This window comes from Juglans microcarpa x Juglans regia, chromosome 1D (genome assembly GCF_004785595.1).
Source record: "Juglans microcarpa x Juglans regia isolate MS1-56 chromosome 1D, Jm3101_v1.0, whole genome shotgun sequence".
NCBI classification, from domain to species: domain Eukaryota; kingdom Viridiplantae; phylum Streptophyta; class Magnoliopsida; order Fagales; family Juglandaceae; genus Juglans; species Juglans microcarpa x Juglans regia.
The window spans coordinates 18,126,599-18,256,103 of NC_054594.1; the positions used below are offsets into that span (position 1 = coordinate 18,126,599).

At 36.9% G+C, this 129,505-nt stretch overlaps 2 protein-coding genes and 1 non-coding gene across 3 annotated transcripts; 2 read left to right on the forward strand and 1 right to left on the reverse strand.

Annotated features, from left to right (window-relative positions):
* Positions 1-12,482: 12,482 nt before the first annotated feature.
* On the forward strand, positions 12,483-98,250 carry LOC121238071. Its single transcript, XM_041134932.1, is given in 66 exon segments — positions 12,483-12,712; positions 14,692-14,773; positions 15,039-15,142; positions 23,375-23,470; positions 23,580-23,627; positions 24,198-24,248; positions 25,750-25,853; positions 26,035-26,152; positions 31,171-31,272; positions 31,553-31,753; positions 32,025-32,182; positions 32,399-32,557; positions 56,832-56,924; positions 57,103-57,454; positions 57,778-57,891; positions 58,389-58,484; positions 58,570-58,637; positions 58,893-59,013; positions 59,092-59,313; positions 59,422-59,649; positions 59,742-59,851; positions 60,050-60,146; positions 61,017-61,115; positions 61,199-61,339; positions 61,523-61,594; positions 62,708-63,196; positions 63,282-63,602; positions 63,840-63,971; positions 64,090-64,203; positions 64,396-64,580; positions 65,916-66,024; positions 66,107-66,250; positions 68,056-68,328; positions 68,476-69,150; positions 71,042-71,260; positions 72,506-72,609; positions 76,081-76,376; positions 76,558-76,642; positions 76,835-77,542; positions 77,647-77,965; positions 78,156-78,314; positions 78,503-78,666; positions 78,768-78,948; positions 79,027-79,296; positions 79,397-79,603; positions 81,188-81,242; positions 81,636-81,766; positions 81,883-82,150; positions 82,153-82,368; positions 82,428-82,490; positions 82,493-83,250; positions 83,369-83,445; positions 87,542-87,995; positions 88,132-88,218; positions 89,171-89,326; positions 89,407-89,591; positions 89,699-90,238; positions 90,554-90,731; positions 90,823-90,965; positions 91,069-91,195; positions 91,778-91,999; positions 95,983-96,339; positions 96,634-96,792; positions 96,899-97,186; positions 97,595-97,758; positions 97,844-98,250. Coding segments are annotated over 65 exon segments (12,825 nt in total). The 5' UTR covers positions 12,483-12,697; the 3' UTR covers positions 97,751-97,758; positions 97,844-98,250.
* LOC121238030 lies at positions 46,270-47,481 on the forward strand. Its single transcript, XM_041134914.1, has 2 exons — positions 46,270-46,731; positions 47,052-47,481. Exons 1-2 carry the CDS (start codon positions 46,365-46,367, stop codon positions 47,084-47,086), a joined length of 402 nt encoding a protein of 133 aa, XP_040990848.1. The 5' UTR covers positions 46,270-46,364; the 3' UTR covers positions 47,087-47,481.
* A 10,692-nt stretch (positions 98,251-108,942) lies between the features above and the next one.
* LOC121243300 lies at positions 108,943-109,050 on the reverse strand. Its single transcript, XR_005936103.1, has one exon. It is a non-coding gene; the product is annotated as a small nucleolar RNA R71 (small nucleolar RNA).
* Positions 109,051-129,505: the final 20,455 nt, after the last annotated feature.

Genomic DNA, 129,505 nt, shown 5'->3' on the forward strand with positions numbered 1-129,505 from the left:
GAAAATAGGGATGACTAACACTAGATCCTTATCTTCAGAATGGAAGATGAAGTACTGGTGACAAGTGTAAGCTGCGAACTCACGGGTTGGTTTTTTATTGTATCACGGGTGAGAGAAGAATTAAACGTGACATTACTTATCACAGAAAAGGACTTGTCATTGATTACTACATTATTAATCTTTGGTTTAGATACCCTATAACTTAACAAGACAACAACATACACACTAACGATCAAGAGACAAACATGATTAAATGGATGGCTCAGAAACAATCACCAAGAACGATTTGGTGGTCTGATCTTATCAATTTCGTCATCTATTTTGTCAAATCTGGTTTTGTTGCATATATTGTAAGAAAAATGTTAGTTTGTCTCCTGGGATTGATCACTATTACATTTTGAATTTTTTTTAAATGTTTAAAAATGTTACTACTAGTAAATTTGTGTATTTAAAAAAAATTAAAAATATTTAAAAAATATTTGAAAAAAGTGAGATTGAACTTGTGGACACGCCACCAATAAGAGATGGGCGGCACTGTATAAAGGTCCATATTGTAATGATTGCTCAATGCATTAACAATAAAAAACACAAATTTAGGATTTTTAGGATATTTAGGATTTTTAGATGCAATGTTATGTTTTTTTGTTTTCCAGATGAATAGTACTTAGGAATGCCTTTTTATTTAATCGAGTTATTTAGGAGTCAAATTTTACAAAAATGAATTGCATCACTAGACTCATATGATTATTTAGAATTTTATGGTACAATAATAATTTTCACAATTTCTTGGGTGAATATTAATCCCTCAGAAATCGCAACGTAGCACCCGTTTCAAACGATTGTTAAATCGTTATGTAGAATGTCCAAGACAGCTTTGAAGATTATTTATTGAATACTTTACAAGATCCTAGCCACACTTAGTGAATAGTATGTGACATTTGGCACTAAGAGGAAGCATGAGATGTAGATGTGAAGGAATGGAAGGCAAACCAAGCCATGTGATTATGCCATTTAAGGCAAATACTATTCCATCCAATCAAACACTGTGGCCAACCAAAAAATGGCTTCAACCTTAGTGAAACTCCAAACCATTGGAATCTAATTGAAATCCAAAAATCCATAGAAGAAACTTCAACCCTAAATAGTTTTCTCAAACCCTAAAGTGATTGATTTTGCTTAAGTGATTAATCACTTAATTTAATAACTTTCACAGGCTATTAACTACTCAAATACATGCTATTACATCCTCATTTACTTTTTTATACCATAGTAATTTCATTGGGCTCAACCAAAACTCTAAACCAAACCCCAAATATACCCTAAGTTAAGGCTCATTTAGTTAGGCCCATTTTGGCTCATAAAAAACTACCACCAATGCAAAGTTTCTTGAGCAAGCTTCCTCCACCACCTAAGGTTGTCCTATGACTGATATGTCAGCCCAAATAGTGCTTGGATGAGAGGCCAAAAAGCCACCCCAAAACTTCCCCACCTTTATTGACAGCTGCAATCGATACCATGGGTTGAGTACCCATGGTTTTGCCCACTATTTTGGTTGCAAAACCAACCATCAAGATGTCATTCAACCATCTCATGTTAGAACTTTATCCCTATACATCACAAACCATGAATTTTATTTACTCATTGGCTATTTTTCATTCACTTGTTTAGAGAGAACTCAGGTAAGAGCACCAGACAGATTTCCTCGTAGTTATAGCATTGCATTTTCTAGCCATTTATAAGTCGAATCTCATGAAACTTCCTAATGTATTTTGTTTCTATTTGAGTATAGTTTATATTGGCATATTTTGGGTAATTTATCATGGAGTGTTTCATGTTGAAAATATATTTTGAGCATGCAAAGGTCATACTAGGCGACAATTTGGATGATGGTGTGAAATCTTGATATTTTGATTAAGTTTTTGTTAAAGTTAGAGGTAAGTCTTGATATGATGAATTGATAACACATTTTTGTACATGTTATGAGTTGATACAAAGAATGTTAGCAATTTTATTAGAGATTTATACTCATTTTCTGTGAAGTTGAAACTAGAACACACAAAACAACATCTATTTTGAGGTTATGATATTTGTTGGATCTAGAAACCTAGTCCAATGCTTATGAAATTCATATATGCTGTTCTTAGTACTTTTATTTATGTGTTAAGAGTCTTTTTTTTAATATATTTGATTTAAATCTTTGTTGAAAGCAAAACAGAGGTTTGATTATAACTTAAATTTAAAGCTTTCGAGTTTATGTTTGTATTTTGAGGAGATTCTTGCCATATGATGATATGTTTGATTCTAGAAACAAGTTAGAACTTGAATATTAAGTATATGATTATATTTATTGAAGTTTTATTCCATGAAAACCAAGGATCATGTGTTTTGTTTTAATATCAAAAGCATGTCATACTCGGTTTTGATGCTTTAGTGCAAATTGATTGTTGTATGTAATGGTTTGTGATTTTTGGTTATTGATCAATCATGATATTAATTAGGTTTAAATGATGAACATCGTAGGAGTGTTATCTATAAACTTTTGGAGTCTTTGGAGTTGTGTGGAAGGTGTTAGACCTAGAACATCAAGAGGTGGTTTTTTTTACTTAAAACTTGGTGTTTTTGGCATTTGTGTTGCTTTAATTGAGTTTCGATTTTTATGGTATGTATCTATTGATATCTTAACATGATTTTAGAACTTAGGATGTGATTTTTAAGTATTGCAAAGGTTGGTTTAAGCATGTTAAATTGATGTTTGGTCAAGATGCAACAAAAATCTTATTTTTGACCCATATGTGAATTAGCCCAAGCATGATTTGTATAGTTTTGTTTTGACTTAAATTTTTCTGACTACATATTTGGTTTTAGGATAAAATTTATATGAGTAATGTAAGGCCTGGTTTGGTTTTACAAACCTTTCAAACCATCTCATCTCATCTCAACATTCAAACACCATTCAAATACAAATATTTTCAATTTTTAATTTTTAAATTTTTAATTTTTTCATCTAATCATTACAAAATTTTTAAACTTCCAAACAAAACACAAAAATAAGTTCAAATTTTTCAAATCCCAAAACAAAAATTATATTCTTACCGTCTTTTAACTTTATAGTTTTTTTATATAATTTTTTCTCTATCCTATCCCAAAACCACATAAAACATCATAACTCAAATCATTCCATTACTATTCATAAATTATCTCATTATTGTTCTCATATTTCACATCTCATCAGTGTAACCAAACAATGACTAAATCTTGGTAGGATGTGGAGTTAGTCTACGGAATTCTTATTTTAGGAGTAAAATTATAATTTTCCACATGTAGATGGGTAATTTTGCAATTTAGCCTTAAGTTAGCAAGTCTTTATGTTTATATGAGCTTTAGTGAGATATTAAACTTTAGAAAAATATCTCAATTCAGTTCATGCCTTTTTATGTATATTACGCTACAATCAGTATAAGTTAGCTCCTAACTTACTTTTAGTATTCTTATGTATGTGTGTTGGTAAGAGAATCCATCATTCACAATTATCATGTTCATTTCAGTTAATATTATATGTCATGCCATATTATGCCATTGATTACTCTACATGTTATTTGTTACATATCATGATATACCATGTCATTTTATCACACGTTATTATGTTACATGCTATGCCTTGTCACATGCATTAAGTGTCATGAAATATTTTTAAGCAATTGAGTCTTTTATTTTGTCATGACCTCAAATTTTAGAACGAGACATTATTCTAGTGGAACTATATTGTCCACGCTGAAGTGACTAAAATAGTGTGGAATTCCCTCGCTGACAAGGCAAAGTCAAAAGATTTCGAATGGAACCAAGTAACTGGTTACCGAAGAGACCCATTGAGGACAAGCTAAATGAGGTTTTGTAACATCCTGTTCTCCAATAAAGATATTTTAGAATTTTTGAAAAGCCAGTGTGCTACTAAACTTGACTAAAAAAGTTTTCTTTTAAGACGCACTAGATGAGAAAGATTCTATAAATAAAACAAACTTTATTAAATACTTAAATTTCAAAATAGAGTCAACGGAAGCACTTATTTAAAAAAATACCAAAGTTTCATGTGCTTATCAAAATAATTTATTTAAATCTTAAATCATAAAACTAATCATAGCATAATCTGTTTAGGCCTCTGCCTTACCTCCCGGGATTAAGTTATGTCCTGCAGTCTCATCCCCATAAGTGTCATCATCTAGGATGGTTTAAAACATAAAAATATACAAAAAAATGAGTCGAATACTCAATAAGCAACACATCATACAGTACATATAATAAACATAAGGTTTCTTGAAAAATATGCACACTCATAAATATATACATAAATAACATGAACATGAACATGAACTTATCTTTCACTTGTCGTAGACCGATACCCACTGTTGACCCACGTGAGTTAGAGTTAGCGAATCTAAGTAGATTATGATTCTGCCCGTGGCTGCGGGTTGTGGAATCTATATATAAGAAAGACATACTGAGTGCACTATCAGCATGTACGACCTGGCAATGCAATATGCCTATAACAAAGGTACCGTCTTCATATCATAACATAGGTCGTTACATATCTTATCATTCATACTTCATCATAATCATACTTGCATACTTGTCATATCATAGATTTCAAAAGAAATTGCATGCATACTTGTCATATATTGTCATATCATGTCATAGATTTCAAATGAAATTGCATTCTTTCATAAATTTTCGTGATACATGTTTCCTCACATAAAATCATGATTTTTCATAAATATTTTGATGCATAAATCTTCACATAAAATCATGCATGACTTTTCATAAATATTTTAATGCATAGCTCTCACATATAATCATGTTTTTTCATAAATATTTTGATGCGTAACTCTTTTTATAAAATCATGAATTTTCATAATAATTTAATGCATAAACCTTCACATAAAATCATGAATTTTTATATATTTTATCATGACTTGGGTAAAAAGGATCTTCCAATAGAGGGTGTACATGCATAATATTTTTATACAAAACATGTCTTTTACCGTACATACGTGTAAGGGTATGATCATGTTACTTACCTTACAGTGCTAATCCACTATTTTTAGTGAGTAATCGATCGCCTATAAAAATAAACACGTAATTTGCATAAATTTCTAATTAAACATGTGATTTTATTTAAAATCTAAAGTACTAAAATATCCTATATTTTCTAAACCTAAAATCTTCTAAACACTAAATTATTCTCAACTGTTAATCTTTAAAAAGCAGGGGCATTGTTGTAATTTAACTAACCGACCTAAAATTTATTCAACGGGTTGCATGCATTTGGGATTGGACTTACGTGAGAGGCAAAGGGCAGGGGCTGACCGTGATCAACTAGTGGGGATGAGCAGCGACCGAAAGTGGGAGGGGCGTGATGGTGCTTCACGGCGAGTTGGGCAATCACTATGCAACTAAGAGTGATGAGAGAGAGAGATTATGGGAGGGAAGAATAACGCCGAGAGGCTATGCATGAGCTTATCCGGAGGTGGTCACGACGGACCTGGGTGCATGATTAGCGTCTTCTGGTTACACTGGTGGTTCACGATTGCTCCGTCGTGGGTTTGGAGCCCGAATCAAGTGGTGGCAATGTAAAAAACTTTTCTCTGTTTTGATGGTGAAAAACAAAGCATGTTCGCGTATCGGTGGCTAGGTCATGGCTGGGCTTCGTCTTGGTGGTTCTTGGTGCAGCTGCGCAATAACGGTGTGGTGTCTTGGGCTGTTTCCAGACGTGTGTTGCTAATGATTTGGCCTTAGGCTGGGAAGGAGGAAGGGATGGTGGGTGGTGTCGTCTGGAACATTGAGGGAAATGGTTTGTGAAACACCAAAAGCGAAGGGTGTTGTGTGTGGAGTAAACGATGTGAACCAACTCGACAGAAGTTGTTTTAGGTGGTTTATGGTGGCTGTGCTACGGTGAGTGTATTTTGACGCTGGGATAAAGAGGAACTAACGTGAGGGAGATGGAAGCTGGGTGGTCTTCGTTCGGGGCTGATTCGATGGGAGGCTTGTGCGCACAGCTGTTGGGCAGCAGTGGACTATTATTTTCATGCAGGAGGGCTAAACATATTTATAAACCTAGCTAGTTGAGAACCAAAAAGAAAACCCTAGTGATAACAAACGTGCATGCGAAGGAAGCGGGTACGATAAAGCCATGCATGTAGTGATAGACGGACAAGGAATGTGATCTAAATCGTGCATGAAGAGGGAAACGACGTGCAAGTCGTGGGGCCAGAAAAAAAATCTCATGGAGAGAAAATCGGGGGAAGAGATATATGGTTGTTTGATCAAAGTAGTGGTATATATATAACTGCTGTTGAAAGCCCTAGTAGGAGTAGATCATGTACGTGCATGGGGTTGGAACTAAATTTTGTGCGTGGTTGAAATTCATAGAAGTAAATCCGGTAGTTAGGAGTTTATTATGAAAAGGAAATTAGAATTCTAATAGTGTTTGGACTCTAACTCACGAGCTTGAAGTTTCTTTTTTTTTTTTTTTTAAATGTACGCTTAACTATAGGCTAAAATGAATATAACTTATCTGATAAACTCTCTTATGGGTTTTAACTCATTTATTAAACTTAATAAAATTATCCGTAATTCATCCTTAATAATATTAGATTGGGTCGTTACAGGTTGATTAAGCCCCAATGTGACGACGACTAGATTATAGCTTCAGTTCTCCATTTCATTGATAGGATTTTGGCTATCTTAGCCAAGTTACGGAAGTGGCTCAGTGAGTTAGTACAATATTTATATATATCACAGTCATGACAGACAAGTTTTGTAATATTTCAGTTAGCAGTTTGTTATAAAGTTATGAAGCATGTTATGTTTTGAGATATAGTTTATGGTACAATGTTATTTATTCAAAGATAAAATTATTATCCATTGTGTATATTACATACTGTTAGATACATGTTAGGTGCATTACATCTTTAACTGTTATTAACGGGAGTAGTTAAGCTTGTATTGCATGTTTTAACGCTTCAGAATCCGTTCGATTCCAAGTAGAATCTGGGGGGGTCACACAAAATGACCTCGTTTTATTACAAAACTTAATTATACATACATACATATATATATATATATATATATATATATAATGGTCGGACAGACGTGTGAAAACTCGGGGAGGTGGAGGCTCAGCTCAGCACCCTCCCTTGGCATCTTGTTCAAGCAGGTTGATGCTCGCCGTGGGTCGGGTAGGCCGGATGTGGGGGCCTTCCCAGGAAACCTACAAGAGAGAATGAGAGAGAAGAAACTTTGAGAACTAAATCTTGTTTAAGAAAAATGATACTGCCATGGGCAGAGTTAGCTATGTTTAGTTACTTTTTCAAATAGAAAATGAAGAACACATGAGAGTATCAAAACAATCCCTTCGCCATTGTTCACGTTCTTCTCTACCCTTTCAAAACCTCTTTTCCCATTTCTCACATAATTTTTGCTATTGATCCAACACGTTGCTGCTGCCATCACCAAATTAGGCCACAACATTCCATGGCAATGACAAGGCCAAGCCTCCATGGGGCCTCCAATGCCATTATCAAGGTAGCATTTTAGATATTTCCCAAACTTCTTTCATTTTCTTTCCGCAATATAGTTAGATTTTTGTTGAATCTTGTACACTCCTTGACCATCCTCTTATTCTTCTTCTCATTTTTTTTCTTCATCTTCTTCATTTATGTGAGTTTATATATTGATTTATTAGTGAGTTTTGTTAAAACAAAATGCTCAAATCTTTAGTCAAGCAACTGGGGAGAAAGTGAAGAATGGAGGGAAAACGTGAAGAATGAGGGGAAAGTGGAATGGGGTCATGTGTTTTCCTTTTAAGATTTCTATTTTAAAAATAAAAATTAGAGCCGGAATTACTGTATGATTTGACATGCCAGTGTCACAACTTGTGTAGCATACCCTGCCCTTGAGAGTATCATAATTGTTTGTTTATTCATTATGAGTTGAATGCAAGCATAGGTTTCCTATCTCCAACGGGAATGAATAATTTTATTTGAAGACTTTTATACCACACATCCACATAATAAACTTTTCAATTCTCTAAATCTCTTTCCTATAATACAATGAATATGCAAGACAGAATACGCAACATGTGCATGGTTTGTTATTTGTTCCACCAAGAGCATCAACCAATTGAGTTTTTCTATAGAGTAGCTCTACACCACACATCTCTAGAGTAGCTCTACACCACACATCTCTGCCATGTTAAATTTTATTTTTATAATTCTTTTCTAACCTAACTGCGCGTTTTCATTTTCTTCATTTCCCTAAATTACCGATCCAATCCTGATTTCTTACAAATACATTGAGTTTACCATTTTGAATTTTATCTCCACACGACATTTTATTTCCTTAACTTATCTTAGTTCCTTCGTCTTATTTCTTACATTTTGTTTTGTTTTGTTTTCCAAGACTTTCTTTGTTACCACTGCGAATCTAGAATCTCTACCATGAATAATGAAATCTAAGAATTTAATAAGAAGAGAAAGAATAACAGTAGCTCAATTTTCAAATCACATCGAGAATCAATAACTCAACAAAAACGAAAATAAGAATGCTGGGGTTTCTCTTTGATGTTCACTCAATTTTGTAAGAGAAATAGAGAAAGGGGTGGAGTTTGCAAGGGACACTCAGCGTGAGAGACTCACAGATGGGGTTGGCTTTGCCCTAGAATCACCGAGGGGATGGGTTGGGTTTCTAAAACTGGGAGAGAGGAGACAAATCAGCCATCGACAGGAGAGAGAAGCAACAGAGAGATAGAGAAATAACAGAAGAGATTTTGCAAGAGTTTTGAACTTGTAACCTAAATGAGAGAAAGATGAACATGGGAGGAAGTGAGTGAGAGAGAGAGTTGCACGAGAGAGAGAACAGAGCCAAACGGTAACAAGTATAATTTGAGATAAATACAATATGAGAATCATGACGTGGCGCCCAATCGAATTTTTCATGTCACAGGATGTAGTGTAAATTTTTTGAGCTGGCATCCGTTTGGATTTTCTCAAACCAAATACTATCAAATTGAGGCCGATGATTGCGATGGGCTCAAAAGCCTGTAAATACATTCTGCACAATGGTCTAGGCCCAGACTGATGTTTGTGCTATCGGTGCACTTAAAGCCTTAAAAGGGAATTTTAAAAGGAAAAAAACAAAATAAAAAACAAAACAGTAGCCTAGATCGTTTCGTTTGTGGTTAATCAGTAACCAAAACGATACACACATTGACTCCATCACTTTCACGCATAAATCATACATAACACCAAGTCACCAACAAAGAACAATCCAAAGAGAAGGATTTGAGCTTTACTGTTGCCCCTCAAAACAGGAATAAGGATATCCGTAGCCTGGCCAATTACTCACTTCGATTCAATCGGTCTACCAATTTAGTGCACTATCCTGGCAAGTCCCAGTGCAAGTGGCGACACAATTCGCAAAGCCGCGTTGTTCTTATCATTCATTATGTGAAAGAAGGTGCATGAAAAGTTTATGCATTAATGTAATGACCGACCCGACCTTCTTCAAAATAAATCCAAATCTATGTCTTAACATTATTTTAATTTTGTTTTCTTGTTTAGTTTGGCTACCTATGAACCAGGTGTTCAAAATACATCACTTCAGACAATGGGTGTTTGCTATAGCCAAAATATATAGCTAGATTTAATTAGACATTGAATAACTAAAATAGATTTGAGTTACATTCCCTTTCCAAATTTAGAGAGGCAGTGTAGTAATAGCAAAAAATATTTTATTACTTTTCTCTCTCATTTTGAAAGAAAAACTACAAAAAAAAAAAACTCTTATTGTTTCTCCCATTTGTGTTTCTCTATGCCTCTCATCACATCATTAGACCATTAGATTTTGGGAAATGTGATTGTTGGAATATATAATTATTAAGTCTCATTTGGATTGAGAGATGATACGAGATGAATTGAGATGTTTGTAAATAATAGTGAGATTTGTGAGTTGAGATGAGCTGAAATGATTTTTAAAAATTGTGTGTTTGGATTGGAAGTGAGAGATGAGATAATTTTAAGTTGTTAGAGAGGAGATAGATGTAGATCTCATAAATGCTTATATAGTATTTGTAATGATTTTATTTTATTTATGAATATATTTATAAATAATTAATAATAATTTTTTAATGAGAAATGACCAATTTATTTTTATAATAATAGAAACCAATAGCAACAATAAAAACTATCTCAAAGTTGGATAAAATTGTGTTTAGATTAGAGAGTGTTTTACGGTACGAGAGGATCTCAACTCTCAATCTAAACCGGGCTAGATGAAAATACCATTAGATACAAGAACAAGTATGCATGATAAGTAGATGTTGAAAGTGTAATTAAAAAACACGATCATTAGTTAAAAAAAAATCTACAACTAAATAAAATGACTAATATGACCCTAATGTTTTAAAAAAAGACATAATTGTTGGAAAAATAGATAAAATAATATATATATATATATATATATAAGATATTTAATAGTATAGAGAAAATAATAGTCAATCCAATGTTTAGAGCATTCCAAATGTTTCTTCAAATAGAAAAGAGTCCCTCTACAGAGACTCATGATGTGCATTTTTCAACTGGAAAACGTGGCCACCTTAACTAACATTAAGCTAATTCGACATACAATGAGACCATATAAATTATAACAAAAAATGTAAAGCATAAATATTTTTGATGTTGGGTGCAAGTGCAATAAGACAAACAAATCGTAGCATATCCAAGACAAACTGCTCGGTGCACAGTTTTGGTCCTGCCTCGCAACTCCTCACTCTGCAGGGTAGGAAACTTCCGGGAGATGGACTGCAATTTGGATGGACTTTATCTACGTTGGGCTTTGTGTGGGACCCACACACACCTTCCCAAACAAACCCCTTTGCTTAGTTTGGGTTGGAGTGATATATAATAGAATATTTCATTGAACACGTATTAGATTATATGTTATTTTTTGTGCGTGTTTATTACGTTAGTTGATATATAAATAATTCATAGATATGGAAAGAATTTCTTAGGATCCAATCTAAGGGTTGAAGGACAAATTTAAGATGAGCGGTAGATTATATATATCATATTGATTTTGGGTTAAAATTTCTCTCGAATTGATAATACATGATCTCATATTTTGTTTATTTTCACAGATGAGATAAGATAGAATAAGTTGAGATGAGATGAATTGAGACTAAAATTAAAAGTTGAACAAAATACTGTTAGAATATATTTTTTTAATATTATTTTTATTTTAAATTTGAAAAAATTAAATTATTTATTTTATTTTGTATAGAAATTTAAAAAATTATAATGATTAGATTAGATGAGATGAGTTGAGAGCAGTTGTCATATATCTAAGACTTTTTTACCTGGAATAAACGTGAAAATATATTATTTTAGAGGGTTTCATCTTATAAAGAATACATAAAGAACACAAAATATTAAATTTGATATAGATTTGTTGAATCCAATGTAATTTAGTTGCGGTTTGAATAGTAAGATGAGATAAGATAATTTTAAATAAAAGTTAAAAGTTGGATAAAATATTATTAGAATATTATTTTTTAATATTATTATTGTTTTGAAATTTGAAAGAATTAAATTGTTTATTATATTTTGTGTGAAAATTTAAAAAAATTATAATAATAAAATAAGATAAGATGAAACACTATCACTGTCCAAATGGAGGACTTGCTCTAGTTATATTTTTTATTATATTTTAATCAAATGGTCATGTTAATACTAAATCTAAATAATTTCTTTACACAGAAAAATATATTTTAGTCACATGTTTGTTTCATTTTCGTAACTTGAATAACGCGAAAGCAAAAACTTGAAAAAAAAAAAAAAAAAACTATCGAATATCACATCAATAGAACCACCAATTTTTTTTTCTTTTTTTTTTTATATAAAAATTTTAATAAAAATATCGGCTGATTTTGTAGTTCAACTAATTTGTCATCCATTTGAAATAACAAAATAGATGATGTGACCATAAAATCTAATAAAAATAGAAAATATTTTAGTCAAATTATATAAAAATATATTCACAAATTGATGTGATTTGATGTAGTACGTTAGATTATAAAATTATTTTTATTATAAACTAGATGTCATAAATTATGAAATTATATTAATTTATAAATTTATTTTATATAATCTTTTTATATTTATAACAGTTCTCTATAAAAATATACGTAAAACAGTTTCTCAATCTCCTACCGTCTATAAATACAACAAAAATCCTCTAGATCTGTTTTACATCAAGAAGTAATACGTGGAGTAATCTAAAATCTTCATCTTTTAAAAAAGTTTTTCAAGAAAATATGAAATTCAAAAGCCAAAAAGCAAAACACATCCACCTCAACTGAGCACCTTAACGTAATTTTGCACCTAAGGAATCTTCAAATGACCGGGGTATATATACCCCATTCTCGTTCCTCTTGTTCTTTCAATTCTTCAAGAACTGCCATTCGGCAGGCATCAATCACCGGACACGACACAGACACACCGGCCTCGAACCCTGTAGATTTGCCTCGAATTCGCCGTGCACATCCTATGGCGATTCCCCGACATCGATCGTTGCCACTTTGCGGGTTGATCGTACTGTGAGCTCCTTTCATTTGTGGCCGGTTGTATGATCGGCTTAATTCCTCACAATGTTCGAGGCTCACGTAAGGGTTTTGATTACGAATTTTCGTGGCGATGAATTTCTCGATTTGACCTATTGAACAGCTTATGAAATTTGAAGAGCTTGTACTGCTGCATTTTTATATTATGGTTTTAATTCTTTTCCTTGACATTGAATTTTCTTTTGATGTGGTTTTCTTTCGGTTACTGCCAAGTGTTATGGAGTTTTATTATCAATGTATCGTTCTAAGAACCTTGGTATCATTGCACTCTCTTTTCGTTTTGAAATTTTGCTACTAAACTTTCGTTGCTTATAGGCCGATATGGTTATGTATAGTCTCGGGAACCGACTTACTGTGGTTTTAAATGTCTGACAACTGTTCAGTAGAATAGGAAGCGATATCACGTACCGGGAAGGTTAAAATGAACCTAGAAGTCCAGTACTCGGTACTCCTAAACGAAGAATAGCTCAAGCTACATTAGGATTACGTTGCAACTGTTGCACTGGCCCCCTTCCACCCGTTTAATGTGAAGTCTTGTGAAGACAATTCCGATACATTCCAATTGAAGGGAATAACTTTAAGGGGCGATTGCAAAATTATAGTGCATCGGACGTGCAAATGCATTAGAATGTATGAGATGCATGTGGGGATAAACGAGAACAATATGCATTCAAAATGCATTAGGAATGTATTTGGTATCAAGATTCTAATAGGAAAGCATTGCGTTGCAAATGCGTTAGAATGTATCAGATTTGTCCGCTTCTACTATTCTAATTTTACATTTCATATCATAACTCGTTAAATTTCGAGATGTGAAACAGGATTCTCCTAAATGCTCATCCATGTCAGTTTGTTGCAAACTGATGTTAAAAAAACTAAGGAACTAAGTTGTTTAAAAACTTGATGTAGCTAGGGGTTGTTTGGATGGAGGATTTTCTTGAAAATTTCTGAAACTTATAAAGGTTGATTTTTATGGGTGTTTGTGAAAGTGGCATGACCCATTAAAAATATGTTTGGACTGAGAAAATTTTTGAGATATGTTTTTACTGAGACTTGAAAAAGTGGTGGGGCCCAAGGAAACTATATTTAGTAAGAAAATTTTTGTGAGAGTTATTTTGAGTTTTGTGAAAAATGTTTTGGTTTTTGTTTGTATTATTTTCAACATTGTTTTGGTGTAAAGATGTTTGGATTGAGACCAAGAAAATTTTATGGAATTTTTAAATGGTATATTGTGTTCTCAATCATTGTTAATATGATATTCCGGATTGAGTATAGGAGGGTGATAAATGGGATTACATATTGCTTGAGAGAGAAAAGTTCTTTCCATAATGATCCCAAACGGACTCCAATTGTAACCTTTACTAGTGCTTCTGGAGTATAATGTGAATGCAGCTTGATATGTTGCTTGCTTGGATAAGATGATCTCAAAAAGTTGTTAAGGGCTTATGATGTACAACAAGGTATATAATGAGTTTTTTTATACGAAAAAGGTAAAATTTTTAAGTAACTTATTTTATTTAAAAGTATAAAGGGCACAACCCTGGTATTGTAGGGGATGCATATGAGATAACCCCTTTAATGTTTAAAAGAAAAACACCATAAATTCAGAATATTAGAAAATGGGATATATTGTAGACCCTTGTCCATGTATAAAGCAATTTGACCAAATATTCTAAAAGTAGTAAATTTAATAACCAGGAATAATTTGAAGAGCTTGGACCTCTTATTCTTTGTCTCAGATGTGCAATAATTGGAATGTTGAACCATTTATCTAGAGTATGTGCTTGTGCTTCTTCATCTCTCTCTCTTTTTTTTTTTTTTTTTTTTTTTTTGTGTTCATCACCATCATTGAATCCTTTTAAATTAATGAATTCTTATTACATTCTTGTTGCAGAGTTTATTTTATGTTATTTCTCAGCTTATATATGTGTCATGTGATATGGTTTTTGTACTTTTCTGAATTAGTACTTATGTTTTGAAATCATGGGGATAAATTAGTTGTTTATGATCTTTGATGGTAGGTTCTGCATTTGCTGCGAAGACACTTGGGTGAGTATGTCCATGGACTCTCAGTTGAGGCTTTAAGAATCAGTGTCTGGAAAGGTTTGTCCTTTGAACTTTTCTGTGCTCGTGTGCCATGGTTTTACTAATCCTTTACCTCTTTTGAACTAAGATCACGACAGTTTAAGTTGTTTCCCATATAAGCACTATGTTTATGGTATAATTGAAACATGCTGAAATCCATTGGTACAAATGTGATTTGACTTTTTGATAGGGCCTTGACTGACACAGTCTCATCATATTAGCCGCTCTTATTTATTTTTGAAGTCAAAGATTTTTTTTCTTAGAAAGCGTATTTTTTCCACAGGTGATGTTGTTCTCAAAGATTTGAAATTGAAGGCTGAGGCACTAAATTCGCTAAAACTTCCAGTCACTGTGAAAGCTGGTTTTGTTGGTACCATAACTTTGAAGGTAGCATCTTTGATTATCACTTCCACATTGCCTGAAATTTGGTTCCTCTTTTATTTCTCCCCATTTATTTTATTTTCTTTATCATTCTCTTAATAGGTAGATAGTTATTTGTTAAGTTTTCCAGATGGAAGTTTGGGCCGGTCTTTGTAATTTGTTTCTAAGCCATAATTTGTTGATGCTACATCATATTTGATAAATTTTCAGTTAAAAATAAATTAATTGTTTCATGTTGCCTATTGTTACATGAGAACATAAATTTTCTTGTGAAGAAAGCCTTTTTCACAGTTGCTAGGATACTTCAGGCGCCTCTGCTGGCCTTTTCTGCAGCTATAGCAGGATTCATTTGAATATTCTTTAAGGCTATTCATTCTTATTAGTGATGGTACTTCGAGACTAAAATATGTTACTCTTTTCTGTCTATTGCTATTATATGCGAAATCAGAATTGGAAGTGGAAAGCTTAATTGAGTTATAAGATTGATAAATTAAGTATTTGGGAAACTTAAAGAATGTAAAGTCATGAAGGGAAACTATCAAATTCTATTGAGTCTGACTCAAGAGTGCATGTCTTTAAGGATTGTCCTATGTTTGTGATTCGTTAACTCTATCATTGATTGGATTGGGGTAACTCAATGTTCTCCCATCCTTGGTTTCCAATGCATTTTCCTTTTTTTTAAGATTAATGTTAGATACAGTCATGGATTGCGCAAGTGTCGTGCACTCCTTTTGGAGAAAGTGAGTTAATATGGAATTCACATGAAAAAATTAATTTTTTAATGGTGAACCCCACTTTTTCTCAAAAGAAGTGCGCTGCGCTTGCACAACCATGACTGTATCTAGCATTATTATTTTTTTAATAGGTAATTTCCTATTCATTTTCTACCAAGGATTGTTGAAAGGAAATGGATAAGTTGAACAATATTAAGTATCTTACTTATGCAACTTAACAATGATATTAAGGATCTCACTTGCTTTCTTGCTGTAGCATAGGATTTGCTTGCCATGTATATGGTTTTGCTAGGTGGTCCATTTGTATCTTGTAACACACCCTGTTCCTCTAGAATGCTACTATCATTTTTTTTTGATTGGTAAACAAATTTATTGATCAAAAGCCCAAGTATACGGGACATATACAAGAGCAACGCCTAAGCGTATTTAGTTTAGAGATACAAGGAATTCATGTAATGACAAGCCATGAAAATCAATTACAATCGACCAATGGAGTAAAGTATTGAAAATTGAAGAATGCTACTAACATTTAAAAGACTTTAATTTGAGCTAGGTATTAAAGATTCCAAAAAACAAAAACAATTCAAACTTTATTAAATAAATAAAGTTATAGTAGAAATTATTAAAACTTTTCCAAGTCTAGTGGTTATTCACAAAATCTTTCACTAATCTTGAGAAATAAACTTAAAAATTCTGAAAGTCATAAAGTCCTAAGACTTGGTCTCCTCCCCACAAGCTATGTGGCCTACGCCTGGTTTTGTAGATTCGTCGTCATAATTTTTTTCACTTGGGATGGGTAATGCATAAAAATAGTCGGATACTTAATAAGTAGCCACATTGAGCAGTAAACATCATGACAACATAGGATTTTGTCTTTTTAAAGAACATGCTCATAACCATGTCCTCTTGACTTTTTCTCTCTCCTAAAAAATTTTCTCTCCGAACATTTCTTCTTTCTTTGTTTTTTCTTGCTGTTGGTAGTGGTGCGTTAATGGCAACATCTCATTGTGGAGATTAGTGTATTAGTCCAGACTGAGTTACTGTGTTGGTTGCCTTGGATGGGGCTATGCAGAGAGGTTGTTATTGATCAGAAGGTTTTTGAGTTCAGAAAGGAGAATGATAGGTGGTGGAGAATCATAGAGAGTAGTTGACGTGTGGTGAAATACATTTCTTTGGATCATGAAGCCCTGGGATGGTTGGGTTCTATGGTAAGGGAATGTGCAGCTTCATTGGGCTCTTCAGAGTTCCTGAGAACTCATAGAAAAGGAAATAATGTGTTAATGGTGAGGAGGGGATGTACTAACAATGGTTGTTTTATCTTCATTTTGGAATTTGGGCATGAAAAGAGGAAAGGTATGCTAGTGGTGCCAGAAGGAAGGAAAGGGGAGGTGTGGAGGAACTTTGGAGTTACATTGAAGGAGCTCAGTTCTCCTTCCTCTATTTTGAGTGTGAGAAACAGAGTAGTTAGTGCTGTTCAGGCAGGAAACCCGAAGATGGTTAAGGGTGATGGTGGTGCTCCTCCATTGACGGCAGTTGGTGCACAGTCGTGCAGTGAAGTGCTCCAAACACAGAAGGGTCAGGCTTGAGCCGTGAGTGCTGTGATGCTAGGCATGGTCAGTACAGAGATCGTGCATAGACGAGGTGGTGATGGCAGTGTACTGTTGGGGCCAAATCAGGAAAACATTTTAAGGGTGCTGGGTGAGATGGAGAAAAAAGTTGGGAATTTATTAGAGGAAATAGATTGGCTAAAACGCTGGGTTAAGGGTAAGGAGGTGTTGAGGTTGGGTATGGGCCGTGATACGGGTTTTATTGAAGGGAGAGGCTTGGGCCGTGATTTGGGGATAGAGATGGGCCTTGTTTTGGGTTGGGATAGAGATGGGCTCAGCTTTGGGCTAGGCCGTAGGCCCAAGGAAAAGCTGGCTGGCAAAGCAGTTGGTGGCCGAGATTTCGGCCCAGGTGCCGAGTCAGCTTCCGTTGGCTCTGGTAAGCGCCTAGCCGGTCTCCCCACCGGCACATAAAGAACCGCCAGTCGCGGTCGAGTACTATGGTGAGCCGGTAGAGTCATTCCGGCGGGTAGATTTGGTGGACGATGAGATGGCAGAGGAGATTGTAGTGGCTGAGACCGTGAGGGTTGTGTTAGGGACCTCGGTCAAGTCCCTAAACACTAGGATCTCCACGCCAATGGTAGTCTTGTGATGTCCGAACCTTAGTTCCTCTCTTTCTTGGTTTTTGATCAATGGTAGTCAAGATGACCACTTTGGTATGGTGAGGTTAGGTGTTTAGGCCAAAATGGATGTATGGAATGGTGGAAAAGGTCGAGGAAGTGTATGGCTACAATAGTGGTAAGAGGCGCACGGCAATGGGGCAATTAGGGTTGGTGCCACTTAGGGTTTAGGTTTAGGGATTGGAAGATGGGTGATGGACGGCTAGGGTTTAGGTTTAGTGTTTTGGAGTGGGGCGGCTGGGGTTGGTCGAGTATGGCTAGTGAGAGATTTTAGGAAAGTTTCCTAAAATCTTGGAAGTCAATGGGGAATGGATATGGCCGGCTATAGGGGATAAGATGATCAATTAGGGTTCCTAAAATGTAGGAACACTAATTTGGCAAGTGTGATGGACGGCTAGGTCAAATCCAAATAAGGCAAGTGTTGCCGAAATTTGAATTTGAACTCAAGTGGGAAGAGTGTTTCGGCTAGGGCAAAAGACGATGCAAATGAGTTATGGAAAGTTGACTAACACAAGTGTTGGTCGACTTCTAGGGTTTAATGGATTTGGAAGAGCAAAAATATGAAGAACACCAAGAACACAATTATGAACACTCAAGAACAAAAGCAACAATACTTATGAACTTGAATTTACAAATGGAAAATCAATGATAAGACAATACTTGATTCACGAATTGCACAAGAATTGAATAAACCTCATATATTGATAAACTCAATTTGGATTCACGAATTGCACCAAGTTGTAAGAAACAAGATAAATGAATCACACTTATTCAAAGAATTGCAAAGTGTGATTCTCTCTTTGGGATTCACGAATTTCACCCAAAAAGCCCAAGTGCAATGGCACCGGTTTGTGATCTCTCAAACAATATTCTTCCCTCTAGGAATTTGCCAAAAGATTCTAAAACAAATGAAAGATGTCCTATTTATAAGCAATACAAATTGGAAACCCCCAATAGGTCCCTTGAAAATAAATAAATAAATCCAATTAAATAAATAAAATAAATAACATGATAGTGGTCATAGACCAAGGCTAGCCGTGGCATGCATGGCCATGGTGGGCTAAGTTGGTGCATGGTGGTCTTCGGGCTAGTCCATGATTAGGTGGTGCGGCATGGCTTGCTGATGGTGAGCCATGGTGATGCACGGCATGGCCCAGGCTGGTGGCCTAGGCGCTGAGGCTGCAGGGCATGGGCTGGAGCCATGCGTTGGATGGCATGCTTGGTGGGCATGCCACTGACCTGCTCTGCAAGGCACGAGCTGGAGCCGTGCGCTGGATGGCATGCCGTGAGGCATGCCACTAACCTCACTGGTGTGTGGCAGGGCTGTGCATGTGTGCGCACGCGCGCACTGGGTGGCTTGGAGGTGCTGCGCATGGCCTTGCGGCACATGGGCGCGCGCAAAGGCCACGTGGCCCATCAAGGTGCGCATGGGCCTGAGCATTGAGACTTGCAAGCGCGCGCGGTGCACTGCTGCTTGCAATGCCGCGCGCATGCCCCTGCGGTTGTTAGAGACCCCGGTCTTGTCCCTAAATATTAAGTTCCCGAGCTCGCCTTGGTGATGATGGTGACCGAGTGATCTTGCCAACTTGCTTGGCCTTCACTAATGGGTAGGTGTTTAGGAGTGGAATTGTTGGTGGAATGGGGTAGGCTAAGTGTTTAGGGCTTGCAATTCACTATGGATGGCAATGATTAATTCCTTGAGTTTGGCGCCAAGTGATAGGGTTGGAGTGGTGAGAGGAAGTGAGGCTAGGGTTCGGATGGAAGGAACTAGGGTTGCCGAACTCACTAAGGGAAATTAGGGTTGGCGCCCAAGGGAGGAGGAGGCTAGGGTTTCGGATTGGTTAGGCAACTAGAGTTGCCGAAAATAGACTAGAGTTGGGGTTTGGAAAGATTCCTAGTGGATAAGAATCTGAGGATTCGGTGGAGCTATTTGGGAAAGTCAAAGTTGACTTGAGTGATTCAAGGGATTTGAATTGATAAGGGTAGGACTCCTAAAAGGAAAGTGTTTCCTTACGGAGGAGGGAGAGTTCGGCTAGGGCAACTTGGGATGGAAGAAGGGTACTTGTGGTAATGCCGAATATGGAGGTGGGAATTAGGGCAAACACATTAGTGGGCGGCACTATGTGTTATGATGGATCGAGTGAGGCTATTTGGTGATTTCGGCAATGCACACAAGATGAACACAAAATATTCTCAAGAACAATTCAAGAGCAAGTCATGAACCATTCACAAGAAAAGATAAGATCCATGAAAAGTAAATGGAAAACAAGAGAATGAATGAATAATACTCATAAGATTGATAAACCGAATCACACTTATTCACGAATTGCAAAGTGTGATTCTCTCCTTAGGGATTCACGAATTGCACTCCAAAGAGTCCAAGTGCTAAGCACCAATAAATGATCTCAAGAACAAAGCCGTCCAAAAGGAATTTTGTCCAAAGATGTCCAAGAAAAGACTAAGGGTCCTATTTATAAGAGTTACAAGTTGGAAACCCCCACTAGGTCCCTTGAAAGTAAATAATAATAAAATAAATAAAAAGCAATAAGATAATGCCATGGACTCATTTTGGCCGTGACATGCATGGCCCATGGTGGGCTAGAATGTTGCATGGTGGTCTTTGGGTTGGTCCATGGTTAGGTGGCACAACATGGTTTGCTGATGGGCATGGCATGGTGCCATGCACGGGCCTGCTGATGGGCATGGCCTGGTGCCATGCAAGGCCTACTGGTGGGAAGCCATGTGTGCATGCTGCATGGCCCAGGCTGATGGCCTGGGCGCTGGATTGCAAGGCATGGGCTGGAGCCATGCGCTGGATGGCATGCCTGGTGGGCATGCCACTGGCCTACTTCGCAAGGCACGGGCTGGAGCTGTGCGCTGGATGGCATGCCACTAACCTCGCTGGCGTGTGGCACAAGCCACGTGCTGGGGCGCGCGCGGGGGCGTGCGCCTAAGGGTGTGTGCATGGGCGTGCGCAAGCTCATGCTCATGGGGGTGCGCAGGGCCGCGCTCATGTGCGTGCGCTGAGGCGCGCGCAAGGGTGCGCACGGAAGCATGGCGTGCTCTGGGGCGCGCGTGCAAGGATGTGTGCTGGCTCGCACGCATGGGCGTGCGCAGGGGCATGCTTAGGCGCGCGCGCATGGATGTGCGCATGAGCGCGCGAGGAGGCGCGCGGGCACCAACCTCGCTGGCCTGCATGCTGGGCGCCCCGTGCGTTTCAACGCGCGGGCCAAGGGTGCTGCTCTTGGGAAGATATTGACCACAGCAAACTTGAGGAAGAGAGGATGTGTAGTGTTGGATTGGTGCTACATGTACAAAAAGAATGCAGAATCTGTGGACCATCTATTATTACATTGTGAGCTAACAAGGGTGTTGTGGGATGAGATCTTTCTAAGGGTTGATGTTGCTTGAGTTATGCCTATGAGGGTGGTGGATTTGTTGGGTTGTTGGCCAAACATGCAAGGCAGTCATCAAGTGGTAGCAGTGTGGAAGATGATTCTGTTGTGTATTATGTGATGTATTTGGATGGAAAGGAATGCGCGTTGCTTTGAAGATAAGGAACGCACAATGACCGAGTTGAAGAATTTTTTTCTCCACACTCTAATGTGTTGGTTTTCCACTATTGTATTACATGGGGATAATGTTCAGGAATTCTTGTCTTTAATTTATCACTTTTAGAATGTAGTTAGGAGTTTCATATGTATACTTCCTGTGTATAAGGACTATATCTATTTCATTCATATATATAAGATCTATCTTTTACTGATTAAAAAAAAAAAAGAACATGCTCATACAAAGCTTTACATACATATATGCTTGCCTGCCTTCATGTGTCCTTAGTTCCACTTGTTGGCCAGTACACACTGTTGACCTTCCTGTGTTAGGGTTAACAATCGTTATGATCTTGATTCCGCCCACAAGGATGGCATCACTGGGTGTATTGCCAGTGTACCTTCGTAAGTAGGAATCCATACATGAGGATGGCATCATTGGCTGCATCGCCATTGTACCTATCCTACCATTGCAACTTGTCCTTATCTTGTGGTACTGTCTTGTTATAAATATGCCATCAAGTATCTTGCATGTCATGCATTCAATCGCGAACTTGCTTGTCACATCATATCATGTTCTTGTCATGTCTAAGCCTTAGCATGTTCTTGCATTTCATTTGTTCATGACATAGCATAAATAGACATAATATCACAAGTGGAAGCCTACTTACAATTCCTTTACATTTTTGGCTTTCATACATCATGCAGTTATAGATAAAAAAATGTTTTCTTGATCAGTTCAAAAAATGTACATATCATATAGCTTAGTAAAAAGATGATCACTTTGTTTTACCAAAAAGTGCGATTATAGCAAAAAGAGTGATCATAATTACTTAGAAAGTAGCGATCATGGTTACGTACCTTTCAGCTTCAAGCGACAATTAAGCACGTCAAAAATCACTTAATTATACACATATCATCAAGTAGTGTTAAAGCAGGTCAATAATGTTAAGTAGGTCCCCGCACACACATGGATAGAAAACCAACCAAACTCTTCTCTTCATCTAAGGGATGAACTTTTATCCAATGAGGTATTTGCTGAAATTCCCAGCAAGTGTAGCAGTGGTTTTAATCTGAAAATCATCCCCTTTTGAAGGTAGTTGTAGTGCTGTCCACTTAGTGGCAGCAACTAGGCATTTAAATATCCAACTTTTGGACCTTGAATTTCATCATTAAAATATGCTACTGCTGTCTGTGTGAGGTTAGAAATTATGTGTCCATGCTTTTGACCTGGCATGCGTAATAGAGAAAAAGTCGGTTTTCTATCCATGTATGATGGAATGGAATGGCTCAACGAAGATGTTGGGAATTTAAGGCGGGAGATAGTAATACCCTCAATTGAGTGTAGGAAGGCTGAGAAAAAGATAAACATTTTTCTTTCTTGTAAGCCATTGAGGTTAGTAGCACACATTTAAATACTCCTTGCATTTCTGTGTAAACCTGCTTGCGTCTGGATTTACTGCATTGGAATCTACTAAAATCCAGGACTTAATAATTCAAACTATTGTTTCTGAGGATCTAGTTTATGCATATTCAAGCTGGATATTGCAAAGTTTAGCTTAGATTTGGTCATGATGGATGAGTACTTGGAAGCTTATGGATCATTTTGCAGTGAACTGAAAAAAGGAAGTTGCTGGAATTATCAAATAGTTGCAATTTCATTTTATTTGAATTCGGGAAGTTGATGCTCTAATTTATTTCAAATAATTTTTCCCTTTTATAATTATAGGTTCCATGGAAAAGTTTGGGAAAAGAACCTGTTATTGTTCTCATTGATCGCATTTTTATTCTTGCTCATCCTGCTGCTGACATTCGGACTCTCAAAGTAAGATGGTATTCTTTTCAATGGAATTCTTGATCTTGTTATTGCTTATAACTAAAGAAGGGTCGGTGGCTGCCTTTCTATGTTAATCTTGTACTAATACTCTTTTCAGGAGGAGGACCGGCAGAAACTTTTGGAAGCCAAGCTTCAACGGATTGAGGTAATATTCTTATGTACATATGTGAGACCTGCTTTATATATATCTGAGCAACACTCTAGGGTGTTGACATATATAAGTTTTGATATGTGCCTTATAATTTTGCCCTCCTTTCCAACCTTAGGCGCTGGCTCAAGTGGTAAGAGCCTCGGTCTTGGTGGTATGCTCCCTCCCGGTTTAAGGTTCGAACCTTGGGTGCAAACAATTTTTAGGGACCATCGGGCTGGGGTAATTTTCCCTTGAATTACCCAATGTGCACTTGCGGGAAACTCTTTGCTGAGCGCCTGTGCACTTTTGAGATTACTTGGGACTTTGTTCCAGACACCCAGTGCTAACAAAAAAACAATCTGGCAAAAACATTAAAAAATGATGAATAGAACATAACTTTAATGGTTATTATAATTTGCCTAGAGCTTGGATTTTATGATATGCTTTTGTTGAAATTCCATCCTTGTGTTTGGTTTTTGTTGATCATAAAATAAGAAATGTACCTTTTACCATTGGATATAGGAAGAGACTGTATATTCGGTCATAGGTAAGTTTTTTTTAATACTTTTCACATATTGTATGCAGGAAGCAGAGTCGGCAACCCTAGAAGCAATATCAAGATCAAGGCTAGGAAGTGTAAGCTTATAAATTTAATTACCCTTTAATGTGGGACTGTTTATTAGGCAACTTTGTACTTGTTAGTACTATCTTTAGTTATTATCTGTGTGGCTTTCTATGTTTGGGTAGACCTTGTTATGTTTATTATGCTTCATCTCCCAATTAAGTGTCAATTTCTTTATCATAAATTACACTGTAGGCGTTGCTGATTTGTATATGCGTTGATAACTTTTCATCCTGACTACAAAGACTCTTGCTGGGCAAATTGCTTGCGCATTTTTACTGTATGGGCTTATGTTCATGGCATTTTCTACTGTGAGTTGTGGCATTTGATGAAGCCATGAAGTAGTTCTCAATCAGATGTTGGGGCTTGAAAGCAAGATTTTTTACCCAATCTTTTAAATTCTTCTTGTGTTTGACTTGTTTCTCATTTTTTAGCTTAGAAGGGAAATGGCTGCAACCTACTTCGGTCCCATTCTTCCTAAAAGAAATGAGAAGGATACTTCTTTGTTGTCGCTATTATTGTTTTAATTTTATGTTGGCATGAATTTGTTTTATACTTTTTTATATCAAGGATCAGCATTCAGCTCTTCTTTTTGGGCATACATTGGGAATAACTATGGTTCCTCTGCTAATCTTTTGGAGTATGTTCTTGGTGTTTATATTATTTTTATATGCAGTCTAGATAATTCTCAGATATAAGATATGTATGTTTGCAGAATTTGTAGGTGTGAGGGAATAGTTTTATATTGATGGTTGGGTCTTGAATTTGTCTTCCATGGGGGAGATAGGGAATAGTGTTAATACCTTAGAAGGTGAATGAGATCCTACATTTGTTAGGAGGGTGAAGTTCAAGCCCTTTATAATGATTCCATGGGGCCGCAATTGTGGCTTTGATTAGTCTTTTTGGAGTATGGGTTCAGATGTGGCTTAGACATTCCTCGTGGCTTGTTACAACTGGTATTAGAGAAAAACCAAACTAGAAGTGTAAGACTTGAGCCATACCACCTACGGTGGAATGACTTGAAGAGGACCTTGGGTATTTAAGGGGAAAGATCCGTTGCTCAAACCGAATCGCATTGCTTGGATTGGATTGAGTGTAGAAAGGTGTTGAATGGGATCTTACATTGCTTGGGAGGGAGAAGTTCAAGCCCTTTATAATAAATCCTAGGTACTCCAATTATAACTTTAACTTGTCATTCTGAAGAATGGGCTCAATTGTAGTTTAGATCTTCTTGGGGTTGTTACAAATGGTATTAGAGTCAAATCCAACTAAAAGCGTGGGACATGAGTCGTGCCATATATAATGGAGATTGTAATACCCCGGATTGAATTAGCATAAGAAGTCGGTGAATGAGATCTCACATTGCTTGGGAGGGAGAAGTTGTTGCCCTTTGTTATAGAAGATATGAGTGATATATGCACATCTTAGTTTTCATTCAAGTGTTATTGTTATTGCTATTGTTGTTGCTGTTGTTGTTATTCTTATATGATTGTTGCTGTTGTTATTTTATTGTAGCCACCTCCCGCGAATTCATGGCTGGGGTCTCTAATTGCTACTATCATTGGAAATCTTAAGATATCAATAAGCAATGTGCATGTTAGATATGAGGATTCTGTCAGGTTTGTGGTAAAATGCTCTTTTTAGTTTTTTTTTTTGTCTTTGGTTGAGTATGAGATCTTTGTTTTATCTGTTCATCTAGTTCAGTTGCCAATCTAGTAATACCATCTTCATCTGTTTATTAGTGGCATTATATACTGACTTTCTGTCTGCCTGCATAAAAAAAAACTGTTGGTTTTGCAGTAATCCAGGACATCCATTTTCTTCGGGAATTACTTTGGCCAAACTTGCTGCTGTTACTATGGATGAACAGGGAAATGAAACCTTTGACACTAGTGGTGCTCTAGATAAATTACGGAAGGTTAGAAATGTCTTCTTTGCGAAGCTGCTTTTACCCAAATAGTTAAGGGAAGAGCAGCAACAAGCATTTCCAATCTTAGATATAGGACCATATTAATATTTCATCTTTTTGAGACATTGGTGTAGGTCAGAAAGTAATTACTTAACAATGTAATATAGTAAAACACTTTAGTTATTTTGAATAAGAAAACATCGTATCAAGATTAACTATGAATTATCTAGAATCACATTTTTCTGTCTCGCATAATGTTAAGTGATCATATCTTTTCTCTGTTTTCTTTTTTATTTTCTTGTAATTTTTGAGCTAATCTACACCATAAAAAGGGTCGTGGGTAAGAGGAGTTGGTTCTTTTCAAAAACTTCTCTGTCTCTCTTTCTCTCTACATACATGAGTTGAGTCCTATTGACATTTCTTATTCTATTCTATTCCGCTTGTGTGTCAATGATATGATGGGTCTCTATAACTGGGTCATCAGTGAAGTAAAACTCATCAAATTCTTGGCAAGGGAAGTGATCACTATTATAAGAATTAATGTGAGGACTAGGGGCACTTCGGTCAATTTCAATGTGGGAAAATTAGTGCTGATTGGCTGATGTCCTCTTAGGAAGGTCTAGTTGAGGAGGAAGGGTTGAAAAAATTCTTGAAGTCCAATGTTGCTCTAACAAGAATGAAAAATATTTGGCTATTACAAAGTCTTGTTGAGGAGGAAGGAGAGATTTTCTTGCCATACCAGAAGGTAGAGACTGAAAAAGGGTGGTTGGTATTCATGGAAGAATTGCATAAGGTGACAGAGCTTTTCAAGTCCTTTCTTGGCAATGGTTATAGTGGTGACAATGTTTCACCACCTTGGAAGCAACGCAAGGGGGGCATTGATACCAGTTCAAAAGTCTTTTGCAGTGGCTTTGAGGGAAGCTCCGAAGTCGTATGTCAAGGTGTTGAAAGGGAGTTAACAGCAACCGAGATTCAAGACTGTGCACACCAGCAAGGTGGGAAACCTTGAGGCAAGGATTTCTGTCATAAACGGTTGGGGTACAAGGTATATGAGGTGTAGAGTCATGAGCTGAGGAATTTAGATGTCATGCTGGTTAGCTTGTTGCTGTCAAAGTTGATGTTCTAACCATGAGCACGACACATCTAGAGAGTCTGATTTTGCTTTATGTAAAAGGTAAATTGAAGAAGATGAGGTTGGAGATCAATGACTTGTTTTTAAAGCTGGATATGGGCTTGGAATCGCCAAGTGGTCCACGCATTTTGTTGAGCTTCTCTTCCATGAGTTGAATCGACTGAAGCATTTCTCAGGTCCAAATGGGATTTAAAGTTTCAATGATGGGCCTTCATAATGTAAAACGGGAATAACTTGTGACACGTAATTGCCCAATTGAGTCTCATTACAAGAAGACTCAACAATGGATGATCAAAACACTGGATGGGTTTGTAACACAAATAGGCCTGGGACAATTGATGAAGAAAGATGTTGGCCCGCATCAAAATCAAAAGAATGCATATACAATAGGATATGAAACTGGGTTGGGTCAAGGTATCTCTTCTACTTCACAGAGAACTGAGATGGCACTGAGTGTTGGGCTACTATTATTCGTTTATGATGGGTGTTGGCAAGAGAGGCAAAGGGCATCAATGACTGCCTACTCCAAACTTTGATCTCAGCATGAGTCTTAATGAGGAACAAACAAGGTTGCATAGCAAATTGGAGGTACCCGTGAGAAAGGATTCCGGTGCCAGCTTCTCTTATTCCCATTCAGAGGTCGCCGATAAGGAGTTTTTGGAGGAACTACAAATAACGAGCAGCAAGAGAGAAGCATGGAGGAAGGTTGTGAAAAACACATTGAGTATGCCCCGATAGTGTAATTGAAGTAGAAATCTAGAATATTCCCTTGCTTGAGGAGGGTTCTTTAACATTACTAGAGTTCCAAGGAATATCAGTAGGAGAGCAAAGTTCCAAGGGTAATGTGTTGGTGTTAGGACAGGTTTCACAAGCGGAGTTGGAGCTGGAGACAAGTGGTGATGGTGGTAACTCTAGCCCACTATCTTCACAATTGGCTCTAATTTATGGGAACGAATTAGGTTTCTGAGTCATATGAAATCATACATCAAGCTTTCTAAACCCATTTTCTTCCTATTGGGTATTGCAGAAAGTGCATACCTTCCATTAGTATTTGGGGCTGTCCTGTAATGGTTTGAGGAAGAGTTGATGGCTCTTTTTACAACCATTGAAATTGGTAGAGCACAACCAGATTTGTGAAGGACTCCATCTTGTCACCTAAAGGCATCATGAGTTGAAGCGTTTAACTTGTTCTATTAAAAGGGGGAAAGTCTATTAGGGGCAAAGAAAAGGGATAGGAATCAAACTGCTCTAATTGATGCCTTAATCCTACAGTGGAAAGTGAGAGGGTTGAACGAGCGGGATAAAGGATTGAAGGTTAGGAATTTACTTAAGTAGTGAAGGCTGATATTGGTGCTTTCAAGGAACTATATTGGAACCAGTGTCAGTAAAAGTTGCTTAAAGCACATTTAAGCACAAAGCGCCAAGACAGAAGTGCTACACTTACCAAAAGCAAAGCGCCAAGGCTGAAGTGCTTTAAGCACACTTTTTGCATGAGCTTGAGGTTCAAAAAAGCAAAAAGCACACTTGTACTTTTTTGTTTTTTAAAATTACAAAAATCTGTTAAGACATAGGTCTTGTATTTGCTAGATTCTCAGTGTTGGTTAATGGCACTCCCGAGGGTTCTTTCAACAGCTCTCGCGGATTGAGACAAGGAGATATTTTATCTCCTCTTCTCTCTGTCTTAGTCATGGATGTATTGAGCAGAATGCTGAAGGCAAAGGTGAATGGGTCTTTTTTGTCTGGATTTTCAGTGGGCGGTACTTCCTATGGGAGCGTCAATGTATCTCATCTTCTCTTTGCTGACGATACTTTAACTCTTTGTGAGCCAGATCCTAGTCAAATCCGTTCATTGAGAGCTCTCTTGCTTTGTTTTGAAGCTACTTCCGGCCTCAAGGTGAATTTGTGTAAATCTGAATTGGTACCAGTTGGCTTGGTAAACCATATTGGAGACTTGGCTAAAATCTTGGGCTGTAAGGTTTCTTCTTTGCCTATGAAGTACCTCGGTCTTCCATTGGGCCCCCCTCATAAATCCAAAGTAATATGGGATGATGTTATCAAAAAAATTGAGAATAGATTGGCTGGTTGGAAAAGAATGTATCCATCTAAAGGGGGAAGAATCACTCTTATTAAGAGCTTGTTATCTAACCTCCCTACGTACTTCCTTTCATTATTCCCGATTCCAGCTGGTGTGGCTAATAGGATGTAAAGAATCTTCGGTGCTTTCTTGTGGGGCGGATTGGGGGATGAGAAAAAGTTCCACTTGATTAAATGGGACAAGATTTGCACTCCCCTACCTTGTGGAGGTTTGAGGATTAGAAAGCTAAGTATTTTCAATAAGGCCTTACTTGGGAAATGGTTGTGGCGGTACCATCAAGAAAGCAAGGCTTTATGGAGGACTGTAATTGATGCCAAATTCGGAAGTACTTGGGGAGGCGAGATCTCTAATGAAGGGTGAGGATTGCATGGTGTGGGAGTATGGAAATTTATTAGATAGGGCTGGGAGGATTTCATTCGTAATTTCAGATTTGTGGTGGGGCATGGAACTAGGGTCAGATTCTGGGTTGATGTTTGGTGTGGCAACGCTGCTTTAAAGGAGGCTTTTCCTTCTCTTTTCAGAATTGCATTGCATAAGGAAGCCTCTATTGCTGATTACATGGACACTTCAAATGGCCAGCTGCAGTGGAATGTGTCATTTACCAGAGCAGTTCATGACTGGGAAGTGGGAGACATTTCTGATTTCTACAGCACCTTGTATGCACTGAATTTGGAGGGTGAAAGCGCCCCCAAAAGTTGATTTCTTCGGTTGGCTGGCCTCTCACGGGAAAATTCTGACCATAGACAAGTTGAGGGAGCGTGGTTTCTTCATAATGGATTGGTTCTTCATTTGCAAAAGGAATGGCGAATCGACGGACCATCTTTTTCTCCATTGTGATGTGGCAAAGGTTCTATGGGATGAAATCTTCTTAAGGCTAGACGTTGCTTGGGTGATGCCCAAGAAGGTGGTGGACCTTTTGTTGTTGGAGCGGAACACGGGAAAATCGTCAACTAGCGGATGTTTGGAAGATGGTGCCCTTATGTCTTATGTGGTGTATATGGAATGAGAGGAATGGAAGATGTTTTACTTACCAAAAAAAGGAATGGAAAATGTTTTGAAAATAGTGAACGCTCATTGGAGGGGATTAGAGACTCATTTTTCCAAACTTTGTTACTTTGGGCTAAGACTATTGTATTAGATGGGGGTAATTTTAATGACTTGTATGCGTCTTTTTTTTGTTCGTAGGTTGTAATTAGGTATATCTTTCTTGTATACCACCTGTGTACTTGGGCTATGCCTAATTTTGAAGATAAAAAAACTTTATTAATTGTCAAAAAAAAGTAACAAGTAGAGGGTGGGGTCATGAATTCAACCCTTTAGAGACCAAAAGGCATCTTCACCTCAGATTAAGTGACAAGTAGAGGGTGAGTTAATGGGTTCAATTATGTATGGGTGCCCTCCCTTTAAATCTTATTGTTTGTTAAGTATATTGGGCATTGTCGCTTGCTGAGGTGAGAAAATTCTTTGACTTCAGTTACTGATGTTTTTTTATTGTGGATCATGGATATTGTTGTAACATGATGCATGTATATAATATATCTCTAAAAGAACATGATATATGTCATGGGTGTTTTCGTTGATATTTTAGATCGAATTCCCCCTAGGAACTTCTACTTTGGGGATCCAGAAGCACCTTTATCACATGAATTGTGATTTAAGCTTTGCATTTATGTCTGTAATTAAGGAACTAATTTCGTGAAATTATGCAAGGAAACTTTATATATGGTTAATGTTTTGTAGTGTGTATATATCAATGAATACAAAAGTAATTTGGCTAATGGATATATTTTCTTGTTACAGTCATTGCACCTTGAGAGACTTGCTATGTATCATGATTCTAATAGCCTTCCATGGGAAATAGATAAGAGATGGGAGGATCTCAGCCCGAATGAATGGATTGAGGTTTGCTCGCAATACTATGGAAATATTAGTGTGTGTACTTGGGTTGTTAATTGCATTTGCTTTTGGTACATGGTAAAAGAATGTCAGACACTTGGTACTATTTTGTTGATGTTATACCAGATTTTTTTTTTTGATCAGTAAAAGATAGATATTGTATATATGAATGAAATAGGCATAGCCCTTGTACACAAGAAGTATACATAAGAACACCCAAATACGTTCTAAAAGCAATAAATTAAAGACAAGAAATCCTGAACATTATCCCCATGTGTTATACCAGATATTTGAAGATGGAATAAAAGAACCTGCTGCTGACCATGGAATGGTGTCTAAGTGGGCTATAAATCGTAACTACTTGGTATCACCTATCAATGGAGTCTTGAGATATCATCGCCTTGGGAAGCAAGAAAGAAATGATCTGGAGGTTCCCTTCGAGAAGGCTTCTCTTGTCCTGACTGATGTCTCTTTAACAGTTACAGAGGTGTGACATATTGCCTTAAACTGTTATGTTGGTTTTTTTACTAGTTGCATTTTCAGTTCTAAGATGTTCCTTAGGTTAGATTTGTGGGATTAAAAAACTTCTGGACCGTAATGGTCCTCTTCCTCTCTCTATCTTTTCTACTTGTTCCTTTTTTTTTTCTATTTAAATTTTCTGAGAGAAAGATGAAGTTTAGTTTTTTCTTTTTTGCATTACTTTTTCAGCATGCAAATGGAGTTTCTTAATCAACTTTTTTCTTGGTGCTTTCACACAGTCACAGTATCATGATTGGATAAAACTATTGGAGACCGTGTCAAGATACAAGACCTATGTTGAAGTTTCTCACTTACGACCTGTAGTGCCAGTTTCAGAGGCTCCTCGTTTGTGGTGGCGGTATGCTGCTCAAGCTGGCCTGCAGCAGAAGAAAATGTGGTAATTTATGTGTTATAGTGTAAATATATCCGTTAATCCAAAATGAGGAAACTTATACGTAGAAAGAAAATATTCAATAATTTGGAAGATCGGGTAGATATGGTGAGTGTTTTCAACATCTATAGTTGGGCTGTACCTTGTGCTTCAAAATGCTTTCTGGTCTGAATAATTCATTTCTATAGTTGAATCTGACTTACACCTGCTTCCCCAATTCAGTTACCGATTCTCTTGGGACCGAATTCAGCATCTCTGTCATCTTCGTCGGCGTTACGTTCAGTTGTATGCTGTTTCACTGCAACATATGTCAAATGGTAATAATGAGGAAATTAGAGAAATTGAGAAAGATCTTGATTCCAAAGTACTTCTTTTATGGAGGTATGTGAATTAGTTTCCCCTGGCATTTTGTTTTACATTTTATTGATTGCAACTGCCATGAATGCCTTGCATATTTCACCTGCTATCCGTGATACAATGCTGCATCAAAGTTGGCTAAATTGCCTCATTTCTATTTCTATTATGTTTGTACCTTTTATTCTGTTTTACAAATAAAATAAAAGTACGTGCATATGCACACCTGCTTAAGGTTCGATGGTCTTTGTAGTTTTTCATGTGATTAGGAAAAGGTAATATGCAAAGACATCAAGTTGAACAAAAATAAGCCAATGAGCCCAGCTTGAATTGTACTTCCTTCCTCCATAAAAAGTGGGACGGAAGGTGAGATCATGGGTTTAAGATCATTGGATGCTCTAGACTTGTCAAAAAAAAAAAAAAAGGATCATTGGAATCTCTAGAAGTGGAGAAGAATTGGAATAGTATTTCTTATTAACAAAAATAAGGTACAATCCGTATGTCTTATATACTACAAGGATGAGCTAAAAGGAAAGAATAATAAAGGAAATAATAACAAAAGGAAAGAATGACAATTGCTAACAAATCTCCTAGAATATCTCCTAAGAAATTCACCTAAAATATTTACATAATTACGGAAATTTCTCCTATAATCCAGGGAGAGTTGACTGGATAAATTTGGAAACTTTCCAACACTCCCCCTCAAACTGGTTTGAAGATGTCTTCCATAGCCAGCTTGCCGATCAAATTTTCAAATTGCTTGTTTGATAGTCCTTTTGCAAGTATATATGCTACTTGTTCAATAGTAGAGATATAGGGTAAACAAATCAGTCCACTGTCCAACTTCTCCTTTATAAAATGCTTGTCGACCTCAACATCTTTTGTTCTATCATGAAGCACTGGATTGTGACCAATGGCTATGGCAGATTTCTTATCGCAATACAGTTTCATAGGTAGTGGATTAGTGACTTTCAATTCTTCCAATAATTTTTTAATCCACAACACTTCACAAATTCCATGAGCAACTGCTCTAAATTCTGCCTTTATACTACTCCTAGCTACCACATTTTGTTTTTTGCTGTGCCATGTAACCAAATCTCCACAACAAAGGCTCAATAACCAGAAGTTGATCTTCTATTGGTTATACTCCAAGCCCAATCTGCATCAGTGTTACCTCTACTTGTAGATGTTTATGGTCTTCAAACAATAGACCTTTTCCTGGAGTTCCCTTTAAATATCTCAGGATTCTATAAACTGCATCAAAGTGGTCAGGCCCTAGTGAGTGCATGAATTGGCTTACCATACTGATAGCAAAGGCTATGTCAGGATGTGTATGCAATAGATAAAGTAGCCTTCCAACCAATCTTTGGTACTGGTCTCTATTGGTTACTTCTTCAGGCTTGGCAGGTTGTAGTTTAAGATTAGGTTCTGTAGGTGTCTCAGCTGCTTTACACCCTAGTAAACCTATTTCTCCAAGCAAGTCAAGCACATATTTTCTTTGTGAAACAAAAATACCTTTTCTTGACCTTGCAAATTCCATACCGAGAAAATACTTCAAGTCACCCAAGTCTTTAATCTCAAATTCATTCTCAAGCATCTGTTTTTATTTCTCAAGTTCCGTGCTGTCATTACCTGTCAAAATAATATCGTCAATATAGACAATTAGAAAGCAACCTTCCTTCACTTGAGTGCTTATAGAACATGGTGTGATCAACTTGACCTTGGCAGTAACCATGACCCTTTACAACCTTCCCAAAGCATTCAAACCAAGTTCTCGGAGATTGCTTAAGCCCATACAATTATTTTTTCAATTTACACACCTTATCTCTGCCAAGATTACCTTCAAAACCAGGTGGTAATTCCATAAACACTTCATCCTCTAGATCTCCATTTAAAAAAGCATTATTTACATCCAACTGGTGTAAGGGCCAGTTAGAATGTAGCTAAGGAGAGTAACATTCGGATTGAGTTTATCTTGGCCACTGGAGAAAAAGTTTCTTGATAGTCAATTCTGTATGTTTGTGTAAACCCTTTTGCAACGAGTCTTGCCTTCTATCTCTCTATACTGCCAACAACCTTGCATTTAACTGTAAACACCCATTTGCATCCTACAGTTTTCTTTTCCTTTGGTAAATCAATAATTTCCCAAGTACCATTGTTCTGTAGTGCATTCAACTCTTCAAGAACTGCTAACTTCCAATCCAGATGATCCATAGCTTCCTGAATGGCCCTTGGAACAAATAGGTGAGATATATTGGATGTAAGGGCCTTATGATTATGAGAGAGTCTGTGATATGATAAATATTTGGCAAAGGGGTGTGTGGTACAGGTTTTAACTCCTTTCCTAATGGCTATAGGTACATCAAGGTCAGTAGATTGATCAACTGGAAGTGTAGTAGAAGGATTACCTGGGATTTCCAAATGACCATTTTTTGGAGGTGATGATTGATTCTGCTCTGGAATTGTGGGATGATCCTTAGTATTAGAACGATACCTGCCTCTAGTATAAATACGAAGCTCAGAAGAGGGATTATTCTGTAGCAATTCTTCCACTATTTGTGATTCCCTTATGCTTTGTACAGGCAGATTGGGATTTCCATTTTTTTCACTATTTAAAATTTTAGTTCCTTGAATGTTTTGTACCGGGATGTCAATGTCAAGGAAAACATTAGGCATTGGTATAGAAGTTTGCCAAAAAGGATCTTCACTACTCTCTTTCTCCACCTGAAGATAAGTTTGGTTAAAGTAAGACTGATTTTCAACAAAAACGACATCCATATTGATGTGAATTTTTTTTTGTTTTTGGATTCAAACATTTGTACCCTCTCTTATTGGGAGCATATCCAAGAAACACACATTTTTCAGCCCTAGGATCAAGTTTAGATCTAAGATGAGCTGGAATATGAACAAAAACAGTCATCCAAATACTTTTAGAGGCAGATCAGAAATTATCCTATTATCAAGAAATGATTTTTTTAGGCATGCCAAAAGAGTGATATATTGTATTACACGGGTAAGCATTCTATTGATAAGGTAACAAGCAGTTAGAATAGCATCCCCCCACAAGTATTTTGGAATATGCATAGAAAACATTATAGCCTGTGCAACCTCAAGTAAATGATGATTTTTTCTTTCAGCGATGCCATTTTGTTGTGGGGTGTCACGGCAGGTGGATTGATGTTGAATCCCTCTCTTTCAAAAAAATTCCCAAAACTTGGTTGAAATATTTTGTACCATTATCCGTACGAATTATGCTTATTTTTGTATGAAATTGATTTTCGATCATACTATAAAAATTCTTGAATAATATTTCAACTTCAGATTTTCCATTCATCAAATATACCCAACAAATCCGAGTATGATCATCTATAAAAGTCAGAAACCATTTTTTTTCCAGATAAGGTAGTAACCTTAGAGGGACCCCAAACATCACTATGAATCAACTAAAAAGGTTTTGATGCACGGTAGCCTTTTGAATTATAAGGAACTCGATGACTTTTTGATAAATGACAAACGTCACAATGAAGAGACGTACGATCCAAATTTTTAAACAGACTAGGCAGCAAATATTTTAAATAAGAAAAACTACGATGCCCTAATCTAAGATGCCAAAGCATTATTTGTTCATGCATAGGGATTGAATTGGTACTACCACTCAAGTCCTGAGCTTGTTTATTGCTGAATAGGGTATCATCAAAATAATAAAGGCCATCGATTATCCTAGCACTGACAATCATCGCCCCGAGCTCTGGTCCTGAAATTCACAGTGAGAATCAAAGAATATGATAGGACAGTTAGAATCACGGGATAATCTACTAATAAACAGAAGATTGCAAGTAAGTTTAGGAACATGAAGGACAAATTTTAATTCTATTTTCCCGAAATTCTAATTGAACCTGTTCCTGCAATGGATGAAAAACTCCCATCTGCAATCCTAATCTTTTTATTACCCGGACAAGGATAATAAGATTGAAACAATTGACATATATTGGTCATATGGTCGGATGCACCTAAATCAATAATCCATGGTGCAAAGGCTAAAGAACTAGAATGGGCACTCGGCATGTTACCTGTTTGGGCCAAGGAACCAATATAAGTACTAGATATCGGACTGGATTTCAGCGGTTGAAGAAGTTGGTCCATTTGCTCTGAACTTAGAACATTGGTTTGGGCTTCATTTGCTCTAGGAATCACTGGGCTGTTTCCAGGTCCAGGTTTGCTGCTCTTCCAATTTGCTGGTTTTCCATATAGTTTCCAGCAGGTTTCTTGAGTATGGTGTGGCTTATTACAATAGTCACACCATACTCGAGGCTTATTACAATAGTCACACCATACTCGAGATTTTTGATTGGGGTATGACTGCTGTACAGAGGCATTAGTAGCAGCCAAAACAGTAGGATTAGCAGCAACCAAAGCCGAGTCCAGCCAATAATTTAAAAATTCTTGCATTTTCTACCATCTTCTTGTTGTAGTTGCAATCATCAGTGCTCTTCCATTCATAATCATTGAATAGATCCAAGTCCTGCCACAGTCCCTTAAGGACATTAAAATACTTAGTCACACTGTCTTCCCCTTGTTGGGTCTTTCCGATTTTTTGCTGCAATTCATAAATCTGAGAATAATTTTTAAGGTCAGAATACATCTGACTAACATTATCCCAGAGTTCTTTTGCAGTAGGATAGCACATGTAATTAGCGCTAATATCTTCATCCATTGCATTCACAAGCCAAGCCATAATCATGGAATTTTCAGCATCCTATACAGCATATGACGGGTCTGCTCTGTTAGGGGCCTTGGTTTCACCAGTAACATACCCAATCTTACCTCTCCCACGGATATACATTCGAACTGACTGAGATCATCTTAAGAAGTTGGCTTCATTGAGACGGATATTTGTGATTTGGACTGAATGGGGTTCGGTATGGGCTACTTTGGTTTCAGTTTTGGTGTTGACCACAGGTTCAGGTCTGGCCATGGTGGAAGTTTCGGAAATTTCAGACATAATGGGGGCTGAACAAGGTTAAGGCAATAAGGCCTAGGTTTAGAGGCTATGACTGCCGAAAGGAAAAGAAAACCAGGCTCCTAATACCCTCTATAAGTGGAGAAGAATTGGAATAATATTTCTTATTAACAAAAATAAGGTACAATCCGTATGTCTTTTAGACTACAAGGATAAGCTAAAAGGAAAGAATAATAAAGGAAAGAATAACAAAAGGAAAGAATTACAATTGCTAACAAATCTCCTAGAATATCTCCTAAGAAATTCTCCTAAGAATATTTACGTAATTACAGAAATTTCTCCTATAATCCAGGGAGAGTTGACTGGATAAATTTGGAAACTTTCAAACAGATGCATGTACCAACTTTCCATTATAAGAATATGGAGTGCAACAACAAACCATCCTAGTCAGCTATAATTTTGTAATAAGTATTGTAGTCTGTCTTATTAAAAAGCACAAAGGGCTATACTCGTACACATGAAGTATAAAAAGAAACCCCTATCAAGAATAAAAAGATTAAAGCAATTAGAAAATTATGAAAAGTTAGAAGAAAATGAAGTATAATGAGTCGCTGTACATGTATAAAGGGAGTTGAGGACTATCTTTATCAGCTCTACTATGGAAACTTTGTTACCTTCAAATATCCATGCATTCTGCTCTCCTCTCCAAATACACAACATCAAGCATAAAGGAGCCAACCTCCATACTAGCAAAACAATATCCTGGCCCTGTTGTCCTCCCCAGTTCAACAACAACTCTCTCCCCCATCTAGGCATAATCCAATCAACACCAAACCCCTTGAATAGCAAACACCATAAGGCCCTCGCTACTTCACAATGAAGAAGAAGATGATCAATGGATTCTTGTCTTCTTAGAAATACAATGTCAATTCACAACATTGACATTTTGCTTCCTTAGGTTTTCCAATGTCAAAATCTTTCCCAATGCCGCCGTCCATAGAGAAAAAGCCACTCTCAAAGGGGTCTTCACTCTCCAAATGCTCTTCCAAGGAAATGAGAACCCATAGGTAATTCAAAACCTTATAATATGACTTCAAAATTGAGTCTCTTGGATGAGACCCAGTGTATACTCTCCATACCTCCTTGTCATATTTTGAAATTGTAGATCTCAAAAAAGAGGAAACCAAATCCTCCTCCCAATCTTACACAGGTCTTGTAAAATGGATATCCCAATGAATATTTTCATTTTGGGTTTGCATGTTCCCTTCCACCCATGCATCCTTATGATGAGAAATATTATACCACTCTGGGTAAGATATGTTCAAAGGTCGCTCCTCACACCTCACATCATGCCAAAAACTAGCCTTAAAACCATCGTTGACCACAACTCTAATAAATTTTGACAAAGAATCCCACCTCCTCCTGATATGTTTCCACAACCTTACATCAAAAGGCCTGTTACCTTCTTTGAACACCAATCACCTCTCTATCTACCATACATGTTATTTATAACCAATCTCCATAATGCCTTGCCATTCGTTGCATAAAGCCATAGCCATTTACTAATTAATGCTTGATTAAAATGAATAAAATTTTTAACCCATAGGGTTTGGCTCAAGTGGTAAAGGCCTTAGTTTTGGTGGTATGCTCCCTCCAAGGTCCAAGCTTCGAATCCCACTTGGTCCAAATGTAACACCCCCTTCCCGTAGGATAGAGATATTACTATCATTCATAACATAATGCCCGGTAAAGAGCTTCATATCTTGAAATACCTCATTTATTGAAAAGCATCAAAATATTAAAACTGAATTGAACATAATTGTTTCAAAAACTGAACGTAAAGTAAAAGAACATAACTAATCCTATGAATGACATAAAAGAAATCTAATTCTTGTGTGAATATCACTTATTCCTTCCTAAGTCTTTGTACTAGATCTACTCCTAGCCATCCAGCTTTGCGTCATCATAATCACCATCTGTGAGAATTAGACATAGAAGAAAACAGGAAGACAAACAAAAATGAGTTGAATACTTAGTAAGTAGCACATCATACCGTAAAATATAATTTAGCCTAGCATGTACTTAATTTCTGAAGACTCTTCACAACATACATACAACATCACAGATTCACAATCCTACACGTAACATAACTTTTTGAAAAATTTTACATACATACATATATCGTCATAGATTCATATAGCACATATAGTCATCATTAACATGAGCAGAAGCATACATAATTATGGCAAACATGTATTGTGAATGCATAATAACTTATTTATCTTGTCTTAACATGGAGTGAAACACGGTTGAGTCTGTGTTTCACCAAACTTGCATAACATGAAGTGAAACACGTTTGAGTCCGTGTTTCACTTAACTTGCATAACATGGAGTGAAACACGCTTGAGTCCGTGTTTCACTTATCTGGCGTAACATGGAGTGAAACACGCTCGAGTCCGTGGCATTGTCTTAAAACTGTAGATCTTTCTTAATGCATGAGAATTTATTAGGCTTCATGAACTTTTCTAACGTGGCATATTCTTGTTCATGACATAACATAACATGGCATATTCTTGTACATGACATAACTTAACATGGCATTGTCTTGTACATGGCATAGCATAACATGACATGACATAACATGATCTGAACATTTTATGACAGCTTACATAATCTGGCTATTCTATTACATGGCATACTTGACTTGAATTACTGCATGAACATCTCATGGCTTCCATATGATTTTAGTAACATTCAATCCATCAAACAACAAATTCATTCATTCAAGCATAATCTCATATTTTATCAAAGATCATGAAAGGAATCCAACCTTGACTTGTCTCTTAGCGTAGCGTAGATAACCATCATAAGCACATCATATTTTCATACATAACAATAATATTCACAGTACGCATGCATTTATATGATCATACTCTTTACCTCTTAGCGTTGCTTCTTGATTTCCAAGTGGTAGCGCGTTACCTATATGAGGTACTCGACGTTACTAATTTTCTAGAAAAAGTGTCCTTGCATCCTTCCCACTTGAGCACATATTATAAACTTTAAATCTAATAAAATATCTAGCTATATACTGAATTCATTAATTACTAATATCACTATTATATGGCTACTAAAACAATAATATCATATCTAGTCCTTTAAATATAATTTAGTAGGAAATATCCACATATTATGTATTTTATAAAATAACAATGTAATGATTTCACAACCTAGGTTTAATAATACTATAGGCCCACCATGTATTAATACCCAGTGTTATAAGTTTCACTTCCTTAAGCATTTTCTGAAAAACTAGTTTAGGGGTTACAAATAGATTCAAATAAAACTTTGGTAATTTAAAAATCATAAAAACAGTTTATGTGACAATATTATTAAGCGCACATTAGGAAACAGTCTACTTAAATAATATACTAGTTTCTGGAGACCATTAAAATTTGGGTCCAGCATATAACATGGCCCATGTAGAAATTAAGCCCTCTTAGAGTTTATAAGGCTCCTGGCCGAATGGCTTAAGGCCCATGGCCCACTTTTAAGTTCAGTAATGTAAAATTCCTAAGTGCTGAGAAAAGACAGGCTCCTGAGAGAAGCAACGTGCGACGGAAGGGGCAACTCACCGAGAGGAAAAAGCTGATGCGCGGCGGCTCAAGGGTTGCTGGGAGTGACCGGCGGCGCAACTGGGAGGTCCTTATGGTGGTGCGACACCGAGAGAGGGAGAAAGAGAGAGTTTTAGAGAAATGGAATTGAAAACTCAAATAACCGAGAGGGAGTAAGGGTGAGTGTGACGGCAGTGGCTTACCTGAGGGAGTGGGTGCGATGGGACTAGGTTGGCCGGCAGTTTCTGGCACCATGGGTGGTGCTCCGACGTCCTAGGGTGGTCGGCGGTGGCTAGGCAGGGTATTAAGCTTATGCGAAAGTGAGTTCTTCCTCCAGGTATTTTTGTGTGTTTAACTTAGAGGGTTTCGTGGGATTTATAGACGATGAGGAGGGGAGTGGTGTGAGTCCTCAAGAGGTATGCTAGTGTTTGAAGTTGGCTACACTTAGGAAATTATTCCTACGAGGATACGAACACAGAGAGGATTTTTGAAGAGTTTGAGTTGGAGTTTATTTTCAAACTAGAAACCCATTCCAATATGGGAACATAATGGATGACCATGCAAAGATTTTGATAGGGAAAGAATCATTGTTTTAATTTATCTGATAGCATATTTCCTAAAATAATAAAAAATAAAATAAAATAAAAAGAATACTAATTTTATGCCCTAAATTTGGACCCGTATGTTACGGCAAACAATCTCTAGGGGCCATCTGAGTAGGGGATTTTTTCTTTGAATTACCCGAGGTGCACTTTGAGAAAACTCCTTGCCGAGGGCTTGTTCACCCCTGAGATTAGTCAGGACACTGTTCCCGGACGCCCGGTGCTAATAAAGAAAAAAGAATCAAATTTTTGATGCCCAAACCACTTGAGTTTAGCAAATGCTCTACCAATTCACTTAAAAACTCATCACCAATTCCCCACCCCCCCCCCCCCCCCTAAAAAAAAAAAAAACCAAAAAAAAGAAAAAATAAATCTCTCTTAAGTTTTTGAAACCCATTGGCCACTCTTACTAGAAAGGGAAACAAAGAGAGTATGTTGGCAAATTGGAAGAACTACTTTTCATTAAAGTCAAACGACCACCCTTGGAAAATCTTTTTGATCAGTAAATAGAAAACTTTTTTAGAAATAAGCAAAGGCAAGTACATGGGACATATACAAGAACCACACCTATGCATGGCTATCTAAAGATATAAGAAATTCATGTACGATCATTCTTTTTAACACACCCTCCCAAATAGATTTCGCCTTAACAGCAGCTCCCAACGGAAGACCAAGATATTTCAAGGGAAGCAAATAAACCTTGCAGCCCAAAATGTTTGCCAATCCCTAAACATTAATTTTGGACCCACAGGAATCATTTTAGACTTTGAAAGATTCACCTTCAGGCTCGAAACAATTTCAAAACAAAGCAATAGAGCCCTCAAACATTGTATATTACCATGGTCCGGCTCACAAAAAAGTAAAGTATCATCAACAAAGAGAAGGTGAGAAATATTAACACCTCCCATTGAAAAACTAGAAAGAAAACCTCCATTAATAGATGCTCCCAACATACGACTGAGTGCATCCATAACAATGACATATAGAAAAGGGAGAGAAGGCCCCCTTGTCTTTTTTTTTTTTTGATAAGTAAGATGAAAATTTTTTAGGGCCCCCTTGTCTTAAACCCCTAGAGCTATTAAAAAACTCATTTGGTGCACCATTCACCAAAACCGTAGAACGGATAGTAGAAATACAATGCCTAATCCATGAAATCCATCTTTCCCCAAAACTTGACCTCCCAAGTAAGTAACACAAAAAATCCCAGTTAACATGATCATGTCTTTTCCATATCTAATTTGCAAAGGATCCCATGTATTCCCACCTTTATTCTACTATCTAGACATTCATTGGCAATAAGAACCGAATCCAAAATTTGTCTTCCTTGCACAAAAGCATTATGGTGTTTTGATATTATGCTACTCATAATGGTACTCATACGGTTGGCAAGAACCTTTGAGAGTATCTTCTACACTTCATTAACAAGACCAATGGGTCGAAAATCCTTCACCTCCATTGCCCCAACTCTCTTAGGGATAAAGGCAACAAATCGTTGCATGAAGACTTTTTTCTATGTTTCCAAAGAAATCAAGTTCATGAAAAAGCTTCATATTATACTCACCAACCACACCTAACAATCATTGTAGAAAGCCATAAAGAACCCATCTGGACCTGAGGCTTTATCCTTAGCCATCCCACGAATCACCTCAAAAACCTCATCCGCCTCAAAAGGTCTCTCCAACCAAATAGAACTTGATTGATCGATAGTCTCGAAGGGCAAGCCATCAAGCTTGGGTCTCCAAGGGAATTTTTCTCCTTCTGAAGATCTTCATAGAAATTGACAATATGACTCTTAATAGCATCTTGATTTGAGCAAACTCGTCCATCAGCCTGAAGCATCTCAATGGCATTATTCCTACGATGAGAATTAGCCACCCGATGTAAGAATTTAGTACATTAATCCCCTTCTTTCAACCAAAGGGCTAGCGATTTCTGTCTCCATGAGATTTCTTCCATTAAAAGCACCTTTTCAAGCTCAGTATTGATGGATAGTTTCCTGCAAGATTCCTCTTCAAAAACAGGAGCGCTCACCTCCCTACCCTCCAAAACCTGTAAATCCTAAAAAGGGGACCGTTTTTTGTTATCAGTATGTCCAAAGACATGCTTTTGCATCTTCAAATCCCTCTTCAATGCTTTGAGTTTTCCGGCCAAAATAAAACTTCATGAGCCCTCTAAGAGATGCGAGGACCACCACAACCTTACTTTCTCCACCAAACCTTCAACTTTTAGCCACATATTTTCAAACTTGAAATACCCATTACCCTCATGAATGCCCCCACAATCCAATACGATAGGGAATGGTCCGAACAAACTCTAGCCAATCTAACAAACTCTAGCGAATCCCTTTTGGAGCAAAGTAGAGTAGTGAGCCTCCCATGAGGGAGACACCAAAAATCTGTCCAAATGGGAACTAAGCCCGATTATTGGACCAAGTGTGCATACCACTGACAAGTGGTGGATCCACCAAATCCATATCGAAGATAAATTCAGAAAACTCATTCATTGCAAGACTTTGCCGGACTTTTCCCGATCTTTCACTAGGGAACCGAGTGATATTAAAATCACCACCAATACACCAAGGTAAGTTACACCAACTGCTCAAGCCATCAAGCTCATCCCATAAATCCGTTATATTACTCTCCACATTTTGCCCGTACACCAACAAAAACCCAACTAAAGCCATCCACCACATTCTTAAAAAAGCAAGCCAATATAGTTTTGAATACACTCCTCAATAGACTCAACCACCCTCATATCCCACATAATAAGAATACCCCCGGGACGCTCCATTGGAAGCAAGGTATACCCAACCCACAAACGGACAGCCCCAAAGACTAAACATGATGCTTTGACCAATGAACTCAAGCTTAGTTTCCTGCAAAGAAACAATATCCAATTTCCAATGACGTAAAAGATTCTTAACCCGAAGACACTTATTGGGATCATTAAGATCCCGAATATTCCAAGAAAGGATTTTAGGCTATATGGGAAGAAACAACATTTCCCTTAAATATTCCTCTACTAGTACTCCCCTCCCGGCCATCATAATTAATCAAACAAGTGAGACGCTTAAGCTCTCTATTTTTTCTAAAAGCAGATTTAAAGAATAGAGTACAATCCGCCTCAATAGCAATGAGTAATGCCCCAAATTTCCTTCACTTTTTGAATCACCCAGTCCGAAGGTAGTCCACCCGTGCCTGGCAAAGGAGACAAGGTGCATAATGACACTGGATCTAGCTCATCGTCCCTATACACCATTTGAAGATTACGACCCACCACCTCAGACTCGGACAATGTGCATAAAGACACTGACTTCTCCCCACATAACCCTAGACCACTCTCGACACCAACTTCTTCCCCATGGACTAGCTGAAGTTTCCCAGAGACAACACTGTTAGCTACCATAGCATTTGGAAAAATAGAGCACATAAACTCCCTACAACCCGATAACATAATATCCTCCAAAGGGACATCCACAGACAAGGGCCTGGCAGTGATTATGGGGATATCACTAAAAGAAGAAGGTAGATAAAGAGCAAGACTTACAGGGGGAAGGTCAACTTCGATGCACTTGGAACTATGAGACACCAGAGGCACAATTGTGGTCTCCTGCATCTGTGATACTGTAGAATTATAGAGAGATTTATGTTTAAGGATTTGTTAGCAATATTAGGGGCTAATATCTAGGAGATCTACAGCTAACAGATCAGTTTTTCTTATCTCATGATTTTAGGAGATTTGGTAGTCTGTTACCAAATCTGTAGATATAAGTTTCCTGTTTTATAGCTTTCAGTTTTAGGTAGTTCTGATTTCCTTTCTAGATTAGCTGTAAATATCCCTAAAATAGATGAGCATTATCATCTATATAAAGAGGGGCCTGTAACCTTATTTTCAAGATAGTGGAATCTTACTCTTTCCTTCCACAAACAAGATGGTATCAAAGCAATCTCTGAACCCTAATTCCCTCATATGACCAAATACGGGAAACGTGATTCAAGAGCTACCGTTTCCCAAATCACCTCCTATCAGGAAGCCATGGCTTCCAACAATGATAGTAACCTCATGCCCATTACAGGACACAAACTGAATGGGAACAACTATCTCCAATGGTCCCATTCCGTAATGATGTTCATATGCGGAAAGGGCAAAGATGATTATCTCACCAGAGATGCTGCCAAACCAAACAAGACGGATGAAAAGTTCAAAGTCTGGAATGCCGAGAATAATATGGTCATGTCATGGCTCATTAATTCCATGACAAATGACATTTAGAAAACTTTCTTCTCTATGGAACAGCAAAGGAGATTTGGAATGCTGCCAAGGAAATATATTCTAACAATGAGAATACGTCGGAATTATTCGAGGTGGAAAGTGTTCTTCATGACTTCCGCCAAGGAGAATTAACAGTGACTCAATACTTCAACACTCTCAATCGGTATTGGCAGCAGCTAGACTTATTCGAGGAGCACAATTGGAGCTGTCCGAATGCTGGAATCAGGTATAGACAAATAATTGAACGGAAAAGAATATACAAATTTTTGATTGGATTAAATAAAAACCTTGATGAAGTACGAGGAAGAATTTTAGGATCCAAACCACTACCAAATATCCGAGAAGCTTTTTCAGAAGTTCGGAGAGAGGAAAGTCGAAAGAAGATCATGATGGGATCTCAAGATTCTGTGACAAATCCTGAGAGTTCAGCACTTGTGGTGAGAGGGAATCCATCCAACAACAACAACGATCACAGACCAAAGAAAGGGCGACCATGGTGTGATCATTGTCGACGTCCTGGTCACACCAAGGACAACTGCTGGAAGATTCATGGCAAACCAGCAGATTGGAGGCCTTCCCGGTTTGCCAATGACAAAGAAGGACGAGGCAACCTTGCTTCCATGGATGAACAACCTCCACCCGAACCAACTCCCTTCAGCAAGGAACAAATAGAGATCTTGCAGAAAATGTTCAGCCAATCCTTGCCTGCACCAGCTCCCACTGTAGTTGGTACCGGATCCCTGGCACAAAAAGGTAATTTTTTAAGTGCTCTAAATGCTAACAAGGAGAGACTCAGTCCATGGATTATAGACTCAGGAGCTTCTGATCATATGACTGGAGATGAGAAGATGTTTTCAACTTACACCCCATGCTATAAAAATTTAACTGTGCGAATAGCTGATGGTTCACTCTCAAAGGTGGCTGGTACAGGCTCGATTCAAATTTCAGAGAACATCACTCTTGATTCCGTTCTACTTGTACCAAAATTAAATTGCAATTTACTGTCCGTTAGTAAACTCACTCGGGATCTCAACTGTGTTACTAAATTTGGCTCAAATCTGTGTGTATTTCAGGTATTGGACTCGGGGAAGACGATTGGCAGTGCTAAGATGTGTTCGGGGCTCTATCTTCTAGAGGTTAATGATCCTCCTCAAGGAGCAATTCATCAATCAGATTGTTCAGTGTCCAGTAGTCCTGTTTCTTTGTCTGTGAGTCAGTCTAATAATGATAGTGCAATTATGTTATGGCACTATAGGTTAGGTCATCCAAATTTCTTGTATCTTGAGAAGTTGTTTCCTTCATTATTCCATAGTAAAAATCCAAATGAATTTCAATGTGAGATCTGTCAATTCTCTAAACATATTCGCAATTCTTATCCTAACAGATCCTACAAAGCATCTCAACCTTTTTCCATGATTCATAGTGATATATGGGGCCCTTCTAGGATAAAAAATGTTACTGGTTCTCGCTGGTTCATTTCATTTATTGATGATCACACTAGACTCACATGGGTTTTCCTCATGAAAGAAAAATCTGAGGCAAACCAGATCTTCAAAACCTTCAATACCATGATCCAAACACAATTCTAAGCAAAAATTCAAATTCTGAAAACTGACAATGCCAAAGAGTATTTCAATTCCAGCCTTAATGATTATCTCATGAGTCATGGTATTGTTCACCAAAGTTCCTGTATTAACACTCCTCAGCAAAATGGTATTGCTGAAAGAAAAAACCGGCATCTTCTTGATGTGGCTCGGTCTCTTATGTTCTCTACCCATGTACCAAAATATTTCTGGGGTGAAGCCATCCTTACTGCTGCATACCTCATAAATAGGATGCCATCTCGGATTCTTAACTTCCAGACTCCCTGTCAAATTCTCCTTCAGTCCTTTCCCACTACTCGTCTCATCTCCACCATCCCATTCAAAGTTTTCGGGTGTTCAGCTTTTGTCCATGTCCATCAACAACACCGGGACAAACTTGATCCTAGAGCTCATAAATGTATTTTCCTTGGGTACTTTCCAACTCAAAAAGGATATAAATGCTACTCACTGGTCACTAAACAATTCTATCACTCCATGGATGTCACCTTCTTTGAGCAACAACCTTATTTCCCCAAATCTGATATTCAGGGGGAGACTAATTTTATCCTAGAATATCAGCTTTGGGATATTGAAGAATCACCTCATGTCTCTCATAATTCTGACCAAACTTGCCCATCACTAAATCATGAGTCACTTCCTCCTCAAAATCTCTCCCTTGAGTCTTCTTACTTCCTAGAACCTCCTACTCAAGATCAAGCCAACAATCCACCTCAAAATCTGGACACACCTCAAAATTTGGACACTATTCAATCAACAAAGAGTGATGAATTGATTACCTACTCAAGGAGGAGAAAGAACCAAAAGGAGATGGAACAACAAGCATCTCTTGAGCAAACCCAAGAGTCTGACTCAAGTCCTAGACCAAGTGAAGATCCACCAGGTAACACTAATCCTGAAACTAATGATGATAGTGGCCTTCCTATTGCTGTGAGAAAAGGGGTAAGATCATGCACAAAACATCCGATATACACATTTGTGTCATATGAAGGATTGTCACCGAAGTTCAAAGCTTTTGTTGCCAACCTCGACAACATCCAAGTTCCTAATAATATACAAGAAGCTCTCGGCTCACCAGAATGGAAATCAGCAGTGTATGAAGAAATTCATGCACTAGAGAAAAATGGAACTTGGGAAATCTCTGACTTACCAACCGGGAAATGCCCAGTAGGCTGCAAATGGATCTTCACAGTAAAATATAATGAAGATGGGAGTGTTAATCGGTTCAAGGCACGGCTGGTTGCAAAGGGATTCACCCAATCATATGGAATCGATTATGAGGAGACATTTGCTCCTGTAGCCAAGTTAAACACAGTTCGGGTTTTATTATCCTTGGCTGCAAACCTTGACTGGCCTCTCCACCAACTAGATGTCAAGAATGCCTTTCTAAATGGGGACCTAACTGAAGAAGTGTACATGGAAATTCCCCCTGGATTTGAGACACAAACTACATGCAACAAGGTTTGTAAACTTAGGAGATCTCTATATGGGCTCAAGCAATCTCCAAGAGCTTGGTTTGAAAGATTCACAAAGGTAGTGAAGAAGCATGGCTACTCTCAATGTCAGACAGACCATACACTATTTGTTAAACACTCTTCTGCAGGAAAACTTGCTGTCCTCATAGTGTATGTGGATGACATAATCCTAACAGGAGACTATGAAGAGGAAATCTGCACCATCAAAAGTTTACTAGGTGCAGAATTTGAAATCAAGGACCTTGGGAATCTTAAATATTTCCTAGGTATGGAGATTGCAAGGTCAAGAAAGGGAATCTCTGTCTCACAGAGAAAATATGTCGTAGATCTCTTAAAAGAGACTGGAATGCTCGGGTGTAAGCTGGTAGATACTCCTATGGATCCAACTATCAAACTAGGAGCTAAGGAAAATTGTGCACCCGTGGACAAAGGAAGATACCAAAGATTAGTAGGTAAACTAATATACCTATCTCACACACGACCAGACATTGGATTTGCTGTTAGCATGGTAAGTCAGTTCATGAACAATCTAAATGAAGAACACATGGAAGCTGTGTATAGAATCCTGAGATACCTGAAACTAACACCAGGTAGAGGATTATTTTTTGAGAAGAACCAAAGAAGAGATATTGAAGTGTTCAGCGATGCAGATTGGGCAGGATCAGTACAAGACCGAAGATCAACTTCAGGATATTGCACTTTTGTGTGGGGAAATTTGGTCACTTGGAGAAGTAAGAAGCAGTCAGTGGTGTCAAGAAGCAGTGCAGAAGCTGAATTCCGGGCAATGGCACACGGTATTTGTAAGGGAATTTGGTTAAAAAGGGTGCTAAAGGAATTAAAAATTTCAGATGAAGAACCTATGAAAATGTTCTATGATAATCAATCAGCAATCAGCATTGCCAAAAATCCAGTTCATCATGATAGAACAAAACATGTGGAAATTGATCGACATTTTATAAAGGAGAAGATAGAGGAAGGAATAATCAAGATGTTGTACGTGCCTACATGTCTTCAGACAGCAGACATCCTTACCAAGGCTCTATCGAGAAAGGTGTTTGATGATCTGAGTTCCAAGCTGGGGTTAATTAATATTTACCGCCCAGCTTGAGGGGGAGTGTAGAATTATAGAGAGATTTATGTTTAAGGATCTGTTAGCAATATTAGGGGCTAATATCTAGGAGATCTACAGCTAACAGATCAGTTTTTCTTATCCCATGATTTTAGGAGATTTGGTAGTCTGTTACCAAATCTGTAGATATAAGTTTCCTGTTTTATAGCTTTCAGTTTTAGGTAGTTCTGATTTCCTTTCTAGATTAGCTGTAAATATCCCTAAAATAGATGAGCATTATCATCTATATAAAGAGGGGCCTGTAACCTTATTTTCAAGATAGTGGAATCTTACTCTTTCCTTCCACAAACAAGAGATACATTCAAAGGCCCAGAACTTGTAGGGAAACGTTAATGTCACCCTTGCTCAACAGAGACACCACATAATGGGAAGCTTAGTCAAAATCACCCGAAAGAGAAGGATCCCGCAACACTTTTTTGTGAATCTCATTCTCTGGCGACAAAACCGGCAGAATGATGATGGGGAAATGATCAAAAGCAATCGTCGATTGGTTCTGGGTCAGACCCGGAGGCGATGGGCCACCCATCGACGAGCTGGACTCTGTAGAGGAAGAAGAGCCTCTTTCAAATGAATAGCCTCTTTCAAAGGAAGAAGGTCTGTTGTTAAGAGGAGTTTTAGTCTATTGCACGGGCTAGGAATTCTTCTTAGGCCTATCCCCCAATGAATGAAGGCCCAATGACAATGATCCAGAAGAAGTCGAAAAACTTGGGCAGGAAGGGCCAAGCCCAATGAAAACCCCAAGCCTAAGTCCACATTGGAAAAGAGACAGTTGGTCATTTCCTTCAGGTAGGGCCATAAAACTACGTCTACCACCTCCTCCATACACCTTCAGCGACAATAAATTTCCATAAGAGGTCGCCCAATGTTGGACTAAAAAGACACTGTTTCCTTCTCGAATGGTTTTGAGAAATTCCTTTTGGTGTCTCATTGAAATGTAAGCCTCCACTATGCTGACCAACTAAGCTACAACTCCATTTCTAGAAATAAGTGGCCTTTGTCAATTGTTTGCCCTTCTCAGTTATTCTGAAAAATCCCTTTTCCTTAACGGAATATACAAACAGCTTACCATCCACTTGTAAACTCCACATCATACACCCACACTACTTGAGAAAAAAAAAATGATAATAGCATGAAGGACGAAAACCGAATGAGAAGAAGAAGAAAAAGAAAATGAGAAATCTTTTGAAATGAACTATAAAAAGAGGTTACTTCCTGTGAGAAGCGCCAGAAATAGGATAGTGTGTCATGATTGACTCATTTTGGATAATATGAGAAAGAGGAAGATTATCTGTTATTCTTATGATAAATAAAATTTTGTTCACCGATCAAAAAACACTTTCCGAAAATAATTAACTTCCAATGAAATCATCCTCACCCTTAAAAATGGTGCTATTAACATCACATGGCTTTTTCTCTACCAAACAAGTCTCTAAAGCATTCTTAATACAATCAAAACTATATTAATGTAACGCCCTGTATCCGGAGGTCCATAGAGTTACTTCCTGACACTTAAAATCATATCTCAAATTTACATAACAAACTCCAATATAATTACTCTTAAGACTCCACAAAGACTCAAAATAAATGTCAACCTTAAAAAATAGTAAGTCAACAGAACAAAACAAATCTACTGAATAAAACTATCTAATAATCGAAGTATCCTCTTTGTACTTAATCCACTATGCTCACATAGCCTTGCCCACGCTTCCTATTCTTGATCCTTAGCAGAAACATCCAAAACATCTGAAAATATTCTGGAGATAAGTGGTGAGTTATCTACAACTCAGTAAGCAGTAAACATATATCATTGTGTAAACATGAGCCAATAACAAAATGTAGAACAAAATATGTTATCAAAAATATCAGAGTGACAATTTAGAAATATTCATATTCAAAAGTCATTTGGCATAATATAACTGAAACACTATCATATCAGAGCAGAATTCCATGTTTAACCCTCGTGGTAGTGTTGTGCAAACCACGACAACCAACTACTGGAAAACAAAATGTGAAATCTTCCCCTTATTATTCTCGGAGTCCCGAGTGTACACACAGGAAAGACCATGCAGAAAACCACTTTGAAAAAAAATCACTTTGTTTCCAAAGTGGGTGCACCAGAAACAGAGAAGTTGGTACCAACCCAAACAGAGGCCATAGTTTTACAAGTCTAATCATGCACAAATTTTTCAAATTTCTTACTCGCTCTTTTTATAGAACTGAGAACAAAATACCAAAAATTTCTCATGTCTACACCAGTCATGACAAAAATATTTTTCTCTTATGCAGATCATGAGTAATGCAGATAAAATGACCAAGGTTGTTTTCAAGTTTTTTTTTTTAATAGGTAATCAAGAAATTTTATTCATAGAAATAGGCAAAGTCCAGATACACAAGTAATATACATGAGAAGCACCTAGTTAGAGGTTACAATCGGAAATAGTGTTTTCAAGTTTTGCATAGCAAAATATGCATGTTTTACATAAAATCAACCTCAATCCATTTCTTTTATGCAAAGCCTAGCATAAGAGCACTACTTCCGTGCACTTCTTAATGTCTTTGAATTGCCTCACATAGTGCCCATCAAGAACCGAACGACACCTAAACATAATTCATGTAAACTATAAATTAATAGAATTAAAACTAGTATATCTAAAATAAGACGAAATGTGCTAACTCTACGATTCCCCAACCTTCTAACTCGTTACCACACAACTTCAAGGAAACCAAAATAACTTCCCAGCTGGTCGGAATGACTACAATTATAAATATGATCACTCAAATATTTATAAACATTCGCTACTTAACAAACCGCCACATTTAAATCAATTCTAACTGCGTGACATGATAATATGCTTAGGGTAATGGTACACTTACACCTCATTTACTACTGTTTTACTACTCAGCTATTTTTTTTTTTCTTTTTGCTCTTGGAATTTGGATTAAAAATCTCGGAACATGGTCCTCTTGCATAATCTAGAAGAAAATAAATTCAATCAACCAACGTAATCATGTAATTTAACTAAAAATAAATTCAATTTTATAAAAATTGACCTTCTTTTGCTCTTTGAGCCATTTTTTATAAAACTGAATTTATTTTTAATTAAATTACAGGATTACGTTGGTTGATTGAATTTATTTTCTTCTAGATTATGCAAGAATGTTATGTTCTGAAATTTTTAATCCAGATTCAAATAGCAAAAAGAATGTGTAAGGGTATCATTATTCATATGCTTATACCACTTCAAAAGACTCTTCATCAAACGTCAACCTGAAACCTTCAGCCACCCGACATGTATGCCTTAATTTTCCTTTCCACTTTAGCAAACCCATGACAATTATCCAATCATAACTCATCCTCATTGTTCGTAATTCACTTAACACCACCTCCAAGAAAACAACCCGCAACCACTCACACAACACCATACACCCTTTTTAACCTTATCAAACAATTGCTAAAATCCCAATGCTTGCACAACCAAAACATCAACTTCACATGGCCCAAATGTACAAAGCCACAATTGCCAAACCCAACAACCAATTAACATTTATCACCAAACCCAATGACCAAATCCGTAACCCAAAACAACACAATCCTAACAATCTAGAAACCATAGTATTGCAGAAAAATATAAGGTTTACCTTGGGTTGAATCAGTCCAAGTAGGCTACGGCAAGACGGGTTGGGTGGTGAGCAGTGGGGCTTCATGTGGTGAAGCTAGTTGGATCACTGTGGTTTGAACGAAGGGCATGTAGCGGCTTGGCTTGGTTGCCAGATCAAAGCATAGAGTGAGAAACAAAAGGGGAAAATGGACCGAAAGAGAGAAAGGAGAGGGAGGAATCAAGGGTTTACTTGCTTGGTCTCAAGGTCGGACGGTGGCGGTGAAAGAACTGAACAACGATAGTACACGAAGAGGAGCAACATCACTCGATCTGAAACACACAGAGAGGGCGAGCACGAGAAACACTTACCAGAAACAACCTGGAGGTTGGTCGGCTAGGCAAAGCAAGGGACTCCGTGCAGCGGAGGAGCTTGTCGGAGGGTGTAGGGAAACTTTCGAGGGTGTGGTGCACGAGACCGGGATTTACTATGCAGGGGTGGGTTCGAAGGGCCCTGCCTTGGAGAAATTCCCTAACATTAAAAAAAAAAGTACTTGTCGTGTGCAAAAGACTGATAGAAACAGGGGCAAATTGCGTGGAGTGATATAGAAAACACAAAGGATGTGAGAGACCAAGAGAGAAACAAAAGAGAGGAAGAGTGAAGTGGGGAGGGGGGGGGGGGCACATGCGTACTGAAAAGAGGGAAAGAGAAAGTGATGGGAAGGAGAGAAAAACGGAAAAAAAGGGAAATGTGCATGACTGAAAAAAGTGGAAAGGGAAAGGGGCTTCGAGGTGTCTGTGTGCGAGAGAGGGAAACATAGAGAGATGGCGTCTGCAGGTTAGGAAAGAAAGAGAAGAAGGGGGAACTGAACCCCAAGTCTAAACGGTGTGTTGCACCTTTTTTTTTTTTTTTTCTAAGGGGTTGTGTTTACCTCCAAGGCTTGGGCTGGGTCGGGTTATTACAATTAATGTACTTATGAAACTTAAGAATTCAAAAAAAAAAAAAAATTAAGCTTAAATGCTACCAAAGGCTGCAAAACCATTCACACAAGCACTGCAAGATCATAGGCACCCACGGTTACAGACTGATTTTGTGGTGTATATATGTATATGTCTAAGTATGGATAGTTTATGACTACCAACGGATACTGCACAAGGGCTTTCTCGTCATGTTTGGCCTGTTTTTATTTTACATGCAATTACTAGCCTAAACTAGGGGTTTTTGGCTGCCTTAATTTCCACTGCTTTGTTCTGCTACAGAAATTCCTTTATGCCAATGAGACTTTTTGCCATAATCATCCGTTAAATGAACAAACAGTTCCATCCAAACAATCCAATGTGAGAGATAATAATAGCTCGGTTGTTGCAGTAACTGAAACCTCAAGTATTTAGATAGCTTCCACAATACAAAGGGATCTTCGTAAAGCCTCAGGGAACGATTGTTACCATGGATGGGATTGAGAAGTCAATGGCAAAAAAAGAGGGACCCCCCCCCCCCTCCCCGCGAGGAGTGCTTTGATAATATAGAACCTGAAATACTTTGATACGAAACTGAATGACATAATATTTAATATTGATTCATTAGTGAAAAATATTCTGTTATGTTTGAATTGTCAAAACAAAAACTTTATTTGAGAATCGAAGTCCCAAAGGGTGAATTGTGAATTTTTCGGATAGGGGATCAGAGTGGTTTCCTTGGAGATGGAAACTTTTACTGCCAAAAATGATGAAAGAGGTGCCTTCATTGGTTGTTGGGTTTAACCAACCCTTTTATTTTTTTTATGTTGGGGAACCTCTCCAAGGCAGAGCTCTTCAGACCCACTCCTGCAGAATAAAACCCCAGTCCCGTGCACCGCACTCTCGAAATTTTCCCTACATAAAACTGGTTAAATCGCTAGCTTTATACATGCCATCAAATTGGGAACTTTGGCCTTTTCTTTTCCTTCTTTCAATAGCCTCGGTATTTGTTCCAGCTCTTCCTCTATAATATGGTTAGTAGGTGGAGGAACAAAGTTTGATGTGGAAGAGCATCACAACAACAATTCATATAGGAGTAGTGATTTTGGACAAATGGGAGATACGATAGGTTTTATTTATTCTAATATAATAATGAACCTCTATGGTATCTGGAGTGTGTCTTGCTTTAATTTTGTGTGCCAAATGTGTTGGAGACCAAGAAAGAAAATGAATGTAATAAACATTGTTATTGCTTAGCTTTTTTTTGCTTTCATGCTTTCTGAAGATATGGTGATTGTTTTAGGTTTCAATGATCATACTCTGATTGTGAGTTTACAATTTGGTTCCTTCAATGCAACCATCCAAAAAGACATACATACATATCATTGAGAAATTATCCGTTTCCACGAAACGTGGACTATTATCTCACTCATTGTTCTTTTACTTAGGCTAATAGGTTTCCATTAAATTCTACATTTGCAAGATATCATACTCCGGGGAATTATTCCAACTTCATGGGATCAATTTTAAATTTGAATTGGACAATCGGTTATGTGTCTCTGCATTTTCAACCCCAATATCTCGTGCCTTAGCATTGAAATTAATTGAGTTTGAAGTCGGAATTGGCTTGATTATACATTTTGTCATACTACCTTAGAAGCTCCTATTGTGCAAAGGGGGATATGCACTATAAGAGAAGATGGTTTGGAAGTGATTTTGTTCTCTTAACTTTACAAGGTTCCACGATGCATGACTAAGGATATGTGTACTAAGAGAAGCATTTTTAAGAAAGTTATTCAAGTGTTGGCCTCTGCATTCTAAGTCTTTTAATAAAATCCTCCCCCCACTGTTTCATTTTCCTTTTTGTGTGCTTTTTTCGTACACACCATGTGTATGTGCTTCTTTAATATCTTTTGCTGCTGATGAAAAATGTTAGATATGCTTGTTATTTTTTTACAAGAGTCTTCTTCTTCTTTCTCCCTTTTATTTAGTGACCTCTCAAGGTTTTACTTGTAATGTTCATACCTTTGATTTTTTCTCCATAAAAAAGAATAGTCTTAGATTTTTTTCTGATTTCTTGATTATGCATGTATAGGTTACTTGCACATGCCAAGGTTGAATCTGTGAAATTGAAGGAAGCAGCTGAGCAGAGGAGGCTCAAAAGGAGAAGCTGGCTTTCATTTAGATGGTATGAGGGGAACCTGATATTACTACCTGTTTCTGAATATAAATTGTGTTGCCCTGTGATTGTTTCTTTGGCTATGTGTAGTTCCTAATTTCTTCACTTTTTGCTACACTGAAACTTCTGCTTGTTGCCTGCTTTCTTATGTACATGGCTATTTATATGAGTTTTTTTAACATCTCAGGCGTGCAGACTCTGAGGATGACTCTGTGGGGGATGCTTCTGAGGGTCTACAGATAACAAAGGAAGGACTGACTAAAGAGGAATGGCAAGCAATCAATAATTTACTGAGTCATCAGCCAGACGATGAGTTGATATCACATTCAGGAAAGGACATGCAGAATATGATCCAGTTTTTGGTAACTGTATCAATTGGACAGGCTGCTGCTAGGATCATCGACATAAATCAGACTGAAATTGTTTGTGGCAGATTCGAACAACTTCATGTGTCTACCAAGTTTAAAAATCGCAGTAAACACTGCGATGTGTTATTGAGATTCTATGGTTTATCAGCACCCGAAGGTTCACTTGCACAGGTTTGTTTTGTTATAATGTCAAGGTTTTGATGGTCTCATGCCAAGATTTTTAAGTCTGATGCGATAGAAGTGTTTTAGACTGGCAGTGTTCTGAAAATGTTGCTCGAGTTTCGGTATGGTCATCAGTTTGTAAATGTATCCAATTTTACTGCTTGTTACCTTTATTGTTCTTTGCTACATTTTCTAAAAATTTTCCGGTGGTTCTTTTATTCTTATTATTTGTGGAGATAAAACTGATGCTGTAGTTAAAAGTTCTATAGAGCTCTATATTGAAATATGTATTGTTTTGGTGCACTTACATGTTTTCAGCATTTGCTTTGCAGAGTGTCTGTAATGAGCAGAAGGTGAACGCATTAGCTGCTAGTTTTGTACACACGCCAGTTGGGGAGAATGTTGACTGGAGGCTTTCAGCTACTATCTCTCCCTGCCATGTTACGGTAATTGCATAGTCATCGAAGGAGGAACTAAGAGTGATACGTGAATCTGACAATGTAGTTACTTAATATCATATCTCAGTCCAGAAATCTCCTATATGAGCTCATTCTGAACTTTACATGCACAATGAGGCCCCTTTTCTGAAAAAATCCGCAAATCTCATTTGTATTATTAGAAGAAAACATGGAAAGCCATTATCATCTCTAATCTTTCAAGTTGCTACCTTTTAGTTGGATGGTAACAGAGCTGGGTGGGGAAAAGATCATTTTTTTCTTGTCCGCTGTTTATGTGGGTTTTTATGTTCTCTATGAACCTTGTTCTGTAAACAACTCATAGTTTTTCAAGGTACTTTTGTTCATCTCTAATATCTGCTGGTAATGTTTAATATGCATGGATGTGCCTTGCAGATTTGCTCGTCCCTTTTCATTCTCTTTTTTCCCTCACCACCATCTTACAGTCCCTATCATATGAAACTTCCTAAATCCGTATGGGTTTGCAGGTTTTGATGGAAAGTTGTGCTCGCTTTTTCGAGTTTGTGAGGAGAAGTAATGCCGTTAGTCCTACTGTTGCATTGGAAACTGCAACTGCTCTGCAGGTAATGATGTCAGTATGCGTTTCAAAGTGTTTAAGATGATACTAAATAATAGTTGAACTAATAATACTCATATATCTAAGGGCAGATGAAGATTGAGAAAGTGACTCGCAGGGCACAGGAGCAAATTCAAATGGTATTAGAAGAAAAGAGCAGGTTAAGACGTTATGAATTTCTCTGTGTGTGTTTGCTCTGTTAATTGATTTGGTTATTTAAGCACACATCATTCAGATGAACTTAGTTTCTTCGTAGTTGTTTTTTTTTCAGTTTTTTATTCCAATTGGTATATCCTTTATTTATTTTGACCGAGCCTTAACTCAAAACAATTGGGGTCGGATACATATCTCTTTTATATCCTATCTAAGGCCATATTTGCACTCAGCCTATTTCTATTTCTGCTTGGTGTCTCAGGTTTGCTCTTGACATTGATTTCGATGCTCCAAAAGTTATAATTCCTATCAGAATTTGTGGCTCTTCCATATGCGACAGTCATTTCCTCTTGGATTTTGGTCATTTCACGTTGCATACCAAGGTTTGCATATTTAATTGGACTTCTTTTATTGCTCTTAGTTGCATATACTTTGCCTGAAACGGTTAATCATTATTGCAGGAATGTCAGTCGGATGAACCGAGGCAGAATATGTATACTCGTTTTTTTATATCTGGAAGAGATATTGCTGCTTTCTTTACAGATTGTGGTATTAAACGTCAGAACTGCACTTTGGTCTCAGAAAACCACAGTAATCAGCAAATTGTATCTTCTATGCCAGAAGAAGCTGATAATTTCTGTCCTCTGGTTGATAGGTGTGGGATGGCAGTACTTATTGATCAGGTATAGTTTTTTTTTTTTTCAAATAATGATTGGTATATGGGTTTCTTTTTATGCCATTTTTAGTGATGAGGATTCATGCTAACACACTTTTGTATATTATTATCGAAGATCAAAGTACCTCACCCGAGTTGCCCGTCAACTCGCATTTCTATTCAAGTGCCAAACCTTGGTATTCACTTTTCACCAGCGAGATATTGCAGACTCATGGAATTGCTTAAAATATTGTATGGTACAATGGAAACTGGTAGTCAGCCTACAGTTGATAATTTTCAAGCTGAACTTGCTCCTTGGAGTCCTGCAGATCTTGCTACTGATGCTAGAATCCTAGTTTGGAAGGTATATTTTCAATTCCAAGGGATACAAGCAGGTTGGATATTCACCTCATGTATCTCATTTCAATCGTTCCTGATATAAATTTCTTCTTTTAGGGAATAGGCAATTCTGTGGCTACTTGGCAGCCATGCTTTCTGGTGTTGTCAGGGTTATATCTTTATGTTTTGGAGTCAGAAAAGTCCCAGAGCTACCAGCGATGCACAAGGTTTTCATTTTCCTTTCCTTTTCCTTGTGTTTCTTGGATATTGATTCTTCTCTGCTCTTAGTGATCTGATCTTCTTAACCTTTAGGTACTTTTATCCTCACATTTTTTTATTGGATGATCCTTTACCTTTGGTAAATATCTTCTTTTTGGAGTTTTAAGACACCAAATCAGTTGTATTTCATTTTTGGGGTGTTGCAGCATGGCTGGAAGACAAGTGCATGAAGTTCCTCCAACAAATGTTGGTGGTGCGCGGTTTTGTCTTGCCGTGAGTTTCAGGGGAATGGACATTCAGAAGGTAAGCGTAGTTCTTTTAAGTAATATGGTTTGAATTTTTCTTTGTATGAATCAAAATTATTGTTGCCTTTTAGAATTTGTATTTGGTAGGTTTAAGAGGTGCTGTTTTTATACTTTGCATGCCTTACTTCAGACACTAACAGTATGGTGTCTTTCGGTTAGTACAACAACATATATACACATGAACCTTCACATATTCAGTTGTTTATTGTTTACATAATATTCTAAGCAAATATTTCAGCTTCCCTTCTCGATCTTCATGAAAGTTAGCCATTTAGGTGTCATTTGGATTCGAAGATGAGTTGAGATGAATAGTAGTGAGATGAGTTGTAAATAGTAGTGAGATGGGTTGTAAATAGTAGTGAGATGAGTTATGAATAGTAGTGAGATTTGTGAGTTAAAGTTGCTGAATAGTAATGAATAGTAGTGAGATGAGTTTAGATGAACTGAGATGGGTTGTGAAATACAAACGAGGTTAGTAGATTTGATTTGTTTCTTTTTTTATCTGTTGGGGCCCCGTTGATACTGATTTTGATTAGTTTGACTTAACTGGAGATTTCAACTTGTGTAGTTTTTGCTTCTGATGGAGATTACTTTTTTCTTCTTGTTGTGGAAGCCTATTGTTCAAAAGTTAACTATAAAAAAATCTATTGTTTAAAAGTTTGCAATTAGACAATATATGAGGTATCGTGTGATTCCACGAGCCCTGAAATTTTTGCATACTTTATTACCATGTGTGGCAAAATGCTATTTGTGTTGGGTTACAAAACAATTTATTATACCTATTATTTCCTCTAATTTGGACATGGATCTGTTTATTTTTTTCCATCTATGTAAGTGAAAAACTAATGCTTTAACTTTTATTTTCCAGGCTCTGGAATCTTCTAGTACCTGGGTTGTATTGTTTTCCAACGAGGATGAAAAAGTCATTTGGTTGAAAGGATTTATTCAGGCCACATATCAAGCCTCTGTAATAATTTTAAATCTATCTTTTCATTATTTGGCTTTTTGGTGATTATCATTAAGGTAAATATGTATTTCTGCTTCATGTAGGCACCTCCATCTGTTGATTTACTTGGAGAAAGAAGCAATGTTCAAGCTGTGCTTGGTGAGCCTCAGTCCTCAAATTCGAAAGCAGCGGACCTTGTCATTAATGGATCATTGGTAGAAACAAAGTTATTTGTATATGGAAAGGTTAGCAGGTGCATTTATTTATTCATTAGTATGAAAGAGTTAAAGGTTTTGTGTTTCAAGGTATCTTTAGGGACTTCATTCACCTCCCGTATGGTTTAGGTTATATTAGCAAACCGTTAACTACTAGCTAGTTTTCATTGCTTTAAGATTTACAATTGTGTAATTTTGTATATAATTATGCAGACTGGAGATAAAGTTGACGAGAAGCTTGATGAGACTCTAATTCTTGAGGTTCTTGCTGGTGGGGCAAGGTTTGTATAGCCGCTTCTTTTAAATTTAGTATCTTTATTAAAACTCAAAAAGGGTGCTACCCAAGCACACGTGAAGTATACATTACAGACACCTAACCAGAAAAAAGTTTCTCTGTTGACACACTTGAAAAGTTTTAACTTGAATAATGTGATGTTCTTGTCTCTTCCATTATTGGGCGGAAGTAACACATGGGGCATTCGGAGGAAAATCTGTCAATTTCATTTTTAAGAAGAGAATGTCAGGGGAACTGGGCCTATGAAGACTCCCATTGTTGTTGTGTCAATGGGTGTAGCCCAGTAGCCAAGTTCTACATTTCATGCAGGAGACGAGTAGAATGGATGGGTCTTGCATAAAAATAAAGAACTTAGGGTTTTAATCTGTTGATTCGTGTACAAATACTGGAATAAAATCTCTCTTCAACCCTGTTGATTCTTCTAAAATCCATGATATTTAGCTATATTCTATTGTTTTACCGAGTCCCTTTCTTCATGCCTTACAAACTGGTGAAGTCGGTTTTCATTGTTTTGCTAGCCAGCTAACAATACTGCAAAAGAAAGGACATAATTCTAGAGAAGTGTAGTGGGAAAAAGGAGGGACAAGATTCCTCAATATAACTTCCCAATCTGAACACCAAGCCAGCCTTGTGGAACAGATGGATGGGGCAAGCAGGTTTCTTAGTCTTGGGACGTACAATATCTCAAATTAATCTCTCTGTATCAATCCAAACTGGATACGACATGTTTCTGGAGAGAGCTTTCTTGGTAATGAGATTGAGTGGGCCTTCCCCTCCCAGACCAGCCCTGCCATCTGTAGAGCTAAACCAATCTGTTCTTTGCTAGATTTGTTTGGGTGATATAAGAATTTGAGAAATCATTGCTTGATGTTTCTCATTGAAGTTCTTACTGTTCCTCAAGGGGCTGTGTGTCCATATAAATATCTCCCATAAGATGTGTTAACCTTATATTTGATGTGCACGACTGGAGTTCATATGTAGCTTATTGAAGTTGAGAAGTTTTTTGGGCTTAACAAACTTTTTGTCTAACCATTTACAAGTACAGGGGATTCTTCAATTATCATATATTTTTCCATTGAATATTTAACCATTTTATTTTACAGGTTTACGTAATTCGTTGTGAGGGCGACCTTACAGTCAAGATGAAGCTACACTCCTTAAAGATTAAAGATGAGCTTCAAGGTCATCTCTCTTCAAGTCCACAGTATCTAGCTTGTTCAGTTGAGAAAAATGACAAATCGGCTGCTTCCCCTGGCTCATTTGATCCTCATCCAAGGGAGACGTCTTTAGTACTTCCTGAGAATGATGATATTTTCAAGGATGCTTTGCCAGATTTTATGTCTTTGTCAGATATCAGCATTTATCCACCAAATATTGATGTGGGTCATAGTGGAACGATGGTGGACAGGAGTGATTCTGCTCTGTTTGAGTCCGCTGAAGCCTTTTCTCATGAAAAAGATCTGGGAAAGGGGAAGGGCATTTCTGGTGAGATCTATTATGAGGCAGAGGGCAGTGATAATTCAGATTTTGTATCTGTTACCTTCTCGACAAGGAGTTCTGGCTCGCCTGACTATGATGGTGTAGATACACAGGTACCTGAGCTGAGCGTCTTGGACTTTGAGTTAGACTTGACAACATTAGTTTGTAACACTAATCTTTTCAATTGAATATTTTCAGATGAGTATTCGAATGTCCAAACTAGAATTCTTTTGCAACAGACCCACTCTTGTTGCCTTAATTGGTTTTGGCTTGGATTTAAGCGCTGTGAATCATATGGGAAGCAGTACAGATATGACAAAAACTTCAGAAGATGAATCTTTGATGAACAAAGAGAAGACCGAATATAGTGGACATGTTAAAGGGTTGCTAGGTTACGGTAAAGGTCGTGTAGTATTTTTCTTAGGCATGAATGTTGACAGTGTCTCTGTATATCTTAACAAGGAGGATGGTTCTCAGCTTGCCATGTTTGTACAAGAAAGTTTCCTGTTGGATATTAAGGTGATGATCTTGTCAGTAGTCACTTGTTTCAGCCTTTCTTTACTGTTTCAATATTGTTAATATGAATTGTTTCTGAGAGTTTAGCTACTCTTCCAAAATATTATTATGTTTTCTCCAATGTGGATTTTAAATTTCATCTGTAGTTCAACAACAGTTTTCTTTTTGTTTTTATTTTCAGATCACTGTGATATTCTGTACTATATTCTGAATTGCATGTTTTCTTTTGTCTTTTTCAAGGTCCACCCAAGTTCTCTTTCCATTGAAGGCACATTAGGAAATCTTAGACTTCGTGACATGTCTCTTGGAACAGATCACTGCTGGGGTTGGCTTTGCGATATACGTAACCCGGGGGTTGAATCTCTTATTAAGGTCTGTTACCCAGTTTTTGGTGAGCAAGTGATGCATCACAGGCTGTGGGTTTTGTTCTTTTATATTTATATTCACATTATTTATTCTCAGATACCCTTTCTTTCATTTTCTTTTCCAGTTCCAATTCAATTCTTATAGTGTTGAAGATGATGATTACGAAGGATATGATTACAGCTTGTGTGGGAGACTTTCTGCTGTACGCATCGTGTTCCTCTATAGGTTTGTTCAGGAGGTACATTACAAAACTACTGGTGATTATTTCCGTAGTTTACATCTTTAGCAGTGTTAATGATTCTCGAGGTATTTTAATTTATTGACATTCAAGTTTCTCATGGTTTCTATGTTATTTGAAGCGCTTATGAAAAACGCTTCCTTGATTTTTAATTTTTTATTTAAGATATTTGCTATTACATGGTTTCTGCAGATAACAGCATACTTTATGGATCTTGCTACCCCACATACTGAAGAAGCAATCAAACTTGTGGATAAAGTTGGAGACTTTGAGTGGTTGATTCAGAAATATGAGATGGATGGATCTCCTGCTTTAAAGCTGGACCTCTCACTCGACACTCCAATAATCATCATTCCGAGAAATTCAATGAGCAAAGAGTTCGTAGATCTGGCCTTATTTCTTGTATAATACTAATTTGATAGACTTCTAGATACGATTTGAGTGAGACGATTTACGACCTAGGAGTTCTAGAGAGAAAAGTATTAATTTCAAAGGTTGAAATGTGTCACATGAAAATTTTACAAATTAAATAAATATCTGGAAGGTATGTGAATTGGAGTAATGTAGTACTTTTGACGCAGGGATCTTGGTATTGGTGGAGGTGGTGACAACAATGGTGTTGGTGGTGGTTAAGTTACCAATTGTCCCAAAATTTAAAGTTCATGACAACAGTTAAACGTAATTGTTTACTTAATATCCTTATATTTCCATTTATGTGTGGGCCAAACACTCCTCAATAAGTGGGTTCAAGCTGTGAAATATTCAATCGAAATGAGATGCAACGAGTGGAGTTTTGTTCTAATTCAGGATCACTGCTGTGATTCGATGTTAAATCACCAATTATCCAAAAACCTTTAGTTGATGGGAATTGATGAATTTTATCATTTAAAATGGTAAAGGCGATGACTAATAGGTTTTGTTGTTGCTGATAGCAATGAAGAGGTGATGAGTTAGATGTTGGTGGTTGTCGTAGTAACGATGCATTAGTATTTTGGGTGATATTGATGACTGTAGTGGTTGGAAAATGCGGTGGCAGCAGCTGTTGTGGGTACGGTAATAGATGGAAGCTGCTAATGATGGGTGGTGGTGGTGGTGGTGTGACTGCTGCAGCCATGAATGATGGCAATGATGTTTGTGTAACATTGGTGGTGGTTCAATATGGTGGTCTTGGTTGTGATGACAATGACAAGGGTTGCAAACATAACTCCTTGCATGGGTGATTTGGAAGGACCACTCTTTTTTTTTTTAAGTTTTGATTGGTGGGATTGGGATTTCTATACAAAGATTTCTGAAAATCCTATTTTATTGAGCTCAGCAGAAACAGAAATTCCTAAGTTCCTACATTCTTTCATGAAAATGAAGTCTTGTAGTTCCTGTTTTGCTTAAAGATGTATACAAAAATATAATGTTTACTGAAAGATTATATGCTATCACATTTCAATTTGTCCAAGGAGCATGGCTTGGAAATCGTATTAAATTGTCTGCCTATTTGAGCTTGAGCTACAAATTTAGCAGTGCTAAACTTTGTTGTGTTGACTTATTTTGATTAGGAACCCCTTTTCTTTTCCTCGATTTATCCTTCTTACGGTTCATTTTTCCTTTTTGGTTGATTTAATAGTTGTGGTAAAATAGCTTTGCAATTTTTTGTATACATGATGTTAATATTTGTAGGCTTAATGTTCAGTTGAGTGTAATCTTTTGGTATTTTGCAGTTTCATTCAACTTGATCTGGGCCAGCTGCAGGTGACGAATAAATTTAGTTGGCATGGCAGCCCAGAGAAAGATCCTTCAGCTGTCCATATTGATGTTTTACGTGCTGAGGTTCATATCCTTTTTTATTTCATAGTGTATTGACATTATCGATTTACTTCACTATTTTTCACACCGGCATTTTGTTTTTCAGATTCTGGGTATCAACATGTCTGTAGGAATCAATGGTAGTCTTGGTAAACCAATGATAAGGGAAGGCCAAGGATTTGATGTTAATGTGCGCCGAAGTTTGAGAGATGTGTTTAGAAAAGTTCCAACCTTTTCGCTAGAAGTGAAGGTAGTATTTGCACTTGAGATTCTTATCAACTAGTTACTTTCTTGCTTCTCATTTGATGGCTTAAACAACTTTAATATACCTTGTGTGGGGCAGTGTTGATGCCATTATGGTTTACATTGTTCTATATGGTGTCATGTGAAGATGGTATAGACCTGTAGTTCTCTGGCATATAATATGCCTTGTGCATTTACTTGACGTCAGTGGGCTTCTGTGCTGGAAGAAACCTTTTGGATGGAACATTGTCTCTTATTTATTTTTTATTTTTTTTACATATATATGCTTTATTTTTCCACAAATTATGATCCCAGTCTGGTTTCATACTAGAGTAGAAGTTGTGGAAAAATCTGTGATTTTTTGGGCTCAATAGTTTCTTTGGTGGGCAATGATTATGATTTTTTGTGATTTAATTTGTCATATTTAAAATATATTTGGGTTGCTTTCCTAGATCTGTCAGTTTTATTTATTACAATGAGTTCAAACCTGTGTTAGTTCTTGTTAGTATATATGGTTTTAGATTAAATTTGATGTGATTGGTTCATTGTGATGAACGTAGTCTATTATTTTAGGGGTTGCAGTCTTTGTTTAGTTCATTTATACCTTATTTGATATTGTTTCTTTCTGATTAGATTTATCCATGATACTTATGATTTGTGTTGGACTTTAGCTGACTTAATTTTTGGGAAATCTGTGTGTGTAAGGTCCTGTGGTGGTGTGTCAGAATGACTCAGGCTCACTATTTTCTTTTCTTTTTCCTTGTATTTTCGGATGTAAACATTTGTGCTAAGTTTCTGGTGAAGACCCACTAGCTATAAGACATTATGTGTAAGTGTAATGAAAAATCTGTGTCAAATTTGGTTTTTATTTAAATTATATAGGTTAATCACACAAAAAAATAGTAATTCAATGTAATGGTTGATTATAACCAACCTAATTATACACACCCGTGCGCGCATATACACGTGATATAAAGCTTGTTTATGCAGTAATAAAGGGTTCCATTAGTCTTTTTTTTTCTTTTTTTTCTCGGTTTAAACCGATAGCATGGAATAGGAAGCTTACATGACTGGATTCTAAATTTCTAATCTGATATGATATTTGAATTTATTCTCACAATTATAATTTGTTGCACTTCAATTGTAATCTTCTAAAAGTTTCAACTTTATTATTAATTCTGTCAAGAGATCCACTCAACCACCAGTGTCACAAAATGAATTTTGTGCCTTCAGGGGTTTCATGAATTACAATGCAGCAAAACAAAATCCTGATTAAAATTGAGTTATTCTATCAAGTTATTCCATAAAACATATGATAGCATCCATGCCTGAAATTCAAAAACTTTAGCGAAAAGGAACTAGATGAGAGTCAGGTGGAATCTTTTATGTAATCCTATTTCAATGTTTCAGATTCCAATTTTTTTTTTTATTTTAATATTGTAGATTTTATCTCATTTCATTTCTGAAAATATTTTTTTTCTGTATAGATTGAATAATTTGATTAGAGATCAAAGTTGGATCACCTATTCTACAACTGACTCTAAATATATCTCTTGCTTGTTTCTTCAAATATCATGTTATTTAAATGGTGCCCTCATTTGATTAAAAGTGAAACTCTCTTAAAATTCAAAATTGACATTTGATGTATTTTATACACTTTTGGTTGGTTAACTTTTCAGGGTCTCATGTTTGAATTAAAGAAAAAAAAAAAAAAAACTTTATGGGATGATTGTGATTATGATTCTTTAGTTAATTCTTTACTTATAAAAAAATGATTCTTTAGTTGATATGTATGATTGATCTTTTGAGCAGGTAGGTTTATTGCATGGGGTGATGTCTGACAAAGAATACAAAGTTATTCTGGATTGTGCATACATGAACTTATGTGAGGAGCCAAGGCTTCCTCCAAGCTTCCGAGGCAGGAAATCTGGTTCAAAGGATACCATGAGGATGCTGGTTGACAAGGTCAACATAAGTAGTCAAATGCTACTCTCACGTACGGTTACCATAGTGGCAGTTGTAGTTGACCATGCCTTATTAGAGTTGTGTAATGGCATTCAGGAGTCACCCCTAGCTCATATTGCGGTGAGTAATTATCTTGATTCAACCTACATGAATCTTGATCTTGATTATATACATATATGTGTGTGTGTATCTGTGCTTTGTACTATTTATATTTTCCATAGTGTTGGCTGCTATGTACTAAACTATATTGTTTGTTTGGTTTTTCAGCTGGAAGGTCTTTGGGTATCATATCGGATGACATCGTCCTCTGAAACAGACCTCTATGTAACTATTCCCAAATTTTCCATTCTAGATATCCGCCCAGATATAAAACCTGAGATGCGCCTGATGCTTGGATCATCCACTGATGCTTCCAAACAAGCTTCTCCTGGAAATTTTCCATTTTTCTTGGATAAAGGCAGCTTTTCAAGAACAAACACAGAAGCTGACCTTGACATTGATGTGCCAGTTCCAACAATGTTCTTGATGGACTACAGATGGCGGAAGTCATCCCAATCATTTGTGGTTCGGGTTCAGCAGCCTCGAGTTCTTGTAGTACCTGACTTTCTTCTTGCTGTTGGTGAGTTTTTTGTGCCTGCTTTGGGAGCAATAACTGGAAGGGATGAAACAATGGACCCTACCAATGATCCCCTGAGTAGGAAAAATGCAATAGTACTCAGTGAACGTGTTTACAAACAGAAGGAAGATGTGGTGCACCTGTCCCCAAGTAGACAATTAGTTGCAGATTCTTTAAGCATTGATGAATACACATATGATGGTTGTGGAAAGGTTATCTGTTTAAGTGAAGAAACTGATCCAAAGGAATCCCATTCATTCAGATATCAACCAATTATAATTATTGGACGTGGTAAGAGGCTGCGGTTTGTGAATGTAAAGATTGAGGTACTATCACTTCCTACTTACAGATGGTTGTTCTTTTAATACTACTTGCATTTGTTTCTTATTTTTATAAATGGGGGCAATGTGTGCATTAGATTTGGTCACTAGTTGGAGTTCTTTAAAACAGATGGGCTAGATGGAAACTAATGTTCAGAATTTTGTTTGACAAGTAAGATAAGTTTTATTGATAATAAAAGAGAGAATTCAGCATCATCGGCTAGGTAGACACCCGACATCGCTGGATTTGGACTAGGCTGTCAACATTATCCACATTGCCAACAACTAGTAACTCAGACTTAGCGCAGCTAATCTTCAGACTTAAAGACTGCTTCAAAACTTTGGAACATGCAATGCAGAGAAAGTATGTCATAGACTCATGAAGGATTAACATGTCATAGAAAATAATAGGTGTGAGATAAGAAATCCTCATTGCGGGTCCCCATCGAGAAACCTGAAAGGTGGTCCTCATTTACCAGTGCCAAGATTGTTCTACTACGGCCTCCATGACAATTATAAGCAATGGAGGAGACAAGGGATACCCTTTTGTCACTATCTACGTAAGAGCGGAATGCGTCATTCATCAATACTGAGTGCACTGTGGATATACTTTGACCTATACAACTGCACCATTGTTGCCCAAAGCCACATCTCCTCAACTATAAATCCCACTCACATGATCATACGCCATTTTAGATCTAGTTCACACAAAACAACTGTCTTGCTGATGTTATTATGCTATCAAAGTAATCAGTGGCTATGAAAACTGAATCTAATATTTGTCTTCCCCCGGTGAAAGTATTCTGCAAGTGGGAGATGATCTTTACTAGCACCAACTTCAATATGTTAGCTAGCACATTTGAAATGATCTTCTATACTCCACTCACAAGACTTGTAGGTTGAGCTCTTTGATGTCAATGGCTCTTGTCTTCTACAGGATTGGGCTATGAATGTTTGCATCAAGACTTTCAAAATACGCCCCCAGCATGAAAATTGTGAAAGACCTTTATTAGGTCTTCTTTCACCACTTCCCAACAAGTTTGGAGAAAAGCCATGGCTTAGCCACTTGGTCCTGGGGCTTTGTCTCCATTCATTTCTCTAACCACCTCGCAAACTTCACACTTCACTTTCCTCACAGGTCCTTTCCAACTGCTTTCTTCCTCCACTCCCAATATTTTGAAAGTCAGGCTATCCAACTTAGGTCTCCAACTGAATAGCTCTGTGTACAAACTCTATACAAATTATACTATGCAATTGCCTGATGTCTTGGTGATTGACAAGAATTATGCCATTCATGCTCAAGTAGTCTGGAATTGCTCTGCCAATGTGAATTAGCAATCTAGTGGATGAACTGTGTACACCTGTTGCCCTCCCTCAACTGCAAGGTCCTTTGTCTCCATCTCCAAAAATATTACTCGAGAAGAGTAGAGTGAGAAATAAAAAAGGAAATGTAAATTGGGAGCTAATAAACATCAACATAAACTGGGCATGGAAAAATGAACAAAAAAGTTCCATTTGTAAATATGGATGTCAGCTTTGTTTGCGTGTCAACATTGTAGATTTGAATGGAATTGAATGATAATGCCAAATCATTCGAAATCAAGTTAAATGAACTGAATTCCGGACACTTGTCTACAATGTGTAAAATATAAAATCTGAAGAGTCCCCTGACTGTTTATGATTGTCTTTTCATTTTGCGTGTTTGTATATATTGGCAGTATTGGCATTATTAGTATATTGGCAATCAATGCGTACGAGTTCAGTTTTGTTGAAGGGGCACTATAATCGTATTAGACTGGCTGGTTTGAAGATTTGGAAGGGTTGTTGTTTATAGTCTTTTGCTTAGATCAGCTCAATACTCCACATTTAGATTGATTTTGTGTTCATTATCCATCAGAATGGTTCTCTTTTGAGGAAGTATGCGTACTTGTGTAACGATAGCAGCTACTCAGTCTCATTAGAGGATGGCGTTGAAGTTACATTTCTGGACATATCCTCATCCGTTGATGACAAAAAGAGTGTGCACTACATGCATGAATTTTCAGACACCACAAATATCTCTTCGTATTCTCAAAATAATACAAATGGGATCCAGAGTTTCACATTTGAAACCCAGGTGACTGATCTTCATTTCTAGATATGTTGTACGAATATATTTTCTTTCAACCTGTTTTCTCTCTGTTTTACTTTGAACTCTTGCCCTTTTGATATTATGATCTTCAATCGCTGCTGTCTATATCTGGTTACTGTATGTCGACTATTAGTATTATTTGCTTGCTCATTTTATCCATTAAACTTTGGACTTTAAATCTTTTCTTAAAATTATTAGGCAACACTCCCCTTGCAAAGTTCTGAAAACTTTGTGTTAAGCCTTGAACTGCAGTCCTGTTTTGAATTTTTTTGTCTTTGATTTGTGATGTTCATCATAATCTTGTTCACCAAGGTGCCTCTTGCCCTTCCATCTAAAGCCTTAATTTTTTCAGTAATGTTTAACTTAATTAGCTATCTTGCTCCTTGCTGAGTTCTTGCAGCCATTTGAAAAAAAAAAAAAAGAACTAGTTTATATAAAAAAAAATGGGTGGATTCATTTGCCATTAATATATAAAGCTGTGGCTTTTTCAACTGGAACATTATTATTTGTCCTGTTACCTTTTTCACCATGCATAGTTCCTAACTTCCTCGGCCAATATTGAAAGCACTGCTCTTGACAATGGAATAGGCCATTGGGCCAATAATTGTGAGAATAAAGAAGTTAATGATGATTTGTCAAACCAATAGCTTTTAACACTTTTGTGCCCCTAGAGATGCATTGTGATGTTGTAACCTTCTCTTGCACTTGGCCAATTGAAAGACAGTGGTTTATTAGCAAGCTTCTGACAGATTGTTTAGTTAATTACAGAAAAGAAAAAAAAAAATCGTAAAAACCTTTCCTTCTACAAGTCATTAAAATCACACCCCTGCCATCTTTGACCTGGATGGATGGCTATATGTATGAGCTTTCTGCATTCAGTCCAGTTGTTATTATGAAAAGAACTGCTGATATGGCTCTTAGGGTTGAGCTACTGATACTGTACACAATGCTTCCATAGTCCTAATATAATTGCATTACATAACAAAGTCCATATCTCTGATTTTGGCTCCCACCTTTCACTTTGCTGGTGACTTTAGAGAAGTTTAGTCATTTTGGGAGGAAGCTGTCATTACTAGATTTCATGCAGGGCAATATTTTGATTTGCTTTTGCTTGATAATAAAAATGAGTTCAAACTGATAGTTTGATTTTGAACATTTCTCACTTCTAGCTGCTTTTTCTAATGAATTCAGACATGTTTCCTTGTTTGAATTGCTTAATACTATGTTTAGGTTGTTTCTCCTGAGCTCACCTTCTATGATGGTACAAAATCTTCTCTGGATGACTCTTCCTATGGTGAAAAACTTCTCCGTGCAAAATTGGATTTGAGTTTCATGTAAGAGCATCGTATTTTCCTTTTGCAATATTTGTATTTTGTTATGGTGCTTGTCCATAGTGCACATGGGTAAAAATATCTTTGAAGGAGTTTTAACATATGTTCCTGATCCTCTTTTGCAGATGCAATTTATATGCTTTCACTTTTCTACCCCATTTCTTAAAATATCACTACAAATTTTAGACCACTAATTATTCTTCATCTCTCCACAAATGGCCCCCCCACCCTCCCCCACAAAAAAAACCATGCCCACACTTACAGAACATATGCAAATAAACGTGCACAGACCAATTAAGAGAATAGGAACAATTTTCAACTTATGTCCCCAAGAAGCGGTTTTGGTTTTAGTTTCCAGTTTGAGAAAAGAGAAGTAACTTTCATTAAGGCTGTATTAGTAATTCCGGTCAGCTTAGATGGTATTCTCCAAGTTTTGAATGTCAATAGAAAGGAGTACATCAACATCCTGATTTACATGTATAATTGATATATGAACATGGATGTTGAATTTAATATTCAAGTCTGCAGAATCATGCTAAAATGTGTAAACTTTTATTTGGAGTATTGATTATTTTATGTGAGATATCATGGAATGAGCAAGATTGTAACGCCCAATAGGGAAGGCTTGAGCCATATCTGGGCCTACACTCCAAAAGAACTAGTCAATGATACAATCGGAGCCCTATTAGAATCATTATAAAGAGCAAGAAGTTTTCCCTTCCAAGCAAAGTGGGATTTCATATGCCATCTACACTCATCAGTCAGTATGGGGTATCACTAGTACTCTAGGAAATGTATAGTTGATCCGGACCCCTTTTTTTGGGTCCTGTCCGGAACCCGGAAAACCGGGGTCATCCGGGCGGGTATTAAGATTTCATACCCGCATCTACCCGGATGTGGGTATGGTTTTATAATGTGGTTACTCGTAACTGGGTTAAACTTTTTTAAAAAAATCTTACTTACGAACATTTTGATCTTCCAGAACAAGAGAGAGAAACTAGAGAGCGAGATTCTTCCAGATGGGGAAGTAAAAAATAAAGCCTAGGGGAGAGAAAGCTAGCTACAATGTCCTTCCCACATCCCTTTCCGCATTTTCAATTCATGATCTTGATCCTTCATTCTACTGGTAGGCCTTTTGTATTTGAAGAAAAAAACACATTCCTTGAATCATTTTATGCTTTCAAAAACCAAATACGTTTTCAATTCCATTGAATCTTTTTGCTAAAGCTTTAAATTTAGGAGCTAAGCCGTTGTTTATTTCTCTGCTTGTCCTCTGTTTGTTTGCCTAGGAAATGTTAGAAAGGACAAGAAACTGAATTTTTTTATTCTTTAGATTCTTAATTGTTTGGGACCTGATAAAGAAAGCAAAAACCTTGACTGAACTGAGCCTGGCACAATTGGTTTGTTTAGCCAAGGATTTAGGATCCAACAATTATTTTTTGTTTTTGATTGTCTGCCAAACAGAAAACTGGGGCTTTATCTTTCAGTTCATAGCATACATGGTGTCTGAAGATTTGTACATATCGTTGCTGTTCACTTTTTCCTCTCTTCCGGTGGGCATTGACGATCACTTTTATCTCTAATTTTTTAAAAGCAGTTTTTTGATAAATCCGATTACAACCACCCATATTTTTATAACTAGGTAAAGCCAGGTACCCACCCATATTATAACCAGACTAACCCTCACCTCACCCGCATTATAGACCCGGATGTGGATCCGGGTATAGCCAGATACCCAGATCCACATCCGGATGCACAGCCCTAGAAATGTAAATTTACAAATAACAAGCAAGGTTTTCTTTTTTAAATAACAAGCAAGAATTATTCTACAGAAATTGAATAAGTAACAAGTATCCCATCTTTAGATGTCAAAGGTAAATACCACTTGGGAGCACATATCTTCTTGTAAACCATACTGCAAATGGACCTTCTTTTTCCCAGCTTTCCATTTACAATATATAACAATTATGTATAATTATAGCATTAGATGGTTTCAATCTAATTTTGTTAAGCATTCTATCTATATATGGAATTTTTGTTTCTTTCTTAATTTTTAAATAAGCTATTTTGAATTGAAAGTTGGGGTGGAGAAAACCATGATGGAAAACTGCCTTAGATGGTTTGGCTGTGCAGTAGACTGACTGAAGGGGCTATTGAGAGAGAGTGAATATGATTATTTGAGTTGAATATGATTATTTGCATAAAAGGGCTTGTGAGGTGACAAGAGTGTTGTGGAATGAGATCTTTAGAAGAGTTGATGTCGCTTGGGTAATGACATTGAGGGTGGTTGATTTACTTGCTTGTTGGAAGGAAATTCAAGGCTGTCCCCAGGTGGCGGCAGTATGGAAGATGATTCCTTTGTGCATTATGTGGTGTACTTGGTCGAAAAGGAATGTGCAGTGCTTTGACGATTTGACGATATGGAGTGCACAATGACGATGCTTCAGAATTTTTTTGTACGCACGTTATTGCTCTTGTTTTCAGCCATTGTGCTTAATGGAAACAATGTTCATGACTTCTTATCTTTAATTTAGCAATTCTAGAATGTATTTAGGTGTTCTTTTGTATACCTCATGTGTACATAGGCTATGCCTATTTCATTTGTATCAATAAAATTTACCTCTTATAAAAAAAAAAGGACGTTTATGCTGAAGATCGAGGAGTTTTATAAAGGAATCCTGCTGTTAAATCTCATAACAACTGAAATTATATTTAACAAAACAGTTTCCACCACATTCCTTAGTAGTCCGACACAATTTTCCAAAGTGAAACTTTAAATTGTAGGAAGAATGTATCTTGTTGCCTTCTGTCAATTTCACATATTATGGCTTTCGTTTTGCACTTTTCAATTCTAAGTAAGTTTCTTTTTTTTTTTTTTTTTTTTTTTTTTTTTCTGCTGCAGTTTTTGTTACTATCTTTTCATCCACATTTGTGGCTAAGAAACTCACATGTATTCTTTTTACTCTGTCAAGTTACTCATCTCAATCCCTGTGATACCTCATTTAAGTGATAAGGATAGGTGGTGTATGGGATCCTACCTTGTTCGGGAAGGAGAAGTTCTTGCTCTTTATAATATTCCAATAGGGCTCCAATTGTATCATTGACTAGTCATTTTGGAGTATAGGTCATGTCGCTTGGCCTTCCATACACCACCTACCTTTATCACTTATCAGAATGTGGTATCACAATCCCACTTGGGCTTTCCCTATGAGAAACTTTTTTTGGGATATGAAGAGTGTGGAAAGAATACTTATATGAGAAGTACTTGTTGCTTGTTATGTGTGTCCGTTTTCTTCTTCTTCCTTTGTCCTTTGTACCCTTGAAACTTGTATGTTTCTCTCAGCCTTAATAGATGAATTTCAATTCTGTTTTAGCATTTTTTTTTAGCAACAATATCTCCATCTCAATTTTGTGTATTTGTTTATATAACACAGATTAAATGCTTATAAAAGATTTAATTTTTTATTTCTTCAGGTATGCATCTAAGGAAAACGATACCTGGATTCGAGCCTTGGTGAAAGATCTCACTGTTGAGGCTGGTTCTGGTCTTATCATTCTTGATCCTGTGGATATATCAGGAGGATATACCTCTGTAAAGGACAAAACAAATCTGTCTCTGATATCAACTGATATATGTATCCATCTTTCACTTAGTGCCATTTCTGTCATTCTTAATCTGCAAAACCAGGCAGCAGCAGCATTGCAATTTGGAAATGCAATAGCCCTTGCTCCCTGTACCAACTTTGACCGTTTATGGGTTGCCCCAAAAGGTCTCTCTCATATTAGCTATATTAACATTGATTTTTTTTTTTATCAATGATAACATGCATTCTCATTAGACACCAATGACCATACCTCTGTATAGTTTGCCATGTACTTCATGAACTGGTTCTATGTCTTGATTGAGTTTCTGGTATTTTTCTTACTTACCTGTGGGAGTATTTTTTGCAGTAAATGGGTCCCTTTACAACCTTACCTTTTGGAGGCCTCGAGCTCCATCAAACTATGTCATAGTGGGAGATTGTGTGACTTCAAGGTTGAACTAGATTAAATTGATTTTTATTAAACCCTCGCAATTGTTTTTTCTTGTTTATTAATATTAAGATTTCACATCGAAGTGAGATAACAAATGTAATATACAATGTTGCCAATTATGGTGCAGTTTTTGCTTGCTTCTTTTTTATGTTTTAGGTGTTCTGATTTGTTAAAGTTCAACATGTGTTTTCAGGCCAACTCCTCCTTCACAGGCTGTAATGGCAGTGAGTAATACATATGGGCGTGTGAGGAAGCCCATTGGTTTCAATCTCATTGGTTCCTTCTCTGGTATTCAAGGATTTGAAAGACATGAACGCCATTCTGATCTTAATAGTGATTGTTCTATTTGGATGCCTATTGCACCGCCTGGATATACAGCATTGGGGTGTGTCGCACAAGTAGGAAACCAACCTCCGCCAAGTCACATTGTTTATTGCATTCGCTCTGACCTTGTTACATCAACAGCATTTTCAGAATGCATACTCAGTGTGCATTCAAATTCTAGTTTGGCAAATGGATTTAGCATCTGGCGCCTAGACAATGTTGTTGGATCGTTTTTAGCCCATTCTTCAGCGCAATGCCCTACCAAAGATAAAAGTTTTGACCTGAATCATCTTCTTCTCTGGAACTCATATTGGCAACATTCTGCCTCGAAAGAATCTGGCTATGATTCGAGGGACAGTCATGACTGTGGAAGTCAACAAACAAATAACCAGAGTGCAAATTCATCTGGATGGGATGTTGTTAGATCAATTTCAAAAGCTACTAATTGTTATGTGTCAACCCCTAATTTTGAGCGAATCTGGTGGGACAAGGGTAGTGACCTCCGGCAACCAGTCTCAATATGGCGACCTATTGCACGTCCGGGTTATGCTATACTGGGTGATTGCATAACTGAAGGGTTAGACCTTTTTATCTTGCAATTTTTTCTTAACCTATATTTTTGTTAATCTCTTCATGAGTTGTTATTTACTAACATATCTAGTTACTTTTGTTTCTTGTCAGCTTAGAACCACCTGCTTTGGGAATAATATTCAAGGCCAATAATCCTGAGATTTCTGCAAAGCCTGTGCAGTTTACTAGAGTAGCCCGTATCACAGGAAAGGGCATTGACGAAGTTTTCTTCTGGTATCCAATTGCTCCTCCTGGTTATGCTTCTCTAGGATGTGTAGTCTCAAGAACAGAGGAAGCACCTCCCTTGGATTCATTCTGCTGCCCAAGAATGGATCTTGTTAACCAAGCTAATATACTTGAGGTTCCCATTTCAAGATCTTCAAGTTCAAAAGCATCTCAGTGCTGGAGCATTTGGAAAGTTGAAAACCAGGTTAAAATGAATGTTCACTGGGCTAGTACTTTGATCGTCTTTTAAATATTTGGCTTTCCTATCTGATCTCTTCATCTAAACATTTCTTTTGTGTATGTCCAGGTTTTCCTTTTCCAATATCCTTCCTACCTGATGGTGTTGTCTTCCTTATTCTTTTTCTCATTCATAGCTCCCTATATTTTTTTTGTAGGCATGCACATTTCTTGCTCGTTCTGATCTGAAAAAACCAACAAGTCGATTAGCATATACTATTGGTGATTCCATGAAACCAAAGGCTCGGGAAAACATAACTGCCGAAATGAAGCTAAGATGCTTCTCTTTGACGGTTCTTGACAGCTTATGCGGAATGGTCTGTTTTTTCATGAAACTTGAATACCTAGGATCTGATGTTAAGATAGTTCCCTTTCTTCTAGCTGATACTATTTTTGGGATAGAAACTGAAGCGTTTCAGATGGCACCACTATTTGATACAACAATGTAATAGTTTGCTTTCTTCTAATTGATATTGTCATTGTGATTGGATTTGGACCCTTTCAGATGACTCCGCTATTTGACACAACGATAACCAATATCAAGCTTGCAACACATGGTCAACTGGAGGCAATGAATGCAGTACTCATTTCCTCTATTGCTGCATCTTCCTTCAACACACAATTAGAAGCTTGGGAGCCCCTTATTGAGCCATTTGATGGAATCTTCAAGTAAGATTCAGTTTTCTCAATCCATAATGTGTTTCTTCTTTTCCTTTTGAGAAATATAAATCTCTGTCCGTAATTGGTGTTATATTTCTTTACCCTTTTAGGTTTGAAACTTATGATACCAATGCACACCAACCATCAAGACTTGGGAAAAGAGTACGTGTAGCTGCTACTAATATCCTGAATGTAAATGTCAGTGCTGCAAATCTCGAGACTTTTGTTGGGAGCATTCTTTCATGGAGAAGGCAGTTAGAACTTGAGCAGAAAGCTGCCAAGCTAAATGAGGTTTTGATCTTGAGTTCATTTTTTTTTTTCCTATTAAGAAGATTCTTTTGATGCTTTACTAGCTGACTATCTTTGCAGGAAGCTGGTCATCATCGTAGGCATGGAGAGGATCCAACTTTTTCTGCATTAGATGAAGATGACTTTCAGACTGTGGTTATAGAAAACAAACTTGGGTTTGATATCTATCTGAAAAAAGTTGAGCAAAATGCAAATTCCATCGACCAGCTACATCATGGTGGCTGCACTTCTGTTTGGATCCCACCTCCAAGGTTTTCAGACAGATTAAATGTTGCAGATGAACCGAGGGAAGCACGTTACTATGTAGCTATACAGATTCTTGAAGCTAAGGTTGTAAATGTGGCTCTTGTTTATAAAACACCGTCCAAATCTTCATTTATTATCTTCTCTTCTACTTGGAAAGAAAAATAATATTTATGCTTTTTTCCAGGGAATACCGATCATTGATGATGGCAATAGCCATAACTTTTTCTGTGCCTTGCGCATTGTCATTGATAGCCAGGCAGCAGATCAACAAAAGCTTTTTCCTCAGAGTGCGAGGACAAAATGTGTCAAGCCTCTTGTTTCAAAAGCCAATAACCTCGATTCAGGCACCGCTAAGTGGAATGAACTTTTCATATTTGAAGTTCCTCGGAAGGTATCGTGTGGGATAGCTTCATTTTTGCTATTCTTATTTCTTTATTATTTGAATTTTCTTAGAAGGCAAATGCCTAGGGGTTGGCTCAAGTGGTAAGGGTCTTGGTCTTGGTGGTATGTTCCCTCCATGTCTATGTTTCGAATCCTAGGGTGTAAAGCATTTCTAGGGGCCACATCCCATTGCTGAAAAGCCAATGATTTACCTGAGCCGTGTGATGGGGACGTGTTACACGGCTCGGGGGTTTAACCGGCTTAAAGATATGTTGCGTTTGCATGGTTTCCAGGATTCCTCGCCATAAAAATATTAAAAAAAGAAGAAACAAAAAAATTCTCAGAAGGTATCATATGAAATACCTTCAATGTTGCTTTCTTATTTTCTTTTGCTTCTATTTCTTAAAGAACAAAATAACTTATTCAATCAATGGACCATCAATTTAGACAGTTAATGAGAGGTATTATCACAAAAACTATAGCATGCAAGTTCTAAAAACTTGTGGAAAATTAAGCTCTCGTTTGTGCTTGTTACTCCCCTATCAGTATTGTCTGTCCTAATATCTACCATAATAGAGATTAGTTTAGCCAAGGCTTCTCTTTTGTTGTCTATTTTGGCCTGTTTTATGTAAAATATTTAAACATCTTTCTTTTTTTTCGCTTCGATTGGTTGTGAATTGAGGCATCTTCATCTTAGTATCATAGTATATAAACCTTTGCCTTTCAGAAACCTCCTCCTAACATGTAGTTTAGCTTAATTATAATGGGTGTTCTCTTGTTCGCATAGGACAGTTTGATATTGTCAAAATTTACTCATATCATTAAGCGAATGTGAAACTTTTTCTTACTTCAAAATAGTGGGTTGATGAAGAAATTCGTCCTGTCTGAGGCATGTGACAAGAGGATTCTTCAACTGTTGGTAGTCAGGCAAGAAAGAATTATAGACCCCTGTGGAGATGCACCGTTTTTCATTTACGGATATGTCTCATGCCAATATTTTTCTGCAAAGATATATGGACATTTGAGCATGCTGTCAAAAGATTTGCTAATCTATAACAATTAAATCGATAAGCCACAATGATGGGAGCACTTTGGATTGACTATTCCATTGGTTAATGGTCTCTTTGCTCTCTTTCAGTTCTTATTGCATCGTTATCTCTCATATTGTGTATGCTAAGAACTGCTTGCCTGAAATGTATATTTGTATCATTGTATTTTTTGTAAGTTATAACATGATGAGACGAGCTCTCTCTCTCTCAATGATATTTATTTGGAAATGTGCCATATTAAATTTCTCACAAGCTAGTGATTCTTTGACCATGTGATTATTTTCTTGTCAACAGATGGTGTTTTTACTTTCTTGAACATAATGATTTTATTGTTATTTAAATTTAGCATGTAATTTGACATTTTTGAAGTATATCTTTATCGTTGTAAATTAATGTTGTTGTCGTAGTTTATTGTGTGATCCCAATATTTACATCTCCTCCTTTTCTAGCTTCTAACTTTTAATTAGGTGTTCTCTCTTGTATACTCCCAGTGAAATTGGGCTATGCCTTATTACTTTATAAATGAAATACATTTATTTATGCAGGCCCCAGCTAAGTTGGAAGTGGAGGTGACAAACCTTGCGGCAAAAGCTGGAAAAGGTAGGTGTTATTGGATCGTCAACCTCCAGATTAGACTTGCTTTCAAAGAAAGTTGCAAGGACATCAAGAGATTCAATTTTTGAATGTATTGTTGATTTCTGCACTCGAGCTGGATCAGCATGCTCCACTTAATTTAAATCTGACTGTGCTGTCAATGAAATATTTTGCCCAGACTTGGGTTTCACATATTGTCTCTTTTTTTTTTTCATTTAGTTTGAGTTTTGAATGGGTGATGTGGCACCTTCAAAATGGAGCAATAGTTATCTAGTGTCCATGCTGAAATGCATAATGCTTTATTAAGTGCCAGTGGATTGCTTTTCAAGTAGTGGTGGGATTTTTCTCTGCAGTAATATGTATTTCACATATAATTAAAAGGGTTTTTGAATGGTACAGGTGAAGTCATTGGATCACTTTCATTTTCTGTTGGACATGGTGCAAATATGTTGAAGAAGGTAGCTTCAGCGAGGATGTCAAATCAACCCTATAATGTTCAGAATATCATATCATATCCTCTAAAGAGAAGGGTGAGCTATTTGTTTCACTTTATGAATTCCTGTTTAATGCAGTTAAACATGCTTAGTTTTGATGTTTATGGAATATTATAATTTAACGCTTTGTTGTTTGCTTTTTTCTGGTTCAGCATGATAATGCTGAAAACACACATGACCACAGTTGTCTTTTTGTATCTACTACTTATTTTGAGAGGAAGAATATTGCAAACTTAAAAAGAGATGCCGAAAATGAGAAAGTTACAGATAGAGACATTGGATTTTGGATTGGACTCAGTCCAGAGGGTGTATGGGAGAGTGTTCGATCATTGCTTCCAATGTCAGTGGTCCCCAAATTATTACAGAATGATTTTATTGCTGTGGAAGTTGTAATGAAAAATGGCAAGAAGCATGTGATTTTCAGGGTCTTGCAACAGTTGTAAATGACACTGATATTAAATTGGATATTTGCATATGTCCCTCATCACAAACAAGCAGTCGTAACATCGTGGTGGAAGAGATTTTTGAAAATCAACGTTATCAGCCAATTTCTGGTTGGGGTAACAAGTGGCATGGCTTTCGAAGTGATGACCCAGGGCGTTGGAGCAACCGGTACTACTCATATTCATCAAAGGTGAGTTTTCTCAAAGAGTGTGGCATTAATATCATTTGTTTACTCTTATTCTTGAACTATTAGTACAATGCGTATATTCACATTCTTCTTAATTTATTTTGAAGGAATTCTATGAACCTCCCCTTCCCCTGGATGGCAATGGACGTCAACTTGGAATATTGATAAATGTCAATTTGTTGACAACGATGGCTGGGCATATGGTACTGACTTCAACAGTTTGAAATGGCCACCAACATCTTCAAAGTCATGCACCAAGTCAGCTGTTGATGTTGTGCGTCGAAGGCGATGGATTCGTTCAAGAAAAAAATCTCCTGAGCAAGACATTAATAGCATGAAGAGTGACTTTGCTACCATAAGTCCTGGTGCTTCTAGTGTTCTACCTTGGAGAAGTAGATCCAAGGATTCTGACCAGTGTTTACAAGTACGTCCTTGTGTGGATCATCCAGAGTCCCCATACTCATGGGGTTATGCTGTTGAACTTCCCTTCATGGACCAAGGTTCACTCAGACAAAAGCAGGAATCTAAAATGTCCAATTATACATTCAAGTTGAATGAGCTTGAGAAGAAGGATATAATTTTGCATTGTTCTAGCACTGGAAGTAGGCAATGCTGGCTTAGCATAGGCGTAGATGCTTCTGTTCTTCATACTGAACTAAATGCACCTGTTTATGATTGGAGAATATCTGTTAACTCCCCTCTGAAGTTGGAAAATCGACTTCCTTGTCCAGCTGAGTTCACAATCTGGGAAAAAGCAAAAGAAGGGAGTTGTATAGAGCGCCAGCATGGTATAATCTCTTCACGGAGAAGTGTTCACATATATTCAGCAGATATCCGGAAACCTATTTACCTTACATTGTTTGTTCAGGGAGGTTGGGTACTGGAGAAGGTAATAACATAGTCTGAATATGCTCATTCCTGTTTGTTCTACATAAAGAGTATATGTGGAGTATTTATGTTATGCAAGCATTATTCCCTTGTATGTTTATTTATTTTTTCTTATGCAGGACCCTATTCTTGTTCTGGATCTTTATTCCTTTGACCATGTCTCATCTTTCTGGATGGTTCACCAGCAAAGTAAAAGGTTTGGGATTCCAAAGGATCTTTTTTTATTTTTTGGTATATAACATGCATTCTGGATCTCAAGTTTCTTAATTGGACAGTTCTGGAGCTAGGAAATTTTGCTGAATATTCTCTCCACAAAAGTATGTTGCATATATGTAGTGTCAAATTCCTTCCAAGTACTAAATCAAATTCTTTTCTTCCTATAATTGAGATAAGTGATAGACCATAAAAAGAAAAAGGAATTACACCAGGGTATACATCAAAAGCTTCTAGTCAGGAGATAAGAGCTGTAAAATTCCAGAACCATAGACTAGAAAGACATAGAGTGGCTGAGATTCAAGGGTACAGTGCATTAGAAAGAAAGTCTTGAGTTCCTGGATGGTCCTTGCTTTGTCTTCAAAGCTTCACTCATTTCTTACGTTTCGTATGCACCACATCAAACAAATCAGGCTGATTTTCCCAAGGTCTCACTATGATGGCACCCAACCCATCCCTTCTCGTAGGCTAACAGCTCTATCACCTAACAAGGCATCACCCAACAAGGCATCACCCAACTAAGTCCATATAAACTGAAAACAGCTTGCTGTAGCATGCTAGCTACTCTTACTTATACAGCACCACTTAATCACCATAATGTATCTCTTCTCAAGTTGTCTAAAGTAAGGATCTTCCCAATTGCAGCCGTCCAAACAAAGAAAGCTGCTCTCAAGGTATACTTGCTCCTCCAAATGGACTTCCATGGAAAGGCAATGTTGTCATGGGGAGTAATTCATCATAGAAAGACTTACCTCATACATCCCTTTCATGGATAAATTCCAGTGCATCTTGTCATCTCCGACTTGTTTTAATCTATAAGCATATAAATGATCATAAAAAGAGGTAAAGAGGTTCACCTCCCAATGTTTTGCTGATATTAGCGTAATTCTTTTTTTTATATGTGGTAAATTTCATTAAAGGACACAAAAGGTGTAAGCCAGGCTTTGTGTACTTGGGCAATGCCTATTTCAGTACTAATAAAATATCTTCTAGTTATAAAAAAAGGTGTAGGCCAGGTACGTGGGATATATACAAGAAAAATACCCGTCTGGAAGAAGAAAATGACAAGAAAATCATGATAGTTAAGCCCATTAAAGTGTATAATGTCTGTTCATGATTCTAAAAATTTCTATCATTTATCTCTCCTCAAATACACCATACAAGGCAAGTTGGGACTGTCTCCTACACTGTTGCAGTTAACTCCACTTAACCCTCTCCAAGCACCACAAAATTCCATTATTCTTCTAGGTTTTACCTAAGTCAAACCCACCCAACTGAAGGGCCGATCTTTACTTGACTTTGGAGTAGAACATAAACCTAACAAAATTGAAGAAACCCATTCCGGAACAAGAAAATGACATCGTGATTTGTATTCAATCTCGATGAAACAATACATCAATGAGAAGTTCGTTCGATAAATTTAGTCAATTACTTTTCTATTTTTTGATATTTATAGGTAAAGTAAACATACCACATAGTTCCAGCAACAACAAAAGCGGCAAAAAAAACAGCAGCGATACTACTGGAAAGGACGGACCTTCATGATCTGATAAATTAGAAATTATATATAAAATATTATAAATATAAAATATAAATTGATCATGTCTTGTGTTCTGGAATTAAAATAAAAAAAGATATTTTAAAGTCACCCCACAACTCTAGCAGTCTCACAATGGAGTAAAAACATGATCAACAGACTCTTCACTCCTGGTACACATACAACACTACTCAATCATGACAATGTTTCTTTTCCTTAGATAATCCGTTGTGATAATCTTTCTTAGAGAGGCTGTCCAATCAAAAGCCAGCTCTCGAACGGACCTTCATCTGCCAAATACCCTTCCAAAGAAAGGGGTTATTATCATTTGAAATTAGTACATTATAGAAAGAGCAAACATTGAGAAGCCCTCTATTTGAAGGGGCCCAAAGAAGCTTATCTTGCCCTCCTCTTCTCAACCTGATGGAATACTACAGATTAGATAACTAGAGACGTCACTAGATATCTTCAAATGGTCCGCCACATAAGCGTACTTAGCACGAGCAACACAATGCACGTTCAGGAAAGCTTCCTTGAGAGACCTATATCCATAATCCCTAGAACACCTTCCTACCCACATGCATCCATATTTAGAATCTATGACATTTCTCCACAAGGCCTCTTTTCATTTTGACAGCACCAAAGCCACTTCTCCATTTTCAGAAGCAAATATCATTTTCTGAGTATCTCCATGATAATGACAACAAGTAAAGGAGAAAGGATCTCCTTGTCGCAAGCGAGGACAGCTACTGAAGAAACTGGAAGAAGTTTCATTCACCAAAAAAGAAAAGTGTACAATCTTCAATCCAAAATCTCCCTTCTTCCCTAAAACCAAAATTCTCAGTATAGAAGGAATTCCCGATTGAGATGATCATAGGCCTTCTTAATGTCTACTTTGGAGAGCACCCGGGCTCTCCGAATCTAGCCTACTATCTGAATATTGTTAACAATAAGAAGAGTCTGGTATTTGTCCATCTTTGACAAAGGCATTCTTCGGCTTTGAGATGATCTTTTATATATCCATATACAACCTATTAACAAGAATTTTAGAGAGGATCCCGTAAATCCCATAAATCCTGCTCACTAAGCTAATAGGCCTAAAGTCTTTAACATCCACAGCCCCTGGTTTCTTCAATACGACAACAATGAAAGTGGCATTGAGACCTTTTTCAAACCCTTTACATGTCAATCGTAGAACACTCACATAATATCTTCTTTGATCACATCCCAACAAACATGGAAGAAAACTATAGAGAAACCCTTCCTGCCAAACGGCTTTTCACCATTCAAAGCTTTCACTACTTTAAGAACCTCCTTTTCCTCAAAAGGCCTCTCAAGCCAAGAGGCCTCCTCTCCAATCGAATAAAAAAACTAGGCCATCAAGCTTAGGCCTCCACACAAATTATTTAAAGAATAGGTCATCATAGAATTGTGCATATGACTCCTAATCTTTTCTTGATCAGTAGAGACCTAGCCATCAACCAAGAGCATCTCAATATAATTGTTTCTCCAATTACTTATAAAAAATCAAAAAAATCAAAAAAAAAAAAATCAAAATCTCCAATAGAAAACATTTATGCACCTATCATCTTCTCTTAACCAAAGAGCCTTTGACTTCTATCTCCAACATATCTCCTTTGATAAAGTGGCACACTCCATTATGCTGGCACCTGATTTGCTGTCACAAAATAGCCCGTAACAGACCACTAGTTTTATCGGGGTGGTCCGGTTTTCCTGCCCGGACCGGTTTTCTTTCACCCCTAATTGTACCATCGCCTGATTTTCTTTTTCTGTTGTGTCAACCTCTTCTTTGAATAAACATCGTTCTATTTTAAGTGATGTTGAGATAGGTTTAACATCACTTCTCAAAGCCGTTCCCAGTGCATTCTATGGGTGTATTCCCCCACTCTCTCTCTCTCTCTCTCTCTCTCTCTCTCTCTCTCTCTCACACACACACACACACTAAAAGAAGAAAAAAAAGGAAGAAATAAATTCCTCTATGATTGAGCATAGATAAGGAATCGTATATATAAACAACTAGTACTCTATTTATGTGCTCTAATAAAGACTACAGCTCCAATGCCTGGTATTTAAGCATTTATATTGATGCTTATCGTTGATGGCATCCAAAATTACATGATGCAACGCGAGGACATTTTTGGAGGTAACCATTTTGATGCCATCCTACAATATTCATTCTGAATAAATTGAGTCTTCATATACCTGAGCAGCTGTGTATTTTACATTTCGTGTATGTTATGTGTTTTGTGACATTGGACAGTCTGGCCATCAAAAAATATGATATGTATTTTGTGAAATTTTGTAGCCTTGTCTAGTTATTGTAATTTGTGGCTTTATGAAATGAAGAATAAAACGTATACTAGTCCTCTGCATAGCCATGAGTAAATATTTACTTAATAAAACGTATACTAGTCCTCTGCATAGCCATGAGTAAATATTTACTAATTTGTTGTGAATATTTGAAATGAATAATAATTATGCTCATTGTACCAGTGGTTTTCCTTAATTATCATATATGCAGGAGATTGCGTGTGACCATCGAACGTGACTTAGGAGGAACAATTGCAGCTCCCAAAACCATTAGGTTTTTTATTCCCTATTGGGTTATTAATGATTCGTCTCTGCCTTTAGCATATCGATTGGTTGAAGTTGAACCTTTGGACAAAGCAGATGTGGATACAATGATTCTTTCAAGAGCAGTTAAGTCCGCAAAGTTAGCCTTGAAACATCCTTCAAACTCAATGGATAGGAGACATTCTGGCCCAAGAAAAAATATCCAAGTACTTGAAATAATTGAGGATACTACTCCAGTTCCTAGCATGCTTTCTCCACAAGATTATGCTGGCAGAAGCGGTGTTATATCATTTACATCTAACAAAGATGCACATCTGTCCTCACGGGTGGGCGTTGCTGTTGCTATCCGCAATTCTGAAATTTTCAGTCCTGGGATTTCTTTTCATGAGCTCGAAAACAAGGTGACTTAGATTCATGATCAAGTATTCACCAGATTATTATGGACTCAAATAGAACTGTTTTAGCCTTTTGTGTGCGTGTGCGTGTGCATGTGAGAAGTTTTCATTATATGTGTTTCCCTTTGAAACTTTTCTCCAGGAGCGGATTGACGTCAAGGCATACAATTCAGATGGATCGTACTACAAGCTTTCAGCTTTACTGAATCTGACTTCAGACAGAACAAAGGTTGAACCTAATTATCTTCAATTAATTTATGTGCTTCATGGTAGTAGGTAGATCTAACACTGGCTTTCGTGTTACTTGTTCCATCAACAATAGATAAAAGATTATGCTTAATGAGGCAAATGCTCTTCCTAAAATTCCTTAGATTTTGTCTCTGTCCCATGTACTTGTGCTATGCCTATACCTCATCAATAAAGTCTTTATTTACTGATAGGGGGAAAAAAGAAAGGAGGTTCAAATATGAAATGAGGTGAATTCAAATTTGATTATAGGTGGATTCAATATAAGGTAAATATGGGAAATTTAATCAATAAATGTCTTCATTTCTGGAAACTCCCATCTAAGATTCTTTAGATCATATTTGAAAGGGAGATTGCTTATTAACAGAGCTGGATATGGGATAACCTAAAAGAGCAAGGAAACACAACATCATTTGTGGGATGGAACGAGTATAATTTTTAGCAATCATGCTGTACTGTATAAGGTGCATATATTATAATATTGATCCGCCCTCTACTGCCTGCTTTTTAATGTTTTTAGGAATCTACTTCAGTTACCCTATCTATTTTTTAAAATTATCAAATATTATCTTAGAGATTTTAACAGTAAAATAAATTATTTTCTTTCACCAAAAATATAATTAACTAAAGGATAAAGTTATTGATATTTACACATGCCAAAAACAGAGCTCTAGATCTTTATCAATTGAAAAGAATTTGTCATTACGGTTATAAGAAGTTATGGTGAATAGCCAACACCTTGAATACCAAAATGCTTAAGCCTGAGATGCATCATAAGAGTTAACAACAGAAAGTTTGCATGCAAGGGTCTGTTGTATATTGGATTTTATTCGCCGGACATGGTATTTAAAAATAAACCGTAACGAAGATATGATAATTTTGATTTTCTTTATGTCTCATGAGTAATTAACAAATGGTTACTGATTGTTGTTCAGGTTGTTCAGTTTCAGCCACACACTTTGTTTATTAATAGGGTTGGTCAGAGTCTCTGCCTGCAGCAGTGTGATTCTCATTCAGAGGCATGGATTCATCCCGCTGATCCTCCAAAACCCTTTGGATGGCAGTCTTCTGCCAAAGTTGAACTGTTAAAGGTCTGTGTAATACAAACATCTATGCCAGAATTCCATAGACATATTCTGTGACTCATGGTGGAGTTTCTTTTTTATTTCAGTTGCGCCTTGATGCATACCACTGGAGTACACCATTTAGTGTTTGTACCGAAGGTGCGATGCGCATTTGTTTGAAAAAGGTTATTGGAAATGAAAAGATTCAATTAAGGGTAGCAGTAAGAAGTGGAGGAAAGAACTCCCGCTATGAAGTTATTTTCCGCCCAAATTCATTATCAAGTCCTTACAGGTTATTTTTGTTTTCTTTCAGAAAACCTTCTTTATCTTTTCTTTGCCTTCTTATGCAAGTTATTTTTTGTTCCTGCATCAATAGTATAATCAACTTCCCATAAACAGGATTGAAAATCGCTCGATGTTTTTGCCCATTCGCTTTCGGCAAGTGGATGGTACCAGTGATTCATGGCAGTTTCTTCTCCCTAATTCAGCTGCTTCATTTCTGTGGGAAGATCTTGGTAGAAGACGTTTGTTGGAACTAGTGGCAGATGGGAATGATCCATTGAAATCAGAGAAGTATGATATTGATGAGGCTTTGGATCACCGACCAATTCATGTGGAAGGTGGACCTACAAAAGCTCTACGTGTTACTATTGTAAAAGAGGAGAAAAAGAATGTTGTTAAGATCAGTGATTGGATGCCAGAAAATGAACCTACAGGAACATTGAGTAGAAGGTATTCATCACCTTCATCACAGCTTTCTGCAAATGACTTTCAACAGCAGCAATCAGCATCCATCTCAGATTGTGAATTTCATGTTACTGTTGAGCTGGCTGAGCTTGGAATATCGATTATTGACCATACACCTGAGGAAATATTATACCTATCAGTGCAGAATCTTCTTTTTGCATATTCTACGGGCTTGGGCTCTGGAATCAGTAGGTAAGATTTGCTTTCAATTAAGTACTTCATCTTGGATAGTAGAACATCTTGGAGTTTAGGGTACCTACAGATTTCATCATGACAGAACATACCTTTCAATTCAACTTAACAAAACAACTTTGCCTTCGGAGCACACTTGCTTCATGATTTTAGAATTTTAAAATACAATTTGTCCCTAAGCTGACCAATTATTCGCTACCTGTGAATGGTCACTTGATTAGGCATGTTAGGTTACTCAGGTTTGCTCTTTTTTTTTTCTGGTTATCGATTTGTCTGCAATTGTTGAACTAACTTACATATTGCTTTGTTTTACAGGTTCAAACTAAGAATGCGAGGAATACAAGTGGATAACCAGTTGCCATTAACTCCAATGCCAGTTCTCTTCAGGCCACAGAGAGTTGGGGAGGAGAATGATTATATATTCAAATTTTCTTTGACAATGCAATCCAATGGATCACTAGATCTCTATGTCTATCCATATATTGGTGTCATTGTGAGCATCTATCATTTAAATGTCTTTCAGAAATATGATACTTTGTTTCCTTTATCCACTAATTAAATATATCTTGATTGCTTCTAAACAGGGACCTGCAAATTCTGCTTTTCTAATAAACATTCATGAACCCATCATTTGGCGCCTTCATGAAATGATCCAGCATGTGAACCTCAAGAGATTATATGACACTCAAACAACTGCGGTTTCAGTCGACTGCATTATTGAGATCAAGTATGCATGGAACTTTCTTCACCTTGTAATTGAAATTTTGGTTAATGTCTGCATTCTGGTTTCTTGAAGTTGTTCCAGTTATATATTGTCTTTGAAATTTCAGAGCCCTTGACATCTCGGAAGTAAGATTCAAAGTATCAATGGCAATGTCACCAAGTCAACGGCCAACAGGTGTACTAGGATTTTGGTCATCCTTAATGACTGCCTTGGGGAACACTGAGAATATGCCAGTATGTGTTGTGATCCTTCTCCACATGATCCTCATTATGAGACATTTTCTTAGATAATTGACCTTTAAAATTTCAGGCTGGATTGAACAAACCACCCTTAATGATAGTTAGAAACAAGAGGCTCATGGAGAAAGTCTCATGATTTAACATGAAAACTATGAATTCAGTTGGTCCAAATTATGTTTTGAGAAAATAATTGTAATTCCCCATCCCGTTGGATTAGTTCAATATGCTTGTAAGAGTGTGTTATCTGTGGTAGAATCGGATAATGGACTTATAACACTGCATGTAAACTACTTCTAGTATGCTTGTTCACCAAGCCTATGATTACAGTCTCAAAATCATATTCATAAAGCGTTTTTTTAACATTTTCTATAGTATATGTGATATAAAGCTCAATTGTCTAAACATCAGGCTCTCAGTGCCATGATTTTATGGAGTTTTCCTAGAAATATATCTTTTTGAAAAGTGGAAATAATGCTAGATGATTCTTGTAATTTATACATAATTTGGGGTATCATATTTTTTCTTTTATCATGGAAAATCTGAATAGAAGTTCTTTTTTTCATATTTGTTTATCAGGTCAGAATAAATCATAGGATCCGTGAGAACTTGTGCATGAGGCAGAGTTCCATGATTAGTATTGCTATTTCAAACATTCGCAAGGATCTTTTAAGCCAACCTCTCCAACTGCTCTCTGGTGTCGACATATTAGGCAATGCAAGTAGTGCACTTGGACATATGAGTAAAGGTGTGGCTGCCTTATCAATGGATAAGAAGTTCATTCAAAGCCGGCAGAGACAGGTTTGCTAGATATTCTCATATTTATTATTCATCTTCTCATAGTTGCTGTAGTTGGCCATTTTGAATTTATACAATCTATAGCATGGACTTAAGAACTATTTGTGGAGTGCAAATATAAATGTGCTGGTTAATTTTGGAGCAGCTTTTAGGTGATCTTCCATGTTTATAATTTTCTTTGGAAACGAAAACGACCAAATATGTACATGCATAGGAGATTTCTATAATTTTTTTATATCCTGCTCCATACTAATAAGAGTTAGCTGTATGCATTCTGCTTTGCCCATTTCCTTCTGTCGTCAGCATACATTACTAATAAGATGTGGGAGAATTCCAAGTGGACTGCTCAAGGTGCTTATAGCACATGACTAAGAGAAGTCTATATCCAATCTAATTTGCCCATTCCTTCAGTCTTGGATACTTGCTTTTTAATATAAATTTGTGAGTCTTTCTCTTGAACAAAACTTCCAATCCCCACCCTTAAATCATTGCCATGCTTGTCAAGCAATTTCATTGTAGGTGGCATGGCTCAAGTCCCACAGTTCTGGTTGCCCTCTAATATCAAGTTAGAAGGAGAAGCCCAAGCCACATGTGGGCTTATACTCCAAAATGACTATTCAATGCTACAGTTAGAGCCCTTCAGAATTATGATAAACTGCAAAAACTACCTCTCAAGAAATCTGGGATCCCATTCACCTCCTTCATACACTCAATCCAGGGTATTCCATTGTCATTCTTTCTTATTGTCAAAGTTGTTGAATCTCTACCATGCACCATGGTTCTTAAAAACCAAGAAGGCATTCCAAAGCTAGGTCATGCACTTATTGGCTGTCTAGGTGCTTGCAATTTGTACAAGGCATTTGTTACATAATGTCACCTAAGACAAAAATTGGTGTAGTGTCATATGAGAAAAAAGGATGTTGTGCACCAATTAAAAATTTTATATTTGTTTGCATGGCTTGGTTGGAAAGAGAAGAAAATTTCAAAAGTGAGTACATCCTTTAGTTTATTAACGAATTTCAAGTAAGCATATTGGATGCTAACTAAAGTCTAAAGTCAAGTTACCCTAATTACGCTTGTTCTTCTTGGACCACGTCCTTGACCATGTCTTAAAAACTACTTAAACTAGTTGCAGACGGATAGTTTAAGATATTTAGCTAAAAATAATATATATAATTGTTTAAAATATTTTATATTTTGAAATGCTTTGAATATGTTTAAAATGTTTTAAAGATATTTAAAATGCTTTATAATCATTTTATACGACATAATGCCAAAATCAATAATAAAAAAACTAAGAAACCCATTATTATGAATCCATTTTTTTCTCTACCATATCATCAAGTTACAAGAATTAGTGATGTGTCTATCCCCAAGAAACCTAGGGCTTCAGAGCTAAAAGACTGTCGACCTATTAGTCTTGTGAGCAGGGTTTAAAAGATAATGTTGAAGGTTCTTGCTAATCGTATGAGCAAGGTGATGGAGCAAATCATCTCTAAGCCCCAAAATGCATTTTTTTCGGTGAAGACAAATTCATGATTCGGTGCTCATTGGTAATGAATGCCTAGACAGTCGTTAGAGGGAGGGTGCTCTTTGTGTTCTTTGTAAGCTTGATATGGAAAAGGCATTTGATCATGTGAATTGGGACTTCCTTTTCTACATTCTTGGGAGATGCGGTTTTGGAGAAAGGTGGTGTTCATGGATTAACATTGTGTTTCTACTGCCCTTTTCTCATTGTTGGTTAATGGTAACCCTGCTGGTTTTTTGCATAGCTCACTTGGTTTGAGATAGGGGACCCTTTATCTCCTTTCCTATTTATCATTATTATGGAGGCGTTGCACCGGGGGGTGGAGGCCGTTGTTGGGGGTTCCTTTTGAGTTGGTTCCGGTGGGGGTGGGGGTGGGGCGTAACATCAATAGCTTGGCAAGCTTGTTGGGCTGTAAAATTGCTTCCTTACCTCTGAAATATTTGGGTCTTCTGCTGGGGGCGACTTTTAAGGCTTGTGATATTTGGGATGGGGTTATTGAGAAAGTTGAGAAAAGGTTGGTTGGTTGGTTGGAAGCAACTATACTTATCTAAAGGGGGTAGACTCACTCTTGTGAAGAGTGCCCTCTCTAATCACCCTACTTATTTTCTGTCTCTGTTTCCATTGCCTGCAGGAGTGGCCAACCGGATCGAGAAGTTGTTTTGTACTTTTTTATGGGGTGGTATGGGAGAGGAAACTAAATTCCATCTTGTTAGGTGGAATAAAGTTTGTTTTCCGATTTCAGTTGGACGGTTGGGAGTTCGTAATTTGAGGATATTTAATAAGGCTTTATTGGGGAAAGTGGCTATGGAGATATCAATCGGAAGGGGAGTTGCTTTGGAGGGAGTTCATTGATCGGAAGTATAGAAGTGCTTGGAGGGGGTTGGTGTTCTAATGAAGTTTGCGGGGTTTATGGTGTGGGGCTTGGAAGTTCATTAGAAAGGGCTGGGAGGGATTTGTTAGTCATGTTAGTTATGCTGTTGGTGAGGGATCTAGGATCTGTTTCTGGTTTGACATTTGGCGTGGTGATTGGGCCCTCAATAGTGTGTTTCCGGCTATTTTTCGTTTGGCTTCAGATTGGTTTGCTGCTGTTTCTGATTTGCTTTGTCACTCTAATGGCTCGATTCAATGGATATTTGTTTAACTAGAGCTCTACAGTATTGGGAGATTGACGAAGTTTCAGCTTTCTTCGGCTTTTTATACTCTTTGAGGCTTGGGGGTAATGTTGAGGATAGGATGTTGTGGAAGTCTAAGAGGTGTAAAAAGTTCACTGTTCGTTCGTACCATAAGCTGTTGACTTTTCAGGATAGTTCTTTTTTTTCCTTGGAAGTGTATTTGGAGGTCTCACATGCCTTCCAAAGTGGCTTTTTTCATTTGGATTGCCTCTCTCGGGAAAATTTTTCCCTGGATAATTTAAGGAAGTAGGGTATTATAGTTATAGATTGGTGTTTCATGTGTAAAAAGAATGGGAAAATCATGGATCATCTACTCTTGCATTGTGAGGTGGTAAGGGCTTTGTGGTGGCATCTTTTGTAGAATCGGCTTGGCTTGGGTAATGCCTTTGAGAGTGGTTGACCTTCTTGCGTGTTGGAATGGGCTTCATGGTTGTTCTCAAGTGGTCGTGGCTGGGAAGATGGGTCCTTTGTGTCTTATGTGGTGCATTTGGATGGAAATGAATGAGCGGTGTTTTAATGACAATGAGCATTCTTTGGAGCAAATCTGGAATTCTTTTGTGCACTCTTTGCTGTTTTGGTTTTCCGCTTTAGTGTTTAACGGATCTTCCGCTCATGATTTTCTGATGTCGCTTTCTGTTTCCCAGAATGTATTTAGGGGTTTTCTTTTGTATACTTTCTATTTACATGGGCTTCGCCTATACATTCGTTTCTAATAAAATTTCTTCTTATAGAAATAACATCTTTAAGAATTTAGTAAAACATTTATGGATCTTGTGGTTACATAACTATAAATATGTACGTTGATAAAACCAAACCCGTGTATAATAATTTAACTAAATATTTTTCATTTTAACTTAATTGCATATATTAACTAATTTTCATTCTATAATACAATTGGAGACTGGATGATGTGGCTTATTTGGAGTAAGTTGTATGCTTTAAAAATTATAGAGTATATAAATTTAGCTCCAATTTGATGGTATGCAGACATTTTTTTAAGCGTGTGATATTTGGAATTTTATTTGGTGGTTGGTTTTTTTTCTCAATTAACTTATCTAGTTGTACAGTTATTTTTGTTGGTGGTTGACTTTTTTTTCTCAGTGCATGCAGTGTTTTTTTATCTAGTTGATTAGTATAGCTATTTTTTATCTAGTTGTATAGCTACTTTTTTTCTCAGTGTATGATACAGGGCATGATATATTAACTAATTTTTCTCAATTAACTTATCTAGTTGTATGGCTATTTTCACATTGAGTAATAATCTAACGGTTAATTTTCTTTTTCAGGAAAACAAGGGTGTGGAGGACCTTGGTGATGTTATCAGAGAGGGTGGTGGAGCATTAGCAAAAGGCCTATTCAGAGGCGTTACTGGCATATTAACAAAGCCTCTTGAAGGTGCAAAATCTTCTGGTGTTGAAGGATTTGTTCAGGGCGTTGGAAAAGGAATAATAGGTGCAGCTGCGCAACCAGTGAGTGGGGTTTTGGATCTCTTGTCAAAAACTACTGAAGGTGCCAATGCTATGAGAATGAAGATAGCATCTGCTATAACATCAGATGAACAACTCCTTCGCAGGAGGCTACCTCGCGTTATTGGCGGTGATAACTTGCTTCGACCATATGATGAATATAAAGCACAGGGGCAGGTAGTAGTTGTTTGCCATGCTCTCTGTCATTTATACATTAAAACAGTGTTATTTTTGTTTTTTTCATGGATTTGGTAGTGTTCGTCCGATTTGGATCAGATTAAAGCAAGTGAGATGGATAAATGTGAACTTGGGTGCACCCCATATGCATAATTGCTTTTACAGATAAAAAAACAGATGCAGCTACAACCCCTTCTAACCATGAGCCATGATTATAGCCTATTTAAAATTTTAGCTTCTCTCTATAAACTTGACTATGATTCTGAATCTATTTGTTTTGTTTCAATCATGAAGGTTATATTGCAGCTGGCAGAATCCGGTTCATTTTTTGGCCAGGTTGATCTATTTAAAGTACGTGGAAAGTTTGCCTTGTCAGATGCTTATGAAGATCACTTTTTACTCCCACAAGGGAAAATCTTTGTGGTCACCCACCGGAGGGTGATATTGTTGCAAGTAAGTTAACTTGAGTACAAAGAACATATAGTGATATTTCACTTCCATCTTTTATTACACCCAAGGACGCCTACAAAACTTAAATTCTCTCTCTCTCTCTCTACAGCAACCTTCAAATGTTATTGCTCAGAGGAAGTTCAGCCCAGCTAGGGATCCATGTTCGGTACTGTGGGAAGTACTGTGTGACGACCTGGTGACGATGGAATTGACTCATGGAAAGAAGGACCATCAACATTCTCCACCTTCGCGAGTTATTATATATTTACAGTCTAGAGCAATGGAATCAAAAGAAGTAGTTCGTGTAATAAAATGCAGCCGTGAAACCAACCAGGCTTTTGAAGTTTATGCTTCAATTGAGCAAGCAAGGAACACTTACGGGTCAAACCTTTCAAAGGTTGGTTTCTGATGCAGTATATTATTCTACTGTGCGAACCCTTGTTGGCAAAAGAGCATGCCATACTCTGTCATGGTTTTCAGTTTCCCTCTATTAAGTTGACAAATGCATTTGTTAATCTACTTACATGAACTCTTGCTGGTAAAAGAGAATGCCATACTCTGGTCAAGGTCTGCTGATTCCTTCTATTAAGTTCACATATATGTTCTTATTTTTCTTCAAATCCAATTATGGAATGCTCCAGAATTTATACAAATGCTTGATATAGATGTGTGCAATTTTTACATAAATTAAATTTTTATTTGAGTACATCATATTTGCCTCTGATCTGTCGTCTATATAATGCATATCAGTGTCTTTCATTTCCTGTCTAATGATGACTTCATTTTGCAATTTTTTTTTTTTCAGGAAATGCTAAAAGGGAAAGTGACAAAACCATACTCACCAATTGCCGATGGTACCAGTGCTGAAGTCACTTTGAAAGAAGGCATTTGCACCTGGTCTCCCCAACAGGTGCCTGAATCAGCCCCTATAAGTTCAAGTTTCGGCAGCAGTACCGACTGAATTTAAAAGTCAGTGCCTTTGGAGAAATATCATGTGTCTCTCTGAATTTAAATGATGTGAACCTCACCTCTGCATTTTTGTGGACTGCTGCAGGTGCGAAAGATTTGAACATTAAGGAGGAGGCTGTTTCCCGTGGAAGATTTGGCAGAAGCTATTGCATAGACCCTTGCCAAAAGGGCTTTGTTGAAATTCTTAATAGAATCTTGCTGAAATATTTATACAAACAAACGTATGTACAGTAAGCAGCCCCTGCAATGAAAATGTACAGCTTTTTTAAGATCCTTGTATACCTGTATAGTATTCCTTGTATATACGATTTAGAGAAGGCAGCCATTTAATTGGCCCTTAGAAAACTGGTTACTTACTTATGAAGGCCTTTCTAAATTTTCTGATCAGCAAGGAAATCCCAAAAGTCACACTTCTTTACTCTGCCATTTTGTTTTCAGATAATTAACTCTTTCATTTTCTAGTGGACCAATGGTGTCGGGAGAATTCTCGTATTTATCTGCTTGATGGTTCTGGTAACTTCTTGCCCTCACCGGGATAATTTGATGATACTAATAGAAAGATTTTTTTTAGTTGCCTTTTTTATCTAATCAACTGTCTATTTGGATGGAGTGCTGGTAATGGTACATATGGTCACATGTACGACTGATTCAGCATCTTGTGACACTCCAAAAGTTCTAGATGTGTCAAGCGAGAGCTCTGCATTTCTAATTGGTTACATGATTAACACCCACTATGTTTTTCTGAAAAAAAAAAAAAAATCTAGGCAAGAAACTTTTATTCTATTAACATTTCAAGGTACAAAAGGTTGGGGTTGGGATTTCTACAATCACCCATAATATCGAGTCAATGGTGCAAAAATACCTTTAAAAAAACAGTTTTCCTCCAAATTGGGTTGGTGAAAGTTTCTTCCCGACGATCTACAAATATGTAAGTGTCTTTTGAGCATGTGACAAATGCATGCTTTTTTAAAAAACTTAGAAAACTAAAGCGTCATTTCATTTAGAAAAACATGTATTTGTCACATACTCAATGAACACGTCAAATTTTTAAATAGATCGGAGAAAGTTTTCTTCAAATTGGGTTGGAGGAAGTTTCTTCCCATCCATCTATAAATATGCCAAGTATCCATTAAATATGTGATATGTACAATTTTTTATAGGACTGTAATTTATAAAATGGCATGTCTCTCCATTGAAAAAAAATATATGTATTTATCACATGCTCAAGGACCAAGTTCTTCTCAACCTCTGCTACACAACTGATGATTTAAAATCGATTTGCAGCATTAATGCACGCATGATATTCGAAACATTCGGGTAATTTTTTTCAAAGGATTTGTACCTTCTTTTTTTTTTTTTCTAATCAAGCATTTTTATATAGAAATAAAGAAAATACAAGAGTTTAAGGTAGATCATGTAGACTATCAATATACAAGAAGCAACTAGAGATTTTATCCAAGGGTAAGCTTCCAAAAAGTTGATTGATCGCTGCCCATTACGCAACTGAGTGCGCACATCAATTTTGAGATCGATAGATTTTAACAAATTTTCATCCTTGATAATGAAAGATACGTTGAATGTCCTCAATGATAGTAGAGATGGTCTAGAAAGGAGTGGAGTCTGGGCTCTCAATGGCTGTAAAGACCAATTGGGCATTCCCTTCTATCATCGCTAGATTTTGAGAACTGGCTATATTGGAAGCTAACAGCGTTGCTTTAGCTTCTACAACTAGAGGAATTGTGGTTTGTAGCTTTTCTGTTTTTATTGCCAGTATTTCTCTCCTATGGTTCCTTCGTATCGTTGATGCTACTGAGAATTGATCACGTACTGCTGCGTCAAAAAAGAAGCTTTGATAGTTTAAGGGTGGAGGATTCCATTCTTCTTCTTTGTTGTGTTGTTTTAACTTTCTTTTTCAAGCTTCCTTGTAATCTTCATAGATGTGACTTAGCTGGATCTTTGCTTATTGGAGTGACAAGGAGGTGTGATTGTGAATAATGTCATTTCGCTTCTTCTAAATAAAATCTAACATTATAACCGCGAACAATTGGAAATGGTGTTTTTCATCATTACAAAGCCTCAATTCCTTTTCTGGGGGGGATGATCATTCAAATCTAGTCCAAAATTGTATCGATTAGCAAGCTTGTAAGGTTTAAGGGCCAACTACTCTCTTGCCACAGTATTCGGTTAATAGGACATTCTACAAAGAGATGCAACAAAGTTTCTTTCTCCTGGTTGCAAAGTGGGCATTCTTTGGACTCTTGTTGAGGGATGATTTCGCCAAGATGTGATTTAGTGGGAATGATATTCCAAAGTAGCTTCCAAATCAGTAATTTACGATGATCATGGATTTTGAGGCTCCACATTGGCTTGAAGAGTGACATTGTGATATTCTGCTGCACTGGTTCTTGTGTGATTATTGTTGCTTGATAAGTTGTTTTAACCAAGTATTTCTCATTGTGATTTAGTGCCCAAACAACTTTATCTTGCTCTTGTGCTCTTGCTGAGAGTGATGCCCAAACAACTTTATCTTGCTCTTGTGCTCTTGCTGAGAGTGAGATTTTTTGTATTTCTAATATACTTTCCTGATCAAAGAGGTTTTGCATTTTTAGAACATCCCAAATCCAATGATTATTTTTTATAAGGCCTGAAACTATAAGAGGAGGATAATTTGGGACCATACCTTGGATCGACTTTGGTTTGAAATTTACCATCCACAGATCAGACCAAATATTTACTGATTGTCCACTAAAAATTTGGAAGCAGTGCCCTTTTTTTAGTAAGTCTTTTGTTTTGAGTATTCCCTTCCACATACTAGAATCAGATATCTTATGTGATGCCTCTCAGAAAGATGAGTCCTGAAGATATTTAGTCGTTAGGATTGAGTGCCACAGGCCATTTCTAGGTCCACTTATTTTCCAACCTGTTTTTGCTAGCATTGCTTGATTCATCTTTTCCATCAATCTGATGTCGAGGCCTCCATCTTTTTTTGGTGGGCAGATAAACTTCCAAGATTTTAATGTCAGATTATGAGTTTTGTCTTTTGGGAAGTTCCACCAAAAATTTTTAAAGACTGTGTCAAGAGTCTCGCAAACTGATTTTGGTAGCTGGAAGGAACTCATGTGATATGTGGGGATCGTACTTACTACTAATCTGATTAACATGGTTCTCCCTACCTGTACTAGTAGCTTTGATTTCCAACCTTCTAATTTTTTCTCTATTTTGCTCAACATTTCAATGTAGTTTTCTTTTTTGTTTTTGTTGAAAGATGTGGGTAGGCCCAAATATTTCATTCTAGTCGATGATGCTTTCTAAGGCAGCCATTGAGAAATGGATGTTTGGTTGCTGAGCTTGTATTTCTGGTAATAAATATGGAAGATTTGCTCAGATTTATCTTCTCTCCCGACCATCTTTGGTATTTTACTAGGCATTTTAATATGACTTGAGCATTTTTTTCCGTGGCCTTTGCAAAGATGATTGTGTCGTCTACAAAAAGTAAGTGTGATATAAATGAACTATTTCTACTAATTTTAACCCATTCCAATTTTTTTTGTGCTTCAGCCTTACAAGATTCTGGATAGAGCTTCTGTGACCAATATGAAAAGAAAGGGTGACATTGGATCTCCTTGCCTAATTCCTCTATGAGATTTGAAGAAGCCTCTTGGCGAACCATTGATGAGGATAGAGAATGACGTTGTTGTTATGCACTCCTTTATCAAATGTATCCATCTTTGATTGAATCCCAAGGTTTTCATCACTACAAAGAGGAAGTCTCATTCCACCAGGTCAAATGCATTTTCCATATCGAGCTTAATGGCCATCAATCCTTTTTTCTTTATCTTCCTTTCGAGATGGTGAAAAAGCTTACGGGCAATAATGCTATCTTCTTTTATGTTCCTGCTTGGGACAAATGTTGTCTGGAGTGGAGAGATGATTTTTAGGAGCAAGCTGTTGAGACAGTTGGCCATGATTTTGGTAATTATTTTGTAGCTAACATTTGTGAGACTGATGAGGCAGTATTGGCTTGGGATATTTGGGCTTTGAGTCTTAGGGATAAGAGCAATGTTGGTATGATTAATCTGCTTTAAGAGCTTCCCACTTCTAAAGAAGTTATGCACTGCCAGTATGACCTCTTTTTTTATAATGCTCTAGTAGTGTTTATAGAATAGGGATGTCATTCCATATGGGCCTAGAGCTTTATTGCTAGGAATCTGTTTTAGTGCTCCTAAGATCTCCTCTTCTTCTGGTATTGCATTTAGGGATTCGTTCTCTATGTCCGAGGTTTGCTTGTCAAAAAGATTATCTAGATGTTTCGGGACAAATGGGTTTGAAGAGGAATATATTGTTCTGAAATAATTAATAAAAGTAGATTCTATAACAAGAGGGTCCATTAACCAATTACCTGACCCCAGTTTGATTGATTATATGTCATTCCTTCTTCTTTAGATAATTGTTATCAAATGATAGAATTTTGTGTTGAGATCCGTTGAAGTAGTAAGCCAAGTGAGTAGGGATTTTTGCCTCCATAATATTTCATTTTCTCTTTACTTATGAAGCCTATGCTACAACAATCTTTCTTTTTCTTGGTTAGAATGAGTCATGTGATTGCTTTGTAGTTCAAGAAGTTTTCTTTCAAGTTGTTGAATATTGTGATTAATACGCCCAAGATGATTTTTGTTCCAAACTTTGAGAGCTTCTTTTGTTGATTTGATTTTCTTGCATAGAATGTAGGACGGATTGCCCTAGTGGTGTTTGCTCCATGCTTCTTCTATTATCTATTATTTGATGGCTTAAGGGCTCACGGATCCAGAAATCTTCAAACTTAAAATATGGGGCTTGATGATTATTAGCCGTAGTATGCAATAAAATTGGATGGTGGTCTGATGCTAATGATGCTAGGTACTGAAGCGTTGCATCTGAGAAAAGTAGTATCCATTCTTGGTTTGCTATGACTCGGTCTAATCTTTCTCTTATGAGCACTTTCCCATGTCTATTATTAATCTATGTGAATTTTGGACCCATGTAACCAGTGTCAATTATGCCATTTCTATCCATAAGGGCCTTGAGGCCCTTATTCGAGTTATAAAAGATAGGCCATCCTCCAAATTTTTCAAACTAATCAATGAGGTCGTTGAAATCTCCTATACATACCCAGGACCCCAGGAAAGCTTGATATAATGAGTCCAAGTGACTCCAAAAGTTAGTTTTGTTGTTCCATTGGGCCAGTGCATAAACATAAGTAATTAACCATGGTGGATGTAAAGGATTAGAGTAGACTAAAACTGATATAGCATTAATATTTCTATCAACAAGTTCTATTTCTACACCCGTTCTACCCAAAAATGAAAGACCCTTTTTTTTACAACCAGCTGGATAATGAACAAAATGATGGAAACCTATGCTATTTACAATAGATATGGTGCGATCATCCGTCACCAAGGTTTCCGAAAAAAAGACTACATCCAGGTTATACTTCCTAATATTCGCCCTTTAGTTTCTAATTGTTTTGGGTCGGACTAGACCCTTACAATTCCATGCCAGTGTTTTCATTTGGCTGGTGGAGGCATTTTAAAGCTTGCCTTACTAGCTGATTTGGACTTGCCTTGAGAATATGAAGGTGGCCTACTATTAGGATTTAATCTTGGTTTCCCTTTTGACTTTTTTCCTTGCCCATTGTGTCTGAATGCATTTCCAAGAGAGTAAGAGCCAGTGATGATTCCTCTAATTGTGGCTCTTTAGCTATACATTCATTGGATTCTTTTTGCTCCACTTTTATAAGAAGTTGGGATTTCCTTTTTGGAGCTTCAAGAAACTCTACATCCTTTTGCCTCATAGAAGGGAGAATTTCTTGAGACTGTTGATGCATTTGTGTAATATGTGCTGTTGGAATCAAATTGGAGTTGATTTCACTATGAGTGCTTTGTGATGCTTTTATGGGTTCAGTTGGTGCTTTTGTTGGACTGATCTCACGTTGAGGGCTTGATTCTTGGAGTAGTTGAATGGTCAACTGAGGTTGAGTTAGTTCTGTGAAGTTAAAGGGTGGTGGGCTTGGAGTAAGCAATACAGATGAACTACCTGGAGCAAGCGACTCAGATGGATTGCTATCTTGGACCAGTTTGGGGCTACACTCAACTAAATAATTATGTTGCTTTGGGCCAACTAAGGTTTGTATGGGCTTGTGGATGATTTCAGCCTTTTTTCCAAATGGATACTGATGACATTGGGTTGGACACATGATAATGGGCCTATTAGTATGAAAATCCTGAGGGTCCATAAATAGAGGCCTTGTCTCAATTGGGGATGAAGAATTAATAATGGGCTCACCTTGATGGGCCTAATGGAGTCCAGTTCCGTATTTTTGCTTATGTGTCTTATAACCTTGCATTACCGAATAAATCTGTCTCCATTGAGACTTCCATGGAGGGTGTTTTCTAGCTGCCTCGGTCTATGATGTGATAACTTGAGAGCTCTAGACCGATGACTTTATTCCTTCCGCTACCTGTGCATCAGACTAGAAGACAAAATTGAGATCTAGCTATGGAATGAGGTAAGGTTGCTAGATTCAATTGTTGGCTCAACAGTGAATATATTTACTCTTCTTGGTGGAGAATTAAATGAGCTTGGGTCACTGTAGTTGAACAGTGCTTGGGAGCTTGCAGTAGTTGTTCACATCGAGTTTTTGCCTAGCTTCTAGGAATTCAATGGAGAAGGGAAGAAATGCAGCAATTCTGGTTTATTGGCAAAGATAGTCCTGAAATGACCACTTGTAAGATTTTGCTGGCCTCTCAGTGTGATTTGGCTGATTTCGTTTTGTTTACTCACAAAACTTGTTTGTTTCCCTTTGTTGAATTTATTGTAAGACACTGTCGTTGGATTGAAATTTTCCATTTGCTTTATTTCTTCATATTGCCCACTGTCCGTTTGTTGAAATGCCTGAGTGTTTCCTTGGCTGCTATTATATTCTACTCGGATCCATGGACTATATTTGAGTTTATGGGGGTGAGCTTTGGTAACCACAGAATATTTGGGAGTGACCGAGCCTTCCACATGCATAGCAAAAATCTGATAGGTTTTCATACTTGATAACTGCCCATGTTTCATGGTTTCCCAGCCCTGGCATCATAAAGCCTTACTGAAGAGGTTTAGTGATATCTAATTCAACTTTGAACCTTCTGAATTTTCTAAAAGCCAAACCATAGAGAGGGTCTTCTTCCACCTTGATCAAAGTACCAAGCGCTTTCCCAATCTCAACTGCATTGTTAAGAGTTATATGATCTAGAGGTAGACCATGTATTTTCACATTGAAAATTGCATGATTTAGACTGATTTCATGAAGAGTAGCACTAGGAGATCAAGGTTTTAGAATTAGCATATGCCCTTTAAAATTGCAAGGGGCTTGGTTAAGATCTCTAAACTTATCCTAGGAGGATCTAAAAGTGAATATGAACTTGTTTGTATCCATATCTTTAATGAGAAATTTTTGAATGAAGTTCCATGAAGCTTTAATACTAGATTGAATAACAAAATTGTTCAAAGGTCTATCTGCTACCAACATTCCTATCATGATTTTGTTTGAAGTAGCATTTGCTGACTCTGGTGTAGGGTGGAGGTTGAGCTCATGCCATGACAAAACTTCAGTTTGGGTGATGAAAGAGTCCATGTCCATAGATGATAGTTTGCTGCAAAAACTTTACTAATCTATGATTGAAGCCATTGTTGGGATGGTTGATGATTGAAGTATTGTAGAAGAGATTGTGAGCAACAATGAGTGCAATTAGCTTGAGATCTGTTGTGTGTATGTGATGACTAATTTCGTAAGTGAGCAAGAATATATGCAGAGAGCTGTCTTCCACCTCCTAGAAAGAGAAGTTTTGACTTCTCTTTAGCCAGTATGCCTAGATTTGGGATAGGTATTGTTAGGAAGGCTCAAAGGATTTATACCTGATTTGCAAACATTGAGCTTGCAAATAAGGGGAAAAAAAAGTATTCAGTACGTGACATTTGTCTTCCATTATTAGTCCTTAAAAAAATTACACAAGAGTTGTCCAATTTGCACAAGAGGGCCGAATTCAAAACAAAACAAGATAACCCCATTCTAGCTCACCCAGACTGCCAAAGAAGAACCCATTTGGCAAGGTATTCTTTTCCTCTACACAGAGAGAGAGAGCTAAGGCTGAGTATCGATTGAGTTGGAGTCGGTATCAATTGGTATCCAGAAAATCTAATTCCAACTATGACTTTGTCGAAGTTCAAATCCAAAATCTGACTCCAACTCCTACTTACATAGGCTCCAATCCGACTCCGACTCAGATCGGAGTTGGAGTGAAGTCGAATTTAAACTTTTTTTAGCTTCATATTCAGCCCATTTTAAATAAGACTTTACATATAATAGATCATTTTTGTGGGCTTTCAAGGTTTAAGTTTACTAAAACCATTTTAAAAAAACATATTTTAGATATGAAAAAACTAAAAATATTTCATATGCTATGCAAACCTGAAAAATAAAAATAAAAAGTTAAAGAAATTAAAAATATACAATGCCCTTTAGACTATTCTTGGATATACTATCATTCATAATTTCATATTAGAGTCTCAAACTCTCAAGTCAACTAAAAACAATAAAATGATTGGTCAACCATCTAGCCAAGGTCCAAGCTAACACATAATGCTCCAAATAATAACTAACAAGTAAGAGCAACATAAGCCATCATGGTCCAATGGCTCTATGATGTAAGGGGATCTGACTCAGATGTTGTTGAGCTATCATATTGCACGTTGATGGCACTGAACTATCTCGAGACGAAAGTTCAATGCAAGTCAAGCAGGAAACAATGATTTTTCCTTGATTTGGGGCAACTTTGAGCATATGTCAAAAATTTTGATCATAACTTTAGCTACGGGTGTCGGATTCGTGCATATGACCCTAATTCGGAAAGTTCTTTTTGGCGCGCACGCCATGGTCACCAAGCTAACCTTTGTGTGCATTAATATTAGATATTTGTTAGCTTTTCTGATAATATTTCATTTCTTGGTTAGGAAGTGATTAATGGTCAATTATGTGATATTAATACTCTTAAATATCTTGGGTTAAAAGAGCTTTATGTGTTAAAATAAGAGTATTAATTAGATAATGTGATTTAATCTTGTTTGGCATGTGAAATAATTTTTTTTTCGTCTCTAATTAAATTCAGATGGGCTCAAGGAGTTAGTTTGGAAAGAAGTCATCATAAAAAGGCCATGTACAAGGACTGAAGTCCATGAGGATTCCTATAGTTATAACCAAATTTAATTTAGAAAGGCCACGTGCAGAATGAAATGGGGCCACAAGTCTCATGCCTCATGACTTACGCCTCAAGAGTTGGGAATTGGTGGGTGCACCTAATGCCTATGTGTGACAGTAGTGGACCAAATGAATAAAATGGGGAGCACGCCTATGTGCTGCAGAGAGGAGATGGATGCTCGAAACGCAGAAAACCTGAAGACCACGAGAAGTCGTTACGCCAGGAGAGAAAGAATGAGGGAAGAATTTGAGTATAAAAGGAAGAGAAATTTCTGGGTGAACAGGTTAGCTAGTTTTTGCAGTTTTATTTTCTTTAGACTTTCCCTTTTTAGTTTTCTTTACTTTCGTCAACGAGATTCATTTTTTATTTTTCTTGGACATATTTTGGTTCTTCTTTCAGACAGTGTGAGTTCTCAGTTTCATTTTCAGCATTTCCTGTTCAATTTTGGACAGAGTGTTTTCTTTGAGAAGCTAATTTTTGCATTCTAGGGTTTAACCCATTTGGGTTTCTTTTGCTCTCAGATTTTGTGATGGCTTTATTTAGATTAGATTTTGCTGTTAGAAATACCATGTGTAGCTAATTTCTGAAGCTTGGGTTGTGGAATGAGACTTGATTTGTTTAGGGTTCTATTTAATGCCATATTTTCTTGATAAATGTTGATTTCACTTATTGCTAGTCAGATTCGAATGGAAAATAGATTGCAACTCTTGCTCTTGATTTGTTGTTGACGTAAGGCACAACAAAAGCTTGAAAATTATCAAGGCTTCTCTCAATTGTTTGTTAATTTGTGTTTGGCTAGTAAAGTAGTGAATTCCTTAGAAAAATATTGCAAAACCTAAGCATAACTTTTTTTTTATCTTCTATTTATGAATGTCTTGACTGGGTTGTTAATCGAAAAAATTATATAGGAACTGAAACAAAAAGAGTCTCATACCCATCCTAAGTGTTTGTTAACTTGCCTTTTCGATTAGAAACTTTAATTTCAGTTTTGACTTAATTTTTACGAAAATTAAATTCATACTTTTTCTTTTCTTAATTCATCTTCAAGATTTCTCACATTGCATTTCATTTATTTTTCATCTCTCATAGTCAATACATTTTCTTTTTTACATAACAAAATTTCACAAATGCTTTAATAATCCTTTGTCCCTATGGAATACGATCTTGGACTTATCTTTTATACAACTTGGCATTTCTACACTTGGAAACACATTTTAGACCGAGTCAAGTTTTTGGCGCCGTTGCCGGGGACAACTGGTGCTTATCAAAGCATTCCTCTACTGCTGAAAGGGCGTTTGTGGAGCTGTGAACCTCTTCACAGCCTGGTTGATATCTGATCTTTTTCCCTTTTCTCTGTTTATTTTTCATTATCTTTGATTTTCTACACTTGTGTGTATGACTGATGGACTGGAGACCAAACATCTTGGTTGATTAGGACAGAATCATTGGCACCTTTTAACTTTGCATCACTATCTCTTGAAACATCATCTGACATTGATAGCATCATGGCTGAAGATGAACATCATGATAGAGAAATGGTAAATCAAAACAGGACACTTAGAGAGTATCTGCAGCCTGTTAGGACTAGCACCCCTTCTTGCATCATTTTGCCTCTTAATACAAATGCTTTTAATTTTAAACCCGGGATGATTCCATTGCTACCACATTTTCATGGCATGGAATCCGAAAATCCCTACTTGCATATCAAAGAGTTTGAAGAAGTTTGTTCCGCATGTATGGATAGAACATGCACTGAAGAAGTCATAAGATTAAAATTGTTTCCATTTTCCTTAAAAGACAAGGCTAAGTCATGGTTGAATTCCTTAAGACCAAGATCCATTGGGACTTGCCAAGAAATGTAAACTGAATTTTTGAAAAAAAAAAAAATTCCTATGCATAGAACCAATGCCTTAAAAAAACAAATCATGATTTTTTGCCAAAACAATGTAGAAACATTTTTTCATTGGTGGGAAAGATTCAAAAACCTTTTTAATGCATGCCCTCATCATGGATATGAGAATTGGAGGATCATAAGCTTTTTCTATGAGGGTTTACAACAAAAAATGAGGTAATTTGTAGAAACCATGTGCAATGGTGAATTCTTCAACAAAGGGCTCGAGGAAGCCTTTGAATATTTTGATTATTTGGTTGAAAATGCCCAATCTTGGGATGTTTCTAACTTGTATGATAGATTTGAAAATAAAAAATGTGTTAGTGGGGTAGTAAATACCACTTGAAAGAATCTAATGATTTACATGCTAAGCTTGCATTAATGTCTAAAAAGTTAGAGTCTTTAGAGCTTAAGAAATTCAATGAAATACATGTTTTACTATCAATTTCTGAAAAATGCAACATATGTGAGGATCCAGGGCATGTGACTAATGCATGCCCAATAATTCCTGCTTTTAAGGAAGTTTTGCTTGATCAATTCAACCCTGTGCATATGATTTCTAAGAATTTTTCTGGACCTTATTCTAATACTTACAATGCAGGTTGAAGAAATCATCCAAATTTCAGTTGGAAAAATGAATAACCTAGGCCATCTGCACAAGGACAAAGTCAGTACACCCCTTATGCAGCAGCTGGCCAAGGCTCGGGACCCTCTTATTTTGCAAATCAGCCCCCCCTCCAATGCAGAAAAAGGGAGTGGAAGACTCCATTTAGCAACTAATTGTTAGCCTACAACAGTTTATGCAAAGTCAGACCACGATCAACAACCAAAATGTCCAGGCCGTCAATGAGATCAGAGGGACCCTCACTAGAGTAACCACTACTCTAAGTAACCAAGAGAAGGGCAAATTCCCTGTTCAACCCCAACCCAATCCACAAGGGCAAGGTCAACCATCTCAGAATAATGGTGAAGGGGCCAATGTGAGATCAGTGAAATCCATTACAACTTTGAGGAATGGTAAGGTTGTGAATATCCCTGCCCATAGTGCAGGAAATTCAGGTAAAAAAACTAACCCTCCCTTAGTTAGTGGTGAGTCAAGCACTTTAGATCCAAATAATGATGCATGTCCCACACCTGCACCTTTTCTACATCATTTGCTTTCTTTGCATAAAGAAAAACAGTATGCTGAAATCCTAGAAATTTTTAAGCAAGTTACGATTAACATTCCACTTCTTGATGCTATTAAACAAGTTCCTGCTTATACCAAGTTTCTAAAGGATTTATGCACTGTGAAACGCAAACTAAATGTGCAGAAAAAAGCTTTTCTCACTGAGCAAGTTAGTGTCATTATTCAAAATCACACACCACCTAAGTACAAGGACCCTGGATCACCTACTATTTCATGTGTCATTGGAAATTCCAAGATTGGTCAGGCCTTGCTAAACTCAGGTGCGGGAGTTAATTTGCTACCTTATAGTGTGTATGAACAATTAGGGCTAGGGGAATTAAAAGCCTCTTCCATCATTTTGCAGCTTGCCGGTAGATCCATAAAAATTCCTAAGGGTATTGTTGAGATCGTCTTGGTCCAAGTAGATAAATTCTATTACCCTGTGGATTTTGTGGTATTGGATATGAAGTTGTCATCCCACTCAAACTCTTCACCACCTATGATTTTAAGAAGACCATTCCTAGTAACTTCTAGTGCAATAATTAATTATAGGAGTGATGTTTTAAAGTTAAGTTTTGGAAATATGACTTTAGAACTGAATATTTTTAACTTGTGCAGGCAACCTCAAGAACTTTAAGACGTTGAAGAAGTCAATGCATTGGAATCCTTACTTTCTGAAAATTCTTTATTTAATTACAATTGTGATGAGCATTGGGAGGCTTTAGAAGACTCCCTTGATTTAATGGAATCCACTAATCAATTTTCTTCTCTTTGTGCTGCAGGAAATTCAAATGAGATGCAGTGGAAGCTCAAATTTGAGCCACTACCAACATTACAAGTCTCGGCACAGCCCTCTAATGAAAGACCCCAGTGCTGGAATTAAAGTCATTGCCCTCGGAGCTGAAATACGCCTACTTTGGGCAAGAAAATTCATTCCCAGTAGTGATTTTTGCACTCTTAACCCCTGACCAAGAGAGTAAGTTGTGGCGCCCCCAATCCCCCTTATAAAAATACACAGGGATCGAGACGCCAGGATGGAGACAACACGGTCACACATCCCAACGAAGTGCCAGTGTGTGTACATGCAACAGTGTTCAAATAAAATAATGCAGTGGATAGTCAACTAAATACCAGAATTTATTTACAATCAAACATCAATAAAGATTTAAATAGCCGTTATACAGTCATCCATAAAATAATTTACAATAGTTTTAAATGTACAAACGAGTGATCCCAGATCACTCCTCAGGCGGAGCCGTCTCCTCAGGCTCGCCCTCCTCCTCCTCATCAGCATCAAAATCTGCGATACCACAAAATGGTCTCGCAGGTAAGTATAACCCAAACAACAACGTAATACAAAATGCATTAAATGCAACTAACATGCATGCACATGAAAACATGCATTTTTTTTTCCACAAAACATCATTTTTCCCAAAAATGATAAATTTCCAACACACACCAAAATCTCATTTTGGTCCAAATTATCCGTAAAACATTTTCCCAGAAAATGATTTACCCAAAAAATCAACTCGCACTATTTTTCCAGAAAATAGTGCATTAATCCCAAATGCACCATGCATTATTTCCATATGCACCATGGTCTCCCCTATGGACCATCCGCACGTCCTGGCTTCGCAGCGGTGCTCAGTTCCGCGCCCAGCGCGTACTTGGCCAAGCACTCACACTACGCAACGAGCGATGCCCAGTTCCGCGCCCAGCGCGTACGTGGCCAGACATCCTCTAGTCCCCGCCAGCAGAAGGACCACGGAGTCGGCACGAGACCATCTCGTCCGAACCCATTGTCGCCCGGCGACAATCCAGAGGACGTTACTCAGTATATTCAGCTCCCGAGTAACCAGAGGAGCTCCACCGAGTTAATGCCCCATCTCGGCTTGGGGTCGTGATACACACGCACCGAAAATATCATCACATAAAATCATAGCTTTTCAAATGACATGAACATGAATGCAATACACGAAAACCCAGTTTTCTTTTACAAACATGATCATGCATGAAATAATGAAATGCACATGTACCAACACAATATCCAAACCAACAAATCCAACCAACCCATCAACAACAAATATCCAATTCAACCAAATCAACCAAACAACTCCAATCACAAATCCATCCGACCCCCGAACTCCTCGGACTCAGTCCGGCATGCCAAAAACACAGTGAAATAGGTTAGTGCAAAAATACATTTAAATTACGAAAGTTCTTTGGAGAAATACTTACAGTGTAATATAATAATTTTTCGAGGATCACGAAGTTGAAAAAGGCGACGTTTGAGCAACACCACAGTGTAAAATACACTGTGGCCGTGGGTCATAAATACCAACTTTTCAACGAGGACAAACGAAGACCCAAGATTGATAGGGTAGGGCCTAGGGAGGTCGGTGAAACTAGTGGTGGTGGTGGTTTGCCGTGGGTGGCGGCGCAAGGGGTGGTTTTAGGCCAAAAATGTGCAAATCGGAGATGGACTTGGTGGGGCTTCACCGGTGACGGATCGGAGCTGGGGTTGGGTCCAATGGGTTGCCAAGAGGCCGGGTATGAAGTGGTAGAAAGATGGTGGCCGGAGGTGGCGCGACGGCGGCGCAGTGGTGCATGGAATGCCGCGGCTTCAATGGGTTCGTGGTGGTTAACGGCGGCGATGGAGGAGCTGGAAATGGAGGGAGGTGATCGCCGGCGGCAGGGGGAGCGGTGGAGCCGGGCGGTGTCGACCACCGCCGGCGCACGGCGGCGGGCTGGGGAGGAGACCAACGCACGGCGAGAGAGAGAGAGAGAGAGAAGAATTCGCGCGCGAGAAGGAAGCCAGCAGGAGAAAAAAAAGAAAAGAAAAAAAAGAAAAGAAGAAAAGAAAAAGAAAAGGAAAAGAAAAATAGAGGGAAAAGAAATGAGGTCCAATCCTCATAACTTGGGTCACAAAAATGATCCAACGGAAACGATTTCAAAACCTCAAGTTCAATAAAATAATTTAAACGTAATGGTAAAGTCAAATTGAAATAATTAAATCCCACAGTAATTAAATAAATATTAAAAGCAATTTAACTGCATAACAATAAATAAATATTAAGAAAGCACATAAAAAATAATTTTCACCAAATAAAAATCATGGAAATAAACTCATTCAAAATCCAACCAATTTTAAAATACGAGAATAAAATTTAAATAAATAAAAATAATCCTTTAGTAAAAATACACTAAAATGCGGGGTGTTACATCCTCCCCCCTTAAATAAAATTTCGTCCTCGAAATTGGCAAGGTCAACATTAAGACTAAGACAGGAATAAGATTCAACTAAGAGCAGACTAAGAACATACCACCAAAATAGTCTGGCAAGGCCACTCCATAAGCAACAAACCCAACCTTCTCTACGATCTGAAAATGGCCAACATATCTTGGACATCAACAATCGCCCAAATAAAGTTCTTCCCACTAGGAGTTCTCGGCAAACCCACAACAAAATTCATAGAAATATCATCCCACTTCCACTCTGGAATAGGGAGAGGTTGAAGTCTACCAGTAGGTCTTGATGCTCAGCCTTAACTTGACGGCACGTAGCACATTCCTCAATGGACATGGCACTATCCAACATACTCATTTTAGTCCCCCAATGACACATCACGACCAGTATTCCTAGAGTGACTGCTATCCAAAAAAAATCTCATTTTCCTCGAGAACCTTAATACAACATCCAATAAATTCCAATGATCAAAAGCCCTTACAATAATATGTGCCAACTGCAATCAACTCCTATGCTCCAACTTCTAAACCTTTATTGAATTCTACTATTGGAAACCTAATAGCCACTTCCAATGTTAACCATCAGTAACAGATTTGCACAACCAAATGATTAATCTCCAATTACAAATATCTTCTCAAAATTCAAGTCACCATTAATTCTTCAAATCAGCACAATTTGAACTCCTGACTACAACAAAAATACCACGCTTCTGCTGCGCACTCTGATATTCGCCACATGCATAAAACTTACGTCCTCATGAAACTAACACCAAGAGTACAAGGTGGCTACATTCCTACTAACCAAAACTCTTATCACAATTTGGTAGAAAAACACTCTCTCTCCCAAAACCACGAGTTCTAACTCAAATTCCTCAATTAATTTCTACTGCCTTGATCAAAATCAAATTCTATAAAATACATCCATGATCATTGACAGAAAACCAATATCAACCAACCTCAGCATCCCAAATTAAAAATAAGCAACCTCAACCCAAAATACATCCGTCTCACCTACGATAAGGAACATACTTTAAAAGACTCAATTCCAACCTAGCGAATCAAAAAGAGTGCCTAGAGACTTCTACCCAACAACCTAAACCCGAAAGCTCATCATCTACATTCTAAACAACATCTAATCTAACGGTGACTAAACTCACAACGAACCACCATTGACTTCACCAAAAATTAACAAAACCTCCTTGGTAACTCGCCCACCTATTTCTACTCCAATAAGCTAGTATTAACACAACTAGTTCCTTCAATAGCACATCACTATTAAACCTCAGGGCAAACCATACTGATCAAATCTTCAATCTACCAAAAGCCATTGCAAAGCACCCAGGGATCCTAATGCTTTATTAACTCACATACTTGATCATATTATCCACTGTTGATGCCTAAGCTTCAACTTCAAATATCTTTTCATATACCATACGTGACATCCCATCAATCTCACTTCAAGTTAAATAACAATGTCCTTCATTCAACCAACTAGATGCTCAAACTCCAAAAGAAAGTATAGCCTCAAAAATTTAAATTCCTAGGTAACCTCAAGTCACAATTAATTCCTGAAGATAATCACAATAACTATTCCCAACCATGATTCATTGAGTAGCCCACTTCAATTGCACACTTCGATCAACTCCCCAAAAACTCCAAGCCAAAGTCTCTTGAATTACTACTATTGTGTCGACTCCTCTTCTACACCTACCAAAACCACTTCTTTCAAACCAAAATGAGACTAGGACCTGAACTCTTCGAAATATGCATAAATACTCACCGCTACCATGCATCGATCACATGCACTCTTAGCCAATACCAAAAAAAAAAAAAAAAATGCTCCAAATATGCAAGTGATCATCATTACCATTTCCATCACTAAACCTATATCCCCGAAATCAATAAGAATCATTTCTTAAATCGTCACCATCTATTATCCTTAAAATTGATATAAATTAAATCCTCAACCTGACACTGTAACCTCAAGCTAAAAACAATTATTAACTGAACTAGATCAACATCCTCCATCTCCAAAGAAATTCTCCCCAAAAAAATTCTCATATCAATAACTCAACTCAGATCAATCCTATTTTAATTCAGCCATTCAACTCTGCAATTCTAAAACCTTAACCCAGATATAAATCATTTCCTGAAATCCTCAAGATCGATGAACTCAAATCTAAAACATTCGCCTTATAAAACTTGTAAATTCTAAAACCCCAAATGTTATCAAATTGCTTATCGAGGTCGGCAAGATCAAAAACTTCTAGTCTAAGTAATCTCTTAATTGCTTGTTGAACCTACCAGCTTAAATCCCATTAACTTATTTTCTAAAAAAAAAACTACGGGGCCACAAACCTTAGATGAACTTCTCATAAACCTAACATTGACATTCGTTGAACTTACAACCTCCTACCCCAAAGACTCATTACCTAAATTCTACGGAACCTAAATCCTCAATTATCCTAAGCAATTAAAAACTATTCCCCTCCTTAGCAGCAACTTGAGTACCTAATCCAAAGAGTTCTCCCAGACCCTGATGTTCAAGCCTCGATATTAAAACAACCAATCACCAAGAGTACAGGCCTACTATACCAATGTTTAAGCCTAACAATGGCCTTCTCAGTCGTACCATCTTCCTGTCATAACATAACCCTTAACCCGCCTTTCAATTTCGAACAAAACAAAATAAAATAAAATTTCATAAATAAAATAACATACGACAAAATGCATAAAACCAATGAAGTAGTTCACCATAAAATAAATATAACAATAAAATAATCCGCCATAAAATAAAACAATTAAATTAAAATGACATACAAATAAATAAATAAATAACAAAATTATTATACAATAAAATAAATAAACAACAGAATTATTATACAATAAAATAAATAAAATCAATAAAACCATACTCAACCAAAGGTAAACACTAATTAAAGCAATAAAATCAAATAAATCAAATAACATCAATTAACATAAAATAAAATAGCAATAAACTCATAATATAAAATAAATAACTTAACTTACACCACTTAAACAAAAATTTTATTATTTTAAAATAATAATAAAAATAATTTTCTGGTACTATCCTAAGGGACATGTGGTTTTACCCAGAGCCGAACTGCTCTGATACCACCTGTGGCGCCCCCAATCCCCCTTATAAAAATACACAGGGATCGAGACGTCAGGATGGAGACAACACGGTCACACATCCCAACGAAGTGCCAGTGTGTGTACATGCAACAGTGTTCAAATAAAATAATGCAGCGGATAGTCAACTAAATACCAGAATTTATTTACAATCAAACATCAGTAAAGATTTAAATAGCCGTTATACAGTCATCCATAAAATAATTTACAATAGTTTTAAATGTACAAACGAGTGATCCCAGATCACTCCTCAGGCGGAGCCGTCTCCTCAGGCTCGCCCTCCTCCTCCTCATCAGCATCAAAATCTGCGATACCACAAAATGGTCTCGCAGGTAAGTATAACCCAAACAACAACGTAATACAAAATGCATTAAATGCAACTAACATGCATGCACATGAAAACATGCATTTTTTTTTTCCACAAAACATCATTTTTCCCAAAAATGATAAATTTCCAACACACACCAAAATCCCATTTTGGTCCAAATTATCCGTAAAATATTTTCCCAGAAAATGATTTACCCAAAAAATCAACTCGCACTATTTTCCCAGAAAATAGTGCATTAATCCCAAATGCACCATGCATTATTTCCATATGCACCATGGTCTCCCCTATGGACCATCCGCACATCCTGGCTTCGTAGCGGTGCTCAGTTCCGCGCCCAGCGCGTACGTGGCCAAGCACTCACACTACGCAACGAGCGATGCCCAGTTCCGCGCCCAGCGCGTACGTGGCCAGACATCCTCTAGTCCCCGCCAGCAGAAGGACCACGGAGTCGGCACGAGACCATCTCGTCCGAACCCATTGTCGCCCGGCGACAATCCAGGGGACGTTACTCAGTATATTCCGCTCCCGAGTAACCAGAGGAGCTCCACCGAGTTAATGCCCCATCTCGGCTTGGGGTCATGATACACACGCACCGAAAATATCATCACATAAAATCATAGCTTTTCAAATCACATGAACATGAATGCAATACACGAAAACCCAGTTTTCTTTTACAAACATGATCATGCATGAAATAATGAAATGCACATGTACCAACACAATATCCAAACCAACAAATCCAACCAACCCATCAACAACAAATATCCAATTCAACCAAATCAACCAAACAACTCCAATCACAAATCCATCCGACCCCCGAACTCCTCGGACTCAGTCCGGCATGCCAAAAACACAGTGAAATAGGTTAGTGCAAAAATACATTTAAATTACGAAAGTTCTTTGGAGAAATACTTACAGTGTAATATAATAATTTTTCGAGGATCACGAAGTTGAAAAAGGCGACGTTTGAGCAACACCACAGTGTAAAATACACTGTGGCCGTGGGTCATAAATACCAACTTTTCAACGAGGACAAACGAAGACCCAAGATTGATAGGGTAGGGCCTAGGGAGGTCGGTGAAGCTAGTGGTGGTGGTGGTTTGCCGTGGGTGGCGGCGCAAGGGGTGGTTTTAGGCCAAAAATGTGCAAATCGGAGATGGACTTGGTGGGGCTTCACCGGTGACGGATCGGAGCTGGGGTTGGGTCCAATGGGTTGCCAAGAGGCCGGGTATGAAGTGGTAGAAAGATGGTGGCCGGAGGTGGCGCGACGGCGGCGCAGTGGTGCATGGAACGCCGCGGCTTCAATGGGTTCGTGGTGGTTAACGGCGGCGATGGAGGAGCTGGAAATGGAGGGAGGTGATCGCCGGCGGCAGGGGGAGCGGTGGAGCCGGGCGGTGTCGACCACCGCCGGCGCACGGCGGCGGGCTGGGGAGGAGACCAACGCACGGCGAGAGAGAGAGAGAGAGAGAAGAATTCGCGCGCGAGAAGGAAGCCAGCAGGAGAAAAAAAAGAAAAGAAAAAAAAGAAAAGAAGAAAAGAAAAAGAAAAGGAAAAGAAAAATAGAGGGAAAAGAAATGAGGTCCAATCCTCATAACTTGGGTCACAAAAATGATCCAACGGAAACGATTTCAAAACCTCAAGTTCAATAAAATAATTTAAACGTAATGGTAAAGTCAAATTGAAATAATTAAATCCCACAGTAATTAAATAAATATTAAAAGCAATTTAACTGCATAACAATAAATAAATATTAAGAAAGCACATAAAAAATAATTTTCACCAAATAAAAATCATGGAAATAAACTCATTCAAAATCCAACCAATTTTAAAATACGAGAATAAAATTTAAATAAATAAAAATAATCCTTTAGTAAAAATACACTAAAATGCGGGGTGTTACATAAGTTGCTAGAAATTTTGGCACAACACAAATCAGCCATTGGCTGGTCCATTCCTGACATCAAAGGTATAAGTCCGTTTATTTGCACACATAGGATATATTTGGAAGAGGATTCAAAACCCTCCAGAGAGATGCAAAGAAGACTAAACCCCACAATGAAAGAGGTGATAAAAAATGAAGTCTTGAAATTGTTAGACATAGGCATCATTTATCCTATTGCTGATAGCAAATGGGTTAGCCCAATCCAAGTTGTTTCAAAAAAATCTGGTGTAACTGTGGTGGAAAATAACAAGGGAGAGTTGGTGCTTACTAGAGAGACCACAGGTTGGAGAATGTGTGTAGACTATAGAAAATTAAATACAGCATCTAGAAATGACCATTTTCCCTTGCCTTTCCTTGACCAGATTTTAGAAAAAGTTGCGGGGCATGAATATTATTGTTTCTTATATGGCTTCTCTGGCTATTATCAAATAGAAATAACCCATGAGAATCAAGAGAATACCACCTTCACTTGTCCTTTTGGGACTTTTTCCATCAAGAGAATGCCATTTGGGATATGCAATACCCCAACCACTTTTCAAAGATGCATGTTAAGCATTTTCAGCGACTTGATTGAGGACATTGTTGAGGTTTTCATGGATGATTTTTCAGTTTTAAGAAAACATTTGATGCGTATTTGTCTAATTTACAAACTGTTTTGAAAAGGTGTGAAGAAAAATAATTGATATTAAATTGGAAAAAATGTCATTTCATGGTAAGACAATGGATAGTTTTGGGACATATTGTATCTCATCGGGGCATAGAGGTAGATAAAGCTAAAATATATTTAATTTCAAATTTGCCTGCACCTAAAAATGTGAAAGGTGTTAGATCTTTTTTAGGGCATGCTGGTTTTTATAGAAGGCTCATAAGGAATTTTAGCTTTATCTCTAAGCCTCTTTGTCAACTTTTAATTCATGATGTCAAGTTTGAATGGACTAAAGAGTGTCAAAATTGCTTTGATCAACTGAAAACATTTCTCACCACTGCACCTATCATTCAGCCCCCAGATTAGTCACTTCCTTTTGAATTAATGTGTGATGCAAGTGACTTTGTTGTGGGAGCTACGCTTGAACAGCGAAAAGATAAGCTGCCATATGTCATATACTATGCTAGTAAGACTTTGAATGATGCCCAAAAGAATTATTCCACCACGGAAAAAGAATTAATAGCTATAGTCTTTGCATTGGATAAGTTTAGATCGTATGTTCTTGGTTCATCTGTCATAATATTCACTGATCATGCAGCTTTGAAATTTTTATTGTAAAAAAAGGACACCAAGCCGAGGCTGATAAGATGGATACTCCTATTGCAAGAATTTGATCTCACAATAAAAGATAAAAAAAACAAAAACAAAAAACAAAAAGAGTAGAAAATGTGGTGGCAGATCATCTTTCTCGCCTTACACCTAAAGTTTCTGAGCAATTCCTTTAATTTCTGATTATTTTCCTGATGAACAATTATTTTCAATTGAGACTTTACCATGGTACGCGGACCTTGTAAATTTTCTGGTCACAGGAAAAACTCCTCCTCAGTGGACTGCTCAGGACATCAAGACGCTGAAATCTGAAGCTAAGTATTTTTTCTATGATAATCCATATCTCTTTAAGTACTATTCAGATCAAATTATTAGGAAGTGTGTGCCTAATAATGAAATTTCTGGTGTTTTAACTTTTTGCCATACGGAAGCTTGTGGTGAGCATTTTTCAGTCCACAAAACAGTGACTAAAATTCTTCAAAGTGGATTTTATTGGCCAACTATATTCAAGGATACTTTTAGTTTTTGTAAAACTGTGAACCTTGTCAAAAATTAGGAGGAATCACTAAGAGAAATATGATGCCCATGCAACCCATACTAGTGATTGAAATTTTTTATTGTTGGAGAATAGATTTTATGGGACCATTTCCTTCTTCTTTTGGTTATTTATACATTTTGCTTGCTGTTGACTATGTTTCTAAGTGGGTTAAGGCAACCCCTTGCAAATCTAATGATCCTCAAGTTGTTTTAAATTTTTTGAAAGAAAATATTTTTGCAAGGTTTGGCATGCCTAAAGCCATAATCAGTGATAATGACACTCATTTTTGTAATAAGTATTTCTAGGCCTTAATGAAGAAGTATGGTATCCATCATAAAATCTCTACTCTCTACCATCCTCAAACCAATGGACCGGCTGAACTAGCAAATAAAGAAATTAAAAACATCATTGAAAAAACAGTTAGCCCAAACAGGAAGGATTGGTCTTTGAAATAGTCTGACGCCTTGTGGGCTTATAGAAAAGCCTTTAAAACCATTTTGGACATGTCTCCATATAGACTAGTGTATGGTAAGGCTTGCCATTTGCCTGTAGAGCTGGAACATAGAGCGTATTGGGCCATTAAGCAATGTAATTTTAACATTGATGAAACTGGTTGTGTGAAGAAATTGCAGTTGTCTGAGTTGGATGAGTTGAGGATGGATGCTTGCAACAACTCTAAGTTGTCTAAAGAAAGAATGAAGAACTTTCATGACACACACATCCAACGTAAGACTTTTGAGCCTGATCAACAAGTGTTATTGTACAATTCTCGGTTACATTTGTTCCCTAGTAAGTTAAGGTCTTGGTGGAGTGAGCCTTATGTGGTACAAACTATTTTTCCCCATGGTGCTATAGAGATAATGAATCCTCCCAATGATAACATTTTAAGGTTAATGGTCAAAGGCTCAAGCCTTTTATTTCTAACTTTGCACCTGAAGAATCTACTCTACATTTGCTTGATTATAATTAATGGTTTCGTGATCTGTCCATTTCTTTTCTTTGTTTCCTTTTGTTCAGTTTTTATTTTCATTTTGGTTGCATTCCCTTCAAAGCTGCTTAAGTACTTCCTTTTCCTTAATTTTTCTTCAACTACTTAGTTCTTTTGTTAGCTGTTTTGCCCTTTAACTGCTATCTTTGTATAAATTCTTTCATTTCTCTTACATCATTGAGGACAATGCTACAATCTAGTTGGGGGTGTGGAAGATAATTTATTTTTCTGTTTGCATGCCTTAGACACATGTTGGTCTACCTTGGGGAGTGTTGGTAATGAGTTTAAAGTAGATTAAAATCCTTATTTTTGAATTTTACATGTTGGAAAGTGAACTGAAAAATGATTTGTTGAGATTATGGAACATGTGGAATGTAGTGCAAATCTGAGTATAGGTCAAAAGAGGGACTTATTCATTTTATTTAGTTTTTAAACCAAGGGAAAGATGTCAAAAGCTTTGCTAAAACACACAACACATGCCCAAAATACTTAGAAAGACTACATTGGGTCATTATTTGTTGATTTTCACTTCGGTTATTTGGGACTCTAATGAACTATATCCTAATGGCTTAGAAAGAAATCTAAAGTGTATTAAATGAGAAAATGGACAAGCCAGGGATAAAAAAAAAAAAAAAAAAAAAAAAAAAAGTGAAATAAGAAGGTTTTCATACATGGTTTTCATTTGTGTATTGAAAAAGGCTGCCTATTACCGAGGTCCTTATTGAATAAAAGAGAATGTGCCTTTTAAAGTGTAATAGCCTGAAAGCCGCCACTACAATGGTTTTGAATTAGAGTAAAACTATGTGATTATCTTAGATTAGCTGTTGTGATTGAAACTGTTAATGCCTCTTGGTAGTCGATCTTGGAGTTCTAACCTTATTCCCATGCACTTGGAAAGTAAACTTTGTTACATTTAATTCCCTTGGTTGATTAATTAAATGGTGTATAAATCTTCCAGTTGATACAAAAATTCAGATTAATCTATCTATAGTGTTCTTAAACTTAACAAGTTTATTTTATGGCGTGTGATTTTCATATTTATTGGAATTGTGGCTGGTAACTTTCCTTTGGTATGATTTCATTCACTTTATTTGCTAGAGACTAGCAAAAAGTCAGTTGGGATGTGTGATTAATGGTCAATTATGTGATATTAATACTCTTAAATATCTTGGATTAAAAGAGCTATGTCTTAAAATAAGAGTATTAATTAAATAATGTGATTTAATCTTGTTTGGCATGTGAAATGATTTTTTTTTTCTTGTCTCTAATTAAATTCAGATGGGCTCAAGGAGATAGTTTGGAAAGAAGTCGTCATAAAAAGGCCCATGTACAAGGGCTGAAATCCATGAGGATTCCTAGAGTTGCAACCAAATTTAATTTAGAAAGGCCACGTGCAAAATGAAATGGGGCCACAAGACTCATGCCTCCTGACTTACGCCTTAAGAGTTGGGAATCAGTGGGTGCACCTGATGCCTATGTGCGGCAGTAGTAGACCGAACGAATAAAATGGGGAGCACGCCTACGTGCTACAGCGAGGAGATGGACGCCCGAAATGCAGAAAACCTGGGGACCACGAGAAGCCGTTACGCCAGGAGAGAAAGAATGAGGGAAGAATCTGAGTATAAAAGGAAGAGAAATTTCTGGGTGAATGGGTTAGCTAGTTTTTGCAGTTTTATTTTCCTTAGACTTTCCCTTTTTAGTTTTCTTTACTTTCGTCTACGAGATTTATTTTTTATTTTTCTGGGATTTATTTTGGTTCTTCTTTCAGATAGTGTGAGTTCTCAGTTTCATTTTCAGCATTTCTTGTTCAATTTTGGACTGAGTGTTTTCTTTGAGAAGCTAATTTTTGCATTCTAGGGTTTAACCCATTTGGGTTTCTTTTGCTCTCAAATTTTGTGATGGCTTTGTTAGAAATACCATGTGTAGCTAATTTCTGAAGCTTGGGTTGTGGAATGAGGCTTGATTTATTTAGGGTTCTTGTTAATGCAATATTTTCTTGATAAATGTTGATTTCACTTGTTGCTAGTCGAGTTCGAATGGAAAATAGATTGCAACTCTTGCTCTTGATTTGTTGTTGACGTAAGGCACAACAAAGCTTGAAAATTATTAAGACTTCTCTCAGTTGTTTATTAATATGTGTTTGGCTAGTAAAGTAGTGAATTCCTTAGAAAAATATTACAAAACCTGAGCATAACTTCTTTTTATCTTCTGTTTATCAATGCCTTGATTAGGTTGTTAATCGAAAAAATTATCTAGTAACTGAAACAAAAAGTGTCTCATACCCATCCCAAGTGCTTGTTAATTTGCCTTTTCGATTAGAAACTTTAATTTCAGTTTTGACTTAATTTTTACGAAAATTAAATTCATACTTTTTCTTTTCTTAATTCATCTTCAAGACTCCTTACATTGCATTTCATTTTATTTTTAATCTCTCATAGTCAATACATTTTCTTTTTTACATAACAAAATTTCACAAATGCTTTGATAATCATTTGTCCATGTGGAATACGATCCTGGACTTATCCTTGATACAACTTGGCACTTCTACACTTAGAAGCACATTTTAGACCGAGTCAGGAAGTGATTTTGAACTCAATTTTAGCCATATTTTTGACAGATTTCTTTTTTAATTACATATTTATTTTTTGTGTTTATTGTGATTTTTCTATTTTTAGTAAAATTATGATATTTTCGGATTTACAGCTATTTCAGCCCGACTTGTGGGTTGGTTGGAGGATTCTTTACTTTTGATAATTTTCAATTCAAAACAGAGTTGTTTTTCTATGTTGTAAGTGAATCTCTTGTCGTCTTTGCTTTGATTATCTATTGAAACTAGTCGCTAAAATTAATCTCAATTTTGTCCAGTGTCATACTGTCCATCATCTAATCATTCACTATTGAATAAATTACAAATAGAAAATACAACCAACCACTCAAATACAAGCCAAATATTGTATTAGAATCTAGTTACACACTACTATATTAGAAACTGGATAATAAATTAATAGTTTTACGATATATATTATACATTGTACATGACTCACTATTAGCTAGTCAGGTCTCATCTATCCTAATATATGTAATATGTATGATAGTGATACTATAATGTGTAGTGTGTACATATAATTGATTATTAGTCTATTAATATTCATGAATTTAATTGTACAAGTTCTAGCATTTTATATGAGTAAATAATACATATTTTTATTAAAGTTGGAGTAGCTAGAGGTTAAAGTCAGATTCAGAGTTGAAGGTAATGTCAAAGTTGGGTAGAGTCAGTCAGGTTTCAAATCCAACTCCGACTTTAAATGCGAAAAAAAAAAAAAAAAAATCTGACTCCGACTCCAACGGTGTAGAGTCAGAGTCGAATTTTTGGATTTTTATACAACGCAAGAGAGAACGTAGGATTTATTTGTTGTTCTAAATTTGGTTCATTTTTGCCTTTTGTTTTCTTTTCATTCTAGTTGCTGATATTGTTGTTCTTTGATATTGCTAATTTGTTAGTTGTTGATTTGTGGTTCACTTTAAGATTTATTTGTTGTTCCGTGTGTGTATATTAGTTCATTTCGGTTTATTTTTCTTTTCATTCTAGTTGCTATATTTTTCTTTGAGATTTATTTGTTGTTCAAGATTTATTTGTTCAGTTTTCACTAATTTCAAACGGGCAAGCTTTACATCCCAACTAGAGTTTGCTCCATTATGGATGCAAACTTCACAGTTGTTGGCTAGAAGATAGGTTTGATGGGGAAAGATGAAGATGAAAGGTCATCCAAGCCTTGTACGTGAATGTCATCGTTGCAGGTATGATAGTTGTTCTCCTTAAACCGCGTTACTTTTTATGTTTATATTTTAACAATTCCATCTTTATATTTTTTGTCATTATATTTTTTATTTAATTTTTCTATTGTTTACTTGTCTATTATAAGGATATTATGGACTCGTACCTCCATTGTACCCGCCATTTATTATTCTTCCAAATACATACCCAAGTTCATATCCCTACCGTATCCCTATCTTATTTACCTCCTCCTCCTCTTCTTCTTCTTCTCTATTTCTTTCTTCTTCTTTTTTTTTCTTTTGGCATTTGCAGTATTAATCGTTTGACACATTTATAGTTGCCGCATCTGTTATTGCCAACTCTTGGACCAACTATGCCCTAGCTTTAGTCAAGTAAGCCTGAAATATTGAGAAGTATTAAGAGACCATACAACACGTAAGTGATACGCTAGGTAGAAGTGTTGAAGGGACCACACAATGCGTAAGTTATTCATCCACCATGCCTAATAGTACATAAAGTGAGAATATTGAGGGTGCAACACATGCAAAGGATAAAGAAACAACATTCGACATACAAGTACAGGTTGATGGGGCTAATGATGGTGATGATGAGGAACAAGTTGAAGAGCCAAAATCTGATATGACTTTTACCACTTAGAAAGAGCTTTTGGCTTATTACAAACGATACGTGAAGTAAGAGAGATTTAATGTAAGGACACAAAAGACGAAGTGAGAGGCAGATGAGAGTGTAAAGTATGTCACAATTGGGTGTGCGTATGGTGATAGGTATAAAGCTAGCCATAGTAACATTTCGAGACCATACCCAACATTTAAAACAGATTGTAAGACGAATGAAAAGGCTTATTTAGTGAATGAGTTATGGGTTTTGACCACCGTTGAGATTGCTCATTATAGATGCAAGAGTTTGGCTAGGTATGGGTGACTAAGTTGATAAGTTTAGATAGGATTAGGTAACTAAGATGATAGACTTCATCTTATGTTGGGTTTTATAATTTGGATGAATGCAAAACATTTTGAATTTATCTAAAGTTATTTTGATTTTACCTAGAGGTTGTTAGAAAATGTTTTAAATAAGTTAAAAGTGTAGAAGTCAAGTTCCAAGAGTTTTGGTCTTTACAGAGAAGAGTTTGAATGAGAAACTGCTACTGCTGAGAAGATAAGTGCCAGGTGTCAGAATTCGTTAGCAGAATTTCACTGTGACTTGAAAACTGCTTCCAGAAATATATTTAAACTTTCCTACTCATTAGAAACAGTAGAGATTCAGCTCTAGAGATTTTTTAGAGCACTTTTCAGTGCTTATTTTGGTGAGATTTTCACATTGTTTCTCTCATCAAGTGTGATCATTAGGGGTATAACCGGTCCGGTCCGATTCGGCTTTGGACAAAATCTAGGACCGAACCGGTATGTACCGGTTTTGTATTTTTCAAAACCGATTACGCACCAGTTACCCTCCTAAACCAGTACTTCCGCTTTTACCGGTTTCCGGTCCAGTCCGGTCCTGTTTTCCAGTTTTTTTAAAATGTAAGTTTCACAATTTGTCATTAAAATTTTTTTTATAAAAGAAAATGATTTAAAAAAATATTTTTTATACTTTTTTTAATATATTAGACTATATAATAGTATTAATATTAGACTATTGGTATAGTTATAAGTTATATATTAGTATTAGTTATAAACTATATATTTAATATTAGTATTAGTTATAAACTTTTAGTAAAAACTTGTAGTATTAATTATAAGTATAACTATATTCATTAGTCTATATTAGACTATTAGTATTAGTTATAAATTTTTAGTGATTTAGTATTAACATTTTATGTAATAATTTATAAGTTATAATAAGAAATTATTTCATATATAATTATATATATTATATATAAAAATTTCACATAAAAATTTATAATTATACATAATATATAAAAGTTATATATATTAATATATATAATATTTTGTATAAAATTTATATATACAATAATACAAATATTATTTTATATATATATTTTTTATCAACCGGTCCGGTCCGGTCCGAAAAATCCTAAAACCGGAACTAGCCGGTTTTCACATTCTAAGAACCGGTTCCGGACCGGACCGGTTCAAAACCGGTAAAACCGGTTCTGTCCGGGCCGATTTTCCAGTTTGAATTTACACCCCTAGTGATCATGCTCTATGTTTGAGATTGAGTGATCTTGATTCAGCTACTGGAGTTTCAGGAGAAAATTCATTCTTTTAAAATCGTCAGAGGTTCTGACTGCTACTGCAGTAGAGACAAACGAGTCGATTGTCATGTTAAATAAGAGAGTCAATTGATAAAAATTTTGTAATTGAGACTTACTTGTACTTATTTTTAAATAATAAAATTGATTTTTTTTTTGTTTGATTGTCCCGTAAAGTTTTACTTTTAAATAGTTCTTTAAATGGTTTCTCTTTGTTATCAAGATTGGTGTTATGTTATTAATTTATTTTAAGTTATTGTTTGGTTATTAGATAATTGCATGATTGACGACTAACAAATTTGTTGAATGAATTGGTAATCTTTGTGTTACTATATAGTGATATTTGGATAGTTTCACTCATAATCATACCGTAAGCCCACAATAGTCTAGATTTTTTAGATATAACAAGTATTTTGATGAATATAGTCAAATGATGCTTGAGTTCAATGATAAAATAGGTTTTCGAATGAACACAAATTTCAATGCTCTTGTTATTGACGCATGGGTATAAGAATCTTGAGTTTGTAGAGAAAGGAGGTGCGGAAGCACTTAGTAACAAATCATGTTTCTCTACAAATAGGACCCCAAGGAAGAACTATAAATGCAACCGTCCCTCATGCTTCCACACTAGCTTTAATCACAACTTGGGTTTGGTTTGTGGCGTAGAACTTCTTTGAGGAGGGTGATAAAATAAGTTTTGGAAGTCAATATTCCTTTAAGATTTCAAAATTCTAATCTCATAATACACATGTTTCGAGATTTTGCATGTTTCTTGGGACACCACCTTCTAAGATGCATAAGGAGAAATTGGCAGTGGCAAACTAGTTTTGCATCATATTGAAGGATAATACTTCCTTGACATATTTGTCTTGCTTTGGCATCAACAGGAAGAGAGCAGAGGCATTTTCTTAAAACTTTCAACCATCTACAACAATAATTTTGAGGAGTAACTCTTACCTAAAAGGACTCCATTGTTTGACTACCACCATTTTAATGTCCCACTTTTAAAATATAGTCTTGTGTTTTCATATCACTTGTGCCGAGTATTTAAATACATCGATGATAAACAATTGCGCATAAATCATAAGCTAATAAGTAGAGGCCATTATCACAACAAGAAATCAAAGAGGCTATAGGCAAAGGCAAAAATAAGAAATCAAACATAAACCACAATAAATCATCCCCAAATCACATTAAGGTGTCGTTTGAATTTGAAGATGAGTTGAGATGGGTTGTGAATAGTAGTGAGATGGGTTGTGAATAGTAATGAGGTTTGTGAGTTAAAGTTAATAAATAGTAATGAATTGTAATAAGATGATTTGAGATGAATTGAAATGAGTTGAGATTGGTTGCGAATACAAACCTCTCCTAAGTCACCTAAATATCACAGCAATGACAAGAAATCACCTCTCAAAGTAGGTTCCTCTTTCGTGCTCAAATCAGAAATCTAAGAAGATCACTCTATCGAATATGCAATCTATGGGTTTGAATGGAGAGTACAATCTAGATAAAGAAAATATAAATATACATTCTCCGAGTAACTTAGCGAAGATGAGTGTGATGTTTGACCAGAAAGCGAAGCAGATGAAAAAACGAGAGAGAGAGAAAGAGAGTCGACTTGGAATATCTCAAAACATTTGTGAATAGTAGTGAAATGGTTTAAGTTAAAGTGTTTTATTAAATTTTGAGAAATAAGAAAGATAAAATTGAATAAAAATATTATAAAGTTAAAGATTATTTACAAATAATTTTTAATATTATTTTTGTTTTAAAATTTAAAAAAGTAGTATTATATTTTGTATTGTGTTTGAGAGTTTAGAAAATTGTACTAATTAGATGAAAAAATTAAAATTTTGAATTGAAAAATATTTTCTATTTGATTGATATTTGGAAAGAAAAAATCTGAAAATATTTAAGATATATTATGTTGCCGAACCAGATTGGATTAT

Coding starts and splice junctions, on each gene's coding strand:
- LOC121238030 (XM_041134914.1), top strand. CDS start 46,365: ATGATGGGATCTCAAGATTCTGTGACAAATCCTGAGAGTTCAGCACTT. Junction 46,732..47,051: donor CGGATCCCTGGCACAAAAAG/GTAATTTTTTAA, acceptor TGTGTATTTCAG/GTATTGGACTCGGGGAAGAC.